Here is a 144179-nt window from a genome sequence, read left to right as displayed (position 1 = left end):
TAGATTTTCCAGTTGGCCCTTGTTGAATGGAGCACATTTCCTCAACGTCGGCAAACCTGATTTCATTTCTGCCTGACTGATGTTGCACCCCTACTAAAGGAATTAACATCTTTCCTTTTCTTTTTTTTTTACATGGGAAATGTAGGGGGAACCACTTACACAGTTTTCAACACTTTAGGCCACAGATGGCATTGTTAATTTTAAATACTCAGCGGTGTAATTACGCAAATAATGCATTCACAATCAAATTCATTGCATTAGCCAAATGGCTAACGCATGCATTTCCGATGGGCGTAAAAATGGCAACATTGCAGAAAGAAAATGCCTGGCTGAAATTAGATTAAAACTTTAATGCATTTGTGTAATCATGTCAATGAGGATGAGAAAAAAAATGCCACTTGAGACATTAAACTATAAAAAGAATAAAGAGTACTAGAACAACTTGTTGTTGAAAACTCACCAATGGGATACTGTTGTCCAGGTGCTCCAGCCCCAGACTATCAGCTCAGGGAGCAGACAAATCGTGCAAACAATGCAAAAATTGGCATTGGGCACAAGAACCACAAATTAGCCCATTAATAGAGTAGTAAAATATAAAAAACAAAACATTATTTATGCCATCATTTCTAGAGCCTTGAATGTTTCATGCCCAAACAGCACTTCATCATGTGCTGGTGGCATTATCCTAAGTCTTTGTTACAAAAACATATTCTCTTGAGGGTGTTCAGTATTTACAGTCTCAACCATTAATACCAGATTGACAGCATCAGGCCTGATGTATCCACAGGAATATCTGAATATTCACCATCCAGTATTGACCCCTGAACTCCTAAAATTGATGTGAGACTTCACTTGATTCTTTTAACCAATTATCCACTTCAGACAAGCCAGTTTCCAAGAAAGACATTTGCCTTCTAGTGCCATAGCATCAACCTCTAATGTCATGTGGTATCTGGTGGACCCCTTGAGTAAGAACCTGTTAACTGTCAACATCTTCTCTTCTAAAAGAATAGAAAAGGGATTGTGGGAGCACTGTAAAACTGTGCTGTAAGCCACCTGGGGGAATATTCTATCCCTTATACTCCTAATGCTATCCTTCTATTTACAAATAGTCTTTCTTTTGTATTGGTTCCCTATATTTATTTTCTAACAATGAACTTTCCTGTTCCACACCAAATGATCTAGATTCTAGGATAAAAAAAAGTCAAAGATGTATGAATATACATTCACGCAAAAAATTAAGCACAATCCATGGAAATGTTTTATTTTAAACATATTTCAACACACATACAGTATATAGAGCAAAACTAAAGTTTGCCTATCCATCATGAAAGTGATTTAAAAAGTTAACTGAACATCATTTTGCATGAATTTACTATTAGAAAGAGCTTGCACAAATTAGATCTACATGGAAAATGTGACAGGAAGCAAACTTTGCTGTCCAGAAAGCACATCAGGTCAGAATGATGTTTGCCGGGAGATTTGAAACAGGGCTGTGCATGTAAGTACATGGGGCTTACTTACTTTTTTACAAGACTAGACCTATGAACAACATTCTTTATGAACCAGCTCACTTATTCTGAATACATCAACATTCAGCATGTTCCTTGCTGCCAAAAGTCCGACAAAGAAGCACAGGAAAGAGAGGATATAATTTAAATCAATAATGACTATCCAATGGAAGAAACCCATTTTTGTCCATATCGGACACTAGGTTTCAGAATAGTCACTGAATAAATGCTTTAACAAAGGGTAGAAACCCCTGACAACAATCTCAGGGGGAAAAAGTCACCCGCCTGCCTTATAAAACACATTAAAACAAGATTTATTTTTATTTAAGTATTGTGCTTCTTATACTTCTATAATGCCACACGCTTTAATGTTCTGAGCTTCAGTGAGCCATACAGTTTTTTGCAACATGGGAAGCTGCATTCTCTAGTTCATTTAGTAAGAAATTTCATTGTTGGGTAATCTCTGCTTGAGCTTTATAGACCACAATGTTGCAGAACAATCTACTGTATGTGTCATTCTTTGTCACTGCAGACTATAATTTAAAAATGACGATGTTTGTGGGCAGAAGTGAATCTTTAATGCCTTCTCTAATATCTTGGAATTGTTCTAGTTTAGGGACACATATAGTGTTGGACTGGGCCGGTGGCACACTGAGAAATGCTGGGTGCTCCCCAATCGCAGGGTCAAGGGAAAGTACAAGGTATACAGTGGGGAAGTGGGATGTGGTGTTGTATAGTAACATAATAACATAGTAACATAGTAAGTTGAGTTGAAAAAAGATGTACATCCATCACGTTCGACCATAATGCCTATATATAACCTGCCTAACTTCTAGTTGATCCAGAGGAAGGCAAAAAAAACCCCATCTGAAGCCTCTCTAATTTGCCGCAGAGGGGAAAAAATTCCTTTCTGACTCCAAGATGGCAATCGGACCAGTCCCTGGGTCAACTTGTACTAAGAGCTATCTCCCATAACCCTGTATTCCCTCACTTGCTAAGAATCTATCCAGCCCCTTCTTAAAGCTATATAAAGTATCAGCCAGTACAACTGATTCGGGGAGTTATCATGTCACCTCTTAAGCGCCTTTTCTCCAGTGTAAACAGACCCAACTTGGCCACTCTTTCTTCATAACTGAGACTTTCCATACCCTTTACCAACTTAGTTGCCCTTCTCTGGACCCTCTCTAACTCAATAATGTCCCGTTTAAGCACTGGAGACCAGAACTGAACAGCATATTCTAGATGGGGCCTTACCAGTGCTCTGTAAAGGGGAAGAATAACCCCCTCTTCCCGTGAATCTATACCCCTTTTAATACAGCTCAAAACCTTGTTTGCCCTTGCAGCTGCTGCCTGGCATTGCTTGCTACAGCCAAGTTTATTATCTACAAGGACTCCAAGGTCCTTCTCCATTATGGATTTGCCTAGTGCAGTCCCATTAAGGGTATACGGGGCATATTTTTACATCCCAGGTGCATGACCTTACATTTATCCACATTAAATCTCATCTGCCACTTAGCTGCCCAGATTGCCAGTTGGTCAAGATCCTGCTGCAAGGATGCCACATCCTGGATAGAATTGACTGGTTAAACAAAAGTGGACCCAGTACAGAACCCTGAGGGACCCCACTCCAGAACCTTACTCCAAGTAGAGAATGTACCATTAACAACCACCCTCTGTACCCGATCCTGTAGCCAGTTTTCTATCCATGTGCAAACGACTTCACTAAGACCAATAGACCTTAGCTTAGAAAGCAGTCATTTGTGGGGAACGGTATCAAATGCTTTGGCAAAATCCAAATAGATTATATCTACTGCATCCCCACTGTCCAGCTTCTTACTTACCTTATCATAAAAAGCAATTAAATTGGTCTGACATGACCTGTCCTTCATAAAGCCATGCTGATTACTGCTCATAATGGAATTCTCCAGTATATAAGCCTTCAAATAACTTGCCCACCAAGTTAAACTTACAGGCCTATAATTGCCAGGCTTAGATCTTACTTCCTTTTTAAATATAGGAATGACATTAACCTTCTTCCAATCTATAAGTACCATACCTGATGAAAGCGAGTCTGAGAATATCAGGCCACTGTAAATCTGACCCTAGCTCTCTCAGTACCCGAGGGTGTATTCCATCTGGCCCAGGTGCCTTTTTCACATTTATCTTGTTTATCTTGTGTAACCCTTTAAGCACCATATCCTCTGTCAACCACTGCATAGTTGGAGCTGAGGCAACAGTGCAGCTATTGGGTGGGACTTGGCACTCTGGCTCCTCTACTGTATAAGAAGGATAGAACTGGTTTAGCACATCTGCCTTTTCTATATCAGCTGTAACCATATTGTTACTATAACTTAAAGAGGCCACACCCCCAACTGCATCTTTCTGCTATTAATATACTGTACTTAAAAAACTTTTTGGGATTAGTTTTGGCCTCTGCCGCAATGCGCTCCTCATTTTCTATCTTAGCCTAGACCTCACAACTGTAGCTGGGGCCTGGGGGAAATGTGGTGGCAGCCCTGGTGGGCCCTAGACCCCCCAGTTTGACACACACAGTGTTGGACTAGGCCAGTGGGAAACTGGGAAATGCTGGGTGCTCACCTTGACCTTCCCCCCAATCGCAGTTCAAGGGAAAATACAAAGTATGGGGGGGGGAGTGGGTTGTGGCGTTGAAGGTAAGAGCAAGCCCCTTTATGGCCTGCATCTTCTGTCACCCTGTAACTTGCTCATGAATAGAGGATGGGATGGGTAGATTATGGGAGAGAGATGCCTATGTGCCTTCCCCTCTGGCCCCTCTTTAATGTAGAGCAGTTAGACCTATATTCTTTCTGGCAGCCCCTGGTATATGTGCTCTAAAATGCTGTGCAGAGATCTGCAGCAATCCTGGCCTAGTTATTGATTTGTATCTGTCTGTGACTGATAGCTGTATCATTGTGGTATTTGTGTGCATGTGTATATGAGACTATTTTGTCATTGTTGAAGAATTATGTAGCAATTTGCCATTAACTAAATAGATGAAATCATAACCAGATAAAACTTTTGCGGTAGCTTGTGTAACATACCAGGGATATTAAAAAACCTAAGAAATGTCCCCAGAGGGTGGATGCTAATAATAGTAACAATAGTAGCATGCAAGTATAAACTTGCTATGTTTTTAGAGAAAAAAAAGAGCACTAAATATAATGAATAACTTCAGGATAATACTTTTACAGGTATCCAGAAAGCTGTTATCCAGAAAGCTTATCTCATAAAAGGCTGCTCATTCATGTGAGTTTTCAACAGAGGGCCTAACTGAAGTGTATTCCAACATTTTTAAAATACTTTCTGTGAAATAGTAGTCTATATCAGTGCTGTCCAACTGGCGGCCGCCCTCTGTGTGGCCCCCCACCTGTCTGGCTGCTTTGATGGCTTACCTTTGTGTAAGCCTTAAATGGTATCAGTACTGGCCCCCTGCATGGTTAACACCTCAGATTCAGGCTGTAATCAGGCTGTATTGTTTAAAAATGTAATCCCCTGTGTTATTCACACCTTTTAATCCCTGCATTGTTCTACCCCTGCAGTGTTCACACCTCAGGCTCAGGCTGTAATCACCCCCATTGTTCCCCTGTTCACACCTCAGGAGCAGTAGAAACCCACAAATAAACCCTGCACACTATAAAAAGAACATATACTGAGGTGGTACTGCAATTAAAACGTTTTTAATATATAGTTATTGTGCAGACTCTAGGAGCAGTGCCAGCATTGCATCACTGTGTGCCATACACACAGGCAGCATAGGACAAGCAGAGTATGGCACACACAGGCAGGGTAGGGAAGGCAGAGTATGGCACACACAGGCAGGGTAGGGAAGGCAGAGTATGGCACACACAGGCAGCATAGGGCAGGCAGAGTATGGCACACACAGGCAGGGTAGGGAAGGCAGAGTATGGCACACACAGGCTGGGTAGGGAAGGCAGAGTATGGCAGGTTTTTGCTGTACTACCACCATTAATATGGCTATGGTCATGCGAAAACATGGGTGTGGTTTCAAGTGGGTGTGGTTTTAAAAAGGGGAGTGGTCAAAACTAGCTTCCATTATCGGCCCTCGGTAGCACAGAAGTTGGACAGCACTGGTCTATATAATATACAGTACTGAATATTACTATTTTTTACTTTTCTGGCCACCCCCTTGGGCTTTCTAAGCAATTTCTAAGAATACCCCCTTTCTCAAATCACTATAGTGCCTACTAGTTGCTAGTTTATTACCTCTTCTGTACAGTTCTTTCTCACTAATAAATTGTCTCTTTGTTAAGCGACTGAACAAAGTAGACTTGGTGTTTACTAAAATAATGAAGGTATCCATTAACTGTAGCTGGTTAATTTTATGTTTGAATAAATACTTATGCAAGTTGCTAGTCACTTTAATTTTAAATCCAGAACTGGAATATTGAATATAGAATATTGATATTGATGTAAATGATATGCCCATAATTTTTCAATTAAAGCTTTGCAATGTATCTACTAATATATCAGTCTCTCTACCTCAAATAAGAAGCAGATTGTCTTATTAATTATTTATTATTGTGTATATATACAGGTCCTTCTCTAAAAATTAGCATATTGTGATAAAGTTCATTATTTTCTGTAATGTACTGATAAACATTAGACTTTCATATATTTTACATTCATTACATACAACTGAAGTAGTAGCCTTTAATTGTTTTAATATTGATGATTGTGGCATACAGCTCATGAAAACCCAAAATTCCTATCTCAAAAAATTAGCATATTTCATTCGACCAATAAAAGAAAAGTGTTTTTAATACAAAAAAAATCAACCTTCAAATAATTATGTTCAGTTATGCACTCAATACTTGGTCGGGAATCCTTTTGCAGAAATGGAGGCAATCAGCCTGTGGCACTGCTCAGGTGTTATGGAGGCCCAGGATGCTTCAATAATGGCCTTAAGCACATCCAGAGTGTTGGGTCTTGTGTCTCTCAAATTTCTCTTCACAATATCCCACAGATTCTCTATGGGGTTCAGGTCAGGAGAGTTGGCAGGCCAATTGAGCACCGTAATACCATGGTCAGTAAACCATTTACCAGTGGTTTTGGCACTGTGAGCAGGTGCCAGGTCGTGCTGAAAAATGAAATCTTCATCTCCATAAAGCTTTTCAGCAGATGGAAGCATGAAGTGCTCCAAAATCTCCTGATAGCTAGCTGCATTGACCCTGCCCTTGATAAAACACAGTGAACGAACAGCAGCAGCTGACATAGTTACATAGTTACATAGGGTTGAAAAAAGACCATTGTCCATCAAGTTCAACCCATCCAAGTAAACCCAGCACACAACCAATACTAACCAATCTATACACTCACATACATAAACTATATATATACAACCAGTAATACTAACTGTAGATATTAGTATCACAATAGCCTTGGATATTCTGCTTGTTCAAAAACTCATCCAGGCCCCTCTTAAAGGCATTAACAGAGTCTGCCATTACCACATCACTAGGAAGGGCATTCCACAGCCTCACTGCCCTCACCGTGAAAAACCCCCTACGCTGCTTCAAATGGAAGCTCTGTTCCTCTAATCTATAGGGGTGACCTCTGGTGCGCTGATTGTTTTTATGGGAAAAAAGAACATCCCCCAACTGCCTATAATCCCCTCTAATGTACTTGTACAGAGTAATCATGTCCCCTCGCAAGCGCCTCTTTTCCAGAGAAAACAACCCCAACCTCGACAGTCTCACCTCATAGTTTAAATCTTCCATCCCCTTAACCAGTTTAGTTGCACATCTCTGCACTTTCTCCAGCTCATTAATATCCTTCTTAAGGACTGGAGCCCAAAACTGCACTGCATACTCAAGGTGAGGCCTTACCAGGGACCTATAAAGCGGCAAAATTATGTTCTCATCCCTTGAGTCAATGCCCTTTTTTATACAAGACAGCACTTTATTTGCTGTAGTAGCCACAGAATGACACTGCCTGGAATTGGACAACTTGTGATCTACAAAAACCCCTTGATCCTTCTCCATTAAGGATGCCCCCAACACACTACCATTCAGTAGATAGTTTGCATTTATATTATTTCTACCAAAGTGCATAACTTTGCACTTGTCAACATTGAACCTCATTTTCCAGTTTGCTGCCCAGTTTTCCAATTTTGTCAAATCGCTCTGCAAAGCGGCAGCATCCAGCATGGAACTTATAGTTTTGCACAATTTAGTGTCATCAGCAAAAATAGAAACAGTACTCTCTATGCCCACCTCCAGGTCATTAATAAACAAGTTAAAAAGCAAAGGCCCAAGGACTGACCCCTGCGGTACTCCACTAACCACACTGGCCCAATTAGAAAATGTTCCATTTACCACCACTCTTTGTACTCTATCCTTCAGCCAGTTCTCTATCCAATTACAAATATTATGTTCTAGGCCAATATTCCTCAATTTGATCATTAACCTTCTGTGAGGTACTGTATCAAACGCTTTAGCAAAATCTAAGTAGATGACATCAACTGCCATTCCAGTATCAAGGTTCCTGCTCACCTCCTCATAAAAGGCAACTAAATTAGTCTGGCAAGATCTGTTACGCATAAAACAATGCTGGCACAAACTAATAGTATTGTGAACTGCAATGTATTCAACTATCCTATCCCTTATTACCCCTTCCAGAAGCTTTCCTACTACTGATGTCAGACTAACAGGCCTATAGTTTTCAGGCTGAGAACGAGATCCCTTTTTAAATAATGGCACCACATTAGCAATCCGCCAGTCTCTCGGCACCATGCCAAACCTCAACGAATCCTGAAAAATTATGTGAAGAGGCTTGGCAATCACAGCGCTCAGCTCATTTAATACCCTGGGATGAATCCCATCCGGTCCTGGACCTTTGTTTACCTTTACATGTTCAAGTCTCTTTTGTATTTCCTCCTGAGTGACCCACGCGTCAGTAGCTAAATTACTAGCACTGGGTATATTAAAAGGAAAGCCTTCATTATCTGGCTCCTCAGATGTATAGACAGATGAAAAATAAGAGTTCAAAATTTCTGCTTTTTCCCCGTTCTCATCAACCAACGTACCCCCCCCGTGATAATAAAGTTCCCACCCCTTCTTGCTTCACCCCAGACCATCACTGACTGTGGGTACTTGACACTGGACTTCAGGCATTTTGGCATTTCCCTCTCCCCAGTCTTCCTCCAGACTCTGGCACCTTGATTTCCGAATGACATGCAAAATTTGCTTTCATCCGAAAAAAGTAATTTGGACCACTGAGCAACAGTCCAGTGCTGCTTCTCTGTAGCCCAGGACAGGCGCTTCTGCCGCTGTTTCTGGTTCAAAAGTGGCTTGACCTGGGGAATGCGGCACCCGTAGCCCATTTCCTGCACACGCCTGTACACAGTGGCTCTGGATGTTTCTACTCCAGACTCAGTCCACTGCTTCCACAGGTCCACCAAGGTCTGGAATCGGTCCTTCTCCACAATCTTCCTCAGGGCCCGGTCACCTCTTCTCGTTGTGCAGCGTTTTCTGCCACACTTTTTCCTTCCCACAGACTTCCCACTGAGGTACCTTGATACATCACTCTGGGAACAGCCTATTCGTTCAGAAATTTCTTTCTGTGTCTTACCCTCTTGCTTGAGGGTGTCAATGATGGCCTTCTGGACAGCAGTCAGGTCGGCAGTCTTACCCATGATTGCGGTTTTGAGTAATGAACCAGGCTGGGAGTTTTTAAAAGCCTCAGGAATCTTTTGCAGGTGTATAGAGTTAATTAGTTGATTCAGATGATTAGGTTAATAGCTGATATGCTAATTTTTTGAGATAGGAATTTTGGGTTTTCATGAGCTGTATGCCACAATCATCAATATTAAAACAATAAAAGGCTTGAACTACTTCAGTTGTGTGTAATGAATCTAAAATATATGAAAGTCTAATGTTTATCAGTACATTACAGAAAATAATGAACTTTATCACAATATGCTAATTTTTGGAGAAGGACCTGTATATAAAAAAATATTTTTTTATTTTTCTTTAATTCTACGGTACATGTTTATACACCACTAATGTATGTCCTATAATAATGTACCTATTCTGATGAGAAAAAGTGGAGCTAGAGTTTAATTGCAAACATGTGTATATGGTGACTAGTAAGTAATGACTAGTAAGTAATGGAACAGTTGATCTGACCTAGAGAGTATTTCTAGAATCCCTGCAACAGTGTAAAGGTGGCCATACACGAGGCGATTTCGCTCGTTGTGCGATGAACGATTATATCGACAAACGATCGTATGGCGATCGAGTTCCCATACGATATGCCATCCACGGGCAACGATAATTCGGGAAAGATTTTGTCGCATCATTATCGTAAGATACCTACGATCGTACATCTACGTACGATCGATGTCGTTGCTGGCAATCGTGACATGCGCAGAGAACAATCGTTGAAAAAGACAAATGTCTGACACTCACACCAACTGGCAGATTTTATCGTTAAACGACAAAAATTTTTAAACCTGGCCGATCGATTTTGGGGACGATAATGTCGGCTCGTTTAGTGGGCCGACGATCGTTTGTACACCACCAACTATACGATAACTTAACGATAGCATCGGATCGTTCGGGAATCGGTCGTTTGTAAGTAAAAAATCGGTCCGTGTATGGCCACCTTTAGTCACGACCGCTATTTACTTTTCTCAGAAAGGGAATAGAAATTGAATGCTCAAGCACAAAACTACATTAAAAGTCTCTCTAAAATGACACTAATTTACACAATACTATGGATCTCAGGCAAACCTAATATAATTAGCTGACAGCTGAATGTGCTAGCTATTGATCTTTTTTACAGATGAAAATAGGATGTGTTGAACTTATAACACTTAGGTAAACAAATATGATAAGTATATTTCTTACAAGAAATACGGTTATGGATAGTGGATTCCCTGGCATAAACATGCCCCTCCCCCACCCCCAACTACCTCTTGAGGTTCCCACTGACTTCCAGAGAAATTGTGCAAATAATATATATATATGATACCTGGGTGCCGGTGCCAAAAAATGTAAGACATATAGCGAAAATGACAGCGCTCACAGGAATTTTCACACAGGAGTCATGAGGTGAAGAAAAAATGTTGAGGTTTATTCAGTTCCGATGTTTCAGTTCCTGATTGGAACTTTCCTCAGGGACAGCACTGTTGCTGCATATATATATATATGCACAATTAGCTTGGGTGATAGGGTCGAAGGGGACAAAAAAAATTATTTCAGCTAGTGATTCAGCCTTTAAAACATATACAGTATAGTACCAGTGGGAGTGGGATTAAATCTGCAGCAAAAGTTTAGTCCTGAGGTAAAGGTTACAGCCTGCAGCCTTCATTTCTGCAGTGCCTTTAGTTGTAATATCTCCCCAGCCCTGACAACATCTGTACCTTAACTGATTATTTTTGTAGCCTCCCCCAGCCTTATTGAAACTCTGCCTATGTCAGCAATAAAATGTCACTTTGGAGTAACAAGTCCATCAATTGTAGTTTCGGATCCACTGATCCTTCATCAGGTGCTCATTCACAGATCAGTTGATCCAAAACATGTCATGCAGTATAAAATAAAAAACTACAATTGATGGACTTGGTTCTCCACAGTGACATTTGATTACTTTTTTGTAAAGTCTGGATGGCGTGATTGCACCTCTACTCTGTAATAAGAACCTGTACACTGACTTTACCTACTACCTTATAGTGATCTTTGAGGTATGAGAAACAATAACTTAACTGAAAGCAGTTCTAACGTGTAGCACTGGCTCCTTCTGAAAGCTCAGACTCAGGCACAATGCACTGAGATGGCGCCTACACACCAATATTACAACTAAAAAAATTAATTTGTCGGTTAAAGAACAAAACTGTAAATGGTAGAGTGAATTATTTGCTATGTAAACAGTGAAATTTAGAAATATAAAGTTTAAAAATCATGACAGAATCCCTTTAAATCTCTAAGCACTTTAATATCTACTATCTAAATATTTTTTTTTTAAATACATTTAAAAGTATCCAATAAAAGTGGTGCTCTATGAAAGTAGATTGCCAGTGTCCTTATTGTGTTTGAACAATACTGAATCACTAACCACAGTCTGGTGAGCCTGTTATGCCCTAAAAAATTGGGGTAAATGGATTAAGGAGTTGCATTTGAATTAATAAATAAATGTTAACACTTTAAATGAAAGAAAAATGGCTTCCTGGTTATGAGACTGAGCCCTGTTCCTCTGGGATATACAGTAGTCCAACCCCTGCCTGCCACTTCTTGTGCGACAGGTTTTCTTTGATAAAAGAAATGCAGAAAGGACCATATGATGTAGAGATACGTTGTGAGTCACTGTGTTTTGTAATAAGCCAATGCCGGTTGGTTGAATAACCCAAATTTCCTAACATTTATAGGAAAAACAAAGTAATTGCTTGGCATGCACAGACATAGCTGCGTGTCTGTGTTATGAAACAGTTTATTATGGCCTGTGGCCTGCATTTACTTGAGGGATATAAAAAAGAAAAAGCTGCCTCTTTTGTCCTGTCCAGGAGATTACTTCAGCAAACAGCTCTGACACTAAATTATATTATCATCTACACAGAGGAAATTATAGAGCAAGCCTCTGACATTTCATAGATGGCTGGTAAGTATCCAAGTCAAACAATGACTCCCTTGCAGATCATTGATGAACTTTTAGTGCAGCGCTTTCATTGAGTCCTTGCTTGTTTGACTGTTCCTTTTATCAGCACCAAATACAGAAAATTAAATGGTATCATTTGCAATCAAACATACTAGAAAAAAGCTGTCTGTTAACACAGTCACTCGCAAATATGTGTTCAATATATTTTATCTCAGCTATTGCTTGTACTGCTAATGATTCATTTATCAATGTTTGCTCAAAATATATTTTTTACGAAAACAAAGCTAGAATAAAAGAAATCCCCATGAAAGATAAAATGAACTGTCATTTGGCACACTAGAATAGAGAAAGTGAACAAAAAATATTAACCAAATTAGCTGTCTAATGGGAACTTCATCTGATGTGTGGGCTGACAAAAAGTCAATATCTGACCCATTCACTACCAGCCCGCAACTAACCAAACCCAGTATGCTGTCTGTATTTATAGCCCCGCACTACACCATCACCAAAGGTTCAGGGGTGGAGCAGGAATTGTCTATAAATACAGACAGCCAGAGGAGGAAGGGGAGTATAGTAAGGTCCAAGGCAGGGTAGGTGGAAAAAAAGAGTTTAACCCAAACCCATCTGTGACCTGTGACTGATTTGTGGATCATAGGCTGGCCTGCATGTCACTATGAGGAACACTTAGGGGCAGATTTACTAATCCACGAATGCTCTGAGCGTTCGTTCGAAAGCTCCAAGCATATTTTCTGAGACTTTTTTATATTTTGCACAACTTTTTTGAACTTGCGACAAAATCGTATTGTCGCGCCGAGGTTGGAGCTGCAGAGTGCCATTGATTCCTATGGGAGGCTTCCAAAATCATGCACAGAAGGATCAAAGTCGGAAAGGTTTTCCTGCATATTACGATCGGTCGGTAGAAAAATTTTGTGACTTTCAGATTGCCAATACGATATTATCATGACTAATGCAATTTTTTTGTAAGCATATTAGTGATATTTGCGATCTTAAGAAATTATCGTATCCAATCCGAATTTATCCCATTCGGGATTCAAACTCATGATTTCATGAATCTGGCCCTAAGGGGCAAATGTATTATGCATTGTAAAAAATGTAGACAAAATTCGCCACACATTGTTAGGCTTATTTTACACATTTTTTCTTCCATCAGAATTGACTTAAAATAGCGTAAAATCTGACGTTTGGACTGCAAACTTCTCCATATATTTTACACAGCTTTTTACAACATTTTTTCGGTGAATTTCATTTTACACAGCATAATAAATAGGCCCATAAGGAAGCAATAAACTACTTTCTGGAGCTTAAAGAAAAATATTCAAAAAAGATGATTAACCATTTCCTTTAGAGGGCCTTGCATGTAGTATAGAAAGTCTCCAAAATTTGTGATACTACAAATATTGTTTCTTGCATAAAATGACAAATAAATAAATAAATAAATGAACTATAAATAGAGCTGCATGCGCATCTTACTTCCACCTCTCCTGTGGGAAGCGCAGGAAGATTAAGTGGAATGTGAGCCAAAAGGATTCCCATAGGAGTTATGTCAGGGTCTCTAAAGAAGTTCCCTTTGCAGACTGATTCATCCCTAGACACAGAGGAAGGAGCCCATCCCAAGTAGCTTTATGACATTGGCTTATTATAGCGAAGGCAGTAAGTAGAGGGCCCTGTGGTACATGCACCCACTGGTGCTCACTACCTTGCATTTGAAAAAGGCGTGAAATGTAGGAGAGTGGTCTACATGCCTACCCCTGCCAACCCCTCATGAATACAGCACCTATGAATGCAGGCAGCTACATACTCAGGAGAATGTATGTCCCTGCACTCCATTTTAAAGCACAGAGACCTGCAGCAACTTTTAAAGAGCAGGCAGGGCAGAACTGCATACTCAAGACGAGGCCCTACTATAGACCTATAAAGAGGCAAGATGATGTTTTCATCCCTTGAGTCAATGCCCTTTTTTATGCAAGACAGCACTTTATTAGCTTTAGTAGCCACAAAATGACATTGCCTGGACTTGTTATCTACAAAAACCCACAGATCCTTTTCAAGTAAGGATCCCCCAACACACTACTATTTAGTCTATAACTTGTGTTTATATTATTTCTACCAAAGTGCATAACTTTGCACTTGTCAATATTGAACCTCCAATGTTGTCAAATCGCTCTGCAAAGTGGCAGCATCCTGCATGGAACTTATAGTTTTGCACAATTTAGTGTCGTCATCAAAAATAAAAACAGTACTCTCTATGCCCACCTCCAGGTCATTAATAAACAAGTTAAAAGCAAAGGACCAAGGACTGACTCCTGTGGTACTCCACTAACAACAATGGCCAATTTTACTTTTTTTTCAGCTCTTTATAATCTATCCTTCAGCCAGTTTTCTATCCATTATGTTCTTGGCCAATATTCCTCAATTTTATCATTAACTTTCTGTGAGGCACTTTATCAAATGCTTTAGCAAAGTCTAAGTAGATGACATCCGTTGCCATTCCAGCATCAAGGTTCCTGCTCACCTCCTCATAAAATTAGTCTGGCAAGATCTGTTACACATAAAACCATGCTGGCACAAACTTATAGTATTGTGATTTGCAATGTATTTAAGTATCTTATATCCCTTATTACCCCTTCCAAAAGCTTTCATTCTACTGATGTCAGACTAACAGGCCTATAGTTTACAGGCTGAAAACAGCATCCCTTTTTAAATAACTGCACCACATTAGCAATTTGCCGGTCTCTCTGAACCATGCCAGACCTCAATGAATCCTGAAAAATTAAGTGGAGAGGTTTGGCAATCACAGATCTTATCTAAGATGAATACCATCTGGTCCTGGACGTTTGTTTACCTTTACATGTTCAAGTCGCTTTTGAATTTCCTCCTGAGTGACCCATGCATCAGTAGTTATATTACTAGAATTGGATTTATTAGAAGGGAAGCCTTCATTAGCTGGCTCCTCAGTTGTATAGACAGATAAAAAATAAGAGTTCAAAATTTCTGCTTTTTCCCTGTTCTCATCAACCAGCTGACCCCCCTGTGATAATAAGGGTCCAACGTGTATCAAAATCATTGCAAATGACCCTGTTACTGCCATAAGAAACCCCTCTGTTTAAATCATGCACTCAATACATCTCTTTAAAGCAAGTAGTAAGTATAGTGATTCCTTACTCATTACATTACATTACATTAACATTTATTTATAAAGCGCCAACATATTCCGCAGCGCTGTACAATAAGTGGGTTATATACATTGGACATACAGAGTAACATATAAAGCAATCAATAACCGATACAAGAGGTGAAGAGGGCCCTGCCCAAAAGAGCTTACAATACTCAGTGGTGTAACAGTAGCAACAAGCACACTGATAGGTTGCACAGATAGGGGACCAAAGGAAGGCACAAGTGTTAGGTACATAGTTTTTTCATGGGCTAATTCTGCACTCTTGTCTGTTCCGACCTATAAAAACTGAGACCTAGCATCTTGTGCTCTTCTCTCTATGTAAAGTTTTTATTGGCAGATACAATAAATCAGTACATAAATACACAGTAAATTATATTAATATTGATTTAGGTACACAGCATATATAATTGATAAATAATTTATACTTACAGTCAATTATATATGCTATGATAAATGCTGAGAAATACAGAATACCCCCATTTTAATAGAAAATTGACCCTACTTTTTTTTAGTTTTCCATCATCATGTTTTCTACACTTGTTAGAATTAATATTTTATTACGGTTTCCTACCCTTTACATATACTCTATTGCCACACTCATAAGAAGTAATAAATGTCACACACTGTGGACTGCCCAGCTGGATACCCATCTGCTTGTTTTGAACTCAGGGTTGGCCTGGATCAACGGGACACCAAGAGAAAACTTGCTAGGCCCTGGCCCTCATGGGCCCCCGGTGATCCAGGCCCGCTCCCCTGCTTGCCCCTCCCTATAAAAGATTCCGATTAAGTTGGCAACAAGTGCACATGCGCGTCTGGGCTTACGGGGGCATGTGTTGGGAGGGGGCCCTGGAGATTGTAAGTGAGGCCATTAATGTTGCAACCTTGGTGAGCCACTACTTCTCAAGTCCAATGCTTTTTGAACACTTGAACTTAGCAGTTTATATTGAGCCCCTTTTATTGGAGTGTGCTTCTCTATGTTTTGTGTGGTGGTGAACCACATGAGAGAGGTCTGTCACTTGCTGTACAATGAAGTCACCGTGTAATGAATGCTGGGGTCATTGTGCCATGTAACATTGACTCATTTTGTTACAAAATGCTAGGACCACTGTGTCATTAAAATGTTGACTCATTGTGTTTGACTCATAAATAGATGGGTCACAGTGTGTCTTTCTCCAAGTCTTCCTGACATTCAATTCAGACTCAAGAGAGAAAGAGACACTGAAGAGTTAAATGTCTGAAAGAGGGAAGCATTTTTGTAAGTTTTAGTAAATCCACCCCCTCTTAAATTAGGTGCAATATTGGCCATGCTTATCTTCAATCCAGCTTTTCTGATCAACCTTAAAGGAGAAGTAAAAGCATTTCGGCATTTTACTGCCAAAAGTTTAGCCACAATAGAGCAAAGCTCTAGAATATTTATTCTTCAGAGCTTTGCCATACCGCATAAACAGCCCCAGAAGCTGCCTTTGTTTGTTTCAGATAGCAGCAGCCATTTTAGCTTGGTCTCAGTAATTTCCATTCTGCAGATCTGGCTTCTGGTAGACAACACAGTTGGGAGGGGGAGAGAGAGATGATGAGCAGGAGAAGGGAGGGGGAGAGAGGAGCAAACTGAACAGACTTGTACAGTGCCCTGAAGGATTTTTCTAAAAGTAGGAGGATCCTGTGTACACAAAAGAAATCCTGTACTTCTTTTGATAGAGGTCTATTTTGATAGAGGAACCTTACTTAGTTTTTACCTTTCCTTCTTTTTTAAAGGGGAAGGAAAGTTAAAAATCACTGGAGGATGCCAAAATAACGCACCACCTCAGGGTAGGTGTGAGCCAGCAATCCTCTTCTTTCTTTGCGCTGCTTGCGCATGCGCATTAGAGTGAAAAGCCAAACTTTAACAAAAAAGCCAGCTGAAGATAGAAGAGAAAAGGAAGAGGATCGCTGGCTTGCAGCTACCCCAGCCTGGTGCAGTTTTCTCCTAATAGGAGCACCAGCCTGGGGTAAGCGATTAGTCACTGGGGGTTGGGGATTTTGGCAGCCCAGGGATTTCTTCAGATGTATACTTATACGTTTAAAAAAAAAAAAAAAACTAATTTCCATAAATGTTAGTAGTTTATCAGAAGAAAAGAAGTCATGGAAAACACAGCATCAAAAGACCAAAAAAAAACCTCTAAAACTACGAAGCAAAATCTTCCAGTTGTAAAAGGGACATATGCCATTGACTACATGATCTCAATGTTTTGATTGTGTATTTTCAGATTCTGAATTGTCGCAGTTTTGATGCATAATAAATCTCAGAAAAGTCTAATTTTTTTCTGTGACAAATTCAGGTTTCCCGCAGCAAAAAGCCCAACCCAAAAAAGTTTCATTTTAGTAAATGCCCCCTCTAGTATTTTAGATGCAAACTGCATGCAGTCCTTTTGTATTTTTTGTAAAGTTTTTATATAGTGCTGGATATACGGTCTTTACTTTATAAATAAAAAATAATATTATTATTAAAAGGAACTCTGACATTAAGGACTTCAGGGTCACAGGATTCACATAATTACAAAGGGATTGTGGAACTATTTTATGAGGCAAGATATTCTCTATCATGAACTCAGCTTTTGCTGTGATAAACATCTGCTTGCCATATTTTAGAAATTGTATTTCCAGTAGTGGATTATTGTTATTACTGTTTACTTATAGCAGCAATCACATTCCAAAGAGCTCCGTGCAGTTGAATACAAAGTATCAGCAGTCTAAAAATTCAAGGCTTATGTCAACTAACCATAGGGATACATGTGTTTCTTGTAAATCTAACATGACACAAAGAGAACCCATGTTTTTATGAATTCAGAGAATGTATTTTTGTATAATGGGGTACAGCATGTTTTGCACAATTCCTTCTGTTTTCCCAAATTTAGTGTGCATGTGTTACAACTTAAGAACTAAAGTCTGTGTCAGAACACACACGGGTTAGAAAAGCATTATAGGGAATCAGTTCCAGAAAATGCTAATACAGTCAGAGGCCCATCAACTTTCTAGTTATTCCTAGCATTACAGTTTGGATACTTTCAGATCCAATTCTTTCCAGTATTCTAATTTTTACTTTCAAGAGAAATTACTGTAAGTATGCTAGCAAAGAATACACCGACTGACAGAACTTTATGTTCACTGATGGCATTAGAAGGTTTTTACCCTTTGGCTAATGACAGATGGGTCTGATTCTTAGCCTGCAGATAAACACAAACCAAGAATCAGTGCCTACACTATCATTCTTTTCATTGCTTTGGCCCAGGTGCAGGCACATGGAACAGATTTTGGTGCAAGCACAGGGAAAGGCTGAGGCAAGAATAGGGTCCCCTTTCCCCGACTTCACTAGAGTTTAGATGGTTCTCTAGGGTAGATGGCTTACTGGGGCCCTGTTGATCCCAGGCTCAGTGGAACTTCCACCTCAGTCAACAGATGCAGCCAAACAGGAAGATCCACCCCTTTGCTAAGCATTATATTAGAGTGCAAAGGAAGTGGTCTACCTGTCTACCTGCCAATAATGCACAAGATGCTAATATCAAAATAGATACATGGGTCTTTGCCCAGTAACCCTATGGGTCCCTACATAATTAAAATATGATGTACTGTTGCCCTGCACTGATAAAAGTTTTGTGTTTGCTACTATAGTTTATATAAACAAAGCTTTGTAGCCACATGGGTAGCCATTCAAGATGGAAACAAAGCATAAAAGGAATAGGTTACATAGCAAATAACAGAAAAGCTCTGCAGACTAAAATGGGAATCAACACAGCTTATCTGTTATCTGCTATGTAACCTGTGCCTTTTCTCCTTTTTTCAATTTAAATGGCTCCCCCATGGCTACACAGCAGCTTTGCTTATATAAACTATAGTAGGGATTCTGAAGCAAACACACAACTTTTACCAGTGCAGATATCACATTTATTGTGTTACTAGCCCAAAGCTATAACAAGAAAGCAACCGACAATCTAATATGAAATTATCTTTTATGAAGCAGAAAATTACAAAATGCTATTCATGTATATCAGTCTGGGACTTTGGCCAAAAACCTTGAAATTGAATTATATGTTTTAGATTTGGAATCCCCAAAATAAAATCTGTTGCTTACCCAGGGTAAATTCTTGCTTTTTATAACATGTCATTTAACGGTATTGCAAAGTGTTTTCTGAAGAATATGTTTTTTCCCTAACATTCTCCATTTTTGTAATAAATATATAAAAGTTGTAGGTGCATATTTATGTTTGAAAAACATACCTACTTAATATATTTTTAACCCCAATATTTTTTTAGTATTAGAAAAATGAATTGCAAACATAGTGCAATAAAACAGTGTCATGACAGCAAAGACACCAGGTGCAAAGTCAGTGGCTGACTGATGCACAGTTCCAATACGTGTGTAAAACACCTTTTTGGCTGTTTAGGGGTTAATCCAGGCTAGGTTTATGGTAGAGCATGGGTACATGCGATCCCCCTTTCCCAGGATGGGCCTCCGCTAAGTGAGAGGTGCCTATAGGAGCTAATTTGGAGATGAGGATGTTGTACAACTACAACTCCATGAGATGGTGTAGTGCTGTGGTAGTAAATAGGACGCCAGAAGGTTCTTTGCTGAATAACTGTAGAACGTTTATTGTCACAGACAAGGCTGAAGCAGGGTTATACTCACTATAGTTGAGGTAGTTAACACAACGTTTAGTGGCAGTTGTTATAGGCAGAAGCAGAGTAGCACCACAATGGAGGCAGATGTGGAACAAGCAGAAATCCTAAGGATGATCACCCCCTTTACTGGACCGGATCCCTACAGCCAACGGTGGATCAGGGGTAGATACTGCCTGATACCTGTGTCTGAACTGCGGTCCCTACAGCAAGGCAAACAGAGCCTGGGTATGCTGAACCCTTACTTTCTCCTATGTTGGAGCTGATACTGCTCTTACTAGATAGCCCTAACTACATCACACTATCTAAAGCGTGCTATGACAGGATCTATCCTACCACTAACTTCACCTCATTCACGGGGCCCTGTCCCCGACTTCACTAGAGTACCAAGGGGCTACTCTAGGGCAGGTGGCTTTACTGGGGCCTATTCTGATCCCAGGCTCAATGGAGTTGTTCCCTGAGAGTCAGAAGGCAGCCAAAGAAGAAGCCACCCCTCCTTGCTAGACACTTTATCAGTCTGCAAGGGGAGTGGTCATCCTAACTAAGCCAATAAGGCATAAGGTATAGTGAACTAGATACACGGGACTTTGCCCAGCAACAGTAATAGAAAAGAGGCAGTAGGGAATTAAAGCCATAGGGACTCTAATACCTATGGGTCCCTACATGTGCAAAAGCTGAGCATAAGGATAAATGGACTATAAAAGGGCAGATGGATCATGTATGCACACACAGATGGATACACAGAGGAATGGATGGTACAGGGATAGATAAAGGGAGGAAAGACAGAAGGATACATGAATGGATGGTACAGGGATAGATAAAGGGAGGAAAGACAGAATGATACATGAATGGATGGATGAGGGTCTCACCTCACTAGGAATGTGAGGGGGGGACTGTCCAAGTATTTGGGAAAGATCTAATGGAAATATTGTCAAAGTAGTAAAATGTTACAAAATCGATATTTTTAGAGTACTTGAATGACTTTAATGAGATTATCTTTCCTCCCATAGGAAATAATGTTGCTTTGCCAAGCCTAGGCTAGTGAACAATTTTTATTGACATTTTATTCAGAAGTTCTTTATAAATGAGGCGAAGCCATGAAATACTGTCGGACGGGTTTTAGTAATTTAGTAGCCACGTTAGTAAATCAGCTATTGGGCTCACATAATAGCAGCGACCCACGGAGGCAGGTAAGGCTCCTTTACTAGGAGCTGACTATTTGCTCCCCACGCATATGGGACAAACAATATGGGGCAGGTTATGCAGTTGCGTAATTGTGCGTATTTACTTAATGCACTCCCAGAAGGCAAAATTCTATTTTCTTAGTAACTAGAGTAGATGCCATGCAGTTATGTAAGAAGTGACAAGGGGCATGACAGGGACTCAGCATTTCATCCTAAAGGTGTTTTAAGCGCCACCAGCCAACAGCACCGGCACTTGGGGCTCATACAGACTAGCGGAGTTAGTAGCAGTAGTGCCAACCCCGAGTTCCCTTGCCCATCCCGGTGTCCCACGGCTCCCAGCAGCATGAGCGGGCAATCGGACCGTACCATGTAGCCCGGGGGGGGCAGGGGGGCAGCGGGCCAGAGGCTGACAGACCAAAGCAGAGCTCGGAGCTGCCGCGCTGAATGAACGCCATGTGAATATTGGGCGGAGTGAGAGGCGCTGATGTCAGAGCTTCCCCACGTTGTGACTCCCTGTGCTAAGTAGGCAGAAGCCACAAGCAAGTGGGTGCTGTGGGCGCGGAGTCCCTGTCATGAGCCTGGGCAGAGAGGAGCACCGGACTGGGGGCGGTTGAAGTTTGGCCGCTTTTTGGGGGCGTGCGGGAGAATGAGGGGCAACTCGAGTGACTTGTGTGAGTCCCAGTTACACCTAAACCCTGGGGTGAGTCCAACCCACAGCGCTATGATGTTCTCTCTCGGGGTACTGGGCAACCTCATCGCTTTGGTGCTGCTGGAACATCGCAGGAGGGGGATCAGGGGGAAGATCTCTCTCTTCCACATCCTGGCCACTGGGCTGGTCATCACTGACCTGATGGGGACCTGCATGCTTAGCCCTGTAGTTTTGTCAGCTTACTCCAGCAACCTGACCCTCAAAGCTTTGGGGGGCAGTGATAATTTCATTGTCTGCCACTATTTTGCCTTTGCCATGACTTTCTTCAGCCTGGCTACTATGCTGGTCCTATTCGCCATGGCATTGGAGAGGGCAATGGCCATTGGGCACCCTTACTTCTATGAGAAGTTTATCAGTAAGCGCTGTGGTCTTGTTATGTTCCCTGTAATATACTCCTTCTGCATCTTCTTCTGCCTCTTCCCAGCCATGGGGGCCGGGGAATACATCCAGTACTGCCCTGGCACCTGGTGCTTCATCAACATGAGAGGGCAGCACATAGATGGGTCCACCAGCAATGTCTACTCCACTCTTTATGCCACCCTCCTGCTCATAGTGATTATTGCAGTGCTGACCTGCAACTTCATAGTCATCATCAGCCTGGTGAGGATGCACAAGCGCCAAAAATCAAGACTTGGCTCTCTCATGGTAACCAAGAAAGAAAGGATGTCCATGTCTGAGGAGATAGATCATCTTATTCTTCTGTCCCTGATGACTATTATATTCTTTATCTGCTCTGTGCCTTTCACAGTAAGTTTATGTGTTCTCTTTTTCTTTAAAACATGTATTATTCAGGGCAGGGATACTATTAATAATTTATTGATATAAAGCAGTGCTAAATCTACACAGTACATGACACACGTTTTTGAGGCATTGGAAGTCTCAGCACCAAAGAGCTTTAAGTCATAGAACAGTTCTCTGGGCACAAGTGACTTGCCCAAGGCCATATTAAGTCGGCCCAGGAATAAAACCTAGCTGTTGTATGTCCTCACTTGCATTGTTACTGAGAAAACTATTTGAAGCATGTGATAAAAACATTCTGCCTCATTGTTATGCACCTGTTATTACATTGTAACTCCATAGAAAACTGAAAATATAATTTGTGCAAATGAGATTGGTTCTTGAAGAAAATGCTGCTCACCTCTATACACACCTGGAGAAATTGAAAACTTGCAAAACCTGTTTCATGGAAATAGTTCATAAAAGAAAGTTAGCGTTTTATGTTATATTAAGAAAAGAAGCCTGTTTCTTTTTTTAGTTTTTCAGTTAGTTAACTTTTTTATGACTATATCTAGTTTGGAACAAAATCTTATACCTGATTACAAGGGTTCCAGGGGCCCTAGTAACCAGCTACCACTTTGGATAAAGGCTATCGTAGAGATAAAAGAAAGCTACATTTTTGTTTTTGTTTTAAAGAATAACACAAAACTTTCAGCCCTAGTGACCCCAGCAAGCAGATGGCATTTCGAGTTTTATGTTGGACAAATGCACAATAAAAAAAACTACTTTGTGTGTATGGCCAACATTACGGAGAGCGCAATACGCACATTTAGAAAGAGGAAAATAATTTCCCACAGCATGGTGGAAATTTGCATAATTTTCTATTACGTATTTGTAATCATTGCTGCCAATCACAGACGTGTAAGGGCTTGTTAACTGAAGTGATTTAGTCGGTCGGACTGATGCCTGTACTTTGGTCCCTATCATGATGTTTGGGAACCCTGAGATGTTCTTACTAGTCATGGTCACATAGCTCATTTCTACCCATACTCCTCAAAGCTGATAGAAAGGAACAGCTGGAATAAATAATCATTTTCCAGTCCCTTCTATAGATTTTATGTTATTTCCATTTGTTTTCCCAAGAATGCACTCCTGCATTATTTAGTAAACATTTTTCTTTAAACGAATTGAAACCAATATAAACAAGTGGACTCAGCCATGAGAATGGAGAACCTTGCTTCAGCGATGGCCAAAGCAGCATTGCCTGTGTATCTGCATACCCCATTGTGAGTGCCAAACAAGGGCAAAGTAGTAGTCACTTGTTTCCCCTAAGTAATTGCACATGTCTCTAGGCAGTATATATGGAAATATCACAAGCTGTGTCTGTATATAAAGTACATTCCAGATTCTCATCACTGTGGGTGCTGAAGTCAAAGGTTAAGCCATAAGTAAGCTGTTCATAATAATTCAGACGCATCTGAATGTAGAGCATGGGAAGAGCAGACATTTACAACTTGTCATTATAAACAGGAAACCATTAGGTCCTCTTGCACAGAGAGTCTTTCCTATGCCTGTGTGTTTTATGACCCATATTGTCATATTGGTTTGTGCAATAATTTTAAATGATGAATATATATTGAACAGTTGGTGGAGTATCGCTATTATACTGAATCATATTATATGTCATTTAATGTAAACAGGATTGCTATGTAACACTGCAAACAAGTAATAACATTCTACAAAAAGGCAAATTATGTAAACACTGGTGCTGACCCATACAGTGCCTACATTTTGCTGGACTATAAATCCTAGCATGCTCCAAAGCATTTAGAGCTGTAGTCCAGCAACATCAAGAAACATTTCTTCCTAAAGAATGAAAAAAAATCCTCCAATAAGAATCCTGCCTAGTCTGTGCAAGTCTAGCTCCTTGTTCTTTGTTCCTGCAAATGAAGCTGGAAGAATTAAAGACAGATTTCTATCAGGGAACAACAAAAAAGTCTGCTAGGCAGGATTATATTTTGCCTGTGTAGCTAAGTTTGGACCACCTATGTTAAAATGCTAGGGGGCACAGAAGAAGAGCTTTATGGAGGGTTTTCATCACCATTAAGAGGGTAATTATGGAATACTAATAGTCCTTTATCTGTTGCAGATAACTTGTATTTTGGTTAATGAGCACCATATTTGCAACCACCTAATTGGGAACAGAGGGCACCTTACATATCTAGGAGTACCCATCTGATCATTTGCTAATGCTGCATTTTGATCCTTCATGAATGGGATCTGAGGCATAGTAAATTGTTTAGCGGGCCACTAATCTCCCTGAAATGCCATCCCACCGGCTAGAATGTAAAGGCAACTTCGGGGTTCCCTAGTGGCACATGCACACTGTTGCTGCAAGCTGCTAGGAGCATGTATGGGCTCAATTACCCTTGTGAATAGCGTCAACACATGGCATCAGACTGGGATGTCCAGGGCCCCCACATTCCTTCAGGGGCCCCAGTGGTGAGCTGACACTCTAACCTGCCTCCTGCTAACACCATATGTATACTTCACCATGGGGGTTTGGCGGGAGCATGAATACTTTGCGGCAGGGGTCTTGTCTGGGGCAGCAGGGCACACAGGGTTTTTTACCAGTATACTGCCAGTCCAGTCTGACTACGGACACACACTTAATTTGGCATCCTTTCTAGTGCTTGGAACATGCCTGAGTCTTTATGCCTTTGTAAATACATACCTCCCAAAATATGAAAAAAGGAAAGAGGGACCAAAAGAAATGCATGTAGCGCGGCAAAATTATTTTGGCCATGTCCATTTCTGTGACCACACCCTCTAAATACCACTCCCATTTTACTAAATTTGACAGGTTATTTAATGTTTGAACACATTTCTGGGGGTTTTGGGGCCTTTTTATGTGTTATTACAGTTTTGCTAAAAAAGGTGAAATAACACTTTCAGCTGCACGTCTCAGTTCCCCCAAGAGACCTGTTTAGCTTATTAGTTACAATTGTATCTAAGTACAGGTGTAGCTTGTTGAGTTTTTGGGCTCTCTGCCAAAAGTTAATTTTTAATTAAGTTTGAGAAACATTGTATCTTAAGATGGCCATACACCAACCGATTCTAGCTGCCGATATCGGTCCCTTAGACCGATTTAGCTGTGTAGGGGTACTAACAATGGGCCTGCCTGACCGATATCTGGCCTGAAATTGGGCAGAATTCGATGGGGCAGATTAAAAATTTTAGTTGGATCGGGAACCGCATCGGCTCGTTGATGCGGACCCCGAACCGACTTTGCATATACCCGTCATTATAATTCGATCATTTGGCCCCAGGGCCAAACAACCTAATTAGTCTGGATTCTCCCAATATCGCCCACCCGTAGGTGGGGGATATTGGGAGAAGATCCGCTTGCTTGGCGACATGACCAAGTGGGCGGATCTGAAGGTGTATGGCCACCTAAAGTGCAGGTGTAGCTTGTTATGATTTCTGGGCTCTCTGCCAAAAGCTACCTATTTAATTAAGTTTGAGAAACATTGTAATTTTTTGCATTCAGTGCAGGAGCTCAAAGGGAAATGAGGGACTTTTCAGTAAGAATCCAGGACTGTGGGCCAAGCTGATAAAAGAGGGACTGTCCCGTGAAAATGAATTTACACAAGAGGTATGAAGTTATGCACATGTCTTGTCAGTCACTACACTGATAGCCGGGAGCATTGCTGTCCTTGTTTGATCTGTCTCCATGACATTATGGGCGCCACTTCAGAGTGGCTTATGACACAGCATGCACTGTGGAACATACAATATTTTATAATACTCACTGAACATGGTATATCAAATAACATATAAAAGTATAAAAGTACAAGTTCTTCATAGGATATATTAACTATATCTCCCTGCCTGAAGAAAGGTGGTTTGTGTCCTGAAAGATAACAAATATACAGTATTTCTTGGCTGTATTTTAGGGCAAAATAACAAGCTTTAGTTGCTTCATCTTCCTGATTAAACCCAGTGAGATGAGTGCGTATGACTGATACAGCTTCCTGCTATTTGCTGTCACCAAGCAGACTGCATGTGTTTTGTGAGTTCCCATAAGTCTTGTTTCTTTTGCTAATTGTATGAGAAAATCCTTTGCACTTTCTTGTCAAATATGCAGAGCTGCACTACTGAGTCACTTCTCAGTTTCCTTTGTCACGGTATGTATGTATCATGTGACGTGTATCGGCGGCTGACACACTTGCGTTGTTTTTATCCCTGTAGCTGTGGTTTTCTCGCTTTTCTCCCAGATAACAGTTATCGTCCTGCCTCAGTATAGGGGAGTAAACATATTTATGAATATTTTGAAGTATTTAGTGATTGGGTTTGCGATATTGGTACTAAATGAGATAATCAGCAGTTATTACCACAATTAGTATGTGCACAGAAACCTTGTTTAATTGTTACTATATTGTATAGTGCAGTGCTTTTGTCTTAGGTACTGTGTGAGCAGCCGTTTGGGTACCTCTAGCTGTCTCTTAAATGCTGTGCTAATTGAGTAGCTCTGCATCGTTTAGGGAAAAGAGTGTGAGGTGGGCAGTACCAAGTTATCCAGCTGCTTGGAACAACCTTGAAGCACCTAAGTAGTCCCAAAAGCTCACATTTTATAATCTATTTATTTAGCTAATCAAAGGTATCACCTACTGTATATTTTCTGGTTTCAATCTATGGCTATCATGGTATGGAACAACTACTGCTATGGAACAACCTTGGTTCACTTCTTTTTTGACTCTGAAAGCAGGGCCAAGCATCACTATTCCCAGAACTTGTATTTGATACCTCCTTTTTAACTGGCAGGATTGCTATTTCTCACAAGGTGGTCTTTTGCCTCTAAAGAGTTGCGCATTCTCTTTCTGTCTCTCTTTTCTTCCCCGGCCTAATGCCTAATAAAAGAAAACATAATTCTAAGCAACTTTCCAATATCAATTTATAAAAAATAAAACACCAAAATAAGATAATAAAATATAATGTACTGCTGCTCTGCACTGGATAACACTAGCCTCAGAAAGACTACTGTATTTTATATGAGCAAGCTGCTGTGTAGTTATGGGGGCAGCTATTAAAGTTGAAATAGGGCTAAATGGCACAGGTTTCATAGAAGATAAAAGACAAGCACTGCAGAATCGTATTGTATTCTGCAGAGCTTATTTGTTATCTGCTATGTAACCTGTGCCTTTTTCTACTTTTTAAGCTTTAAATGGCTGCCCCCATGGCTACACAGCAGCTTGTTTATATAAACTATAGTAGTCTTTCTGAAGCCAACACACAGTTTTTATCAGTGAAGGGAAGTAGTACATTATATTTTAATTAATCAGATGGAGCTTTGTAGGGTGGTTTCTTACCTGGTCTAATAACTTAAACATCCAAGTTCTGGTTCTGGCCGACATTTATTGATGAGGTCTTCTAATTCAGGGCTCTAAAACAACTCGCCGCCATTATATTTATTAGTAGATACACTTTTTCATGTAATCTTCACATCTATGCCATATACTACTGGCATTTCATATTGCTTGTTCCTAGCTTTTAACTGTAATTTTATGATGAACAATTTGCGGGTCCCACGATTCCAAGTGTTGTTCTACACTCACACAGCAGATTTTCATGCTTTGATCAAAACCCCAAGGTTTCCATGTGTACATTTAAATAAAAATACATGCCATTACTGATAACTTTTCCCCTATTGTGTCTGCACAAATCACTATTGTGTTTAAGTAAAAAAAACTGCTACTTGAATTAGTGGCCAGGGGTTGGGAAGTGATATATTCAATGAATTTGTTATAAATAGAGTTATATAGCCATTTCATGCATTAGATAGCCCTGGCAGCCAAGGTGTTAAAATAAAGACTACAAAAGAAATAGCTTGGTAGAATGAATGTTTATGACCAAATTGTCCTAGTGATCCAAATCAGAATCTGTTCAGGGATTATGAGATTGGAATCAGCGACAACCAGGGCCCCTGTAATCCATTAGTAGACTACTGCCAGATCTGTGTGTTTAGGAGTCAATTTGCACCTACATGTGGTTTTTGTGGCCAAATGGGGCACAGATGTGGTTTTTTATTGTACACGTGTAGTATAGAAGCCAGCAGAATCAACATAATGTATTTACCACCAGCAAGTTAGACAGTGCTTTACAATCATTTTATGACAAAGAGGACCTTACAAACAACAAATAAATATCCTAATATAACTTTTAGCTTTTATGTAAAAATTCAGTTGGAATTCTGGCTGATTCTCAACATTAGCTGCTATCCACTGCAGAGAAGGGGAAAAATATCAGTGTAAGGTTCCCCAAGTTCCCTTTTAATAAGCATATGCATCCCTAAGATCCAGTGTTTTGCCTTTACTTCCTTGTAAACTGTGCTGTCCCAGCCTTTCACTTGATACATTTTAGAAAAAATCTCTACCTAAGTCCCACACCTCTTCTTTATTTATATTTTCACATAAAGAATATTTTAATATTTTAAAATACAAATGACTTACTTTTGTTTGAGAAGGTAACTGTGTAACTACCACCTCTGTATGGCCTCTTTGATTGTATAATAAACTGAACATGGCTCTATACAGTTATCTACTGCAGCATTTATTTCCTGAATGGTTCTGCACTTTCCTTCCTGAGAGGCATATGAATAGGTATTACAGTCTTTCCCTAACTCTCTTGCATGTATCACTAAAGAGATGCTTAAAGGGGTTCTCTCATGAGAAAACATGTTGTTTACAAAATGCATCAGTTAATAGTGCAGAATCCTGCATTAAAATACATTTTTCAAAAGAGCAAACAAATTTAATTTTAAAATCTGATGTGGGGATAAACATATTCTTAGTTTCCCAGGTGCCCTAAGCCATGCAATAAGAAGGTAACAAGATCACAGCTTCCTGACACCTGCATTGTTCCATGCCCCACCTGGTGGTAGATTTGAAAACACTAAAGTCTGGCCAGGACTCCTCCAGTTACACTGAGAAGGAGAAACAATACATTATCTGAAAGCATGCCTAATTTTGGTGATCAAAAACAGTTAGCCCAAATCAAACAAATTGCCCTTATTCCATATAAGTTATAGGGAAGTCACACAGCCATGCTTAGCTACAAGCAGGGTTTATTTTAGTAAGCATTCAATAAGCATTGCAGCCACTGTGCCACACACAAATCTTTCCACTTAGCAACTGTTATGCTTCTGCCCACATAATCTATATAACTGTTCCCTTGCATGTCTTAACTGTGTTTATCTTTTAGTACTTGCATTCCAACAATCTCAGCAACACCGATGCCACAGGCAGTTACATATATAAAATGATATATAAATTATTAAATAGTACTAATTAAATTATTACTAATTAGAGTGGCATCATATACTGTAATCAGTGCATATAGGTACTTTTTAGGTGAATGATACATTTTTAGCACTGGCCTGCTGTTTAGTATCGTTGACAGATTTGACAAAGCATTGTGGTTTTTAAACTGAGAATATACAGTCAAGGCAAATAGCAAGTTTATTTAGCCCACATTAGGTGGCATCAAGGTTTTAATGACTATTCTGATGACTTTGCTGGTGCTTGTATGTATTTTATTCAGCAGAAAATACCTGAGTAAATAGGATATGCATCACTGCTCATTGGCGCCATGATTTTCCATGATATGCTGAATTCTTTTACCTTATCACAGTGCAGATCACCAAGCCATATCTTGCTTCCTGTTGATGTGGATTGAAAGGAAAGGAGCAGTGTAATACAAGGGTGTACTCAGCATATACAGTGATCCAATCCCAGCCCACATATTTACTTTTATAGTTGCTTTCCCCATCTCTGGCTTTTGGTTTTGAGGTTATACCTCCCCTCACATCAGTGTTACTTTAATAAAAGGGCAAACATGGCATATACCTAGGGTCCATAAAGACGTGTACTCTGTGTATACACAGAGTACACGCCTTTATGGACCCTGGGCATAAGAGAAAAAGAACCGCACCTCAAGGGAACTTCTCAAACAAAAAAGTGTTTTATTTACAAACATTCCAATGTTTCGAGCACCAGCTGTGCTCTTCCTCAGGGACAAACAACAGACTGCCACCCTACCAAACACTTAAATACTCAGAAATTGGGCCAAAAGACCACTGTAACCATGGAAACCCCTGAACACAGACAACACTGTGACCCAGCAAGCAAAAAGCACTTACTTATAGTGACCAGTCATGAGGAAAAGTGCAAACATGCAAAGTTCCAACAGTAACCATTGTTAGAATGTTAATGTAAAATAATAAAAGTGAAAGTATGTTAAGATCCAAATACAGTGTAACCAACATTGTCAGTACTAATAAGGAGTTGATGCTATTTGTGGAAAGCACAGTTGAAACCAGACCATACCATATCTGAAAAACAAGATCATAGAACTTAGGTTAATCAGAGAACCGCCATGCCCAAAAAATCACAGCATGCTACAGGCCACCCCCGCCAGGTGTAAACTCACAAAAAATCATCATATGGAGCAAAGTGGCGTGATCACCTTACCAATGACTGTGTTTAGAGGTAGCATACTGTACAGCTTGCCCATGAGTAAAGAATGACTAAGTTAAAAGATAACATCAACTGGCACGGTATAGCTGGCAGGCAGTGTAACCCATAGGATATTAAGGCAGCTAGCCTGCATCTATTATAATAAAGGGATGGTGGATCGTACAGGGCTTGCCCAAGCTGTAGCTTAACTACAACTCCCCATTTAGTTGGCAAACTAAGCTGCTACTAAATATTCAATCCTCCTCCCTAGCGGAAGTAATTCATGTAAAATCTTGGTATCAGTGCCACTATGCACAGTAGAGTACTCTAAGTTGCCCAAAAAGGTATAGTTACATTATAAGGAAGATATATCTCTGCCGCATAATGACACAGAACCGGCCATGCTTGGAGTTAAATTGATCCAGATACATATAGCGACTGCCATAGAGTTAGAGGGTGACACTGAAAGACCAACCAACCAGCCCCCCCACTGAGGGAGCTGAGTGGCCATAGAGAGTACAGAGATGTCACTTAAGATGTGGCTTCCCCACAATGGATTGCAACACACAACGGTTAAGGAAGAGTCTCCAGCTCCTATATACAAACTCCATTAGACACATGATTAGTCAACACAGAGAGGTACACTAATGTAAACAAACAGATATGATAAGAACCACTTTTCTCTGGCTTTCCCATACATCTGACATATGGCATCAGGGCATGAAAGGGTATGACCTTCAGTAATTAGTCTCTTAGTAACCTAGAACCTAAACCCTCACAGGTCTAAGTCCTCTTGACCCCAAATAATCAAAGTCTAATATAGTACCATTATATAATCTGTATAATCATATAAACAATCACATCCAATAAAAATAGGTGGAACAACTCATTCAAGCCACAAATGGCTGCCGTGTCCAATATAAATATCCATTTATACTCCAACTTCAAAAGGTAAAAGTTTCTGTTACCACCCCCTTCTGGGGAGGGAGGACATGATCAATGAATTGTGGAAGCGAATGTTTGGCTGTCAGATAATGCTTTGCTATGGGTTGGTCAACTGTACCTGCATTTAAGACGGAAGGGAAAAGCACACCGGTGGTTGTCCATTCTTTCTCTATGTGGTAACCGCTTTGCCAACTGGCAAGGCCACAAGGGTACCTTTATTGTGTGTATTATACTTTTTGGTTACTGGCACCCAGCTATAAGGGAGTACAGCTTTCAGATATCAGATTCTTTCCCTCTCTTTCTCTCTCTGTCTGTCTCTCTCTCTCTATATATATATATATATATACAGTATGTGTTATGAAGATATTAAAAGTCACCTCTGAGTTTCATGACCGGCTTTTATAATGTTTTGGAACTCCTCGGTGATTACAGCATTCTTTCCAATAACAAAGAAAATGAATCACAGATCCTCGCTTGCATATTTGCATACTGTACAAAGACGGTTAAAAATAAAACTCATGTTTTCCAATTTTTCAGCCCATTCTAAATCTTGAAGTGATCTTGGAACTATGCTACATCTCATGCAGTTACGATCATTCACTGTACTCATCTTGTACTCTCTTCTATTGCTGGGAGGAGATGAGATAAAGATGATTATTGCACATTATAATGAAGATTCATATTCTACTTACTGTATTTAAAAAGGCAATTACTTTCAGTGCTTTCCACTACTTAAACTGTGTACTCCCAAACATTAACTACACTGCCCCAGGAGGGTTCAAAAGGTATTTTTGCCCTTTTGCTTTACTCCTTATACTTTACTACTTTACTCCTACCAGTGGAGAGCTTACTTTTAATTTATACAGAATGTAAATGATGCCTCTTCTCAAGATAAAACATCTTTAGTTAAAATACTTTCACTTTCACTTTTTAGATATTTTCCTTTCTGCTTGCTAAACTCTTGGCCTAGTTAGACAGAGGATATGTGTGGGTTGTATGTACAAAGAACAAACATACTTATAATGGGAGAGAAGGCACACACATCAATAAAAGTCTGTACTTTGCTTTCAGATAAAACATCTTTACAGGTAGACAAGAATAACTGGCATGTCTATGCAAATGCATCATTTTATTTTTTAGGTCATGGTCCCTATTTCTGTTTATCTAAAATAACCTGTTTTGAATACCTTAGCCTGAGGCCAGGTTGCACAACATTCTCTCATGAAAATGCACAATTTGGACACTGCACCAGCAACAAATTTTTAATTTTAGCATATATATTGTTGCTAGTGTCCAATGTACCCAAGCAACCAGGCAGCCATGTGAACGGAAGACTGGAAGATGAATAGGAGAGGGCCTGAATAGAAACATAAGTAATAAAAAGTATAAATAACAATAAAATTGAAGCCTCCCAAAGTAATAGTTTGTTGTCTACTGGGGTCAATGGACCCTTATTCTGGAAATCTGGACAGAGGCAAAGATGACAAATAATTCTAAATACAAAAAAAAAGTTAAAAAAGAAAAAAAGAGTTCCTAAGAATAGAATAGAATATTCTCTAAAATAATACAAATTATTTTAGAGGTTAACTCTCCCATTAATGATTATTTTTTCTTTATTTATATGTTTGTGATTTATTAAAGAAAAATGACAAAAAATTGCATTAAAAAAACTGACTAACAAAATCTTCTGGGTTTCTATTTCAGTCAGGGGGAATTATCCCATTTCAAGCAAATTATTTTATTTTTCTTCTGGTTTATAAAAACAGTCAAGATTTTCAGTCAAATTGAAAATGAATGTAACAATGTGATTTTTGTTTGTGTAACATTTGTTCTGTGACAAAACACTACTACTATATATATATTTTTTTTTTTTTTTTTTTTAAATATAGGCTAGTGCTTGAAAATAAAAACTCTGTTGCCGAAAATTTGAATGTTATTGCATTTTTTCTCTTGAAACTTTATAAATCTGCCCTTTAGTGATTGATATAAAAAAAGTTGTTTATATATAGATTAAATTGTTGGCACAAGTGTAATGAATGGGTATGTGTGCAAGGTACAAACTGAGTAAGCTTTATCAGAAAGGTCTATGTCAGTGGTTCTCAAGCTGTGGGTTGGGACCCCGTTTGGGGGTCGAACGACCCTTTCACAGGGGTCGCCTAATACCATCGGAAAACACATATTTCCAATGGTCTTAGGAATAATTTTATGGTTGGGGGTCACCACAACAAAAGGAATTGTATTAAAGGGTTGCAGCATTAGGAAGGTTGAGAACCACTGGTCTATGTAAATACAGCCATAAGCACTCACAGTGAGTCCTCTATCAAAAAAAACACAGGATTTCTTGTCTCCTTTTTTGGGAACATGTTCTTTGGTATCAGACTTCTCATTTAGGGCTCCTTCAGGTTTGGGGCTTGAGTCTGCTCAGTTCTCTCCTCTCTTCCTCTCCCCCACCCTTCTCATGCTCCCCCCTCCCATAAGAATGCATAAGAACTCACCTTCCCCACCCATAAGAATGTGTGATCTGAGCTCCGAACGGCTATAACTGCAGCAGGAAGCAAACAAGACCAAGATAAAATGGTAGCTGCTATCAGAGGGAGCTTTTAGAGCTCTTTATTCAGGTATAGTAAAGCTTTCTGCTGAATAAATATAGCGTTGTAGGTGGCACTAATGTGGCAAATCTATTGGCAGTAAAATGCCAAAATGATTTCCTTTCTCCTTTAAGATAGCTAATACCCAATAACATTTCTGTGGCTTCATGACCCATTAAAAACTGTGGGTTCATTAATAATCTTCCACATGTAACCCCCCCTCACAAAAGAAGCCTCATTGAAAACTTTAATACCCACCAAACCCGTTGTTCAAGGGTTAATAGTAAGGCTGCAGCATCCCTTTAATCATATAGGATTCCTCCTACTCTAACCAACTTGGCCCCCTCCCTTATTTACTTTGGCTCTTGGCTAATTGAGCATGCTCACCCTCCAGTCTAGCAGCCAATGTAGATATGGCACTGCTGGTTTCCATAGAAACTCTTCTCTAGCTGTGCACTAGGCTAGAGGAACATGTTTTTTCTCCTAACCTCCTCTCCTGAGCTCAGTTTAGCCATTAAAGGTCACAATCCAAACAGGACTTTTTATCAAAGTAAGTTCTGCCGGTGGGAGGCTGCATTTTTCATTGCATGAACTTTACAGCATGCATGTGCTTTTTGCAGTAAATGTCACTGAAGATGTGTGAGAGCAAAAATGGCCACTGGGTGAAAGCTGCTATTTGTTTTAGGAAAATGTGATGGAATCTGTCAAGGGATATATGCAATACAAATAATGTAGTTTAGATGTGGGAGATATGCTCACCTTATAAACATGGTAGGAAAATGTGAGGTTTACATGTCCTTTAAGACAGGGTTTTTCAGACATTTTGGGCTCAAGCCCACCTCTAGCCACCTATAGTGACCTTTATAGGATCTTAACTAATATGCAGATGTGGGGCCCCATACACTCCCTGTTTTTAGGAAATATATTCATTAAGCTGCAGTGCCTTTATCAGTAAGATTAGTGAAGATGATAAGGGGGAAGGCTTAAAGGGATACTGTCATGATTTTTTACGGTGTACTTTTTATTTCTAAATTACACTGATTACATAGCAAATAATTCACTCTACCATTTAAAATGTTATTCTTGAACCAACAAATGTATTTTTTTAGTTGGAATATTGGTGTGTAGGCACAATCTCAGTGCATTGTGCCTGGGTCTGAGCTTTCAGAAGGAGTCAGCGCTACACATTAGAACTGCTTTCAGGTAACTTATTGTTTTTCCTACTCCCATGTAACTGGAGGAGTCCCAAGCCGGACTTGGATTTCTTACTACTGAGTGCTATTCTGAAATCTACTGGGAGCTGCTATCTTGCTCCCTTCCCATTGTTCTGCTGATCGGCTGCTGGGAGGGGGGTGAAATCACTCCAACTTGAAGCTCAGCAGTAAAGTGTGACTGAAATTTATCAGAGCACAGGTCATATGGCTGTGGCACCCTGGGAAATTTAAAAATTAAATATAAAAAAAATCTGTGTTTTTGAAAAATGATATTTCAATGCAGGATTCTGCTGGAGAAGCTTTATTCACTGATATTATAAAAAAAAAAATGTTTTCCCGTGAGAGTATTCCTTTAAGTTCCTCTTAAAACATAGTAGCCTATTAACTTAAGCCTTTGCACAGCAATTGATTAGTGTCCCATAATGCTTTTTTTCTACAAAGGACCCATTAAAAGGTGCCATATCCTTAATTTTCTAGGACTTGTACAGAACCAAAGGGGAATCAGTTCTGTGAAGTTGAGACATTTTAAAGTGGCAGTATGATGCAAGGTTTGTTTTACTGCTACTAATCTTACATTCAGGCTCCCTTCTACTTCCCTTCCAGGCTGTAATTCACTGCGAGTGTCAGTGACTCTGAGCACGTAGCAGTTTCGTGCAAAACAAGAAGTGCAGAACCATAAGGTTCATTACAAAAGCAACAGCAAGTAAAGTTGTTGGTGGTACCGACTGCACTCCATTTCAACCACGGCACAGTGGTCTGAACCGTCTGTGCATTGTGCATTAGTAAAACCAAATAATTAGCGCTGCTGTAAATCTCCTTAAAAACCATGACTCATTCTGCCAAGGTTCACTCACTGTGTAGATTTCTGTAGGCGTTGCAATTTCATCAGTTGTGTAAAAATGCAAAAGCTTTTGTAATCCAGCAAATTAACCTCAGGCTATCTTCAGTAAAGTATACAGAAGTTACTTAAACACGTCATCTCTTTTTTTGTTAGTAAATCTTATGTTCACAAACATGATTCATGCTACAGTTTTTAATGCCCTTGTGCATCTTATGCCAAGTTCCTGCTTTCTGAGCCTGTAGGGAATGATATTGTGCTCTCTGTATAGGTCAGAGGTCCCCAACCTTTTTTACCCGTGAGCCGCATCCAAATGTAAAAAGAGTTGGGGAAAAACACAAGAATAAAAAAAGTTCCTGGGGTGCCAAATATGAGCTGTTATTGGATATTTGATAGACCCCATTTGGACTGTCAACTTACAGGAGGTTCTTTTTTATAGTACCCAGGGTTTTTATGCAACCAAAACTTGCCTCCAAGCCAGGAATTTAAAGATAATCACCTACTTTGGGGCCACTGGGAGCAACATCCAAGGGGTTGGTGAGCAACATGTTGCTCGCGAGCCACTGGTTGGGGATGACTGGTATAGGTATTATAGTTTGTTGCACTTCTGTTTTATCAGATCCATTTGCTTATAGGCTTGGGAGGGGGACAATATAACTTGATGTGGAGGGAAACCCAAATTTTTGTTTGCCGGGGGGGAAGTGAAGAAACACCACTGGTATTACCCCTCCGATACTGTCACTCATTTGCTTAGCTTCAGTATGACTAGTTTCCACATTCTGTTTCCTGTGGTATAAATAAAAATATACATACATACTGAGGGGGGAGCATTTCTACAGACATAAATAGAACTATAAGAGGAGTTTCATTTTTTGCATGAAGCCCCTAGGTCATACAAAGGTGCTTTAAAGGAGAATGATGCCCTATTTTAAGCAGAGGATGCACATATTCTTCTGTATATTTTCAGTAAAAATGTTGTCATTATTTCTCCTGCAAGGGAAGCCTTATTTCATTCCACTTGATGATTACTTATATGAACTGCCAAGCTATTCTTTTAAAAAAATAACTTGGAAGTCTCCATTATTGATTCCAAATAATTACTACTTTACAATGGCAAAATTAGGAACACTAGATTGGCTGTGTTATAAACATACTGTAGATCTTAATACTTACAAAATGAAAATGCTTTTTTGTTTTTGTTTTAACAAAGAAGATATTATTATTATTTTCCTTTATTTATATTGCACCAATATATTCAACTGTGCTTTACAGAGATTATATATATATCATTCCACATCAGCCCCTGCCCCAGTAGAGCTTTCAATCTAAGGTCCCTATCACATTTACACACACTATGGTCAGTTTTATAAAGAGCTAGTTACGCTACATGTATGATCTGGGAGGTAAGTGGAATACCCAGAGAAACCCAGTTAGATACAGGGACCATAAAAATTCCTTACAGAGAACAAAAGTTTTTTATGGCCATGGCATCCATTTGGCGAGACTGCAGGGATACTAATACATCATGATATGGTCAGACATCGCAATGTATACTAAGGAACAAAACACAAAGTATTAACCATAGTTGTCAAATGTTTGCTTTTAAGGTTAGGTAAATGGCCCTGAATTTGCAGAACAGGAAAGGACAGATCTTTATGTACTTGGGTGAGTGCACTAATGAACTTGGAATGGATTGAAGCAGTTATTTACTATGTCAACAAACAAACGTTGGTTGATGTTTTTAAAGTTATTAATTATTTATTAATTATAATTAATATTATTTATTTATTAGTTATTAATTATTTACTTTAACCATAACATTAGCGTTGCAAACTTTTTTATTTTACTTGAACTGGATCATCCTGCTATGATCTATTTGATCAGCTACGTATTCTGCCAAGTTGTTTTAGTGGTCAGTACACTTAGCCCAGGAGACCTAATGATCTGTGCCAGGGATGGAGAACCCTATATGTGTATATACCCTAAAATGTGTTTCACTTCATTGAAAGTTACTGCTCACTAGAAATTACAAACATATTGATTCCTTTAATTGTCCTTTTATATTATATAAATGTGACCATTCTACTGCCAGCAAAGGGGTTTAAGGTTTTAACTGTTCTCCAGTTATATAAAATATACTCTGCATTGGTAAAAACAGTTTTAACTGTTACAGAAAGATCCCTTATCCGGAAAGCCCCAGGTCCCGAGCATTCTGGATAATAAGTCCTATACCTGTACTGATGGTGTATTTCCCCTGCCTTTGCTACAAGTCTAGGGCTTTTGCACCCAAGGCTACTTAGCAACTGACCAGGCATAATTACTCTTTTACGTTACCATGTGCTGGTACAGATACCTGTTTAATTGCACTGAATGAATTCATGTTATTTTATGTGCCATCGCTTTGTATCTCTGTATTCAATGTTTTACCTTAGAAGACTAACATAATATTTCACATGTTATTCCCTGTTTTGATTAACCTTTAGCAAGTGAGACAATTATCATATATATAGATATATATATACAGTATAGACTATATAGACTATGGACAATCTGAAACTGACATTGCAGTAGATAAATTGCCATGCGATCAGCTTTCTTTCATTCACTGCACAATAAAATCATCTTTGTCTTTTTTTTTTTTGCAGGTCCAAGTATACATGAATAGGTTCTGTCCGGATTGCCATAATGACGACAGGGACCTTCTGGCTCTAAGATTTCTTTCATTCAATTCAATTATTGACCCCTGGGTCTTTACCATTTTAAGGCCACCTGTTCTTAGGCTTATGCGTTATGTTTTGTGCTGTCAGAAGACATTCAAAATTAAAGAAATTGCAAAGTCTCCATCTTTGACCAGTCGACTATCAAATACTAAACTGACCAACGTGGACATAAAATATGGAAGTGCTCAGAAGCCTGATGGCCATAATCAAATTCCTCATGGAGAGAATACTTAAGGGAAGAACTTTGTCCTACTGGATTTATTACCACTAAGATTGAATGTGGCCATTTGGCTGTGTTTTGGTTTCAGGCAAGGCACATGTAATGGGCAGGTGTATTGCCCTAGGTTTATAGAACAGAAGAACAAAGCTAATATTACTGGTTGTATCATTCAATATTAATATGTTTTGGTTAATCCCAGTCATGATGGGCCTCTTACAGATCTTATTGTAATGATAAAGCTGCCAGAGCTTTACTATATCATTGGATTCCATTGTGCTCAAGTAGAGACTTAGATACAGTTTCAGGCCTTGCAGCATTTCTTAAGAACCACTAATAGGTCACCCATTTGATACCATTTCTCGAAGAGAGATATATTTATATGCGCCAATGTCACCCTGCTCTCAATATTACAGAGCCGAATTGATTTTAGTGGTGAGTCCCTGGAATCCTTGATGGATATCAGCACACACTGTAATGTAAACATGTTTGTTATCAGAGTGATCCAGCACATGTTTACACAGAGATGAGCTAGTTCATAAGCAGGCTTGCTCTCTTCGTGTGAGATATTTTGCAAACCAAAATATTTGTTGGATGTTCTTGTAGTAGAAGAGCTAGGACATCTAGCAATGGCATTAGCAATTTACAGAAGGATGGACAAGCAGACAAACACTTTATTTTAAATCAGTGAAGATTCAGTTGCATAGGGAAATGGAAATATCAACACTCAAATGTATATTTCCTTAAATAAAATTGACAATGAACTAATATTCTATCTTATAAGGGCAATATACACCAATATTCATTAAAGCAGTCTATTATTTTAGTTAATATAATGATAATTGCTGTACAAAACAGCACCGAACAAATACATTGATCCCACCCCTGTAGATTCCGAGACAGTTGTGGAAGGAGGAAAAGTTATATAAGGCATCAGATCATTTTTTAAGGTTAAAACCAAGGGAATGCCTCCTTATCTGTAAGCTTGAGTCAAAGGTGAAATTATACAGAACTCATTAAATGAATATTGCATATTTCAGGGGGTGAAGACAGTAAATGAAACTCAATAATTTGCCCTTTATATTATAAAAACAATGAAGGCAGAACATTTTTTCAATACATGTCCTATTTATCTGATAAAAAGTAAAATGTGTGTGTATATATGTATATAATACAGAAAAACCATGAATATACTGTAAATTATATGCTATTATATAAAAGGTGCTTAGTGATGTCATCAGTTATAATTGTTGCTCAGTGATGTAAACTCTGTCACATGACTCACTGAAACTTGGGTAATATAATGTATAATGTACCCCGTGTTGAAAAATACACATGAAGTCATCTCGGAGTTCCATGACCTGTATAAAATCATTCGGCCTTCGGCCATGCTTTTATATTGTCATGAAACTCCTCTGTGACTTATAATATTTTACAACAGGTGGTGGTTTATTCATATTATACAAACTCATTGGTACTACACTATGCATACTCAGGGAAAATGTGTATAAACGCTAAAACAGATCAGGGCATTTTATGCACAAACATGAAATCAAGTTGGCCTTAACAATGTAAAAGTATACATATTTGATTTACTGGCATGACCTGTGTCGTTAAAGTAACCAATTAAGGTTACATTGTTATTGTACTAAAAAGTAGGTTATAACATTTACATCTGCCCCTCTCTATAGGAGGGACATATGTATAGTAGCAAGGGCAATAGTAACCTTGGTTAAAAATACATAGCAACTAGACACATCTTTGCTTTCATTCAGTTAATCAAGTTACACTGAATCTGTGAAAGCTAACTGACCATTGGTTGCTAGACCAACTTTTTACATTACAGACACAGACATTATAAATCTTTTTTTGTAAAGGGCTGTTTTATCATCAGTTTATTCTGAATAAGAGTTCTTAGTACAGGGGAACAGTTGAGCTGGAACTTTTATGGTATTTCTCTAGAATGTGAGAAAATATTAAATACGTTTTTTTACAGTAAATGGTCCCTGAGCAATAACTGCACCTTTCCACAGCTCAAAAAAGCTGTTCACCTTGGATGTAATCAGAGCCATAAGGACCACAAATAAACAAACAGGAACATCCCCGAACAGGTCCATGGGTGCAGCTGTACCTGTAAAAAGACAAATTACAAGTTAAATTAGGTTACCAAAAAAATGTCATATACTGTATGTGCATGTGTACATGTATGTAGGTATGTATGTATGTATAACTTTATTTATAAAGCGCCACAAGGGTACGCAGCGCTGTACAGTCTTACAGAATACAAAATTACACACAGGGAGGACAAGTGATATAATAAATAAATACAATAAATACATATATGTATATATATATATAAGTGCCATGTGGTATGAGACACAGTAGGAAGGAGGTCCCTGCCCCGTAGAGCTTACAATCTGAGTGGTACATACTGACTAACTGGCCAAAATGGGCATTTTGCAAAACTAAGGCTTAATCACTTTTGCCTTTTACCCTGATTATTACTGTACAAATCATTTAAAGCACTTAGATACAAATGAATTTCACCTTTTGTAGCAGATATAAATAAGCTGTAGCTGTATTGAATTAATCAATTAAAGTGACATTGTAAGTTCCATTTTATTATTATCATCAATAATAAAATAGCTTTATTTATTTGTATAGTTGCTTAAATTGCAGTAAAGTATAGTTTCATGGTTACATAAGTAAAAGAAAGTACACAATCAATGAAAAGTGCTATTGTTTTCTTGCTCCAGTTGCTACCCACTTGCTATGCTGATGTACACAGTAGAAACCCTAAGGAGTATATAACAACACATTTTACAAAAATGATCTTATTGTTTAAAACCACTAACTACATGTTTGCATCTTAAGTTTACATTTTGAGGCCAACACCCCTTGGTCAGTTTTTGTCACACATAAATATTGCAAAATATTTCCGTTTATGTTTTGACACCTTTAACATATGATACAGAAGCTCTCTGAACAGAATAGATGGAAACTTTAGACTAAAAAAAACAAAAAACAAAAATGTCTTTTTGTGAGTAACACATTGCTTTTTGTATGGAATAGTGGCTATTGAGAAACTGCTTGTAACCAAGGCCACTGACCCACAATACACAATCTGGTGTGAGTAGCACAAAACCTGGACTTTTCAGTAGTGTATTTTCCAAATCTTTTTTCAATATATAGATTTTTTGTGATAATAAAGGGAACCATAAAATGATATTGGCTATTGCCAACTGGTGGTGGATCTGTATACCCAATGCCCATTATACAGGATGTTAGAATTATGATACCAAAACCACCACGTTCACTCTATACTTAAACATTGTGTTTTTATATGTATAGAGAGAAAGAGAAAAATAGATAAATATTCTGGAGAAAAGTGATTACTTCATGGGGCTCATTTACCATTGCTAGGTGCAGTGCTAGGAACTAATATGGGTGCAGATTTGCTTTATGAATGCTTCATTCACAAACTTGCTTGCATCTCTATGCTCTCATCTCTACTAGCATCTTGTAGTGCTTTGGTGGTTGTGCCTACTTTGTTACACAAGTGCAGTGTGATCTGGTTGGTGCAAGGGAGCCCTGTAATTTGTACCTGCCTTGAAAGGCTTTAAGCAAAGGACTTGATTTTCATGCCAGTCATATAGTATTAAGAGACATTTTTAGAACAATTTGAATTTTTTGTAATAAAAAAAACTCTTCAGACTCTTCAGAATGTGTGCTTATATAAGAAACTCAATTAAAAACCCTGTTACACCATTGTTAATGAGTCTGCCAAATTTAGAATTAATCTTGAAAACTCAATTCGAAAAATACTTTTCATTTTACCATTACAACTCCCATTGGGCGTTATGTAATAAAAGGCACTAAGTTTGCCCAGGAGCAGTAACCCATAGCAACCAATCAGCAAACAGAATTTACTGGTCGCCTGTTTAAAAGTAAACATCTTATTGGTTGCTATGGGTTACTGCTCCTGGGCAAACTTAGCACCTTTTATTTCATATGGGGGTAAAACTTCTACATGAACTTTACTGATTTTAGATTAAATTTTGTATTTGAATGTTTCAGTTTTTTTGCGAATGAGTTTAAGTTTTTACCCATGAACATTCGAGTGTAGAACCTCAGATTTGAATTTGTGGTTTTTATTGCAAAAAAAAAACCTTTTTTTTTGCTGATTTTTTTGGGTAAAAACTCATACGGTAAAAAATATGCCTCATAGTGATCACACATTGACTCCAATAAAACATGAGCCTTTTTTATGAAACAGGCACAACCTTTACACAAGGACTGATACAACAGGCACAAGTAACTGCAGTGCCCCGTATTATTGCTAGGGAATAATGGAACATTATGGGAAAGACCTGTGGCTAACTGCACTCATTTTTTTGCACTTTGCCCTCATATGTATAACAGGAAAAATATCCAAAATAATCAATTATATAGGTTACTATAATTAATTTAGGGTCATCACTTTGCAACTCAATTACTCCATTTTATAATTCGTATCATTTTTTAAATATGTTTCCATAGTCAAAGCAGTAAATATTGCTTAAGCAAAAGTGGGTTCATGAGTACCAGAACATAGAGTGCACAGTAGAGTTCTACCTCCTTCATCTTTCAAAGAACTGGATGCTTTCTTTTGTTTATGGGTGGACCAGTATTCCTGTAGAACCAGTTCAGAACTTAGCAGCATTCCCAAATAGTTGGTGTTTACATCATTTTGTCTAGTTCTTATAAATACCCATTTGTGTGATATCTGTAAATCTAAAAGTGTGTCTGTATGTATATTTCCATTGTATGATGGACACCCAGGCTGTTGCTTGAGTCAGCCAATCAAAAGACAATTATAAGAAGAATTCCCTTTTAATTTTGATCCGTTATCTGGAAACCTGTTATCCAGAAAGGTCTGAATTACAGAAAGTCCATCTCCTATAGACTCTGTAATCATAAAAAAGTACCTTGTACCTAATCCCAACTAAGATATACCTAATCCTTATTGAAGGTAAATCCATCCTATTAGGTTTTTTAAAACATTTTTCAGTAGACATAGTATGGTGATTCATATTACGAAAAGACCCCTTATCCAATAAACCCTAGATCTCAAGCATTCTAGGTACATTACATTACATTAATGGCCTTTTCTGAGTTATTCATTATATAAGAAAAGGGTGATGCTTTGTAATCAAAAGTAATCAACTTTGATGTGAAATCTTTTATCAATTCTATGTATATTAAAAATGTTATTTAAATTTGTTTTTATAAAAGTGTTATCTTTTGTAATAAAAAGACTAAAACCTATAAACCTTTGCATGCCTTTGATAAGAGTGTAGCTAAAAAAAGTAGTAGTATATTCTTTGAGCATTCACTATGCCAATCTATTTGTGCAACACACATAAACCTGAACAAACACAATCCATATAAATAGTAATACCCAGGGCACACTTGACTTCATGTATGTTATCTTTGAACATGCTGGGTAGAAGGTGTGGGGCATTTCCTCTGTATAACATAGGCATTAATGCAGCCTGTTATCATCTTGAAGAAGGCATCTTAATCGGCACTAAAATATCACAATACAGGTATGGCATCCATTATCTGGAACCCATTATTCAAAAAGCTCCGAAGGCCGTCTCCCATAGACTCAATTTTAATAAAATAATTCACCTTTTTAAAAATAATTTTCTTTTTCTCTGTAATAATAACAGTGCCTTGTACTTGATCCCAACTAAGCTATAATTAATCCATATTGGAGGCAAAACAATCCTATTGGGTAAATGCTTTTTTAGTAGCCATAAGGTATCGTAACCGAATTACAGAAAGACCCCTTATCTGTAAAACCCCAGGGTAATAGGTCCCATACCTGTAGTTAGGTCCCATACCTATACCTGTAGCAGTCTTAAATCCACACTGTGCATGGGATTATATTCGTATCAATGTTTTATTTTCATGTAACTTCTTGGAAAAGGGTCAATTAGATACTTAAAAAAATTTAAGTAGACACTGCTTGTGATTAATAGTAGCGCATATCAAATCACATTGTTGTCATATCGGTAATATGCAAAAGCACATAGAATGTCCATTAGTTTAATAGATATATAAAGAACATACATATAAGCATTAACACACATCCACAATTGCATGCAAGGCAATCCACCCCACACCCCACCCAAAGGCACATTAAAATAAATGACTGCTGTATTTAATTAATGAGAAGCACTTTGGGCCTTACTGATGTGATTCCCCTCAGTTTGATGCCAGAAATATCAAAACATGGGTCAATAGCCTAGTGTGCAATAAGTGTTCTGTTGTCCTGTGACATTATTCTTCCATATCTTTTCTCTTGGAACTGCTACAAGTTTTCCAGGATTGCATCCTACTGTAGTAGCACAATAATTTCTCACAAAAATAACATAGGCCATGGTTGTGCCACCCACTACCATGTCCATTAACTACAAATGAAGCTGTAGCCATATAGCTAGAATTGATGTACAACCACAACCCTTAATGACAATAGGTAGAAGAATTGAAGGTATTGAACCAAGTCAATAATATAAATATATTTGAGTGACTTTGAGTTTTTTTTGTGTTTTGTGTAAAGAGATCAGTGCTGCCATATACCCAGACAGTTGTATCAATTTCTACAGGGTATCAGATATCTTTGCAGCAGACACAGTATGTACACAAGCCACTGCCTGGTTAGTGGATAGTTACTAAGCACTTACCAAATAAGCCTGCTGCTGCAGGAAGAGCCATAGCTGATGGTTTACCAAACAAGGGAAGTGCAAAAAGGTATGAAGCAGAAGACACTGGGGCTGATTTATAAAGTTATTTGCCCTGCCCATATTTCTATTTATAAAGCTGGACAAGATTGGTGCATTTAACGTGCAAAGATAATTGCAAATTTTTAATTTGCAGTGCAATTGTCCATAAGAGTTTTTTAAATACGGCATAATAGCAAATTGTGTTTTTGGTGTCATAAATAATATTTCCTAATGAATTTCGCAAATTGTGATTTTACATTTGCAAGGTGAAAATTGGCACTATATTTGCGCACAACAAACACGCACAGTGGCCATGCACATGCAAACCTCAACCTCATTTGTAAGTCGTTTGCAAATTTTTATGCACATTTCACAGCAATTTTCAAAAAAAAGGAAAGACAGGCACAGCAGTACCAAATGTAACCGTTTAGGGGAAAACATGCGCAAAACAACTATATGTGAATAAAATATGGAAACTTTATAAATAACCCCCACTGTTGTTCCAGGCAGTGCAAAGTCATCCAGTGAATAATATACACCCACAACTTTCCTCAAGTGTTCTTGAGGGGGTTTAGTTGCCCTTAAAACTAAAATATCATGCTTTCTAGAAATGATGCTGAATTTTAGGACATACAGAGTAAATTCAGTAGGAAATCTTATTGAACTGATAGTTCTAGGTATTTTAAGATTTTCTTTTGTTGATCCACATCATACTAATTATTGCTGAGAAATAATGCTGTGGTTCTTTTATGCTCAGGTCAGCCCTGCTTTACACCACGCACAAAAGGACAAACTAAGAAAGGACTTATTGTTCCACTGGTACTAAAGTGTTCTGTTTATTGGCTGGCAAGGTTATTCTGTTCACAGCAGTTATTATATTATTCTGTTCATGTTGGGCTTAACAGTTACTAGTCCACAAGTATCAGCTATTATCACCAAATCATTTGTGGCAAGATCCAAAGATGGCATAGGGGGTGCATATAATGGAACAAAAGTGCAATTAGTATTTTTTCCCTGTTGGAACCTAATGATACAGATCTTATAATGCATTAAAACCTTCTATCTACTGTATAAATATTTGTTTAGCTCCATTGGAGGAGGGAGTGATGTGTGTGCTATTTTGAAGAAGAATAGTTACAAACTGAATTTCTTTTTTCCATTTCTTGTTGGAATATTGTCAGTTCTCAAAGAAACTCCATTACCTTTGATACTTTCCTGTGTAAACTACAATTCTGTAAAAGAGAAACTCCAAAATGGTAAAACATCTGTTATCTTTTGTTTTCTGCTGTGTCTAAAAATGATGCTGGATAACTACTGTTTTACTGTTGTCTCTTTGGAGCTGAGGTTTTTACCAAACCTAAACCTGCAGTCTGTGCTTTTTAGCCACAGTTCAAACAAAATGTAGATATATATTCCATCAATATTGTACATTACATTTTTTGTAGGCAAAACCTTAATCTACAGAAGGCCAGGTAATTTTTATCTAGCAGTATCATTGCAGCCTATCATATATGTACTAAAATTTAACATTACGATAATCATGTCAGTAAAGTACTCGTTCTACTTTATTTGATGTCAGTAAAGTACTCATTCTGCTTTATTTGATGTCAGTAAAGTACTCATTCTGCTTTATTTGTAGGCATTACTTCTCTTTGTTCTTTTTTTCTTAACCCCTTTTTGTTGAGCTGTTTGCTCTTTGTCTCTTTGTTTAGTAGATTAGCAGAAGAGATTTTGGGAGGATATTTTCCTTTTGAATTTCAGTCTCTAAAAAGAGGATTGGTATAGCTACTGAATGGCGAGCTAAGCTTTTCTTTCCTTCCAGGCTACAGTCTGTTTATAAAATACAAAACAAAGATTTGTCTCCTGAGGAGTAGAGTAAGAGGTGCAAGCTTATTACTGAAAGTGACAAAAGGTGTAAGTGGCCATAAATTCTCCAAAATCTGTCTGTGTGGGTGTTGTAAATTGTTATAGTATTCAGAAGACTATACTCTTCTCCACATTTGTAACTCATCACATCCAACCAATCATGATGGACTAAACTACTAAACTGTTGCTGCAAAACAAAGTTTATTTGCTTTACTCTCCATGAATGCATTTAGCGTATATGAAACACATCATTAAATGCTTTTGCTTGAAAGAGAAACAATGGGAAAAATCTAGTTAGCATTGTTGTGCATCTATTTAGAGAGACATTTAATAAACATAAACCAGACTATTTGTTAAACACATCCAGATGTTTTGCACTTGAATATATAAAAAGCTGAACAAAAACACAAGTAGTTTGGAAGAAGTTGAGTGTAGTATTTAAACAATGATTGCATATGTATAGTTACTGAAAGGTGAACAATATCTAAAGAATGTCAAATACATATATCAAGTATAAAACTCAACAGGGGTTTATATTTTAGCCGGTTGTGCTGTCCTTTTACAATGTCTATAAAGTCCTAACTGAAGAAAGAGACATGACGTTATTTGTATTCAAGAAACAGCTATCCATTAGTATTATTTAGGGACATTGAGTCCATGCCTTGCAGAGCTTATAGCTCAAGTTTTGGTAAAGAGTATTCTGTGAGATCAGATGGCTTAGCCAAGGTCATGAGTACAGGACTCACAAATCAGCTCCAGCTTCCCTGAACCTTTATTTCTCTCATTGTTTAATATATTCAGTGATATGCAAGCTAGTTGCACACATGCTGGCCAATTTGACCAATAAGGGATGCATTGTTCACTTTATATTTCATGCAGCTAGATAGGTAGAAAGATATAGGAGTATATATGATTCAGCTAGTCAGTTCTTGAGTTCTGGAATTTTTTCCTAATAGACACTGTATGTCAGTCAGAAATGTACAACATTATCTAGTCCAACTGTGTTTATTACCAACTATACACTAGTGGGGGTTTTTTACTGTGACACTGGACACAACTACTAGAGCATTAGTGCAGGACAGTGGCAAAGTGCGATAAACATATACATTTTTGGACTTTATAAATCTTTTCTTATGTTTTGGCATAAAAAGGCAGCGTAATCCCTGCAAAAACATAAAATGGTGGATGGCAGACTGTGGGAGTGGATACAATAGGTGACATCCTCCATAAGTCCTAATTGTGTAGCCTGACTTGCACTTTGAAAAAATTGCAGAGGTCCCTTCCCACCAATACAGAGCACAGAGCCAGTATTCCTTTCATGAATACAGTATTACCCAATATACAGAACCCTGAACTTCCACTTTGGCCCTAGTCCCAGAAGCCACTCAGACATGAGACACAAGTGCTTTTTAAATTACCACTAAGGGCTGTGCCAGTGGCCAACAATGCTGTGCGGGCCCTCCAAACATTTATCTTGCAGGGGGGTCTAGTGCAGCGTTGTTCCACCGCTGCCCACCCGGCCCTCCCCACTCCCCAACTGCTCACACCAGGGGGCCTGGTTTATATCTTCCAAGTTTCACACCTACATTGTTCAATGAATCTAAAGTATATTCTTCACAAATTAATGGAATGTTCTAAAATATTGCAGAAGCTCATTCTAAATATATGTATACTATGGGGCCGATTTACTAATCCACAAACGGATCAAAAGCGTCCGAATGCGGGTTTTTTGTAATGATCGGTATTTTGCAATTTTTTCGTCGCCGTTGCAACTTTTTTTTCGTAAATTGTCGCGACTTTTTCGTAGCCGTTACGACTTGCACGAATTGTCGCGACTTTTTCGTAGCCGTCGCAAAAAAATCGGAAAGGTTTGCCCGCCGTTTACTAGTCGCGGCAATTCACGAAAAAGTCGCGACGGTGACGAAAAAATCGCAAAGAATACGAAAAAGTCACAAAATGTTCATTTCCAATCCGATTTTTTCCCATTCGGGATTCAGATTCGTGGATTAGTAAATCAGCCCCTATGTGTACAGTGAATCTGGGATGATTTAGGGTATTTTGTCTAATTAGTGTAGAAAGGTGATATGTTGTTGTTTATTGATTTACAGCCATTGACAAAGCACTGAAAAGGCACATCATTGTTTCATCTCAAGGAAGCACTTACATATTATATTCTTACTGTGTATGGATTTTATTTAGGCAGTTGCCATTTTAGTTTCTCATTTTATTGAATCACTTTGTACAGTGTTATATAAAAAACAAACATGGATTTTCTCTTCTCTAAAGAACAGTTTAAGGTTTGCTTCATGAGTCTTCAGGGGTATGAGAATTACAGGAAATGTGTAATGTACTGTTCAAGCCTCTCATCATGCTATGTAAATACAATGTAAGGTTTTACTTCATCAATGAAATATAATAAGCTGTCATAAACATTTAAGAAAAAAAAAACACATGAGCTGGCAAATATAAACCATACTATACCATCCCCAGGCTGCCAAAAGGGTAGAGTAAGTAGTAATATGTTTTGATGATGACTGGATCTGCCGTAGCTATAAATATGCAGTGTATTGCTTGGTCTAACCAGTCCCAATGCTAGCCTTTGATCATTAAAGGAACAGTAACACCAAAAAATGAAAGTGTATAAAAGTAACTAATAATGTGCTGCTGCCCTGCACTAGTAAAAGTTGTGTGTTTACTTCAGAAAGTCTACTATAATTTATATAAATAAGCTGCTATGTAGCCATGGAGGCAGCCATTCAAAGGAGAAAAGGCACAGGCACATAGCAGATAAAAGATAAAACACTATTGTATTCTACAGAACTTATCTAGTTATCTGCTATGTAACCTGTGCCTTTTCTCCTTTTTTCCAGCTTGAATGGCTGCCCCCGTGGCTACACAGCAGCTTATTATATAAATTATATTAGTGTTACTGTAGCAAACACACCAGTTTTACCAGTGCAGGGCAACAGTGCATTATATTTGTATTACTTTAAAGTTCTTTCATTTTTTGGTGTTACTGTCAGCTAAAGATTCAAGAGAATGCTGACGGCAGCAAGACTGTGTTTCAGCTTAACTTTCTGGCTGCAGCTTGGCTATGGCACTGGGTGGCATTTCTGGAGGCTTTCTCACAGTATTTAAATACAGTGTGAAAGTCCCCATGTGGCCCTTGCCTACAGCATATGGAACATTTCAAGGGGAAGAATGGATACACATTTAATGTGCAGTTGTTTGACAAACTAAGAAATTCTTTTCATACTTTATTCCTGCCACATTTCACTCTTCTGTAAGAGAAGAACCCCAGAAACACTAAAATGCACTAAAATGTAAAACTATGTCTGAAGTTCTAAAAAGGTTTAACATTAAATTGGGAAATGCAGATATGGACACTTACATGGAGGCCTACATTCCTAGAGGTGATGGATCTTGGAGTGGAGATATGATAGCGTGACTGTATAAATGATGTGAGTGTGCTACAGATTTCTTCTCAGCCTTTTGATATATATAAGTCAACCACACCAAATACAAAATCTTTGGTACTATGCATTACATTTTCTTTCCATTTTTTCTCCTTTGATTCACCTTTGATTCTTAAACTTGTCATAATGCTTTGCCACTTTTTATTGTCCCCCTACTTCTCTACCCTTGTGTCATTTTCTTATGACGTACTCATTTCTCACCTTGCCTCATGGCAGGAGCAGCTCTGACTGCAAGTTGGAGTGATATTACCTCCCTTTCCCCCACAGCAAAACAATGTGAACAATACCCTACCTAGTGATACATGTCAGAATAGCACTCAATAGTCCGGCTCATGATTCCTCCAGTTACATGGACGTAGGAGAAACAATAGGTTACCTGAAAGCAGCAGTGTAGCACTGGCTCCTTCTGAAAGGTCAGACACAGGCAAAATGCACTGAGATGGCCGCCTACACACCAATATTACAACTAAAAAAAATACATTTGTAGGTTCAATAATACAATTTTAAATGGTAGAATGAAACAGTACAGTAATAAAAGCATGCCAGAATCCCCTTAACTATTACATTCTCTTCTTAACACCAATGCTTTAATAAAAACCTCTTTAGAAGCTAGGTGATTATATCTGCTAGTGTCAATATGAGTCTAACTATGACAAATGTAATAATATGGGGAATGCAAAAGTTCCACCAGGCAGATACACTTCAAGCAAAACAGAAGATACAGTATTTTTTTGTGGCAAACCATAGGGATACCATATAATCTTTGCTGTTAGAGAGGGGCTCTTGAGGCTCCCCTTACATATCTATGCTCTATACAGTAGGGTATATGGAGCCCCAGGGATATAGTTGCAATTTCCTTCTGTAAAACACACCTATTGGCATTGTAAGGTGAACTCCCCACTGGCTAGACTTGATAATGTGTTTCTTAACTTCTCTGTTAAGGGCCAGCAAACTGAGAGGGCAATTTCATAAACACAACAAACACATGTTGTCTTAACTTGTTATTGCTCCAAACCAAATAGTTAACATTCAGTTAACTGCAATATTGAAGAATGGGTGCACATCCACCAGGGTCCCTCCACTCCTGAACACTTGAATCCAAATGGTTATAGGCAGCACACCATGATTTCATTAAAATGCCTTTATCATCGCAATACGTGCAACAGCAACATTTTGGCTCTAATTTGCTCTTTATTATGCTTTATAAAGAACGCATTAGGTTTGAAACATTGCTGTTGCCCGCATTGTGATAATAAAGAAGTTTTTAATGAAATCATGGTGTGCTGCCTCTAACCATTTGGATCTACTTGTTATTGCTACCAGGCTAAGTTTTCATAAAATCTTTAATTACTAAACCCCAGAAAGACGTATCCTTAGCATTATTTACATGTAAACCATAAGTACATCATTGCAATAATAACAACTGAGATTTGGAATAAAAATAAATGTTTGAACACAACATGCAGGGCGTGCCAGTTGCTGTGTTGGAACACATCTCTAAAGAGTTGACAGCAGTAACAGACCACCTAGCGAGCATATCAGTAGTATCTTTCTAAAGTTAGTTGATAAACATGCAATGGTCTGCCACTTTTTTCTTCACCTATTAGCTTTGCTCACCACTGATTGTTAATGGGTGGTCCCATTTTTCACTTGCCAATGATAGATGGATGTTGGATCACATTGCAAAGATCTGGTTCTCCATTTCTTTTAATGAAATTATCTCAGTCCATACTTTTAACATGTATTTCATGCATTGAATTCACTTCTGTAGTATTATCCATATTATAAGTGAGATTTGAGAAGGATCTGCTTGTCATATGATAGGCGCTTATCATCTTATGCTGATGAGTCACATTCATCAAGTTTATGTAACCCTTTCTTGGCACACTCACTTATTTTTGGGCTGTAAACAGGAGATTTTCGTTCTCTTTGAATTATAGATACTGGGAACTGGGATTTTAGCGCAGTGCCTCCACCTAGTGGACACTGAGGAGCACACCTCAAGGGACTTTCCACTAGGAATAATCACACACAGTTGCAGAATATCAAACTTTATTTAGCCGTTGAAATAGAATGTAAAACAACTTTAGGGATAACTGAATTTTCTGCCCTGAGGAACTTGTGCAGTCTATCCACTCCTGGCACAGTCTCTGTAGGTGCCCAGTCCCAACTTGGATTCAGATAGACCACAACCCTTAAATCATTTCAGTCCCTTCCCCAAGAGCTCTTAAGTCCCCCCAGGTAGCGCTACCTGCCCCAGAGTACCTTCCCCTATGGAAAGGTGGCTGCTCCCACGTAGCAGGCAAACAAGCAATACCTGTTCTCACCAGGGAACACACACGGAGATTCCACAGAGGACTTTATAATCACTGGCAGCCCTGCAGACTCTTCTCTTTTCAGTCTGACCTCACAGCAAATGGTACTGGCTGCTCACTTTGTATCTCTCAGCAGGAGCAGGGGCTCCCTTTATCAACTGCTGGGCCTGCCCTTTGATTTTTGGCTGCAAACTTAAGCAAACCTCTTCCCAGAAGTGCACTGGGACATCCAGCCAATCGGGTTCCTCCCGAGTCTGTAGCTAGGCTGGATGATGTCACAGACTGAGAAACAGAGGACAGAGTTCTCTGATCCCCTACATTTAAATTAACAAAGATGACTGTATTTAATAGCTGGAAATCTCAGATGAAATTCTACACTAGCCTTGTGGAAGGGTGGCTGGTTATAGAATATGTGGAGGGTGGAAACACAAAACAAATGTTGAATCAAGCAATTGCCATCTAAACCAAGTTAAAGATTAGTTCATTATTATCCTACTAATGGTGTTTCCCCTACTATTCTCTTACCATTCCATATGTTATTCTCTAAAACCTTCCCAGTTCTATCCTTTTCTTTTTCCTTCTGTGTTTTCTCCAACTATCTGTTCCTTTCTCTAAATGTAAGGGCAATGTGGTATGAAACGCAGTAGTAAGGAGGTGCCTGCCCTGTAGAGCTATGTTTTATAATTCTATAGTCTTTAGAACAGAGTCAGATTTATTTGTACAAACTCCCCTTTTTTGTCTAATTTATGCTCAGTTCCATGCCTACAAGTGGTGATGAGTCTGCTTGTTCCATCAACATGGCACAAAGGTAAGATTTCCTGCTACCAATAGAATATTATACTTTCTGGGACAATACAAACTGGCAGCCCTATTTAGTGACTTTTGTAATAGCTGCAGGAAGTTATGTAAGATATGTAAAACATATGGCCAAGCTCCAAGAAATTCATAAGACATTTCATAATATGGGCATGAAAGTTCTTTTAAAAAAATAATATCATCATTTTCAGGTATAATACAGTTCCCTTTTTGAAAGTCTGTTTATAAAAGCCATTGCACTTTTGGCAAGGGGCTGCAGCTACAATGTCAGAACTACTGACCTCCATTTTTTTATTCTGGTCATTATAATCAGTGTCCGTTAGCCTATGGCCGACTGCTTTGTGTTTTGAACATATCACTTTGCTTAATGTAAGTACAGGGCAAAAGCTAGTAGCAATCATTTAAACAAACATTATTTTTGTATTACCATAATAGCAGTTTTTACTCTAAAAGATTTGGTAGGTCAGAGGTTTGTATTATATTATCATTGCTTTAGCATGTTCCATGACAAGTAGGATGGATCCCCTACAAATCTTTTTAGAATCAGTGCTGAAATTGTACATTTTATACCTGCATGGTTGCTACTTACTTTGCCAAGTTAATCATTCTTTTTTTGCTAAGAATTTTTGTAATAAAACAATAGGTTTCAGATACAATCTATCACATAGACAGCTATAATCCTAGCCATAACTCAGTCAGGACAGTGCTACTTCATACAGTTTGTTTTAGAATTGTTGACCACTGTAACAGGATACATAGTTATAAAGATATTGATTGGATTATGCAATAAAAGGTATTCTACTACAGATCTAGTTACCTGTAGCAACCACACGCTGCTCTGTGAAAGAAAGGGAGGTTTGAGCCTAATATAAGATTTTCCCAAACTATATTACTTTACATTCCATTTTGTTATTTGGCACAGATACAGATTATATTTTTAATGTATCCCATTGATTAGCAATAACATCAATACATAAGCAGAATATGTTGGTGTTTTATAAATGAACAGGATGTATCCATGTTTATTTTTAGTACATTGGGTGTATCTCTGAAATGTTTGTGTATTTGATTCTACATTATTTTCACACACTGAAAATGCAATTCCATGTATTCACTTAATGTAAATTGTAAAATATAAATTGTCTAAGACTGTGGTGACTAAGGAGAGTCCAGGATACACTGTTGGATGATTTGTGGATTTTGGCAAATGCTAGAGAGGCTGCAGTAATATACTATAGATAGTCACTATTTATTGGGTTAGTCGGGGGGATGTTTGGGCCTCTGTGTACTTGAAATGCCAGGGCCTATTTTCAATCTCAGTCCAGACCTGGCAGTATATGAGTGTATGATTTCTATGAATAGGGCTTGTGCTTAACATAATGTTAGTGGTGTTTGCTGGAAACATTGAACATTGGTTCAGTTCCAACTGGGGTACTATATGCATGAAGTATGTTCTTTCCACAGGTTTAATTGCCTCCTTATAAAACTGACCATATTGTGTGTGGGCATGCCTGTGGTAGAGACCCTAGATTTTAAACTTCCATGGGTGTCCCTTGTGAATACAGGGTACTGTCTAAAACGACACTTCTACTATCAAACATAATAATAATAGCGTGTATGGCAAAACCCAAACGGAAAAGAATTAATATAATATTACTTTGAAACAATGACCCAAGAGATTCATTTTCTTAGAATAATGTAGTCTGTAGAAATGTTGTTTGTATATTACAGGAAATTTCATTTATAAAATCCAGAACCCCTGCCAAGTGATTCATTCCCTAGCACCAGAAGGCAGCTGTGTTCAGTAGGCTCCATCTTCTCATACACATGCTATATGCATTCAGGATATTGTCTGATGTTAGCCCTGCACATTATAGAGAGAATATCAGGATATCCATGGGGATTTGCTATCACTGGGAAATGTCTTTAGATAGTTCTCATGGCATTTACAAATAAACAGCTTGTTTTGTCTGGATATACCAAGACTTTCACAGTCTGTATCTTTTAATGAAAAAATAAGGCATTGCATGCAAGCTGCCCATTCCTAATTTTTCTCTTGAAATAAACTCAGCCATCTCTTTATTGGTCAGCAATGTTTACATTTTCATCAGTTACTTTGTATTCTTAGTATATCTACTGTCATTAACCAAGGCTTTACCGCCTAACCTCCGTTTGTAAACAATAAAAGCTTTTCCAAATTTCTAACTGCATCTGTGAGAGTACCGCACCGGTCTAATGAAGCTTATAAAGAAAGAGAGGAACTCAACAATAATGATACAAACCCACTAAATCCCACCTATACTAAAATAGCTTTTAACCCAGAATTGATGCCTGACCCCTTATGGGGCACATTTTGTATGAGTAATATGTATAAGTATCAATAATATGTTTCATCACCATTAGAGCTTTCTAAATATTTTATCCTTGAGCGAGATTTATGTGGTAGGTTTAACACAAACAGAGTGATTTTCCAGCAAGAAAGATCAGTTATGATGTATGAAATAGCAGAAGGTTTTGATCTTGGCCATTTTGGGGTACATTTTTTAACTGAAAAGTGTTATTAAATTTTCAAGAAATTTACAGTTATAGCACCAATAGTTGAACATTAAATTGAAACAATCAGTGCATAAGAGAGAAAAGACTAGCGTGGAAGAAGATTGGGGGAAGGAGAGTAGGAAAAAGGACCAAAGGTAACACCATTTCTACCCTTTAAGGCTGAATTATAACCACCCTTAAAATCATACAGTAACTGTTCTGTGCTCTGAGTATTTTTAGCTTCTTAAAGGAGAATACAAGTCAAAATGTAAAAAGCATACTGCCCAATAGTCCTCCTATTGTTTAGTAATAACGCCACACTTTTGGCTCACCTAATCAAATATTTACTCAGTCACACTTACTTCACATTTTCTAGAACAGGCAGCCATCTCTAAAAAGGTATTCTCCCTTCCTTTCCCTCCTTGCTTCATACTGCACATGTGTTTCATTCCCTCCCCCCCCCCTCCCCTCTGCCAGATCCGCTTCTGATTGGTTGGTGGGCATGTGTAGCTCAGAACAGGAGACAGGATCAAGTTACACACATGCTCAGAGAATAGGAAGGCTGCCGCTGGCACCTACAGGAAGGGGAGAGAGATTTCAGTGATGTCACTGGAGTCTTCACACTGCTGTAGGCTGCCAGCACCATATCTCAGAGAAGCAAGCAGGGGTCTGGGAATTTAGATATGCAGTAAGTACTTAAAAAGAATGTCTTTAGACTTACTTTTAATTTATATTAACCTTTCATTGTCCTTTAAAGGAACAGTAACACCAAAAAATGAAAGTGTATAAAAGTAACTAAAATATAATGTGCTGCTGCACAGAGGCCTCAGACCTGTAACCATGCTTTGATGTGTTTCTGGGCAATAAAAGCTACTAATAAAAATGTGTATTAACAATGTTTGCATTGCTGTGTGCTGGAACTCATGTTTGGTATAATTAGCTACAGCATTAACTACAGCAAAAGGCAGAATCTGAGTTTCTTTTCTAGGTCTGTTGAATAAAAATACAATAAACTGTAACCAAGAGAGGAACATTTTCATCTATCTCTCTGAATATTTAAACATGCTCTCCTGACCAAATGGTCCATTACATTTAAGTATATGTCAAGTATTATTGTCCAATAATTTAAAATAAAATGTAGCTTTTCTGCCAAAAGTGCAAAGCAGCCGTTTTCCATCAAAAAGTCTCTACAATCTGAATTTCTGCTGAATTTAAGAACAATGAGACCGTCATGACCAATGTCTTGTGGAAAGGCCAGAGAGATATAAACTGGGAAGTGTAGGTCGCCCTGCCGAGGTTAATGAATCCTCTGCTATTCTGCTGAATCATGTATGTTACCACAGTTGTATAAATCTCCCAGCAAAATGGCTTTACTTAAGGGTGCTGTCTGTGATGCAGCTTTTCTCGGGAACAGCTGAGAATCACTCACTAGAAGATGTTTACACTTATTCTACCATGGACAATTTTAATAATTAATTCCTTTCTGCTGTGGAAGCATAAGGCAGGGGTGTGAGAATCGGAGATATTGCTTAACCTTCACTCATTTCAGTAGCCTTAAGTGACTTGTTGTCTGCAACTAACGCACTACATTATTGTCAAGCCTTGTCTGTGTTGGCAAGTTGCTCTACTATAACTTCTTTACATAAATGTCATCACTTTCATTTCACATGCATGTTTTGTGTGTGTGCATTGAGAGACACTTCCCTAGGATTTTTACTCCCCTTATCCACCCTTTGCACAAGTTTGTTCTTCATTTATTACAGAATTATTTATGATCAAAGAAACTTTGCATCTTATGCTTTTGGAAACAAAAGCTGGGGAAACTGATGTATTGTATTTGCCCACCGGGACAGAAATTGGGATCTTTCAGTGCTTCCCAATTAGAGAGGAGAAGTGTTTAGCTGAGGCAGATATGGATACAAAGTCACTGGCTTCCAATAACAAAGAAGGAACAAGGAAGGAAGCTATACCATTGCTTATAATGAAAGAGGAGACATTACAAGAGCCTGAGAAAGAACATAAGGCAGGTAGAAATGGGGAGCTCTGATTCATAGGAGATGGCAATAGGTTCATTCTAAATTGAATTAATACAGTAGAACCCAGCAACTTGTTCTTTAAGTACTTTAAATATATAAGAACAGGATTTCTAAAATAAATATTTACTGTGTTAATAACAAGGGATAAGTATTAAAGCATTAATGCTACATTATGGGGGGGGCATGTGCAAGACCTCAGTCAGATGACACAACCTACAGCAATAAGTCATTTGTGCATGGCTGTATGAGGTGCAGACTTATATGAATGGCAAATTATGCATCTGGTTTGTATATTAAACCTCATAACATTCATAGAGGACAAACAGCTGTTTTGTGAATGTAACCCTATCTTGGCTAGTATTTGCCAGTTCCAGCTAGTAGGTATGAGTACGGGCACATGTGACTCAAACACATAGGCTGGGCCTTCACAAAATTGGAAGAAATTCACTTATGAGATGTTGCTGAACTGCAACTCTCCTCTGCCACAGATGTATATAATGTAATTATGGACACCAGAGGTTCTTTTGCATTGAACTAGAACTTGGTATATTGATGGTACACAGCATAGGCAGGGTTAATACTCACAGCAGTGAGGCAGAATAGCACAATTGTCAAATGCATTTGCAAAGTAGCAGAACAGTGTAGCGCCTCAGTGGAGACAGATGTGGGATAATAGACAAGAGTCCCAAGGGAGTCTACATTTACTGGACCAGATCCCTACAGCCAACGGTGGTTCAGGGTTTAGGAATAGCCTGAAACCTGTGTCTGAACTGTGGTCCCTACAATAAGATAGCAGAGCCTTGGGTGTACTAAACCCACTAAATTCTCCTTTGTTGGAGCAAACAGCTGCTCTTGCTAAATAATGCCTGAGCTAAGTCACACTCCTAGAGCGTGCCATGAGTCTAACCTGCAAATGACTTCACCTCACTCACGGGGTCCCTGATCCCGACTTATAATCTCTAGATGGATTGGCTTCCTCTAGGGCACAGGCTTCTGGGCCTAGTTGGGGTCCCAGGCTCAATGTGTACCAAACAGGATGTGCCCATGCCCTGCATATTACAGTGTGCAAGAAGTGGTCATCCATTGGTCATCCAATAATTGCACAGATGCAAATAGCTGAAGTTGAAACATAACATTCTCCTCAGTAACAACAGATAAGGAAATGTAGGGCTAAGACCATAGGGAGCTTTAACCACATGGGTCCCTACAGGAACATTAGGATAAAATGTTTATGTAAAATCCAGGAGAACATTATCCAAAATCAGGAAAAAGCACCCATTGAATTGCATTATAAATTGAAAGAATAAAGCTATTTTTTTTACTTGAATTTCCATGTGGAATCTTGAAATAAAAGTTACACTTTTACAATCTGCCGACTAAAGTACATTTATTTTTATCTAAGCAGAACACACTGTGAGAATATTTTGCCTACTGTAGATCTTTTTTTTTTAACCTAAATGTAAGGTTATCAGAGGAAGATCAGAGAATTATAATGATTTATCTATTAATAGTGATCAAAGTCTAATGCTGACGTGTCTAAATGGGTTTATTTCATTTTTTTCCCCATATAATAGGATACTGCTATTCATTTGATTAAAGTTGCAATATCTTATTTCTACTTTTCTACTTCCCAGGACTTTCATGATAGATTTCAAGACAGAGATTTTCAAGTAAAAAAAGGGAAGGACCCCTTGCCGTGTGGCAATAAGGACTATAACTGACTCACTGTATCATATGAAAAAACTTGTTTCCAAAGCAAGTAACAATTGGAACATCTCTATCTTCCTCAATATGGGCAGTTGCACAAAGTAACAAAAATGTGGAGTACTCAGTATTTAAACTGATCCTATAAATTACTGCCATCCCAGTAAGTGCTGTAGATCAGCGATCCCCAACCTTCTTTGCACCACAGACCGGTGGGGGTGTATTTTAATCACTGGGGGGGGGGGTAATTAGCAGACCATGCAGACAAGATGCTGTTTTTGCGTTACGCAGCATTATGTGTGTTGTTCCATTATACACAGAGTTATGTGCATTAATGAGTCATAAGTGACCTTATTTGCGTCTTTTGCGCCACTGTGTGTAACAACTGCTGGGATCTGAGGCGACCTATTGGAACAAAGCACACGGCTCCTCACTGGTCCATGGCCCGGTGCTTGCTGTAGATGTAATCTGATCAGCAGTATCAGCCTACAACTTATTTAAATAAAACTTAAATTAAAGGAACAAGACTTGCTTTCCTCCACAGGATTCCTTTTGCACCTTCTCACTCCTGCTTTTTCTGACAAACTTCTTCTGAAAACAACTGTGATTAATTATACTGTATGGAACAAGATAAATACAAGTTGCACCAAAGGGGGATATTATACTAGTGCAATTTTTTTATTGTCTTACTCCAAACTTCTAAGCAATCTTCTAGATTGTCCGACAGGAATAATTTCATGGCAACATCACATATTCACAATAAAATGACTGTATTGTTAGCTCAATGTGACAAGGTTTTGCTATCATGAATACTTTGCATGATTACGTAATTAGGCCAGGGTATTGTCTCTATAAAGTTGCCATAAAGCAATAATATATGCAGGATATTAGCACAGAGGCCATGGCAGGGACAGAGAGTTGCTACTGCTGTATCAACTGTTTAGTTTTTCCTCAGTCTGTACCTGGGGCGGTTACATTTGGCAACAAAAAACACACCAGCACTCTTCATAAAATAATAAAAAATGAATACGTAATTACATCTGATGAAAAGACACAAATGTACATCAATATAAAGTTAATATACCAAACTTTGTCACACTGGTGCTTTAGATAATTGCCGATGCCCTGCTGAATTTAAGCTTTTGGCAAAAGTTCATAAAATTCTCTGACATTTCGTTATTTGGTAAAGTGCTAAACACTGGGCAGAGATGCAGGACCATGCAACTCCAGGATACTTGATTATTACATATATACATCAGTGTGGGGGCTTTTCCTGAGTCTCCACCGTATTGCAATGCTACACAAAATGAATACTGCAGTTGTGTTTAACCTAAGGGCAATGTGTTTTGTCTGCTTTTTCTTATGCACGGTATACACAAGGAAGTTAATCAAATATCTGTATTGTATGTATGTATGTATGTATATTTTTATTTATAAAGCGCTACTTATGTACGCAGCGCTGTACAGTAGAATACATTAATACAAACAGGGGGTTAATAAGATAATAGATAAATACAAAGTATAACAATAAATACAAATAAATACAAGATACAGTAACAGTTGCAATAAGTTAGGAGTCAAAGACACAAGAGGATGGAGGTCCCTGCCCCATAGAGCTTACAATCTATATGGGAGGGTAACTTACAGACACAAATAGGCAAATATAAGTGCTGTAGGTCACAGTGGGTGACACTATAATATAAGTGCTGATTCCCAGATCAGGTGCTGGGTGAGTGCTCCAAAAGGTAGTCTTTAAGTTTGGTTTTAAAAAGACTGGGGGAGGATTCTCTCCGGAGGAAATCAGGGAGGGCATTCCAGATGTAAGGGGCAGCAAGGCAGAAAGGTTTAAGGCGGGAAACAGCAGTAGTAGTGGGGGGCGCAACCAAACGATTGCTCTGCGAGGAACGAAGGAGACGGCCAGGAACGTACGGAGACACCAGGGAAGAGATGTAGAGAGGAGCAGAGGAATGGAGGGCTTTGAAGGTTAAGAAGAACCTGATTTATGTGCAACTGAGAGGGTGTAAAAAATGGAAACATTTCTTAATGATTAATGTCTTGTGTTCTCAGTTGTATGAGGTGTGTTTATTTGATAGGTGTACTTAAATAATACCATATAAAGATAACAATTCCTGAACTTTGTATTTGAGCTATAAAATAGAAATATAAAATGATATTCCCAGTGAGTGAGAGGGAGGCCCAAGTTGCAAGATCCTAAGTCACAGACAAAGCAGTTCATGAGAAAATATCTTAGTTGTGGGCAGTACTTCATGCACAAGTATAGTATTGCAGCTGAAGTTTCTTCTTAGCATCAATTGTAACAGCTGTATACAATCTGCTAGTATTTAGATTATCACCACTTACTATGGCATTTTGACTAAATACAATGTCATTTACAGAAGAAAAAGATAAAAAAATTTCAGCATGGTCAGCAATAATTGTGTGAGGAAAAGAAAAGGAAGACGATTTCCCATTTAAATTCACACAGTAAATGTGCATATGATCCAGATTTCCTACTCCAGCACAGTGCTGAGCGAGTCTCCAAATTATCTTGATTATAGACACAGTCCTTCTTTTTACTTACATCAAATGGATATAGCCCTTAAAATGCAGACAGCAAAGGAAGTAATTAACTTGGCTTTTTAGAAAAGGTGAAACCACAGAAAGACTCTTGTTTTAGTGTCCTTCCGGCCCCGCTCTATGATATGCACTCCCAGTAGAACAAAACTGTATATATGGCCGCTAAAAAGAGTGTCATGATTAAGTGGGATGCTGCTCGTATGGACACAAGTCTTATGAGCCAGAGTGGGGTGCTATTCACTCTACCCAGTCTCTGGTTGAATACACCAGTATAATACACAAAACTTAAGGGAATGTAAAGGGGGTGTGTGCACTCAAGAACAGTCTCCTAATTAAAGTCTGCAGAGTATAGTTTTTGTGCTCCAAAAATAATATAATAGGATCCCTTTAAAGCAATGGTTACAAAAAAAAAACAGAGTTTGAGGGGGCTCTGACTAAAGGTAATCTTGTTCTGAAAATGTCTGAAAGCTACTTTAAAGGGATAGTTATCCCTAACATGATGCTTCTAACCACCCCTAGAAAAAATCTCTGGAGTATACATTCATATGAACTTAAGACACAAAACTATTCTGCCAAAACTGTAACTGTAGGCTCAGTGGCCATTAATATCTAGGCATCATACAAGAACCATATATTCATTCTTCTGTTTGCATCAATCTGTCTCATGTTATCAGCCCCCCCTCCCATTTTTTACAAGACACAAAGTCTTGCTGTGGCTGATTATTGTGTGTTTATATGTTCACTGAGTAAATATCTAGCATTTATAATTAGGACAGGACAGGATATCTCTGCAAAAGTTTAAACTGAAGCTGATGGGAGACAAAAGGCAACCAGCTTTGTTCCATCAGCTTCAGTTTCCTTGGGAGTCCAAGATCAAATAATATCTAAAATGAATAATGAATAGAACAATTAATACAAATAAACAAAATCTAGAGATCCTGCTTCCCTAAGTTACTGTATTAGTACACATTGCTCTGAAGACACATACTAATCCAATCTGTAAAGTCTTCCAGTGAGAATACAATCTCTTTATCTTAAAGTATGGTTTGTAGTGTAATTGTATGGATCATTTAGTAATAACTGTAGCTATGGACTTCAAAATGTCTCCATAAGTGTTTGCATACAGCCTTACATTCCACCACCCCCTCCTCCCCTAGCATAAATTCTAGTTTAGTATGCCTACAAATGGAAACATACTAATTACCATAGCTGGGTCACTATTTGTTCTTCTTCCATTAAACCATATACATCATTAACAGGTACTGTTTCTAGACAGGTTTCATGGGCATAACTTGCTCAATATTCATGGTATTCAAATGCAGTGTGACTTTATTGGGATGGTTTCCTTCCAACGGACACGAGGGCACCCACTCCGTTTAGAAGAAGGGAGGTTCCATTTAAATATTCGGAAAGGATTTTTTACTGTGAGAGCTGTGAGGTTGTGGAATTCCCTCCCCGAATCAGTTGTGCTGGCTGATACATTATATAGCTTTAAGAAAGGGCTGGATGGATTCTTAGCAAGTGAGGGAATACAGGGTTATGGGAGATAGCTCTTAGTACAAGTGAGGGAATACAGGGGTATGGGAGATAGCTCTTAGTACTAGTGAGGGAATACAGGGGTATGGGAGATAGCTCTCAGTACAAGTGAGGGAATACAGGGTTATGGGAGATAGCTCTCAGTACAAGTGAGGGAATACAGGGGTAGGGGAGATAGCTCTCAGTACAAGTGAGGGAATACAGGGTTATGGGAGATAGCTCTCAGTACAAGTGAGGGAATACAGGGGTATGGGAGATAGCTCTCAGTACAAGTGAGGGAATACAGGGGTATGGGAGATAGCTCTCAGTACAAGTGAGGGAATACAGTGTTATGGGAGATAGCTCTTAGTACAAGTGAGGGAATACAGGGTTATGGGAGATAGCTCTCAGTACAAGTGAGGGAATACAGGGTTATGGGAGATAGCTCTCAGTACAAGTGAGGGAATACAGGGTTATGGGAGATAGCTCTCAGTACAAGTGAGGGAATACAGGGTTATGGGAGATAGCTCTCAGTACAAGTGAGGGAATACAGGGTTATGGGAGATAGCTCTCAGTACAAGTGAGGGAATACAGGGTTATGGGAGATAGCTCTCAGTACAAGTGAGGGAATACAGGGGTAGGGGGGATAGCTCTCAGTACAAGTGAGGGAATACAGGATTATGGGAGATAGCTCTTAGTACAAGTTGATCCAGGGACTGGTCCGATTGCCATCTTGGAGTCAGGAAGGAATTTTTTTCCCTTCTGCAGCAAATTAGAGAGGCTTCAGATGGGGTTTTTTGCCTTCCTCTGGATCAACTAGTAGTTAGGCAGGTTATATATAGGCATTATGGTTGAACGTGATGGACGTACGTCTTTTTTCAACCCAACTTACTATGTTACTATGTTTCCAGCAAAAATTCCTATAATAAGCCCTGTTACTTGTCTAGTGCCCAACAGCAGCCAATCAGCAGATAGCTTTTACTGGTTAGCTGTTTGTTTGATTGGTCGCTATGCTATGTGGACAAATGAAAGACTTTTTATTATACTACCCTGTTTATATAAAAAACAAAAAGCTTCCACAGAACCCAGAAATATAAGCTGTGCGTCTTTTCGTACATCTGTTTATTTTGGCTAAAAAAGAAAACATTGAAATGGCATTCCTTATAAAGACAGAAACAGTTTTTTTAAAATAGAATTGCCATAATGGCAGAGTTCACTGATTTTCCCACTGCTGTACTGCAATTATTTAGAAAGAGATTAACTTTATCCTAGAAGCCGAGTTTTAAACATATGTTGTGTCAGATGGAAACTAAAATTAATTACAAGCTGGGGTCACGAAAACCATAGGGGAGTTCTACAATTTAAACTTCATGGACTTGGTTCTTCCTAATTGTTGAAAAGTGAAACATGTGCTATTCACATGTAAAGGTTCCAGCATCTGTACTTGTAATTCACGTCAGTCTCCTCAGAACACTCCTCCAATACCCACTTTATGTAAATGGCCTAAAGTAAGGAAATGACATGAGGGCTATTTCCCAAATTCAATGTGGATACCTAAGTAGGGATACATACTTGTAGCATTCCACTACTAACATTGGAGAGGCCCAATGGGCCCAGTGCATCTCCCCTTCCAATTCTAGTTCAGTGTAGAAATAAATGAACCTGTTAGCGTTATTATAATCGAAAGTAGGCATGTAAAAACTATAGCAGGCTTATAACCAACACAGAAATGGAGGTTTTGTATAACTACAGTGAATTCTAGTAAAATGCAGTGATTGATAAAACTTTAGTAAAAAAATGTTATTCCCATCAAGTTTATCAGAGCTGTCTACAGCCACAGAGGAGGCTCTCACCCAATGACACACTGGGGAGGAGGTGTAAGATATACTGGTGTAAGATATACTGGATGCTTGAAAAAATAATTAATGTTTTTATCTGTTTTTTTTTTGTAAATGTAAGAACCAAAAAAAGTAAGGTGGGGTAAAATAGCCAAAGATACTTCTACAATATGTTAAATTCTGAAGGTACTGACATGTGCTACTTAGTATTGTACAAAAGCAAAATATAATTATATAGCGCCAGCAAATTATTACGTTTTTTACATTTTAACCTTCACTTGTTGAATTTTGGCTGATGCGCTGTTAAACAACTGCTTTAATAGCACAGTTACAGCTGTGAATTCAGGGCCATGTAGGCAGACTTATTTTAAAAACACGCAAGTCAAGATCGCACCTCAAATTCATACAGGGTTTGTGGATGAATAGCAGTATGTAGTCCACAAACACTGCGACCTTAAGCTGTGTTTGGCCTATTTGGATTCTTAAAATATCTGGGTTCTGTAAAATATGTAATAGCAGGGGATCTATAACAAGATCGAATAGTAAAGGGAATAGTGGACAGCCTTGTCGTGTAACAAAAAAAAGAAATCACTCTGATGATTAGGAAATGTAAAAAATCGCAACGTTTACTAAAAAAAAAGAGACAAGAAATCATGTGTTTCTTTTGACAGAGAACTCAGTGCAGCGTTTCTGTGAGTGCTTATGGCTGTATTTAAATAGACCTTTCTGATAAAGCTTACTTAGTTTTTACCTTTCCTTCTCCTCTAAGTCACAGGTGCCACAGGCATCATGACTGAGTATATGACATATATAAGTGCTGAAAGCAATATAGTTGGCAGTAATGCTCATGCATTAGAGAATGTTAAGAGAATGTAATCGTATACATAGAAAGAAAATGTTTGATACCATTGGTATATTTATTAATTCACTAAGTGCTCGGTCTGTGCTTGTAACAGGTTAATGTCCTAGTGGCCCATTGCGAGGCCACAAAGGCCCGGGCCTAGGGCGGCAAATACACAGGGGCGGCATGCCGCCTCGCCGCAAGCAAATTTTAACATTTTGCTCCCATACCCAGCAATGGGGACATCTCCCCACTGCTCCGTATGGGAGTTCTAAGTTAGGCGCTTGCGCATGCGCATTAGCGGTAGGGGGGTTGTTCGCGCATGCGCATTCGCGTTTACGCGATGGGGGTGGGGGGGGCGCCGAATGGGGGCGGCCTTGGGGCGCCCCAAGTAGAAATCCGGCCCTGATTATCACAGTTCTATTTAAAACTATGATGGAAACAGAATATTATTTTACATGCCATGGTACCATTTGTACAACAGAGAGTGGCTTATTACTTGATTAAAATAACGTTCTTCTTCCTTTCATCTATGTGGCACTGAGCTCTAAATGGCTTCCTCCAGATGTTCATCTGATCAATACATTGTTAAATTAGGTTGCCATGCAGAACAGCAGGAAAGGCCAAAATAAATTAATTAAAATGTTATATTAAATTATACCAATAAACACAACAGAATGTTATTAAACAATACAACAATTTAATTAATATTTAATACTGAATTATCATTGTTAGATATTTGGTCCTTGCAGGAAAAGTTCTGCAGCATTGCTCTAATATGGCTTACTCAGTTTATGCTTTAAATATAAGATATATAAAGGGCAGTGCAAGACTATAAGGACCCAAGGCCAGTTTCTGATTTCAGTTTTTAATTTCAAATTCTAAAATATTTTTTTTTATTTCAAAGCAATGAGAATATTTGTGACTGTTTAATATAACAAAAATGTATACAGTATAAAGATCTAAAATACGCTGTTTGCATTCATTCCTCATACTTTAGTATTTTGTAGAACCAGCGCTTTGCATTGAGCTGCCTCACTGTTACTTTGTTGCTTTTGGTTATTTTGGGTTATTTCCCCACTGAAATATGATGATAATGATAGTGGTACCAATGGGGCTACTATGGCCAGTGGCCATCGTTCTGGCCTCATCTGAAACCAAACCAAAGTATTGTTGGCACCAAAACAAACATTATGGGGCACAAGTATAATTCTACTACCCTGGATCTAAAGCAAATCTCCCACTCAGTGTGCAAATCTGGTACATACTTACAACTGTTAAAAATGTCGTTATAATGTGCAAAAGGTGGCTCTACACACATAAAGAACCAGTAACATATTAAAGCAATAATATTTTTTTTTTCTTTTCAAGTTTGTATCTGTTGATCCAGCAGTTACAAACAAGCAATGTCCTGTTTTATATGAAAAAGGTTTTCATTCTATAGTCCTGTAGAGAGCCATGAATGACATTTGAACCCTGTTTATCTTGTGTAAGAAATAAACCCACTGTATTCTACAGAGCTTGTTATCCACTATGTAAAAGTGTGCCTTTTTGCCCTATTCAACTTGACTAAATTGTAGTTTATTATTGTGGTGCTACTGTTGCTTAAAAGAGGGGGGTCCCCATGAGCCACATTCATTGAAAAAAGAGTTGGGGAGCAACACAAGCATGAAAACTGGACCTGTGGATACCAAATAAGGGCAGTGGTTGGCTATTTGGTAGCCCCTATGTGGACTGGCAGCCTACAGGAGGCTCTTTTTGGCAGTAAAGCTGGTTTTTATGCAACCAAACTTGCATCAAAGCTAGAAATAAACACCTTCTTTGAGGCCACTGAGAGCAACATGCACTGTTAAAGTGTGGGGAATAAAATACTTATGCAAACAGAACAGAATAAATATGATGTTGTGTCTCAGTGCTTTGAAATAACAATATCGACAAGATAACATTTTCATCAAAGAATTTGTTATTCAGGAGAATAAAATAATTGGTCAGTGGTCTGAGTACTTTTGCAAATCAATATAAATTTACAAAGAATTTGATAAATAAACAACACAAAACAAAACAAATAAGCTCAACATAAAAACCTTCAGACACAATGCTAAAAACTAAAAAAAGGCTTGAATATCAAAAAAGCAAACTATGGAACGTTTTTAAATAATGGTGTCTATGATATAAAAGAAAAAACTTCTCAAAGTAGGGATTTTCCACAATTTATTTTGTGTTTCACACACCACTCAGATCATAACTCTGTATGACTTCTGAACTTTTTTCCCTGTTCTATAAACTTTGGCACAGTTCCACGTAAACTTGAGCCTGGAGGATACTGCTTGGCTTCGCTTTCTTCTTCAACTCCCTCTGGAGAATCTTCGACTTTTTGCCTTCTGTTGGGCTTCATTTGAATACGTATCTTCTGTGCAGCAAAGCCTGGGACTTCTGCATCCATCACATCAAGGAAATTGTAATCGGGAAGTGGTGGTTTCCAGTCTTCATTGGATAAACTATCTACAACAAAAAATGTTGGTTTTCAAAAAATGTTAAATATGATTCACTGTGCAGGAATGCCTGAAAACATTTCTATAAAACTCTTTATCTATATACAATAAAATAAGGTGCTTAATATTGGATCCAATTTTCAATGGTCAGACTGGATGGACTAGCGTTTTCTTTTCTCTGATATATGGAAAAGGGGAACAAATCTCTGAAAGAGCAGCAGACATACAAAGTACATATTTTTTTAAACCATGAATAAAATTCAGAAAAAATGCGACTGTGACTTTTTTTTTTTAACAGGTTTTAGATGGATGTATTTTTCCATTTTGATCGGTCGCATAATACATTGCGACAAAATTGTAGTATTTTTTTGTGACAAAATGGCGTTTTGGTGTCAAAAACCCAAACCGAAAAAATTAGGCATTACCAAAAGCCCCCCCTATATATATATATTTAATGTGACCTATAAACTGTACCACTCAATTGAAAAACAAACTGAAATCTTTTAGGCGGAGGGAAGAAAACCAAAAAAACTAAAATAATTTGGTTGCATAAGTGTGCACACCCTCTTCTAACTGGGGATGTAGCTGTGTTCAGAATTAAGCAATCACATTCAAAATCATGTTAAAGAGGAGTCAGCATACACCTTCCATCATTTAAAGTGCCTCTGATTAACCCCAAATACAGTTCAGCTGCTCTAGTTGGTCTTTCCTGACATTTTTTTAGCCGCATGCCACAGCAAAAGCCATGGTCCCCAGAGAGCTTTTGAAGCATCAGAGGGATCTCATTGTTAAAAGATATCAGTCAGGAGAAGGGTACAAAAGAATTTCCAAGTTATTAGATATACCATGGAACACAGTGAAGACAAGTCATCATCAAGTGGAGAAAATTTATCCCAACAGTGACATTACCAAGAACTCGACGTCCCTCCAAAATTGATGAAAAGATGAGAAGAAAACTGGTCAGGGAGGCTACCAAGAGGCCTACAGCAACATTAAAGGAGCTGCAGGAATATCTGGCAAGTACTGGCTGTGTGGTACATGTGACAACAATCTCCCGTATTCTTCATATGTCTGGGTTATGGGGTAGAGTGGCAAGGGGAAAGCCTTTTCTTACAAAGAAAACCATCCAAGCCAGGCTACATTTTGCAAAAACACATCTGAAGTCTCCCAAAAGCATGTGGGAAAAGGTGTTATGGTCTGATGAAACCAAGGTTGAACTTTTTGGCCATAATTCCAAAAAATATGTTTGGCGCAAAAACAATACTGCACATCACCAAAAGAACACCATACCCACAGTGATGCATGGTGGTGGCAGCATCATGCTATGGGGCTGTTTTTCTTCAGCTGGAACTGGGGCCTTAGTTAAGATAGAGGGAATTATGAACAATTCCAAATACCAGTCAATATTGGCACAAAACCTTCAGGCTTCTGCTAGAAAGCTGAGGAGGAGGAGGAACTTCATCTTTCAGCATGACAACAACCCAAAGCATACATCCAAATTAACAAAGGAATGGCTTCACCGGAAGAAGATTAAAGTTTTGGAATGGCCCAGCCAGAGCCCAGACCTGAATCCGATTGAAAATCTGTGGGGTGATCTGAAGAGGGCTGTGCACAGGAGATGCCCTCACAATCTGACAGATTTGGATTGTTTCTGCAAAGAATAGTGTGCAAATCTTGCAAAGTCAAAATGTGCCATGCTGATAGACTCATACCCAAAAAGACTGAGTGCTGTAATAAAATCAAAAGGTGCTTCAACAAAGTATTAGTTTAAGGGTGTGCACACTTATGCAACCACATTATTTTAGTTTTTTTGGTTTTCTTCCCTCCCCCTAAAAGATTTCAGTTTGTTTTTCAATTGAGTGGTACAGTTTATAGGTCACATGGGAGTTATTTTAGAAAAACTTTAATTTTTCTGGGAATAATAAGAAAAACTTGAGTTCTGGTGAAAACCCACTTGTAAATCTCGAAATTATCTAGAAGTGAGAAAAAATCTGACATTATCTCATAATTGCTTAGTAAATGTGCCCCTTTGACTATATATATATATATATATATATATATATATGAGCAGGAATAAAGCTCTGGAAGAACAGCAAAAGAGATGTAATAAATTAATAATAACAAGACACATTAAACTCACTTTTCAAGTCTAATGGTTGTCTAGGCAAAAGTTTCATTCCATTTCTTCTTTTAATAAATACCAGTACATTCAGAAAAACTACAACTGTTTTGATCTTTGTTTTACATTTGTTATAAATATGTCCTCTTTGAATTCATTACTCATTATGTACAGTTGACGTTAAGCAAGCAATTTATCTTTTTATGGTTTATTTATAAAGCACCAGCACATTTCCGCAGCATATTACAGTGATAGTTCACGTCATTCACATCAGTTACCCAGCTATCTAAAGGATACTGAACATGTGATTTTTGCTCACCAAATGATGCAACTGATACAACCCACTTATACTCATGCGTTTCATATCACTTAAAGTGATAATGACACGAAAAAATTACTTTTTAAATTATGAATCTACATAAAAAGTTACCTACAGGTCATGTTGATCATTTTTCAATGACAGGGCTGCTTTTGTAAGTAATTGTTACTTGAAGTCCTAAACCTGACTGTTTTGCCAACCTGACTGTCCCTTCTCAGCCTGTCAGTTATAGCTTCTAATGCTAACAGAGTAGTGCTGCACAAATATGGCAGCCCCCTCATAGAGCAACATGAGGATTGAATAGATAATGTAAAAGCATCAGGCAAATGCTGTTATGGCAAAATTGTAAATAGCATGCAGAGACAATGTTATGATAGATTTGAAAAGGGTTTTATTATCACCTTTTCAAATAAAGGTACAGGATCTGTTATCCAGCATGCCCAGGACCTGGGGCTTTCCAGGTAAGGATTTTTTCTATAACTTGGATCTCCATACCTTAAGGCAGAGGTCCCCAACCTTTTTTTACCCGTGAGCAACATTTAAATATAAAAAAAAGTAGGGGAGCAACATAAGCATGAGACATATTTCTAGGAAGTGACCAGTAAGGGCTGTGATTGGTTATTTGGTAGCCCAATAGGGACTGACAGCCAACAGGAGCCTTTGTTTGGCAGTACACACTATCTGCATCTAAAACTTGCCTCCAAGTCAGGAATTCAAAAATAAGCACCTGCTTTGAGGCCACTGGGAGCAACATCCAAGGGGTTGGTAAGCAACATGTTGCTCCCGAGCCACTGGTTGGGGATCACTGCCTGGATTGCTTTGCTTTCAATAACGATTAATAATATCTTAGATAGGATCAAGTACAAGGTACTGTTTTGTGATTACGGAGAAAAAGGAAATCATTTTTTAAAAATGTCAATTAATTATTTGATTAAAATGAAGTGTATCATTGCCAACCTTTACATTTAGATTTTCCTAGCTCTTTTTACGGTCCCCACAGTGTTTTTAAACATTACTTTGAAAATAAAGCATTGTAGGAAAGCTACAATGGTGGTTTTTCACGTTGAGGGCAGTGAGGCTGTGGAATGCCCTTCCTAGTGATGTGGTAATGGCAGATTCTGTTAATGCCTTTAAGAGGGGCCTGGATGAGTTCTTGATCAATCGGAATATCCAAGGCTATTGTGATACTAATATCTACAGTTAGTATTAGTGGTTGTATTTATAGTTTATGTATGCGAGTGTATAGATTGGTAGGTGTGGGTTGTGGGTGCTGGGTTTACTTGGATGGGTTGAACTTGATGGACACTGGTCTTTTTTCAACCCTATGTAACTATGTAACTACATCAATATATAGAAAGGTTTCTCAACCAATACCATCTTGAGTACTAAGCTAGCCTCTTCCTAAGTAATTAGGAATATACTATTCAGCCACTTTCTAATACTGCAAAACATTTCTTCATGCATACAAAATTAAAAGTCATGCAAACATACATATACCCAGATCTAACCTATTTAAAATGAATTTTAGAAAAAGGGTGATTCATCTGCAAAAGGCTATTTTATCCTATATTTTATATACATTATAAACAAAAAAACATCCAAAACTGGGTTTGAATTTTGTTGCCCAGAGGCCAACAACAATTTGTTGGACAGACTGGTAAAACACATACACAAAATACAAAGAGGGAAACATTTATAGCAAAACATTATTATGAATGTACCGGCAGATCTATTAATTATTTATCCATGATGGGAATAGAGAGAATGAATTTAGCCTGGGGGCCAACAATCAGATCATACTACAGGCCTACTCTCTTAGGGAAAGAACTGCTACATCCAACAGGACTTAGCTGATACTTATTTGTAATAGCCAGATATAGTTTGGGCAGACCCTCCTGATCCCATACAAGAACAAATAAGCTTTTAGGGGCTTTTATTGGCCTGTGTATGGCAACTTGAACTTAAAATAAAGTGATCAGATATCACATATTGTAATCCTGTGTAACAAAGGAAAGCCACTTAGGCAAAACATCATAAACTTCATTTATTTAAAAGGTTCTGTTTGTTATTGTTGCCTCCGTTTACTGACTATTACCACATTGTAAACAAGTTCCAATAAAAACATTAGGCTTCATTTATTATTAATCTTTTTAAAGGACCATTGTTCCTTACAATGCTTCCATTCCATGTTTCATAAGTATTCAATACCCTCTTAATTTAAGCAAATAAGCTATCTTGGCATAGGTAACGTACTTTAATGGCTACATCTAAGAGCCCGTTCTTCTCTATTATGATTTTAAGAGGTGGTTCGCATTTACGTTTACTTTTAGTATGTTAAAGAATATCCTATGCTTTGCAATAGATTTTAGGATGAAAGACCTGACCAGAAGGGGAACAGTTAGAGAGGCTAGGGATAATTTGGATTTTACATGTACCACTTTATGGATCTTTGGAGCTGAATGGAAGATAGCGATAGATTTTCAAGACTTTCTATCAGCTAAAAGCTGCAGTTTCATTTGTTGGTGGTAATACTTACAGACAGGCAATTCCGCTCCTGCTTTTATCATCTCCAACCAATACAAAATATTTACATCAGTAAGATGGTGATCTAAAGGAAATGAGAAGACCTGACCTAAGGAATCAAAATCAATAAGAACAAGTTGTGGTAAACTTGGTACTATGCCAAAGTACCGCTGCAGTATTCCAACGCCCACTGGAGTATTCTTCCTGTAAAAATATACAAGGAAGATATTGTGAAAAAATATACAAGAAAGATACTGTGTAAACGTGTGATCTGAACTATGACACCTTGTGCTTCTGCATGTTAAACTTTTATTACAGGTAATACTGGCACAGTGCAATCAGTGCTGGATTGGTGTTGGGTGAATGCTAGATAGCACGAAATACATCCAGAGTCACATAAAATGATGGTGCAAAACATTCGCGCATGGAGGCTCCATATGGAATTTACATGCAAGTAAAACTTTAGAACATCAAAGATATAATGGTTTAGATTTCAGCCCTGGCCATTCCATCTTTGTGGGAGGGTTAATCAAAATAATCAACTAAGGGGCCCATTCATTAAAGCACGATGACCACGATTGGAAAAAAAATGTATTTTTTCTAAAGTTTACAACTTTTCGTACTGTTAACAATAATATTGTTAAAATAGTATGACTTTTTCGTGATACGTTTGTTATTCCACAAAAAGGTTGTACTTTTCGCAACGACTACAAAACATTCTTTATTTATCCAAGCTTTGGTACTGTGACTATCTTTTGGCCAGGTTGAAGCTGCAGAGTCCTTTGGGAGGCTTCCAAAATCATGCATTAAAGTTTCAAAGTCAGAAAGGTTTTCGCGCTGTTTACAATCGTTCGGATCGTAACCACGATACTTTCATATGTCTAAGGAATGAATTTTCATGATATTTTTGAACATCAGAAATTATCGTGGTTGCTCCGAATTTTTTCCAATCGTACTTTTAACAATCTGAAATTAGTGCTTTGATGAATGGGCCGCAAGCATTACAGTGTTTATTTCTGCACTGTGTAGAAACTACTGCTTTATGTAATTTTGCCCAGATTTTTTTCTGACATAAAATAAACCCACTTTTATAAACAGGACCCTTTATGCATTAAAGATTAACACTGATCTTCAGCTAGTAGGTACAATACAAAAACTGTACCAAAAATGTACCTAACCCCCCCTCAGGTGGAAAACTTCCAAATCATCCTTCCTCTTTTGATCGTTCTCTAGCAATGTATTTTTGTGAGAGTATCAGGTTTTTTTTAATGCAGTGTACAGCTTTTTACGGGCCCCAGCATCAATTTTTGAGTGCATCTTCTTTAATGTGCTTTTGGTTTGGAAATGTGCCTTGAGCAGAAATGTTCTTTCTTATTTGTTTGTCGCTTGATTTCCCTTGACTCCTAGAAGCAGATTTTAGGATTAAGGGTACATTCCTTTTAGCATATGGACTAGACACGATTTATGCATCTGGTACACAGTGCACAACATCATTTTAAAAATGAGAAAAACATGTGTCAGATCAGCAAATATTGTCTGCTTCCTCCATGTATCATGTGCCAGCAAACTATTAACACCGGACTAATAACACTTGCCCGGAAACATTTGGTAACATGTAATTTCCACTTTTAATACATGTTTCTGGATTTCTCACATCAGATCAATTATGTGAAGAGCTGAAATCTTCCAAACTGTAGTACTGCAACAGATTATATGATATATATATATATGATATATATATATATATATACATACAATTTTGCAAAAATGGACAGCACACACGAATAAAGTGCAAAAGTTGTATTGTAAAAAATTACATCATATGCTTATTGTACACATATAGGCGACGTTTCGAGCCCGGCCGGGCTCTTCATCAAAGCTTGTGGGCAGTAACTCCATATCTCTATTACAGACAAAAAACATTTATACCCCCAAGGGAGGAAATGACACCATCATGTTTAACAAAACCACATGACAGGGCATCAGCCCTGGAAATCCTGTATAAGCAATAATCACATATCGTTATACATCAATGTTATTAATATATGCTTTTCATTTGATATCATAGGAATAAGTATAAATTATAATCTTTATTTAACCCATTTGGGTGCAGGGAATTGAGTCTTTTGATCCACCATACTTCCCTTTGTTTGAGCTTCATCTCACGATCCCCTCCCCTCTTTAATGGGGACACTGCTTCTAATACAGTATATCTTAATTGTTCCTGGGTATGTCCCTGGTCTTTAAAATGTTTTGTTAATGGGAGTACGGTGTTCCCTCCCACAGGCAGCACAGGACAGGCAGAGTAAGGCACACACAGGCAACATAAGGAAAGGCAGAGTATGGCACACGCAGGCAGCATAGGGCAGGCAGAGTATGGCACACACAGGCAGCATACTCTACATTCCCTATGCTGCCTATGTCTGCCATACTCTACGTTCCCTATGCTGCCTGTGTGTGCCATACTATGCCTGCCCTACCCTACCTATGTGTGCCATACTCTGCTTGCCCTATGCTGCCTGTGTGTACTATACTCTGCCTGCCCTACCCTGCCTGTGTGTGCCATACTCTGCCTGCCCTCCCCTGCCTATGTGTGCCATACTATGCCTGCCCTATGGCACACACACAGGCAGCATACAGTGACACAATGCTGGATGTGTCAGAGGGAATGTCTGAGGTGTGAACAGGTGAACAATGTGGGTGATAACAGCCTGAGCATAAAGTGTGAACAACGCAGGGGGTAAACAATGCTTGTATTAAAAGGTGTGAACAGTACAAAGGATTACATGATTAAACAATACAGGGGGGTTACAGCCTGAATCAATGCAGCAATGCAGGGGGCCAGTTAATCTCAATACTGATACCATTTAAATTTTACACAAGGGTAAGCCATCAAAGCAACCAGACAGGTGGGGGGCCACACAGAGGGAGGGTCACGGGCCGCGGGCCGCCAGTTGGACAGCCCTGGTCTAGACTGACACAGTTCCAAAGACCTTGAACTGCACAAGCTTTTCTTTTACCACACATCGCCATTAAGAGTTGCAAAGAAACAACTGATGCTGTAGAACCAGCACAGTAATCAAAATACTATATCATCATTGTCATTTATTTATACAATGTCAAAACATTTACACAGTGCTATTACAGAGATTGATCATCAGTCACATCAATCTCTGCTATACTGAAACTTATTTATGGGGGTTATGTAATAAAAGGAACTATGTTTGCCCAGGTGCAGTAACCCACAGCAACCAAAGAGGTAGAACTAACTGGTTACCTGTTTAAAAGCAAACAGCTTACTGGTTGTATGGGTTGTACTGCTACAAGGCAAACTTTGGGCCTTTTATTACTTATGGGGTAAGATGCCTAACACATTCACACAACAGGTAAATTAATCAAAAGCCAGATACCATGACTGTATGTTCTAGAAGTGTTGAATTAAACAGAGTACCCAGAGGAAACCCACACATACCAGCACCTTGCAGATAGTGCCAAGGCTGCAATCTAATTCATGACCCCAGAGCCACAAAGCAGTAGTGCTACCACTAAGCCTCAGGTCCACCCTAACCAATGTGTTTCCAATCTTAAACTTACCCAGTACTAATATATTGGGCTGAACCCCAACAGTGGATTAATTATATACTTACAGAATACATGCAGTTGAAGACAGTTAAAGGCAAGGGTTCAGCCCAGGTCAATTTACTGTATACTCCTTGCACTGCCTCCAAGTGTCATTCACTAAAGTGTGTGCTGCAGAGCTGTCAAAATTCCAGTTGGACATGCTACTTTGCCATGCCACTTTGCCATGCCATATAAAATGTATTGTATTGTGGAAAATTATAGCTGCCCGTGAATGAAAAGTGAACAAACAACAATGTTCTCTGCTCATAATTGTGGCCCCTTTTAAACCACTGGCTCAAAAAACAGCAATTTATACCATGGCACCATCATCACCTTCAATGGCACGGAAACAATTACTAGTGCGATTGAACAATATAAAAACCTAGCACGGACAAAATTACATCAGATTTAATAACATTTGTGATGCACAACTGGCAGTGGTTTAATTACTTTATTGGTATTCAGGGAAACTCCCTTGGTTTGGGAAGCTCAGTCAGTGCCAGGAGATGATTACCCATTATTATGCTATACAGGATTCATTAGTTGGCAGGCACAAAGAGAATAGGTGTCTCTATGGGCATGTGCTATACCTCTTATACCTAGCATGTATTATTAGGTGATTTTCTTCTGCCAAATTCAATACTCATTAAGAAAGGAAAAGTAAATACCTTGCAGAGAGATGATGATCAAAGCACATACCCTTATAAAGTATTATGTGATTGTGGCAAAACACACAGGAGAAAAGACCATTCTAATAATAATGCTCAATCACGCATGGGCTCATTTCAAGCTAGGGTGGAATAACGGACTGTTACTCACAGGTTTAGCCAGCAAGCCAAGAACTGATCCAGATACCTTCCTCTCACCAAGTTCAAAATGTGTTTTTCATCACTCTGGGTTGGGTTACAATTGGAAAATAAAACCAATAAAGGCTTTTTTTGCATGAAGAATGTTGGGAAATTTTCCATTGTGATTTCTGGCTGTAACATAAAATGTGACAGAGAATTATTATATTATCCTTTTTAAGACCTTAATGTTTGGCCACATTCTGTGTTTGATATACTAACGCAGGAACAATAAGCTCACGTGACAAGACTTTAGTTAGGTGCGTTGTTTTTACATATCCATGCAAGACTAATAAATAACTTTCATGAATAGGTTCAGGTAATCTTTAGCTCAGCAAGAAGCTTGATACTGTTATTAGAAGACCTGACACATACAATGATTTAATTTCAGTAGGAGTAAGATGTAGGGTATGTACACACAGGAGCCTTTGAAGCATTGTACTGTGTGGCCTTTTCAGCCTGCCTCAGGGTGCCTATGCATACAGACTTAAAGATCTCTGCATTCTGAATAAATTGTCAAAAACATACACCAGTAGGTTCCTTTTTTTTAAAAGGAAGGTAAAGCTCAGATATATTTCTGTGTGTAGCACATCAGTGGAAAGCACCAATGTGTGTTTGAGCAGGGGCTGCTAAATGAACTTCATATCTAAACGGACAAAACTACCTTTTGTTATATCTCCCAAAAAAATGGTGATTGTTTGGCACATATAATTAACGTGTGGCCTTATCTAAGGTGGCCATACACATTAAGATCCACTCGTTTGGTGACCTTATGTCCACCTAAGGGCCTAGGGCCAAACAAACAAATTCCAACCACAGGTATATGGGCCGTCGGACAGAGGACCGTATCAACAAGTCCATGCAATCCCTGATCCGACAGAAGAATCAAACTTGCCGTTCAACACCTGGACGATTTTCAAATATTGATTGAGAAGCCTATCAGGGAGTCCCAAAAACAGGCAGATAAGCTGTGTAAAAGGTCTAAAGAACTTGAATCGGCAGCCTAAATCTGCCCATGTATACCCATCTTTACTCAAGGGGGAATGCTAAGAAGCAAAAACAGGAAAAAAGCAAAGCAAATCTGCCTGTACGCTTGAAAAATCTTCTAAAAGTGACTGCACCCGGAAGCACTTAATCTGCCTGGATGCAGGCACGTGCTGCCGGTAACTACCAACTAACGCCAAGTTTTGCGTTAATAGATAGTTAGCCACTTGTGCCTGCTCCCAGGTGGATTCAATATTTTCGGGTGCAGGCGCAATTGGAAGATTTTTAAAGCGTGCAGGTAGATTGTCAACCTGTGTCTTACCTTTTAACTGTTTACTTGAGTAATTAGGACATATCTTATCAAAGAAATCATTGAATGCTCAGATCAGCTTTGGCTTTGGATGCAAAATTATGTTTAATTATTGCTGTTATTAAGACACATCAAATATATTAGGAGCTAAGTGGTTTGAATGATTCATAGCAGAAATCTTCAATGTTAAATGAAAGTTGCAATAACTCATTTATTAACTGGCCACAAAGACACACAGCGCTACTTAGTAGCAGCTACTAGTAGCTCTGTGTGTCTTCAAACTAAAAGGCTTATTCACCACTAGCCATGTACCAGATTTTGACCTATAACAGCCGCAATACCCAGTTTTAGCAAATGAGTTTATATTTCTAAATTCATATATGCCCTCAATTAGTATATTCAACAGCTCCCCATCTAGGGTTAAATAGAAGGCAGGGTTTACATAGTTAAAGTTCTCAGTGTTATAATTCTAGTGCTAATTTTAGCGGATTGTTTTAGTATCCCCGACCCACAGGCATAAAAAAAGAAAAAAACTAAGACCCCCCCCTAGAATATCAGAGGGTTCTTTTGACCTCTCCACCCATAGAGGTGCATGTGGTACCAATGAACCACTATTACTATTCTATCACATAATGCAGAAACTGGGCGAAAGGAGTTTCAGGTGCACCACTGATGTTATTTATCACCTGGTTAACTTTGTATTTTTTAAAATTGCAATCTTTCTTCTGAAACATCATATGAAAGTTATAACTCATATGTGTCTTACATTCTCTTGTTAAAAAAGAAAATGCTTAAATAATAGGGACTGAACTCTCAGGTTCACTTCAAAACATCAGTGCTAGATAGGTGATCCTCAAAATTCCACCTATTTATATATTACTTACAAACTCTCTGAGTAATTCCATCCTGACAGTGTTAATGATATCCCTTTCGGCAGTATGCTGGAGAGTAGCACTGTGTACTTGGTTAGTGTCATGCCTAGCAAAAAGTAGAGCAGGGGGAGTTATGCCATATTTTTTTGACCTACAAGAAAAGAAAATACATTACACCAACCATAAGGATAAATTACAGCAGACATTAGTAGACACTGACATTCTAATTAAAAGATTGTCACTGAGTTCTAGCCCTCAAACTGTAAGTGAAATAGGGCTTTGCTGTTGTTTTATTCCAAAGAAATGTAGCACGGTGCTCTGGTATGTTGTTCACCTATTTGCTCACAACTACAAACTGCAACAGAAATATAGTCAAGCTACAATTTATGCACAGGAACTGGCTTGCACTTAGTAAGATTGGGATGAAGAATCAATTGCAATTCATTGGTATGGCTATATAATTGTATAGCCATACCAATGAAGATACATGGACACCCAGACCCCATAAGTAAGGTTTACAATAAAGGGAACCTCATGGCCCAAGCAATATTTTGTGTGCAACTTCTGGTTCCTGTATTGCAGCCTGGACATCTGGAGGAATATGAACCAAGTACTGTCACCAAAGACTTGTGCTGTATAATAGAGGAAACCAGCAAATCAGTCTCTAGAAGCAGAGTAACAGTTAAAACACAGTAAACATATAACAGCCATCATGGTAAACTCATTTTAAAATGTATAAATAAATGAAAGTTCATTACATGTCATAAATGTATTCACATCAAAATATCTACTACATTGTATACAGTTAAAACACAGATTAATATGTTATTTTCAAAGTAAGCAGTTTATACAGTTGCATCCTATTGACCACTACTATGGCCATGTAACTGATCATTAACACATTTTCAGCAAAAAGTAGCCATATATGCAACAATGTGGGCAGAGAGTTCCTCAGTTTTGCCTGTACTGTCACTTGGAGAGGCAGTTCTTACAGAATGTCCTGTGACTGCTAAAGTCATCTGTTCTACATAAACCTTCCACTAGTTTGTAGATTCCATTAACCCACCAGGATGTTGGTAGAAGCTGTAGCTCCCTAACACTACTGTTCAGATCTGGGCCATAGCCTGAATATACTATGCATGTGGATGCCCAACAGTCAGACATTCAAATAAAGCAGCCCGTGGGTCTTGCATATAGCCATATTAAGGTAGCAAAATATTATGATTAAGTTCCCTCTAGATTTGATGGCATCAAAATAGAGTACAATTCAATACATACTTATACTGGAGCACAGAGCAACATGAATAGAAAAAGGATACAAAACTAAAAGGTTTAAATACTCACATGATCATGGCATTATCTTCATAGTAAATTCCCAAGCTTGCAAAGCCCCACAGACTTTTGCCAGCATTAAAATATGAATCAACTGTTATAGTGAAAGAAATGAAGATATTTTGTTTTACTTTACGGCTTTGTAAGAACAATACGAATTGCACACTATAGTTGAGCCAAGTGACTTTACTTGCTGTGTGGCTTTAGAATTATTGAACTTTTTTTCTGCACCTTTCCTTTCAATTAGTTTTTGGTTGACATTCTTTTAAACTGCAAGGTCGAAAGAGCCAGAACAGAAAGGCAAATAATTCAAAAAGCGTAGGAAAATGAGGAACAAGTGAGATATTGTTTACAACATACCAGTAGTTTATAACACTGTAAAATTTAACTGAAAGGTAAATGGAGGAGGTAGTACATTTGTACTTTAGAAAACAAACGTAAATTAAATAGATACATTCCCAAGAGCAATGAAACAGGGGGCTACTGTATTTGACACCCACTTTTGTTGTGGCCATGAAACACCAGAAAAATACCCTGCCATACATAATATGAGGTCTGTTTCTGCTAAAACACTAAAATTGTGTAATCACTTAAAAATGCCTTGTTTTGTCTATGGCAGAGTATTTTCTGGTGTTTGGTAGACACAAACAAAATATGGGCCAAAAAGCACAATGTCATTGCCGAAATTAAATTAGCAAGAAACAGTAGTTTAGGATTTTGTGTGCAAAGCTTCAGTAGAATGGTGTGTTAGTCCTTCCAGGATCTAGTATTTTTCTTTTAACAAGTATTTGGTGATTACTTTCTAATTCCTTAAAAGATAGATATTATACAATGTCACTATTAACTGCCTACATGGCAATATTTAACATCTTCCCAACTCTATCAAAGTATACTGTATATACATATAGGGCCAGACTCATTAAAGTACAAAGTAGGAGTACGATTTGCGAAAATTTGCATTAAATCCGAAATTTTCTGATGTGTATTAATTTTGCAAAAAGTCACATCGTTCTTGTACGGAAATATTGTGCAGGAATTTCAGATTGTTTATACCACGATAATTTCTGATGTTCGAATTGTCGTGAAAATTTCTGACCTTAAAACTTCAGTTTATGGTTTTGGAAACCTTCCATAATACTCAATGGCACTCTGCAGCTCCAACCTGGCCCAAGGAAAGTCACGATACCGAAGCTTGAATGAATCCAAAACTTTCGTACTCCTTGCGACAAATACAATTTTGTTGCGCAAATTGTCGCAAAGTACAAAAATTAACGGAAATATCGCAGAAGATATGCAAAAGTTGTAAAAAATACTCATTTTTTGTATTCTGACCTGTCGTACTTTAATGAATGTGCCCCATAGATTTCTGTGTGGTCTGTAAGCTGCTGCACTGACCCACATATTAAAATAAGTTTAAATAAGAGCTTCAAAGCTTTCACATGTATATGCTGCATGCCTATTTTCCTTGTTAGCAGATCTGTATCAGAACTGAAGAATTCGATAATCAAAATATACATGGTTTAACCAACTGTAATGCTGCAAAGATTAATTAAATGAATACTTACCTTCTTTTGTATTTTTGGTAAAGATTCCCAACACTGAAAGATTATGATAAGGTAGCAAGAACTGATTAAGCTTTCCACTGAGAAACTGTTCTGCCTCCTCATAAGAAAACAACTCTAAAGGGCAGTCTACCTTGGCTCTGCAAAGAAAAACATAATATAGTCCATATAAAATCTGCTGCTCTTGAATCTTGTGATATTCACAAAGGTCACTAACTTCTTCAGTGTTGACTTTCTTTTCAAAACCTACATTAAGCTTCTAGATTTTTATAAACTACTTTTCCCTCACACTTGTGTGGCTTACTATACACTTTTGGGGCATTCTAAAAAGGATGGTTGGGTATTAATTTATTATTAGCTAACTGTAGCCCAGCTCAGACATTTTAAATTGCATCAGGCAAGGTTAAATTAGATTTCCCTTGCTCTCCGGTTTATATTTTTAAAGCCTGATTACTGCACAATGAATTGTAAGCAGGGTCGCGGTGGGCCCCGGCAACCCAGACCTGATGGCTGTTGCAGCTTCCCCTGGCCTCCGATGTCCTCCCCTGACGCGTTTCACTTACACATGCTCAGGGGAGGATGTCGCAGTAGGGGTCCCACACCCCCCAGTCTGACCCTGACTGTAACCCTCGTAAGGGTCATAGGATCTGATTTTAGTAATCTTTTCATACCCCAATTTTTTAACAGGACAATAAAAGTTAGTTATCTCAGACATACATGATTTAGATTTTTCATACCCCTGGTCTATGTAAATATCACAGATAATCCTGTCTCCTCTTAAGCTGTCTCAGTGGGTGGTACCACACACTTAAGGTGGCCATACACTATAAGATCTGCTTGTTTGGCATGCTCACCCTCAGGAGGGACACTAGTCAGTTGGTAATGCTAAAGAACCTTAATATACTTACATTTCTGGGTTTTGGGATTGTTCCTCTCCTGACAATCCAAAGGTTCATGTAACCTGGTGTTTACTGCTTTACTGCTAACTTTATAGGCAATGTATGTAAAAATAACCAATACACAGAACAAGGCAACTGGGCACAATAGACTTGAGTGTATTTCCGCCTGAAAAAATGCTAAGAGATAAACCAGGCTAAAAAGCTCCCAGCCTAATGGAACACATAGCCCTGAGCACACAACAACATTAGTTAACCCATTGTTCAAGTACTAGATAGGATATAAATACAAATAAATAATATACATTTTATAGTCAATTATAAAACAAAAGTTATAATAAAAGGGGAAGTTCATCCTAAACCTGATATTCTAATAAAGTTTGCAACTGACAGACTCAACAAGGTATCAGAGGTCTAAACAAAAGGAAACGTAAAAACACACATTTTAGTAATTAATTCTAGCCTTTAAAATTTCTGAAGACAAGGGTCAGTGATCACACAAAATTAGATTAGTTAAATTGACAGAAGGGAAGGCAAATGATGCAGAAGCCAAAAAAAACCCCTATTGGTAACTTGAAAACATTTTGCCTAAAAGATACTAAAAGTTACACTCAGAACAGCTTCCCCTTTAAGTTCAGTAAAACCAGTTATTTTTAGGAATACAGGCCTCTTTTCTCATTAAAAACAAGCCGTCTGTGAACTGAAAAAAGGGGAACATAATCTTAAACATTATGATATTCTAATAAAGTTTGCAACTCACAGACTAAACAAAGTATCAGAGGTCTAAAAAAAATGAAAAAACACACATTTTAGTAATAAATTTGTAGCCTTTGAAATTTCTGAAGACAAGGGTTGCTGATCACACAAAATTAGATAAGTTAAATTGCTGTCTGCAGACAGAAGAGAAGGCAAATGAAGTCACAAAACCCCCCACTGGTAACTTAAAAACATTTTGCCTAAAAGATCCTAAAGTTACACTCAGGACAGCTTCCCCTTTAAATTCAGTAAAACCATAGTTTTCTCAGAAATACAGGCTTATTTTCTTATTAAAAGACAAACTGACTGTGAACTGAAAAAATAGCCAGATGCCATTCTCTTCTAGGAACTGCTGTTTCCCGACCACAAAGTCTGTTTATTATATTACAAGTTTATGCAATACTGGACTTCCACTTCTAATCCAAGCAGAAGAAGATCATTAAGACGCATCAAAAGCAGGAAATTAACTGTAATCACCTGGTAAAATTCTTTAACTCCAATTAAAATTCAGTTGTATTTCACATATGTTTTCTATTAACTTACAGGTCAAAATTGTGTTTTTATTATATTTTCTGTTTATTTTATATTACATTATAAAATAGTGTTCCTAAAGACCTTATGTTCCTCGTTTTGCTCATTGCTGGCATTTAGACTTACCCTACATCAACTGAGTTTTTCCATAATCATTTTATGTGTGGAGCCCCTAAACAAAATCTGTATGTTCATGAATTTGTGTGCAAGGTCCTCTGAGCCCATCAGCTTTATAAGCATTAACTGAAAATCCACATATTCAGCCAAATATATCAAAATATCCATACTGCAGATAGAGTTAGCTACTGTGAAAATTAATCCCTGTGTGACCAGTTTCAACTGTAAGCAAAAATTCCCTGTGCATATCACAATGATTGTGTATAATTGGCATCAGTGTGTGTGAGAAGAGAATAACAAAATTACTTACAGCATACTAAATCTGAATAGCTCCTCAGCGCCCAGCATACCAGTGTATTCCAATGGCTCTTTCCCCATTTGGTAGATCTTTACCACCGGGATGTTACTAACATTTTGCTCACTGCAAATATTTGGCCAATCTGCACAGTTCACTCTGGCTAAAATCATATCCAGTGTATCTGTAGAGTCATACAAACTATTTAGAATAATGATCACAGACCCTAACAGAAAGAACGACAAGATAATGACAGGAAACAAGAGACCTCACTGGAGTACTAAGTACAGATTCCATACATGGCTCTACAGAATTATACCTCATAAGTGCTTTTAAAAGAAGAGGTGAGTGGGTGGGTGGGTGAGTTTTTGGAACCATATCTGGCTTATGTGTAATTTTGAATAACTCAGTCTCATTCAGCATCTAGCCCTTTACTTCACGTACTGCTTTTGCAAGTTGCCTATAGCCAGTCATTCATTATTTAGTGATTTTGTTCATGACTAATCGCTAACCTGATGTCTTTATTTGTTTCCCAATACCCACTTCTGATTTTGTTACTTACTTCTACTGATATGCTTTGCACTGATGCCAGGAATATATAATATTTATCTATATAAAATATATTATCTACTTGGCTCCAATTAGGTTTTTTTTTAATTTTAAGTTTTTTTTTAATAGCCTTTACTTTAGGACCACCTGTTACCTTTAATGTATTTTACTATTATTCCCCTGGGGCAATTACAATTCTAAAGATATCACCTAAGGAGTAAATGCAGGTAAAATGTACAAACTAATCCTTTAAACTCGATTTTTTTCTGTATTTTTTGCATACAACAAATGTTACATTAGTTCCATACCTAATTTAGCCAGTATAGTTCCTCTCATGAAATGACAATGTGATTTTATTTTGTAAAAATACTAGTGACTGTATTTAAAGGAGAACTACAGCTTAAAGGAACAGTAACATCAAAAAATTAAAGTGTTTTAAAGTAATTAAAATATAATGTTCTGTTGCTCTGCAAAAAACTGGTGTTTTTGCTAAAGAAAAGCTACTATATAAATAAGCTGCTGTGTAGCCATGGGGGCAGCCATTCAAGCTGGAAAAAAGGAGAAAAGGCACAGGTTACATAGCAGATGACTAGTAGATAAGCCCCATATAATGGGGGTTTATCTGTTATCTGCTAAGTAACCTGTGCCTTTTCTCCTTTGAATGGCTGCCCCCATGGCTACACAGCAGCTTACTTATATAAACTATAGTAGTCTTTCTGAGGCAAACACACCAGTTGTAGCAATGCAGGGCAACAGTACATTATATTGTAATTACTTTTATACACTTTCATTTGTTGGTGTTACTGTTCCTTTAACTAAAAAAGTAGGCTAGAAAGTACATTCCGTACCAGCCCAAGGCAACCACAGCTCTTTAGCAGGGAAGATCTGTGCCTTCAAAGATGCCTCCAGTAGCTCCCCCATCTTCTTTTCAGATGATTCCCTGCACATGAGTTTGGGGACCAGCTCACAATGTACTAAATATTGTAAATATAAATGTCATAATATAAGACTAATTAGTAATTAATTTAGATTATTAGCATATGGCAGATCATTGCTGTTATAGTGATGGTGAACCTTTAAAGGCTGGTGCAGCAAGTTCAGTATATACAATATGGCATTTCTATCCATATTAATTTTCAGGGTTTAGTTCTCCTTTAATTTTAAGAGGTCTGGATAATATGCTTACACATTTTTACAATACTGCATGGTTAGTTGAGCAGTTACACAAATACTGGAGTAGGCGGAAATGGGCCTACAGGCATACAATATCAGCTTATGACATGCATGAGTTATGATTCATTCCCAAGTCTTTGTTTCACCAGGTAAAAACCTGTGTTGTTTAAACTGGCTGCAGAATCAAACAAAAGCCTGCAAAGATGCATTCAATTACAGCACCTCTGTTTGTAAAACTCCACATTTACACAAGTCTAGTTTAGTCTTTCATGTTACTTTCATGTGTAACACAATATTATAGCTAGACTCTGCTTTGGGAGAATACATGTCAAAAAATATTTATTTGATTAAAGGTTTCAGCAAATCTGGACTTCCATTATTTATCTGAGCAGAAGATGATCATTAGGAGAAATTAACTGTATTCACCTGTTAAAAAAGTTTTTTACAGCCATTAAAATACAGTTGTATTTTATAACTGTTAACCCATAAACAGTTGCAAGTGAATGGCATTGTGCACACTGGGACATCAGCAATGGTATGCAAAGATTCCTTTGCCTGCTGCAATTTCACCGCTTAATACAAGGTATATGTAGACTTGGGTCTGATTGGTGTTTTTTGGACAGCTAAGAAAATGTTTTATTGATGCCACTGGTCATAACACTAAATAGGTACAGAATTACCCTAGGACAGTGGTTCTCAAACTTTTTTTTTAAAAATTTTTACAGTATTTTCATTTATTTGCATGCTTTTTTTGAACTAAGTGGGCCCAAGAAGCCACATAGTTTGAAAACTACTACCCAGTACCTTTAGTATAGGGACATAAATATAAATTCTCCACAGAAAAAAAAACATACCTTTATACTTTTCAGCCATATGAACAAATGTCTGCAGTAAAGTCAATGATACTGCTTCCCCTAGAGAAAACATAATAAAAATGATTCACAGGGTAACTTTATAGTTAAACAGATCATTAATTCACAGCTACTTATTGACTGTGCCATACGTGTTACAAAGAAACATTTCAACTTGGAACACACACAGACGTCTTGTACCTGCAAATTTAAGACTGGCACAAACAGACACAGATAATATATCTTGCAGTCGCAGCAAAGATTTGCCACAGAGACACTTACTTTGCCATTTGGGGTACTCAGCACAAGCAGAGATTCCTTGCTGCTTTAGTTTCTGATTTGGCACACACTTTTCTGCCACAGTTTCAGACTCAGGATAAACACAAACACAATGCTGCTGTACCTCCAGACTACACACATGCACACATAATTGGCATCTGCAGTGTTAGACTTTGCATAAACACACATACTGTGAGACTAAAGTACCAAGCTAAGCAGAAATACACATATGATGTTTAGCTGAACTGCTAAACTCTTAATTTAAAATGTCAAACTTTGTGCAATGCTTGACCCACTTAACTTCATGTGTATATTTGTATGGAGGCAAACATAGGCAAAATAGCTGAATGGTATGCAGACAGATTTACTGTTACTGTGACAAGACACTGTGTAATGCTGGCTACAGACAAGTCTGTTGTACCAATATTAACCTGTCATCTAGTGGGATGACCAGCTAATGTAATTTTGCCATGCATATGAATGGCCAGGTATAACAAGAAACTTTAAACCAGGGATGCACAACTTGCAGTCTTCCAGTTATTATAAAGAGAGACTGATGTCAGGGAATACTGAAAGTTGAATAATAAAGGGAATAAACATTTATCAAACAATAAAGATATTATATAATCAAAGGGTGCAACTTGCAAAAATCCATATCCCTTCAGTCCTAAAAGTGTGGATCAGAAATATAACATAATAAAGTGACACTGGACAGGACTGCATTGGCAGCACTGTTTAATGGTTTTAAAATTACTTGTAAATGTAACTGCTACTGAAAACAGTATTAGTTTACACTTTACTGTTTCTTGTACTGCTAATACAGACTACATGTACTACTAGAACAATGTAGCAGTAGTCAGACTCCAGTGCCCACAATGCCTTGTAAATGTTTGCATGCAAAGTGTTACAAGTGTAAAAGGACAAACTACACACAATCCCATAATAAAGAAGGACAATTATCTTAAACTTACAGCTTGCATAGTACAAAATCATTGACATAGGGGGGTTTGTCAACACATGCTTGAAATTTTCATCTGTTAACGAGGGCACTAGATGAAGGGGCAGGGTCCGCTTTCTGTCTCTATACACAGCTTCTGCAACTTCGTCATCTTGAATCTCTGTAGGTGTGGAAAAGTATACACAGTTTAAATATTTATGCATAATGTTTACAAGGGAGTCTGTCATGTACGTTTTGTTGTTGAAGTTTGTGCATAAACATTTTCTGGTTAGATGTATGTCATGAACACCTGTAATTGCAAGTATGTGTGGAAAGAGAAGATCCATGTAGAACACGGTGTGCTAGGCTATGTAAGCCAGATATGCAGAAATAAAGACATGACCAAATACTGAACATTGTATATTATTAAATGAATTACCATAAAGGAGTATTTAAATCACAAGATTTGATGTTATGTGCAATTCTTTATCCAGCAAAAAATGTGTGATGTTTTTGTTTTGGATATTCTCAGTCTAGTTTTTGTATTGCACTATAAAGAGTTTAGGTAAAGTGGTTGTGGTCTCTTGGGGTTGTTGAAAATAGCCCACTCTTCCAAACACCCAAAATAATGCTAGTTCCAGTCAGTAAGGTTTAGCTGGCTCATAGCTAGCTTTAAGGCTTTCCATAAAAAATCAAAACACATAAATACTGATAAAGAATAAATTCTGTGTGGGCAGATTTCCTATGCCCCCCCCTTCAGTGGTCATGAAGGATGTTGTGAAGCAATTCATGTTACCCTTTATTCCAGTACCAATGTAGTTAAAGTTGGTCTAAAGTTGGTCTTATCACCTATGTACTGTGTTATTGTTTAGAGCCCAGCTGCAGGCACCACCCCCCTGACTTGGATGGATGCTGTTCTCAAGATATAATATCATATGTTGTATGCTACCATGTCACAAAATCTATAAAAACACAGTGCTCAAATGACCTTTGGTATCAGACTTTTCCATAACAATACAATCCTAAACCAATCCAGCACATACTATTATAATTTTTTTTTATTCATCTACTGTGGTGTAAAGACCTAGCCTTTCAGCCTATACTACGATCTGTAAGGTTAAGTTGCAGGTTTTATTGTGTGTTCGATAGTTTACCACTGCAAAAATGCCACCTACCCACAGTCAAGCAGATACTTAACTGGGAGCTAGAAGAGTATACATTTCCTTAAGGACTAGAAGAGCCACCCAGTCCCCTCCATTTAGTAAAGGGTGCCTACTTACTATGGGTTCCCAAACTGTGGCATTGGTACCCCCAGGGGTGCCCCCAGAGATTGTGATATTTGAAGAGAACACCTTATTGACAATGCACAATTTCTGGACACCACATTGCAGCTTGTGTGGGATATTAAGGAAAGTAAGACTTCCAGATCCACCTGTGTTGGATTACAGAATAAATGTTTGACTTATTTTTATTGAGATATGCAAATGTCCCCAAGTGATTTCTGTAGCCTTCTGTAACATTTTATGGGTCTACTTACATATTATGGGCAACATAAACTTAATTTTGAAAAACAGCTATATTCTAAATTAAGTTTATAATTTATGTTTAGTTGTAGCCAAAAATCAAGTACAGCAAGTTTTAAATAAAAACATTATGCTTACCATCACTAACCAATAGAAAATATTCTATTTTAGACATTTTTCAACTACATTTAATGAACCAGCAGCCAGATCCTACAAACACTATAATTTTGGAAAACTCAATTACCTTGAGTAGCAAAGACACTTGTCTCTTCAGATTTGTTATACTGCTCCATGTTAGACTTTTCAATAATATTTCTAATTTCTTGGGTTTCTTCCATCGTCATGTATTGCACGGGACTGTCCTATGGAAATATTGAAAGTAGTAAGACTGTAAAGCACGTAGCACATTAAATACTGATATTGCTTTAAAAACTGCAACTTTTACCTGTGTCTTTACTGGAAATTTTTTTTTTGCTTAGTCAAGCAAAAGGACTCACCTCGTTTGGTCTTTTCACTGCGACATTACAATTTGTTGGAACTGATGAATGAGCTTTTTCCCTTATGATAATAAAAAAAACAAAAAAACTCAGTTGAATTAAACTGTCCCATTCAAATCAGTCTGTGCTCCCAAGCAGAAGCACAGAAAATTCCTTTAATCAGCTGACTTGTAACATTGTTTTCAGGGGTTAGAGCCAGAACTGCAGAGAATGGAAACTAGATGAGTGCTTTTCTTACCCCATGAGTGAAAGTAAAGGAGTGCTAAGGGCGAGGTCAGACGAGGCTTATCTACGCTTCTCTCAGCCCTGCGCTTTTTTGCCTGGCTGAGAGAAGTGGATCCTCTTCCGTATGCCGCACTGTGTGCCTGCACTGAAGGCTATGGTAACTGCCTGAGTGTGCGCACACAGAGTGGAGCGGATCGGAGGTCAGCCTGGAAAACATGAAAGTGAACGTTTTTTAGGATGACCTCTGTACAGAGAAACAAGAAACTGAGAGGGGATTAGGTAGGTGAGGGTAATCATTCAGGCCTTGGTGTGTGGTGTTCCAGCCAGGGGCCCCATATCCCTTCAAATTTAGCAGGGCATCGACATGCTATATACACCAATTTTTGCTTGACCAAGGATTTATTTACTCCAGTGAGGAGGGAGTTACTGACTTCCACTGAAGTAATATGGCTTTCTTAGCAAAATAGAGCAGTTGTAGACGGCAAAGCTCAATATAGCTGCACATAAGTAACATCCTAACAATCCCCAGAAGACACAAACTATGGGACAGAATGTTTGGAAGATCTTTTTTCTAAAAATGCTCTAAAATATTCAGAGAACAGCTTGATATTTTGCTGGATCCCCTATTTTGCTACAGATAGGAAACTAACCTCAGTAGTATCCCTATCCCTGCTTTTCCCAACAGCTGCCAGGCCACATGTTCTGCGGTTGTTCTATCAAACTCGTAGGTTTCTTGCTGACTGAGAATAAAAACCATCGGCAAGCCAAGTTGCAGGTGAACACTTGTAACTTTTTCAGGATCTCCAGAAATGTCCATCTAGAAGAAGAGAGAACAAAATATTCAGTAGTAAAAGCCCTGCAGTGTGGAGATTGAAGTTCACATCAAGTACACACAAAGGAAATTTCATATTGTAATGCTAACACAACTAATATAAAAACCATCAATTTTAGTAGTAAATGTGTTAGCTAAAACGATTCCAGGATGGCAGGCACCACATTCTAGAATCATAGCAGTTATTTACTATTTGTGGTGCATATTAAAAACAGGTGTGACCCCCATCTAGGGAGAAAACACTAGCGCTTTGCACTGCACTGTATCAGATTTTTAATCCGCTGCAAGGTGCTGAGTGCAGAAATGACCCCAATGCAAGTGCTATGTAGATGAGCACTAAGGGGAGCGATCACCAACACTTTCACCTGTGAAGAAAAAGACTCCAACGTAGCACCTTAAGGTGCCCATACATGAACTAATATTATTGTACAAAACATGGTTTTGTATAACATTCGGTGTGTGTATGGTGGGTTGACGAGGCAACTGATATCGGCTAAAGCCTTGGATATCGGTTGTCTCGACGATCGGCCAGAGTGGAAAATTTTGATCGGCAACATCGGCAGTAGGTTAATGCTGAATCATCAGATAGGGGTAGAACTCTATTGTTTGTACCTGATGATTCAGCTCCTAATGTTAGTGGAGTTGATAAATGATCTTTCCTGCAACCAATGGTCGCAGGAAAGATTGTTATTGTAATGTATATGGCCACCTTTAGAATCATTTGGTTTTTTTTACGATTCACAGCACAGGGTACAAAATGCAAAAAACAAGCACAAGATACACATGTTAGGTTGTGCCAGCACTGTTCTCTGCACTTTGAATCAAATTTTCAATATGCTGCAAGGTGCTGAAATGCCCCTAATGCAAGTGCTGGGTAAATAAATACCAAGGGTTGTGAATCTGCACTAGTACTTGTCGCTACGGCACTGGCAATAGTTTCTATAAAAGGTACACTTTTGCAAGGCTTAAGGAAGTGTTAGTTAATAATTAAAGAAGAAGTTTGCCTTCAATTAAAAATAAAAATCCAATACAAAAACATAACATTTAAAACCATTATTAACTATTTGGTATATTTACAGTTATTCTTGTGCCAATTTTCTATTGCAAATTTGCAATCTATACACCTGTGCTGGTATAAAAGCATTAAAAATGGGGCCTGGAGATTTTTTTTTTTTTACTCCTGGCATCAATGTACTAAACAGAAGTCACTGTTGACTAATATCTAGTCAGTTAGCATTTCTTTTAGATACCAGGAAAATGCACAAACTATAAAGTTTAAACTATACTTTGCACAAACTCCTGAGAAGACATACCACAAGAGGTGCATCCATAAGTTTCAAGAAGCGATGGATATTCACTGTAGTGATTGGCTGCTCCAGAATTGTTCTAGGACACTCCTGAGAGTGGGTTTTTATTCCTTTGCAATGGCTAAAAAACAGCCTTGAGCTGTCTAGACTGGCGCTGTGAGGCAGACACATATATATGGTTAAAATGAGAAAAGCATACCCATAAACACAATATACGAAACCATGGCTTTGTTACAAGTTTATTATGTGGAGTAATTTAAAAACTAGCATTGTAATGTTGGTAGTGATGCTTCAGCTGAATAAAGAGTGTGCTAACGTGTAAGGCCTTGATTTAAAAGAAGTGATTACACAACTCTACTTTAGCTGTTTAAATTTTCATTTAATAAAACTTGAGCGCCCTCTGATGGATAAAACAAAGAAAACATCAGTTACCAATGTGCACCAACTAAAAACAATGAGAAACAAATGCATATTACATATTTTAGACAGAAAAGCTAAAGGCTGACAATCCGCCCATATTCATACGCTTGAAAAAAAGTAAAAAATACTTTTTCTACACTTGTCATTTAAAAAAAAAAATAAAAAAATATACTGTGAATTATAAAAAATTATTTTGGAAAAACACCAGGAATATTACCTCACGTTTAATCTAAAGACAGCATTCAATTAGACAAATAAAATTAGCTTTGGGTTTAGTAGGTCGTTTTAATATAAAAAATTAAAAGGAGTTCTGAAACACATACCTTATGTTTTCCAATAACTTTGTTTCTGTGGTTAAAATAAATTGGTATTTGGATCCATAAACAAACGCAGTCTCCATAACCGATCTATGTTCTGTGAAAAACAAAGGAAAAGCAGCAGGTTTGCAAAATATTTATCCCTTCACCTGAGAAAGACTACTATAGTTTATATAAACAAAGCTTCTGTGTAGCCATGGAGGCAGTCATTCAAACTAAAATAGGTCTAAACAGCACAGGTTATAGCAGATAACAGATAAGCTCAGTAAAACACCATTGTATTCTACAGGGCTTATCTGTTATCTGCTATGTAACCTGTGCCTTTTCTCCAGCTTGAATGGCTGCCCCTGTGGCAACACAACAGTTTATTTACATAAACTAAAGAAGTCTTTCTAAAGCAAAACACACAACTTGTACCAGTGCAGGGCAAAAGTACATAATACTTCAATTACTTTAAAACACTTTCATTTTTTTGGTGTTTCTGTTTTATAGAAGAAAACAGAAACACAGGAAAACAAACTTTACTTTAGATCATGCTTCAAACAACATAAGTCCTTGTGCCCCAAATGAAATCAGAGGAAACCAAATCCAAAATATTACTCTACCTGGTATTCCTATTGCTTGAACGTAGGCAAAAATTAAGTCTTTTTTCCCTTTCATAGCACTTTCAATATTTTGGTGCTCCATAGAGGTGGTTATGTATTTAACTTCATTATAAAGGAGAACACTGAAAGAAAAATAGCTTTTAGTTCTTTGCATTGCTAATTCTTGGTTATAGCTAACTTTCATACAGGTACCCATTCCCAGATTTACTTGTCAGTCGTTTTGTAGAAACAGCCAACAACCCCGCTTTAAATAATCTGGAACGGATTAAAATAGCATTCAACAATGAAACATGATTTACTTACAATAAGACATTGGCCACGATAGAATCAACATCAAAAAGTGCATCTGTTGGAAATTCCCTTACTAACTTAGCACCCCTAAAAAAATGACATGAATAATTGTAAAGACAATCATTAATAACAACATATTTGATTACATATTCAGCAGCATTTCCACACAAAGCAAATAATACAGTATAATCATTCACTGGTACAGTATATGCAAGTAACAATACTATTGTTTCCCCAATTTAGATTGTGGGCTTAGTTAACCTGCAGCTCCAAAGGGAAAAACCAATGTTTAGGTAATAGGTAGTGTTTCATTTCAGAAAATAAATTCCAGTGCTCCTGCCTATTCACAGACAAGTCAGCAGTGCAATGGGAGAGCCTAGGTACATACATATTTAGAGAACCAGAGGTTTTCATAATTTTGGTTTCATAATTTTGTTGTTTGTAAGCATACGAACAATCCTTAGGGAAACAAGGATTTCAACGTTTTCATATTCTTATTTGTTTCGTGTTTTTATTCATTTGTGCTTTTTGCATTTCAATCTTTTAATAAATAAATCAATGTCCGTGCATTTTTAATTTGTGACTTTTTTTGTCGTAGGAAAGTCCAAGAAAATGACACAAATTCATATTTTGATAAATCTGCCTCCCAGGATTCACCCGAACTGTGCTGGGAATCAGCCATATTGTTAACAAAATCCCAAATCTGCTGTATTGCTAATTAGTTTCCTAAAAAATACTCCTACCTAATTCTTGAGAACGCTGGGGATCATATGCACTATGTCTCTAACAACAGCACACTTACCCTATGGAAGAAAAAAGTTGCTGCACCCATGTGTCCTCCAAAAAGGCCAATTTATCAAAGGTCAAGATAAAAATTGTATTAGTTGAATCTATAATTTTTTTCTATTTATTTATGCCCTCTTGATTGGATTTTTTGTTGAAAAAAACTTGATGGTTCATACTTAAGGACATCCATTCAACCACTGCACAGCACTATTTGTTTCTACGAAAAACTATCACTCCATTTTTCATATGACAATTCTTCTTCTTTTATTAGGCAAAAAATTATTTTTGGGGTTGACATGTCCTTTAAAGTTTTGATAAACTTAAATACATATGCACTGTACTGTGCAAGAAAAGTATAAGTATATTAATAATAGCATACCTGAATCTCAGCTAGCTGGGCCCTCTCAAAGTTTATCCAATCCAAATTTATCCCATTCGGGATTCGAACTCGTGATTTGATAAATCTGCCCTATGAGTCAGCTTCTTGCTGATTGGCTCAGATCCACATTCTTAAGGGGGGGTGAGTTCTTAGCATTCTTGAGGGAGGGGGAGCAGGAAAGAGCAGAGAACAGAAAGCTGCCTGTCTCTGGCACAGGAATTACAGACACAACTAATCTTTTTTCAGAGAAGTCAGTGCAGCATTTCTGTGAGTGCTTAAGGCTGTATTTACATAGACCTTTCTGATAAAGTTTACTTAGTTTTTACCTTTCTTTCTCCTTTTCTCTGCTCTTTCCTGCTCCCCCCCTCAAGAATGCTAAGAACTCACTCCCCCCTTAGGAATATGGATCTGAGCCAATCAGCAGGAAGCTGACTCATAGGGGCACATTCATGAAAATGCGAGTTCGAATCCCAAATGGGATAAATTCGGATTGGATACGATAATTTCTTAAGATCGCAAATATCACGAAATGCTTACGAAAAAATTGTATTAGTCACGATAATATCGTATTGGCGATCCGAAAGTCACTAAATTTTCGTATCCGAACGATCAGAAAATGCAGGAAAACCTTTCCGACTTTGATCCTTCTGTGCATGATTAAGGAATCAATGGCACTGTGCAGCTCCAACCTGGCCCAAGGAAAGTCACGATACCGCAGCTTGAATGAATCCGAAACTTTCCTACTCGGCACGACAGTACGATTTTGTTGCACAAATTTTGTCGCAAAGTACGAAAAAGTTGCGAAAAATACAAAAATGTCGCCGAAAATACGCCAAACGAATGCTCGGAGCGTTCGTGGATTAGTAAATCTCCCCCATAGTCTTACTAACTGAGCATGTTCACTTGGTCTGCATGTCTGTGCAGGAGTGAGGCATTGTGGGAACCTTCTTTACACAGCTCAGCGTTTTTTCTTCCTGTTTGGCTTCAGATCTTATGAACAGGTGAAATATGGGGAGACTTAAGGGCACTATTGAGACAAGTGAAGGTTTGTCTGCAGCTTGAGATTAACTCTTTACTAGCCTTTCCTTCTCCTTTAAATACCCTACCTGACCCTTACCATGTGGCCAAGTAACCTTTTTACAAATTGCCCTTCAATAATTGATATTTAGATTCATTATAAAGTAGTATATAGGAACATATAGTGGTAACTGATACTTTTGCCTTGGTTTTTAGGGTTTATGCTAATTCAAATATCGAGACGCAGACCATAACATTTTTGTGTTCTTTACTTTGATTGATTAAAATTGCCACACACCTAAACAAATATGCATTCTCCTCCCCACAGTACTTTAGTAGGTCTTCTTTCATACAATTAACCTAAAAGATAAAATTACAACCAGTTATTCAAATATTATAATTGGAAACATATGTGTGGCAATTTATATTGTGTGCAACACATGCATTATAGCAGAAGTGTGATATCCAAGATGTAGAATAACACTTTTCTTTTAGTGTCCTGTATATCAAAAGCTATAGGGTGTGTTCATACAGGGGTTTCTACCTGTGAGCACAGAGCCATGTTGCAATTTCTTTGTACTTAGCCGAGAACAGAACCTGTTCATATAACTACAGCAATAAACAGGACAGAAAAGGAAATATTTATTTAGGTCTGTATATTTTTAAAAACATAATGTATACAAAATTGTTCAAGCAAAGTAAAATCTGCACACACCCCTAAGAGACAGGGCTAAATTCCATTTGTCTCCCCCATTTTCATAATAGAAACAGGACACACTTCAGCTTCAGCGTCAGTTGTGAAATTTACTCTACCTAATATTTTTTCAAATACAAAAATCAAATTGACATTATTCAAAATGAAAATAACAATTCTAAAAATTAAAACAATAGTAGCACACTGTTTTTCTAGTCATTTCTATTAAGGTAGATCTAAACCCAAAAAATAAACTTACTTATAAACTTTGAGCTTTTGCTAATGTTTCTATTTTTAGTGGTTTCTGATTTATTAACAGTTTTAAACTGCTAATACCAGGCTTTCAATAACTCTCTTTAAAAGTCAGTGTCAGTGACCCTGATTGACCATTCCCATGTTACACAGTCAGCACACTAGAGTTGCTAAAACTGCTGACATTTAACCAATCTTCTGACCTGTTTTTTAATGGACACTATGGCATTTATCACATAAGTATGATATTAGAACTGGAGCAATCTATTTTATGTTTCGTACAGGTAAAGATGCATTTAATTTGGCACTATTATTACCTTAGCGACGGAAATCCCATAGTCTTGAAGAGCCCCAGCAGACTTTTGGAGTTCATCCAGGAAAATAATATTACTAGGAAAAGCTTAAACAAAATAGGAAAATGTAACATAAAAATATAAATAAAATTAAATTCAAGGGCATGACATATAATAGAACTTCAAAGAAAATCTATACACGCATGTAAATGTAGCAGGAAACAGGCAAAGAACCATGATTTACTGCTACCATCTGCATATGCACAAATATGTGCCAGCCCACAAACATATAGTTAGTTATAGTCAGCAATCTGCTCAAATAAAACCTAACACAGTTAGGATAAGATGGAAATGTTTTGTTGCCATGGGTTTCTTAACTAGTACATAATAACAATAATCATATAAAAAAAAGTAGGTCAACACAAGAAGCAGTCAGCATCACAACAGCGGATACAGTAGATCAGTGATCCCCAACCAGTGGCTCGTGAGCAACATGTTGCTCCCCAACTATTTGGATGTTGCTCCCAGTGGCCTAAAAGCAGGTGTTTATTTTTGAATTTCTGGTTAGGAGGCAAGCTTTGATTGCATTAAAACCCAGTGTAATTGCCAAACAATAGCTTCTGTAGGCTGCCAGTCAACATAGAGGATATCAAATAGCCAATTATAGTTCTTATTGGCACCTCCAGCAACTTTTTTCATGCTTGTGTTGCTCCCCAATACTTTTTCATTTGAATGCGGCTCACAGGTATAAAAGGTTGGGGATCCCTGCAGTAGATGCAACATCATAGAGACAGCAATAAAACATTACCCCTTAATCTTAAGCAATAGTAATCTTGGAAGATAGTAGCTTGTACTTAAGGAAGCATAAGTAAATGTTAGTGGCAGAACAGTCTTATTCTTTTATAACTTTCATCTTTAAATGTTTTTAGTAGGCTTCACATTATGGAAAGGTCCCTTATTTGCAAAACCCAAAGTTCCATAAATTCTGAATAATATATGCAGCCTTGTACTATCAAAAATATAAAAATATAAAATACACAAAAATTAGGTATTAGTGTTATTTATGGAATCTTCAAGGCAATTATATTAGTATTTTCCATGTATAGATTATACACATAAGTAAACACTTTAAGACCATAGTGCATAGTGTAGAACATAGGAGTGTAAAGTAAAATGATGTGCTTATGCACTTTTTAAAAGAAAACTAAACCCTCCACTGGCCTTCTCCCCACAGGGTCTATTAGATAGAGAAGTGTCCCTGTCTGGAAAGCTGATCTATAGATGCAGAGTAGCGCAGCATACTTCCCATGCGCCATCTTCTATGTCTTTGGATTTTGAGTTGGAGCTAGTCTGATGTTAGCTCCAACCGTGTATGCACCAGAAAATTCTGCCCATGGACAAACTTGTGAACAAAATCCAAAGTTCTAGAAGATGGGGCCTTGGAAGTAAGCTATATTACTCTACTTCTATAGGTAAGCTTTCCAACTATTTTATTTAATTTTAATATCAAATTCTTGTAGCCTATACTCATATTTTGCCACATCCCCCCTCTCTTAAATAACACATGCAATATGCAGTTTGGTATTAAAATACTAGACAGTTTACCTGGATTAGTGAAATAAAGTAGTGATGTCTTCCCAGGCATAAGGGCACTATAATAGGTATCTGATCTTAGTTCATCCAAAGTATTTATTGCCTTTGTCATAAAAATACTATTTACACACAAAAAAGTAGCTAAACGGATCAGGCCAGCCATTTTAATTTAAAAGGTATTTTAATTTGGATCAGCTGGAATCACCTGAAAAATACAAATGAACACACAAATTATCACAGTTCGCGGACTGCAGTTGCATAGCATAAGTTGCTAGGTAAATAGCCCACTCTTATACATCACAAGTCAGACAAACAGTCCATTTTCATATATTAAAGTCTGAGCATGAGTGGACACACATGCAGACAAGCAAGTAGGACAAATCTACTACCACTTTTTTAAGAAGCTGGGGCAAAGTGATCACAATACAAAGGATGCAGATACACAGTAATCTGAGTGAGTCATAAATTCTAAACAAAAGCAAATGGCCAGTATGAATAGAAAATAGATTGTAAGCTCTTTAAAGCAGGGTCCTCATTCCAAATGTGTATTAAGAACTTAAGCATAGATTGATTTATTTTCACTAATTTTATTCTAATTATTTTTTTATTTCTAATTTTATGATAATTGTTCCCCTGTTTGTGCTTATGCCTTGTAAAGCTCTGTGTACATTTGTGGTGTTATTAAAATAAATACATACATACATACATACAGTGGATATTAAAAGTCTACACACCCCTGGTAAAATGTCAGGTTCCTGTGCTGTACAAAAATGAGACAAAGATAAATCATTTCAGAACTTTTTCCACCTTTAATGTGACCTATAAACTGTACCACTCAATTGAAAAACAAACTGAAATCTTTTAGGCGGAGGGAAGAAAACCAAAAAAACTAAAATAATGTGGTTGCATAAGTGTGCACACCCTTAAACTAATACTTTGTTGAAGCACCTTTTGATTTTATTACAGCACTGAGTCTTTTTGGGTATGAGTCTATCAGCATGGCACATTTTGGCTTTGCAAGACTTGCCCATTCTTCTTTGCAGAAACACTCCAAATCTGTCAGATTGCAAGGGCATCTCCTGTGCACAGCCCTCTTCAGATCACCCCACAGATTTTCAATCAGATTCAGGTCTGGGCTCTGGCTGGGCCATTCCAAAACTTTAATCTTCTTCCGGTGAAGCCATTCCTTTGTTGATTTGGATGTATGCTTTGGGTCGTTGTCATGCTGAAAGATGAAGTTCCTCCTCATGTTCAGCTTTCTAGCAGAAGCCTGAAGGTTTTGTGCCAATATTGACTGGTATTTGGAACTGTTCATAATTCCCTCTATCTTAACTAAGGCCCCAGTTCCAGCTGAAGAAAAACAGTCCCAAAGCATGATGCTGCCACCACAATGCTTCACTGTGGGTATGGTGTTCTTTTGGTGATGTGCAGTATTGTTTTTGCGCCAAACATATTTTTTGGAATTATGGCCAAAAAGTTCAACCTTGGTTTCATCAGACCATAACACCTTTTCCCACATGCTTTTGGGAGACTTCAGATGTGTTTTTGCAAAATGTAGCCTGGCTTGGATGTTTTTCTTCGTAAGAAAACGCTTTCGTCTTGCCACTCTAGCACATAGCCCAGACATAAGAAGAATACGGGAGATTGTTGTCACATGTACCACACAGCCAATATTTGCCAGATATTCCTGCAGCTCCTCCTTTTTAGCAATTTTGGAGGGATGTCCAGTTCTTGGTAATGTCCCTGTTGTGCCATATTTTCTCCACTTGATGATGACCGTCTTCACTGTGTTCCATGGTATATCTAATGCCTTGGAAATTCTTTTGTACCTTTCTCCTGACTGATATCTTTTAACAATGAGATCCCTCTGATGCTTTGGAAGCTCTCTGGGGATGCGACTAAAAAAATGTCAGGAAAGACCAACTAGAGCAGCTGAACTTTATTTGGGGTTAATCAGAGGCACTTTAAATGATGGAAGGTGTATGCTGACTCCTATTTAACATTATTTGGAATGTGATTGCTTAATTCTGAACACAGCTACATGCCCAGTTAGAAGAGGGTGTGCACACTTATGCAACCACATTATTTTCGTTTTTTTGGTTTTCTTCCCTCCACCTAAAAGATTTCAGTTTGTTTTTCAATTGAGTGGTACAGTTTATAGGTCACATTAAAGGTGGAAAAAGTTCTGAAATGATTTATCTTTGTCTCATTTTTGTACAGCACAGGAAACTGACATTTTACCAGGGGTGTGTAGACTTTTAATATCCACTGTACAAGTGACTATTCTGGCAAATAACACAGGAAAGGGTTGTGAAATCTTGAAATTAGTTCTAACTCTAACTAGCAGGTTTGTGTAGAGTGCCTTAACTCACTGGATGAAGGTTGATGGAATACCGACTCTTTTCATTGTGCCCCACAGATATGACCATTCGACAGAGTCAAAGGCCTTTTCATTGTCAAGTGAGGCCATTATTCTATTACCTAGGTTTTCATGAGTGATGGTCAGATTGGTACACAGTCTCCTGATATTTATATCTGTTGACTTGCCCGGCATAAAGCCTGTCTGGTTTGGCGCAACTACTTTGTGCAGTATGGGGGCTAAGTGGGAGGCCAATTTTGGCTAAGATCTTGGCATCAGAGTTGATTAAAGGAATGGGTCTATATGATGCACATTCTGTTGGGTCTTTGCCAGGTTTCAGTATGAGAACAATTAGTGTTGTACACATAGATTGCGGGGGAGGGGCACCTGCCACTGCACTTTATACCTGAGTTTATTAAACAGAAAAATAATTGCTGGGAATAAAGGAGTCAGATCCAGGTTCACAAGAGGCAGCTAAATACATTCAGTGATACTTCTATTGAAGTGACAATATCTTACCATATCTTCAAGTGATTTCACCAAGGTGACTGAGACTACTTATCTGGACCAGCAATTTGCTCATGCCCTAAAAAAGACTTTAAATATAATCATGTTTTTAGTTGCAACTCAAAACTGGCACAGAGCTAGAAGTCTAAAATATTGCACATAAGTAAAGGTATATACATATTAATATAAAAAGATGGCATTTTCACATGCAACTACAGTTACATGGTATATAGAAATCACACAATAACACATAAATCAAATTGGACTTGCTTCTTGCAGAGAGTAATGATGAAATGTATATATATATATATATATAAATGCTGGAAGAGCTGCACACCATGAGGTAGTATTGATACCTGGGTGCCTGTGCAAAAAATGAGTACACAGGCTGGAGTGACGGCACACACAGGATTTTCACAAAGGAGTCACAGGATCAAAAAGAATGGAATAAATCAGAGGTTTATTGTGACCAACGTTTCAGCTCCACACAGGAGCTTTCGTCAGGGATGACGAAACGCTCCTGTGTGGAGCTGAAACGTTGGTCACAATAAACCTCTGATTTATTCCATTTTTTTTGATCCTGTGACTCCTCTGTGAAAATCTTGTGCGTAGCCTTTCTGGGTGCCCTGTGTAAATTTGTCATTATTATAATATTTTGTTGACGTCACACAATTATGTAAAAGACTTTTTTTATGTTTCAGCTTTTCAGTTTAATGATTCAGGTTACAAACTTTAAGATAAGCCTCTTTAATGAGGGTGCGCAAGTACCCCTTAAAAGCTGTTTGACAAAGCTATGGCCTGTTAATCAAACAACAAAAGATAATTTTCTGTTTATATATACACACTTACTTGTTCATCTGAAAGCATGAAAGAGGTATGAGCCTGTTCAGTGTCTGCTCAGGATTCTAATTAGCAGGTTCTTGAAGACATGGCATAGCTGCACAGATTTACAGCCTAAAAAGGGAACACATCAGCATCTGACATTTTCAGCATTTAAAAAAGTATAAAATACCTGCAGAACTAGTAAGCATGTAGGCCATATCAAAGGAACCAAAATCTACATCAGTAGCGGTTATATTTCACAATTTGGTATGTTTATAAGTTTTTCACACTTAGGGGCTGATTTACTAAGACACGAATTCGAATTGGAAAAATTCCGATTGGAAAATTAACATTTTGCGACTTTTTCGTATTTTTTGCGCCTTTACGACTTTTTTTCGGCGCCTTTACGACTTTTCGGAAATTGTCTCGACTTTTTCCTTACCAATACGATTTGCGCGAAAAAACGAGAGTTTTTCGTAGCCATTACGATTCGCTCGTATCTTGTCGCGACTTTTTCGTATTGAGCGCTCGTAAGCGGCGGGCGAAACTTTCAGACTTAGCATGATTTTGGAAGCCTCCCATAGGACTCAATGGCACCCTGCAGCTCCAACCTGGCCCAAGAAAAGTCACCATACTGAAGCTTGAATGAATCCGAACGCTACGAAAAAATCGCAACATTTTGCAAACTTTCGGAATGGCTACGAAAAAGGCGCGACTTTTCGCGCAAGTTTTAACGCTACGAAAAAATCGCCAGATTTTGCGCAACATTCGGAATGGCAACGAAAAAGTCGCGATAATTTTCCGAAAAATCGCCAAATACCGATCATTACGAAAAACTGACTGTACTGACTTACAAGCTCAGCTTTTAGTATTATATATGAGAGTACAAAAGCAGGTTCTCCAAATATTACCCAACTGCCCTTCAGACACTGACTTTAGCCACTGATCCAAGTACCCCTAATGAGGGAAGCCCCACAATTTGGGAACTATTGCCCTTGATCCTAACATCTGACAACAGTACCACAAGAATTAAATTTCATATTCTATTTAGAGAAGGTTTAGGCTAGTGCCACACCGGCAGATTCTCGGCCAGTGGATAAGCGCAGCCAAAGAATCTGCCCCTTTGCTTTAAAAACCTGCAAGTTGTGCCTGCACCCAAAAGCATTGCTTCGGTCAGGATGCAGGCAAACGCAGCATGTTTCAGCTGAAAATAAAACTGCATATACAACCAGTTTCAAGCTGAAATATGCTGTGTGTGCCTACACCCAGGCTGAAGCATTGCTTCTGGGTGCAGGCAAAACATGCAGATTTTTTTAAAGTGTCAGGGCGCATTCTCAGCCTGCATCTATCCCCAGGCTGAAAATATGCTGCTGTGGCCTGCAGAAAAACACAGGCAAGACAAACACAAGAAGCCCCTATGCTGGCACCAGCCTGCAACCTTGCCTGCACCCCAGAGCATTGTCTCCGCCAGGGTGCAGGCAGATGCGACCGAAATTGGAGTTTGCATTTCACAGCCAATATTCTCCACGTCTGCCTGCATCTGGGCAGACACAATGCTTCTGAGTGCAGGCAAGGTAGCAGGATGGTGCCATGGTAGGGGCTGATTCTCGGCCTGCATTTTTTCACAGGTCCCTGATAAAAGGGCAGAAATGTTTCTTCTAAGCTCTGTGTTCATACACAGTCCACAAGATGTGGAACTAATGCAAATGACTTGCCCCCAGCACAGGAAACTGTTTATACACATCCACATTAGATTAAAGGAGAAGGAAAGGTAAAAACTAAGAAAGCTTTATCAGAAAGGTCTATGTAAATACAGCCATAAGCACTCTCAGAAAAGATGCACTGACTCCTCTATCAAAAGAAACACAGGATTTCTTTTGTAAACATGTTCTTAGGTATCTAACTTCCTCTCTCAGAAAAAGCCTTCATTCCTGGGGCCAGAGGTTGGCAGTTCTCTCCTCTCTAAAGCACCCCCCTCCCACAAGAATGCTAAGAACTCCCTCCTGCTCCCTTGGGAATGTGTCATCTGAGCTACCAAGGGCTAGAGCTGCAAGCACGAAGCTACTTAAAATGGCAGCCGCTGTCTTAATCAAATGGAGCTTCTAGGGCTCTTTACTCAGGTATGGTAATGCTTTCTGCAGAATAAATATATTGCTCTAGGTGTCACTAATGTTGCCAATCTATTGGCAATAAAATGTCAAAATAACTTTCCTTCTCCTTTACGTACAAGAAAAGCTCCTTAAAAAGTTGCACCATACCCAGAACTGTTCCTATCTTTTAGGACTGTGCTTTGACTGACAGGAGCTATTACCAGTTACAGAAGTTGGGAACCATGTGCTGTTTTAATTATTCACACAGGTCAGGTTTTAACAGTCATGATGATGATCCTTTTTTAATCTTTTATACCCAGCAATTGTTCTGGAATAAGTATTCATTCTCTTATCTTGAATTCAAGATTTTACAGGCTGTGAAAGGACATCAAGGGATTTCCTCTTTTGCAATGAGTATTGCCTATTTGTTTTCTTATTTAACCCTTTAACCCATATGCAAATTAGGATCTGTGGGCGTGTTTACTAAGATTGGAGATGTTGCCCATAGCAACCAATCAGCAATAAGATTTAATACGTCACCTACAAGTTAGAAATCAAAGCAAAGACCCAATTGGTTGTTACCAATTATCTCTATTCTTAGTAAACATACACCCAGCTGGTTCGGTATTCTGCCTAATCTTTGGCAAATGGTTCAAGGTTCAGCTGGATCCTAAAACTGTGGATTTGGTGCATCCCTACATAGCTATGAAGAAAGTAGTGACAGCAGTCACCATGTAATTAGTTGAGAGCAATGTCAGACTGGGTGATTTTGACTGTTGTCTCTGCTCCCTAAGGGTAATACCCCATTCAAAGTTAACTGGAATCTGCTGCAAGCGCTGGGTCCTGTAAAGTGACAGGTATGTGTACTGCACTGCTGCATTAGGGCAAATCAACACAGACACTTCTAAATAAAGCAAGCTGCCAGAATGCACTTTAGCAAATGCTTCTTAGAGCTGTCAGTCTGAGCATCTACTAAACAGTGCAACTGTAAGATGCTCAGAAGCAGTAATGAATAAGTCATTAGAAAGCATATCTGCCCAGAGACCCTGGAATTTCTTTTTAATCCCAGAGAGTCCCCAGTCACCACAAATGCCTGCAGTTCTTACCATCCCAGGTTAAGGTCCATACTCTGCGGCCAGTCTTCCTCTGAAAGCATCCTATTCCCTTTACTTCCTGTGCCCCTCTGCTCTCACACCCCCTGCCTGCGTGCGCAGCCCGCCTATGCCATGCCTATACCTAACACACACTTCCTCCTGTGGCTCGCAACCCCCGCGTTTACATCTCAACCCTCTCTTGTCGATTACTACACTCTATAAGTGACCATTACTTTGAGAAGTACCAAAAACAAAATACAGCCCAGTCCTTTTGTATCAAACTCAGTCCAGCGGCAATCAAGATAAATAAGTAGGCAGCATTAGCGACTAGACAAAGAAATGACAGACATCTGAGCCTCCCAATGAACGTAGGATTCTGTTCTTAGCAGGTCAATTCCCCTCCAATCAATTCAGCTGGTTAGGCAGGACCACAAAGGATGGCTCGTCCTGTTCAAAGTGACAGCAATCAAGTCCAATGAAAAAACAGACTTTTTGAAAGGCGGGGCTAAGCGCAGCCAATAGGAATTGCGAGCGCCTCAAATGGTCTGGCTCAGCTGATCTCTTCCAGCAGAGTTGTTTTGAACAGAAAGAGAACTGCAGTAGGAGGAGAGGAGACAAGGGGATAGGGGGACAGCGAGAGTGTGAGGGAAAGGAAAGAGAGCTGCTTCCCTTGGTGCTTTTAATTGGCTGAACATTACTTGTTCGCTCAGCATTTTTAAGTGACCTTTTTTTGGTTTCTTTGTTTTTATTGCCATAGGAGTCACGGACTAGCGCACGCCCCCCTGTCGGGCAACATTAGCGCCTTCCCTGCCCTCCAATGTTAATATCTGTCTGAGAGTGTTCCCTGGGGCTGACAATGAAAGCAGCCATCCCTTGGGCAGTGGAATTGGGACTGACGGTGCTGTACACGGTGCTTTGTTCTGCACTCTTCCTCACCATATACGTGCAGCTCTGGCTGCTTTTACACTACAAACAGAAGAGGTTCGGCTACCAGAGCCTCTTCCTGTACCTGTGCCTCCTGTGGGCATCTTTTAGGACCGTTCTCTTCTCGTTTTATCTTAAAAACTGTGCCCAGTCCAATGACCTGCAACCTTTCCCCAGCTGGCTCCTGTATTGCTGCCCTGTGTGCTTGCAGTTCTCCACTTTGTGTCTCCTTAATGTTTATTTTTCGCAGGTAAGTTGCCGTTTCCCTTTGCTTTTGCACCATTTACTTGGGGGTGACATCACTCTTTAACCGCTTGCTTACCCAGGTATCATGGTGAGACTGTAGGGGGAGCAAGAGGCAGCTTGCCCTGGTTCTGGCTTCAGCCTCACACCCCCTCCTCTCTTTTTGTATTTTGTATAATAGATATGTCCAAGCAGCTGCTAGTGGACTACAACTCCCAGCAACTCTTTAATAGGAAAGAGAGCCAGGTTTCTCATGGGAAACTGTATTAAAGCATCTGTTGGATAACCGTTTTGGGCTTCAAGTTGGCCATAAAATGAATGCTAGCCCTGATTCCTGGCCCTACTTGTGCATGTTCTTCCTAGAGAACCCTAAATAGAAATCAGTAAGGCAGATTTCACATTTTTATTTAAGACACTGATTGTCAACCTGGGCCACCAGATGTGATTGCACTATAATTCCCATTTTATATAATATTACATTTCCATGTCATTTTCCCACAATTTTTTACATTTGCTGTAATCTCTTATTTCTAATCATCTGTCTTTCCTTTACAAGACTACACCTTCTGCTAAATGCTTTTCATTTAGTTTCCCTCTTTATTGAATGTAATCAATTCTATGCAGTGTTCTCCATCAGACATGAACTACCTGCAGCCCTCCAGTTGCTTGTTGTATGACTCCCAGTGGGCATCTGTTAATACTTTATATTGTGCAGTAATGCAGAATATGTTGGCACTCTTAGGGAATGCTATATAAAAGGAGGGAATTTCTCTAGTTAAACAGCTCTGCTTCACTTAGCTTGTACGTCAGAAATCTTAAAATCCTAATTATCACAGCTTGAGCGTGTCTTGTTTTCCAGCGGTGACTAAGGGATAAAAGATATGAGGCTTTAGTAATGAAAAGTGGATGGACCGCAACACCGATGCCCAGGAAGCTGTATGAACTGAATAGTTTAGAGGTGCCAAGTGTTTGGCAACAGCTGGAGGACTTCTCTTTGCACATCCCTAATGTACCCATTTCTGTATTTGAGTAAACTTTAGTCTTTCCAGTTATTATGTCACCACCTGATTACATAATCAGTAGTCTGTTATTGTTGCAGCGTTTCAGTCTAGGTTAATCTGCCTCTCCCTTATCCCAGGGGACTGATTTATGATCCAAGTCTAGTGCTCACATGGTTTTTGTTCCTGTTAGTAGAAAGAGCTGGATCTAATCAGCAATACTTTGATTTCTTGGTGTCAAAGAATTGTTTTATGGTATTCTTGTTAAATATCATTTGTCCTTTCTGCGGTAAAGTTAGCATTTGAAATACATGTGAATGTACAGTTCATCTGATGCCATATTATGTATCCCTAATTAATAATTAAAAATGTCCTAGTATATATAGTAAATACAAAGGATCATAAATATGTATGTATTCTTAATAATTTCATGTATTTAAAACACAAGGCTATTGTACATTTCCAATCACTAAGGAATCATAATTCAGGTTGTTTGATCCAGTGCATTTGCCTGGTGCTTTTTGAGTTTTGGCGTTAACATCTTAATGTACTGGGTTCCCATTTCCGGAGTGAACAACAGATTTTGCCCCATTGTAGCAGGGGTTCCACAACAATACCTACATCTGGATATACAACATATATTTCAGCCATTTTAAAGAGATATTTAATATTTTGAGTTATTTGGTTGTCTAAAAATCCACTTTTCCGTTGTGGTTAGGTTAGTGCACAAGTTAAGGCCAGTTGGTTACAATTGCAGATTTATATAACTTGTGAAAGAGGAGTCAAAGTCTTCAGTGCATGGTATGTTCCCCTTGTGCTTGTGTGGGTTTCCTTCCACGCAACAAAAACATACAGGAGGGTTAATTAGATCCTGTTAAAACTGACCATAGTGTGTTTAAATTAGATAGGGAATTGAAATTGTAAGCTCCATTGAGGCAAGGACTGATATGAAATATCTCATCTTGTAATATGATGGCACTTTATAAATAAAGCATGATAATTATAATACTGCTTAGGATTTCCTCTTGCTTAGGGAAACCAATGTTGATTTGTCCATTATCAACATTAGTAAGGCATCATCAGATCATGTTACATGAAACTTATTAAGAAAGAGGCCTAAAAGGTTCGGGTAGAGGTGTCAAACCAGGTTCATGTTAAATATCCAACAACATCCAATCTCCCCAGCTCTACACTCTGCCTCTCTTCCCTCTTCCTTACTCTTTCACCCTGCTTCACCTCTGATTTTGTTCTTTTTTTGTACTTTTTATGTTAAGTTGAAAAATGCAAAAATAAAAACTTAAAAAAAAAAAAATATCCAACAGTAAGAGAGACTATGGACTAAACTCCATTGGAGATTTTGATCAGATTTTCTGGGTCAGATTTTATATGATCTTGTCATGCAACAGCACAGCACAAAATCTGATCTAATGTAAAGTTAGATTGTGGTGTTGTCGGATTGTTACTGCATCTACATCCAACAGTCAGTGTATTTCACTGAGAAAAAAAAAAAAAGTCTGTCAGACACTATCAGATTTTATCCATCAGATGATGATGTAGCATGCAGTGTTATCTTTTGACAAGCGTGTCATGTCAGGTGGCAAAAAAAATCATGTCTATTTATATATCAGTCCCATTATAGTTGTAGGATGCGTTTTGTTGGTTCAACGCCTTCCTACAAAATCTCTCATGGAGTTTAGCCCTTTGGGTTGGGGGCTCTGTTGTAATTATAACATTTGTATTTCCCCTATATAACTAGGAATGCACGAAATCCAGCATTTGGTTTGGTATTTGTATGTATGTATGTATAATTTTATTTATAAAGCACTACTTATGTACGCAGCGCTGTACAGTAGAATACATTAATACAAACAGGGGGTTAATAAGATAATAGATAAATACAAAGTATAACAATAAATACAAATAAATACAAGATACAGTTACAGTTGCAATAAGTTAAGACACATGAGGATGGAGGTCCCTGCCCCGTAGAGCTTACAATCTATAATGTATTTGCCTGAATCCAAATATTTTTGCAGTATTTGCAGTACTTCATTCAGTAGTTCATTTAAGTTTAAAACCTTGGACTGAATGTAACAAATTATTTGTTCACAACTGAGGCATTTTTTAAACATTTTTTTGATTCTATTCTGAATTCATTAAATATTTTTGCGAGTGTTCAGTATTGTACTGAATGCAAAAAGTATGAATTTGATGAATCATTCTGTATAGTATATGCAATTCCCTCTAAAAGAAGCAGTTAAAGGGGGCATTCACTGGAAACAGACTTTTAGTATTAGTATATTGGCGTAGTGCAGCTTTGCAATGGTAATATATACACTTCTTCTATGTTGGGTCAGTGTCCTTAGCAACAAGGTAATTTTCCAAATTTTTCGAATTTTGGCGAAAATACACTGTGATCGTTTGAATGAACGCGCCGAGCGCTCGTGTCTTAATAAATCTCCCCCTATGAGTCAGCTTGGCTTAGATCCACATTCGTAAGGGGGGGAGTGAGTTCTTAGCATTCTTAAGGGAGGGGGGAGCAGTAGAGAGGAGAGAGCTGAAAGCTGCGTGTCTCTGGCAGAGGAAAACAGACACAACTAATCTACAGCTAATTTACAGAGAAGTCAGTGCAGCGTTTCTGTGAGTGCTTATGGCTGTATTTATATAGACCTTTCTGATAAAGCTTACTTAGTTTTTACCTTTCTTTCTCCTTTAAATCACTTTACCAATTGTCTTTACCAGGTGTTTTCCATTAATAGTAAGAGGTGACATGGGTAGTTCTGGGTTCTGCTCCTTCTACCCTTGTGCCATAAACCTATATGGTTTGTTTGACTTATCAAGTTCTGGATTTTATTTTTACACATCTACAAACATGCAATACACACAGTCTTGGATTAATAGAATTCTCTAGAGCAGGCCAGTTCCATTTAGCTAAATGCTGACAAAGTGAGCACTATATGTAAAGTGTTACAGGGCAGTTTCATTTCCTGTTGTTGGCCGCTCTTTACCGCTAAATGTATCATAGTGAAAGTTGAGAAAAGTCTGCTTTAAACAAAGAAATGCAAATGTGTTTTGCTGTGTTTTTGAATAGCTTGATACCCAAAAACCATTAAATTTGTCAAAGTATTAATATTCGAGGACTGTCCTTCAGAAATTACTTGTAACCAAGATCCAATAACAAATGAAATAATCTGTTTTGTAAGGAATGCTTGGTCAGTGGGGGTGATACAGGTGGGGGGAGCAAGCAGGGACTACTCTGCCCTAGAGGTAACAAACAAACAAATCTTTACATAGTTTTGTTTACCTTTTAATGACTTTACAGACTGCAGTTATGATCTTTGGAAGAAAGGAATATGTTTTATTAGTCTCTTGCTACTTTTTCATATATCTGACTGGGCCTCTGCCAATAAAGCCTTCAGCTTCTGCTCCTTTTATCCCCAGTAGCGGATTGGTTACAGTATTGGCAACCGTATCACTGGAGGCAGTGTAGATGGTTTTTAACAGTGCATAGTAGAATTACAACTAAGCAATATAAAGCTATTTTAGGCAACCTGGCATAAACATTGCTTCCTCAGTAAGTTACATATTCCAAAACAATAAGGTTGCTTAATGAATTTAAAAACGATACAAACCCGAAATCAGCCTCCATGAGACACTAGATATAGTAGGGCAAATTTATGTTAACTAGTGTTAAGAGAGAATTATTCAAAGATAAGGCAAAATAGGTGAAAACATTCACTGCATAAATGTTGTATGACAAGCAAATATGGATAAATCCAAAAGGGTATGAATAGGCAGTGGCATAAGTATAGATATACCCCTTTTGCACCAGGCTCTCCTAACACAGTCCTCCACACTGTATTACAGTGCAGTGGGCCTTTTTGGGGACAGGCCCCAGTGAGATCCAGCTCTTTTCCAATGCCCACCTTCTTCTGCTGGTAGTTACTACACTGATCTTAACCACCTCTATCCGCTATCTAAACCACTTTCGGTAAAAGGGCAGTGGGCATATTCTGTGGGTTAGGGTTCATCTGCACTTACAGTTTTAAGAATTAGGCTAACTGAATTTTTTTAATAAAGAATTTCTAATGTATTTTGTTATGTTTCTATTTGCAGTAGAGAAATATATTACTATGTGACATTTGTGAATATTTAATCCTCTTGGATTTATTTTTTCCTTTTTTTCTTCCTCCCCCTCAGGTTATTTTTAAAGCCAGGTGTTCTCCAGAGTTTAACAAATACAAGTAAGTTATTCACTATACCCAGAATCAAGCTGAAGTATTACTATGATCTGGAATACGTTCATTATATACCAGTAACCAGGAAAATGTTTAATGTATTTAATTTTATAAGAATATATATTTTGATGTTTGTGATTGTATTAAACATAAGATAGGAATAATTAAGTCTCTCAGAGCTTTTGTTTCACTATGGCCTCATGTCAGTAAAAATAAAGACTAAGAAAAATAACTTTTAGACTTTTTTTAATTGATTACCTTTTTTATTTTTGGTCATTTATCTTATATTAAAGTTTGAAATATTTACCTACTCTCTGGAGCAGTGCTGGATGTGTTCTAACTGTTCTAATATGATACATTAGTTGAAACCTATCTTTGGCCCTGCTCAACACAATCCTGGCGTTTCTTTAAAGGTGTTTTAAAGGCAAAAAATAAGAGGATTCTTATGTTCTTATCTAAAAAAAAAAAAAAAAAAAAAAGATATGTCAAGTATAGTTTTATGAAAAAAATAAACCTTACCTGTTGCTGTTGAATTCCAGTAGGAAATGTGTAAGGCGGCATTTTGTGATGTTTGTATATTTTTAATATGGACATTTGAATGGACATTTAAATATGTTGTGTGAAGTGTGGGACTTATTTAGATTTTGTTGCTTGATTTGTCCTTTAAATCTGGGGGCCATGTCCCATTCACTTTGGTCCTTTTTTGACTGGCCATTAAGGATCCTGATTTTTTATATACTCCTGGTAACTTGCCAAACTCTGGAGCACCACTGTTTATATAGGTATTCATCATATACACTGTACTATTTTTTTTACAGTGACCTTTTGTGGCAATAACAGCCGTAATTTTTTGACGGTAGGTATATACCAGATTTGCATGCTGTTTTGCAGTGATATTTAAGCCACTCAAACAGGCTGATTTGCATCAATATTCAGGGAAGTGAAGCTGGTGTTAAAGAGTGATAGTTTGTCTTGCAACAGTACAAACACTAAAACCTAAAGAGTAGCCTATATTTATATCCCTAGAAGGGATGAAGCTAGGGGTGTAATATCTCATTGTGGACCTTGGGCCTGGCCAGAAATTATCTTGTTTCAGTTCCTTGAGGGGTTGATATCTCTGAACAATGAAGTGCTTTTAAAAGCAAAAAGTTGATAGTCCTTCAGTGGCCCAGTAAAATCCTGATCTTATTCCTAAAAGCCATGACAAGAATATCAGCATTGTGATAGAAGAGACATTAGAGAACATTTGCATATGCACTTCCCTTTTATGTTTTACTAAATACAAAAATTATTTAAAGAAAAATCTAATCATAGAATTAGTTGGGGTTTTTTTGTGACGCTGGTATTGTAAGACAGTGTGCCTCTATATTCTGACTCCTATTCAATTTCCAGTCCCTAGAATTTTTAAATATATACACACACACACACACACACACACTTCTTAAAAATTATTAACCGTTTTCTAAATTTTCCCCTTGTGTTTTGCAGAACTCCTCTTCGTTTGGGATTTTTATTCACATGCCTTCTTTTTTTGGTCGTCAACCTGTGCTGTATCCTGATTACTTATGGCAGCGTATCGGCTGACCAGCAAGGTTGGATAACCATGACAAGAACGATAGTTAGTGATTGTCTCTTTGCGGCTTGTTCACTTACATTGGCGAAGAACACCTACAAAATTGCAAACTTGTCCCCAGCCTATGTCTACTTGGAATCTAAGGTTTGTATATAAGCATTACTAGTTTTCTATAAACATTTGTGATCCCTTTACCTCCACAAGTTGATTACTTATCAGCACATGGTAATCAACTAAATACTGTTAACAAAATGCTTATTCCAAAATAGTTCTTGGTCCCCTTCTTACCACCTGTGTTTTGTAGGCAGATGAAGAGAAACTGATCCACCCCTATATGATCCTGTGTCTAGCTGCACTGACAAGCACAGTGATGGAGCTACATGGAGTGAAAATTAGGCCTAAAAAAATGAAAGCGAGCATTATTGGGCTGATCTCCGCTCCATGTTTCACTCAGGCCAACACTGCATCTCAGTGCAGCTAGACATAGGAGCCTATAGAAGCAGATCCGCTTCTCTCCACCTGCCTACAAAATGCAGGCAGAGAAAAGCATACACATGCCCTTTTATTCTTCTTTTATTTTAAATGTAACTCTCATTGATGACTCCTCTCCTGAAGAATCATTTTAGGTGCTAATGTCACTGGTCATTGAGACTATACATATTGTAATAGGATTACTAACATTCTTCCATCAAAACTAGCAAATGAACCTTTTAATTGATGGTACTCTTATGTATATAAACACATACACAATTGTCAGTAAGTTCTAGAAGTAGTCTGCTCCAGCTTCAGTATATTTGGCTTGTGGAACACTGTAAGAGTGATTGAAGTAATTGTCTTACTTGAAAGTGCTACAAAGTCCCTATAACTTATTGTTTTGTGTTCAACTAAAATAATTATCAGATATTACTATAAGAATCACTTAATAATCTCTTTAATACCAAATCTACCCTCCCTCTATTTGCTGGGAATTCTGATTAAAGGAGTACCTACATTAAGACAGTGTTTAGGACAGTCAAATGCTTATAAGATAGCAACTTTCTCTACTCCCTTATGTCCAGCTGGTTTCCTTCGGTCACAGTTTCCCTCATAAAGTTAAAAAATATTCAGTTCTTTGAAACAACTTGTTTCTTGGAAACACCATATGTTTTAGAGCCTACCCAAGTGATTTCAAAGAAGGGTCTAACATTCCTGGGAGATGCTTTGTTTAAAGTTGCTGTGGTTCTCAATTCACTGTTACTTGCAGTATTATTTTACATGAGTTTTATGTGGCGGTGCTTTCAATATACAGTAACAGAACAATGCCACAACCTGTGGAGAAGCTACAGACAAAACATGATTGATATTAAATACATTCCCTCAGAAGATCACACAACTTCTTTTAAACCACAGGGAAAGCCATACACTAACCTTGCAGATGCTGTACATTTTAAGAGGTGATTTGCACTTGCTGGTTTTCAAACAAACAAGGAGACTTGACGTGGTTTTTTTTTTTCTACCTCCATCTAGGGCACATCTGGGCATCAAGCAGTTGTAACGGGATCAGTAATTAGCTTACTCTATATTTTGAGGGCCTGCTACAATTTGGTTGTAATTTCTATATCTCCAGAGAACAAGCCAAGTCCTTTTAGCTATGGATGGAATGGTGTCTCTGATCATGTAAGTACTAAATACTATTTTGCCACTGGCTATAGGCATACTGTCTTACTAATAAAGGGGGCTCTGGCAAAAATGAAATATTCCTGTGTATTAATAAAGATACATTGCTGTAGTATACTCTCAGCAGCTGTCTTTCTCAGCATTTGCCTTTGCCAAGGAGTTGTTCTATTAATGATAGGGATGAAAATGCCTTCACTGGGCAATTAATTATTAGTTTAATCTACACCATAATTCTCCAATAATGGGCAAGTTTTTAAACAGACCTAAAGTAAAACTTATGACGAAAATGGTCAAAGTGTTCTTATGAGCAGTTATAGAATTTACATTTTCCATTTGTTGTGATATTGATATTTTTTTGTCATATTAGAGGTTCTTAACCTGCTTATGTCATGAAGTATAACCTTAAGTCCTACTGTTCAGCTGGGGCAAGGGCCAAGCAGAATGGCTAAAGCTTATTTCACTGAAGCAGGAAGTCTTGACACTTATTTAAGCTGCTCTATTGCTCAGTGTGACAGGTGATCAGATAAGTGTTAAGAAACTCTTCCTGGTTTGGTGAAATATTTACCCTGTAGGAAATGTTAATATCATGAAATGGGATGAAGTGCTCATCATTCTAATTTAAGTTAAAAGAAAAGAAGCTTTTTTTAATGTCTGAACCAGAACATTATTGGGAAATGGAAGGGTCTGGAATGGCCAAATTATGACCTGTTTCTAAATCCCATTGAGATGCTAGATGCTGGCAGAAGAAAAAAACATATCTCACTTTGCAATCATTAATTCAACTAAAAGAACAAGGTTTTTTTGATCGGTTACATCATCTTTCAAATAAAGGTCAAATATTGGTATTTTACATGAACGTGACACAGGATGTATGCACATGACTATAATTCTTTCCAGTGTACATTACTTACACCTTTTCTGTTTTACAGTAATTTATAAATGAAATTGCAGTAGAAAATAATTTTTATCTCTCTCTTTTCTCTGGGTCTGACTTTTAAAACAATATAACAGGAGTCTGTTCTCCTCCGGGCCTCTTAATCAGATCTTAATCAGACAACTTTTTCATTGTTTCAGAAGTCAGAACCAGGAGTGCAGAGGATATAAACAGTCAAACAAGTAATGCCTTCAATAGAAATTCCAAGTAGAAATAAGTATTTGCAGTGGTTTAAAGTTATTAGAAATTTGCATAGAATTACATTATCTTTCCTTAGTGACCATTTTTGGGGTAAAGATCCCCTGCAATTTTCAAACTTGCATCAAACCTAGTATCATGCTTTACAGCACTTTGTTACATACTCAGGTCAATGAATATTTATAGTAAAATAATGAAATTAGATTCATTTGCATTTCTGTTGAGAAGGCTACACTGTGTCAAATTAACATAGACTTATATGGAGTTAAAAATGGAGTTTAGGAAGTGGCTTCTTAGCTACTTTTTACATTACCAGTCACTAATTGTTTCTCTATGTGGGAATCTTGCTTATAGAGCGTCAAGAATTAATGTAAGTGAAACACGCTATCGTTATTTGCTTTAAATATATATCAACATGAACTCTATTTTCTCTTTCACTCTTAGGCTGTTACAGAGGATGTTATTGGCCTAGAATATCTGCTGTTTGGAATTATTATTCTCCTTTGTGAGCTCTTGCCAATGGGCTTGATGGTGTATTTCTTTCGTGCAAAAAGGTTAAGCCAAAACCTGGTGAGTATTTATTTTTGTGCAAAATGATTCTTTTGAAAGCACAGCATTTCTACCTTGCCATTTTACTACATGCTCTCTTATATAGGAAGCTGCAGGGATGGTGAACAGTCACAGTTTTGGATCCCGAGCATACTTTTTTGATAACCCTCGAAGATACGATAGTGATGATGACTTGCCAAGGCTTGCTTCTGCTAGAGGGGAACGAGGAAGGTAATGCTGTGCAAAACCTGTGAGAGATATCCATTTGAAGTTTATTGCATTGTGTGTGCATGGCATAAATAAATTAGATTAGTTAGTATAGTTCCTGTCTGTTTCCAGACTTATACTAATCACTTTGTAATTAACTGCATTTCTTTTTGCTGGTTTCATTTGTAACTTAAAAAGTGTAAAATAGGTGAAAAAAACAGATTTTTTTTTTGTCATGCTGTAATACTGTTGTAGATTTACCCTACATAGTGTTTGTATGCATACATACATATTGCCAGAGTGGGTGTAAATTGCCTTGTGGGGGTTGTTTCTTTTAGCATTAGCCAAATCCCCAGTAACTACTCTGAATCTGCAAGAGAATTTTGTGCCCCTTCTGAGTTAAAACCGATTTGTCCAACTGAAAATATGGCTAATATTATATTGTGCGACTTGATTGATGAGCAAACGCTTGCCAGCTGGTAGGCTCCCAGGATTTCACTGCTGATAACTGATAGGTTTGAAGGGATAGGCTTCATGCTCACTAATGTTTAATGCCACCCATTGCTTGTGAGTAGGTCTGGATTTTCTTTCTAGATAGAGATGACATGTAAAATTTACATGTCACTATTTATTGGGTCGAAGGGCGCTGTTTGGGCCTCTTTGTACTTAAATGCCAGGGCCTATTTTGAATCCCAGTCTGAATCTTTTCTAAACCATAACCATCAATTCTTTGTGCTTGTTACTTGTAACCCCACTGTGCAAAAGTGATAATATGCAGCGCAATAATATCCACTAATGTCTTCCTTTTTTATTCAAGTTTGTCTTCTACCCCCAAAACATCTGCATGGTATGGAGCAATTTGTCCAAGTAACGGCTGTGCCCTCTCGCCACCTCTGCTTAATGGACCTCCTTCAGGGACTCCAATATTGTTTACATGTGGAGCACAAACACTGGCATAGCTGGTGCTATTTACCACACCATTGAACTGCACCTTTTCAGCTGTCTATTAACCGGAGACAACAGGCAGCTCGTGTTTTTGTTTACGTTTAAAAATGACGGTATCGGCACATACATTCCGTTTCCTGCGCCGCTCAAACCTAGCTTTTGTTACTAAGCTCAAGACCCAATCTTGGCACTATTCAAGGCAGCTGGGTGGACTCTTGCCTATAGATGTATACATTATTGCCTATTTGCACCTGTGTTTCCCATTCATCAGGCTCAGGTTCTACCAGCAAGAAATAGCACTGGGTAAACCTGCAATCCAGCCAGTTTAGATGGAGTCAAATCTCAGCATTTCAAGCAGCTCTCCTCTTGTTCATAAAGCCTGCCAGCCTACAAGAAACAACAGCTCTGTGTTCTGTAATGCAAGGGGATTTTTATTATTTTAAGACATATCTTCAAAAGTGACTTTTGGTATTAGAGAACTGACAAAACTCATAGCATAGAACTTTATTTTGTTTTCACTGCTGGTTTTGCATTGGAAGAGAATTTCTTATTCAATATTCAGTACAGATAAGTTATTTCTAACTGCTTACATGGAGTGCCTTGACGATGCATAGGTATAGCGCGTTAATAAAGGGAAAGTATCACACAGGTTACTTGTGCTTCCTATAAGAACCGGAAGACTACACAAGTGCATTCTTAAACTGGGGTAAGTCCAAACCATTGGTTATAGACCCAAGAAGGAAAATAGCTTGGCTTTGCTTCTTAAACATGAAACCATTTTAGTTTTACACTTGCCTTAACAGATGACATTTGCAGGTTTTCTGTGATACTTTCCTTTTAATAGCCGTCCTGTCCATCTTCATTTGTGTTTTCTCTGACAAAAGGTTTCCATGTTTTTCTAAAACAAGCATTAAAGTGCTCTGGATTATGTGCTCTGCCATAATGAACCTTCAAGGAAGTGCTTAATGTAAGGAGAATTAAGACAGAAATCCCTATTTTCTACTCATCTGTGGTAGTTTACACTCATAACAGATGGACCGTTCTTAAATATCCATCATCTCAAGAAGAAACAGGCATGTGATTCTATGATAGGTTAGCTTGGCAGATCACATGCACATATAGAGAACCCTACATCTTCATTGTTTACAGTAGACCTTCCCTGTGTGTGGCCAATGCTGCTGGCAAACTATGTATAAGGGTGGAGTGTGGCATGTTTGTTTGCTTCTCAAGCACATGGCAGTGGGTGACTGTTTAGACAAATTGCTTTTACTTTACCTCCCTTTTCCCATAGCTGAGCTGCCAGTGTTACTTGGCTAGTACTTGTAAAAGTTCTGTTCTAGTTTAGTTGCAGTTCGGCTTGTTCTTTAGCCAGTCTAATGACATTTAGTACCGTAGTAGAGCAAGCCTGCTAAATGGCTTAAAAGCATCAGTTGGGTATAATATATTCAGAGAAATTCATATTTGCTAGATTTAACCATTTAAGGGTGGTTACAAAATTAATGGTATTGTTGGCACAGTTACTTTGTTATATCCTAAAAACTACTTTTTAGGGTTCAGGGTTTGGAAATGAGAAAGCAGGTTATAGGTTATTTAAATGGTCTATAAACAAAACATCACATATATTAACCATCACACAAAATGAAAACATACCTTTTCAGTTGTGAAATTGCAAGCAGTGCTGGCATGCCCAGAAAGCCTGTGGCTTAATGTTTTGCTGGCAAGACACATTGAACAGGCTTCCCATTATCTGCTTATGCTGATTTTTTCTAGTGAAATAAATGTATGTGCATGCATTGCAATTCTGGGGTTTTGTACATGCCCAACGATGCCTTTTTTGGTGCTGGCTTGGATTTTATACTGGAGAAATAGAGGGGGGTCTCATACCAGAAAGGTTTCTGTCAGTATTAATGCAAGTCTCTCACCTACATTATTTGTGACTCTCAGTATGGCTTCGATACATTTTGGCTTGTGAATTTTCTACTTGCTGATAGTATTATTATATGTATTACCGGCTCTGTGTTTTTGTTCCACCAGCAAGGCCAACTTGAGCAATATTTCACTGTGCTACTTTTCACTTTATTCAGTTTGATATTTGAAATGAAAACATGAGCAAAGTCTTAGCCTGCAAGAGAGTTCTTTGAAAGCACAACAGATAATTTTGGTGAAAAATCTACTATTCAGAAGAGAGAGTGAGAAAGGTACTAAGTGACTAATGAGAGCGCTCTATTCTGTAAAACAAATGTGATTACGTTTGCTTGGCATTCAAGATAAAGCTTTATTATTTGCACTTCTCTAAGAACCCTGGTGCCCAAACTCAAGTACCGAGTAAGGTAGGAAGTTATTGGGTGACTATTGGAGTTTGTGATAACAAGGTTCTTTAGTAAATGGTAGCTAATGTTGTTTACAGTTCTAGCATCTATTGTCATGAGCAGTAGCATGCATGTTACAACAAACTTCTTCATAACTTTTTACAAACAGGATTGTATAATGGGCGCCCCACCTTAACACTCCTAGTAAACTTCAAGTTATAACTAGCAGTGGGATGCTGTAGTTCAGCAACAGTTTACTAATGTCTGCTGAAAAGAATTTGTACTCAAAATGCCCTGGAATTTTATTTTTGCTTCTCAAAAGAAATATTTTGTATCCCAGACTTATAAATGAGGGCCTAGTACCTCTTATTCATGCTATTGTAAGGCCATAGAAGTGTTTTGACTGGCCCATTAGTTGCATAGAACGCCTCTCCCTTCACCAAAGAGTACAAAAGAGAGAAGTGATTTTGTGAAGCACTAGGTGCACTTTACAGTATAGAAAGAAGAAAAGGCATAAATGCCTCTTGCACCACAGCACTTGAATCTGTTGTTCTTCCATCCTTTAATGAAATGTGAGCCCCAAGTTCTGTGTCTTGCTTATAAAGAAAGAGGGTCTGCCCCAGTGCTGATAATGCTTTATATTGAAATTTGTAGAACATGAGTAAATTTGCCTTATTGAACTTATTTTCCTCTTATATAAAGATTTTGGCAGGCAGTGTTCAGGATATTAAAGGTGCTGCCCCAGCCATGACTGAGTTAATATGCTTGAATATTGTAACTATGGGTGTTTGTTGGTGCCATCCCACTACCTAATGTATCTGCTTGCCAGCTGATTTTCTCCAATGCATGCATCGGTCATTGGCAAGAGATTGCCTCTACCCAGAGCCAAACCTGAAGTCACCAAAGCACATTGGGGCTGTGCTTCTCTAGCTCTTATTAAGCTACATTTCCCAGCATCACTAACTAGATTCTTTGTGGGCTGGAGACAAAAGTGGTTCTAGTTCAGCAAACACTGGAGAGTCACATGGCAACTAAAGATTCTAAATGCTTAACACTGGTACTAAACATGCAGTATCAAAATGTAAGTGGCCAATGAATGTACACACTTTCCACATTTACCAAACTCTAATGAAGCACTACCATTTGAAAATAAAGTTTTATTTGCACTCAGACTGGATTGATTATTTGCAATATGAAGGACCTACCTTGGGTATATTTTGTCATAAAATGCACTCAACATCTAGAGAAGAACACACAAGTCCCTCATGCTACAGCATACACCTTTAGTCACTTTGTGGAGGATTTATACTAATTAACACTGTATAATCCAAATATTTATATACACCTATAAGATAATGTACAATTTTTATGCACAATGAAAGGAACCGTGAAACCTCAGGCAATTTACCATACAAAGATTGGGTCCTGGGGATGTTTGCCATACAAAAATGCACAGAAAACCTCATATGTGTTATTATTATTGTATTTGAGGGCCACAGTATATAAAGTTACTTGCAGGAAATTATACAAGCCAGTAATTTGGTATATGTATCATGTGCTCTTTAAAATGGGGCACAGTTTAGACTAACATAATGTTACCTTACTTAGCACAAAATAACAAACCCTCCTGCATATACTCTTTAAAACTGGTCTACTGGGCATTTGTGAGGGCAACATCCTGAATCCTTATACCAACAAATATTCTTTTGCCCATGGAAGCAAACCACCAGCAAGACCTTTCCTGTTTCAGAAGTTTAACTTTTCCACCACCAGACAGTTACTGGAAACCACAAAGGACCAATGCCAATTTTCCTGTACACTGGTACTTTACTCACAGTAGCCTTGTAACAATAGAAAATGCAAAAACCCAAAAATGTGCCAGTTAATCAGCCAATGAGAGAGGATTTAGGTAACAAACACCTAGCAAGTAGTCCAATTGCCAGTGTAATATGGAGTATGAACTCTTAGTGCATAGGAGTTTTCAGTCACTATTAAGACTGCTGTCTGTGCTCACATGATAAATTCCACTCAATTTGCACCACCTTTGCTTGGGTTAGAAACAATGAATTTTGCATTAATGGAACAAAATAAAATGAACTCCATGCTGCAGCACAAAAATACAGAAACTTTCAAGAAGGATGAATACTTAAAAAAGGGTACATCACAAACATCAAAATAGGCAGGCACTCTGGCATTTCAATGGAAAGAATGGCAGAAGTTCACGAAAAAGTGAAGTAAAATCACAGTATATTTATTAAGCTAACACATAATAAAACAAGTCTTACACGTTTCGTACCTTGCGGTACTTAATCATAGGCTGTGTTGGTATGATTAAGTACCGCAAGGTACGAAACGCGTAAGGCTTGCTGTATCATGTGTTAGCTTAATAAATATACTGTGATTTTACTTCACTTTTTCGTGAACTACTGCCATTCTTTCCACTGAAATCCCAGAGTGCCTGCCTATTTTGATGTTTGTGATGTATCCATGATGGCTCCCTCTAGCTGAAGGTCTGGGGCATGAGCACCTGGGCCCAACTATACTACGGGTGAGATCTGATGAAATTTTCCCTTATGAGCATATGTACCCCTTTGTCTGTGTCATACTTATAAAAGGGACTCATCATCATTGATCAATTTTCTTCATTAATACTGCACTGCTCCTTTCTGTGTTCATAAGCTCCCCCTGAAAAGACATGTTTCTAGTATTTGGTACATCATGTTTAGCCATTTTTTGGGCATTACATTGCTCTTCCAGAAGAAATATATTTCATTAATTCATTTATTTAGTATTGTAGAGAAAACCACACATTCAAAATATTCATAATTTTTATTTACCTATATACACAGTTGGTTCTGGTTTATTAAAAAAGTACCCGTATGTACAGCAAGGTTGAACCAAGAATTTCCCCCAATGATGATTGTTGTTATTTATAGTCAATATTGCATAGTCTCTCAGTAGTGCCAATAGTGCGTTAACCCAGCTGTTTGTGAATGAGTTCAGGGAAGCTGAGACACCTTTAAACTTTCTCTAATAATGTCCTAAAATTCTCCAGTTCCTTAACACTTGTCGAAATCCTGTAGAAAGGTAAATAACATTTAGTTAGTTGTTACTGACAGTTCTGTACATTTTGGATACTTTGATCCATTAACCCCTTTTTTTTTTTGCATCTCTTAAGATTTCCCACAGAGTTGTGCCTTGTATTTCAGGATAACTATACATTTCACGGTATCCCTATATGTACTCTATGAACAAATATAAGATAACTATTCCTAGACAGGCATAGCAAAGCAGTTTGGCCCATTTTGACCTTTAGAGGCTGCCTTAGGGTGCCTTAGAGGCTCAGTTACAATAGACCACCTTGCATTCGTGTTGGTTATTTTTAAAAATTAATGTATCTGCCAATGCTAATAATAATAATAATAATAATACCCAATAAAAGGATCAATGCTATTTGGCCCTCCAAATAGCATCAGACTCTTAGACAGCAAATGTCTGTGCATTGTCCCATTAAAATATATACACACACAAAGTTTTCCCCTCAAATAATACATTCCCCTAATTTTTATTACTGAAAAAAATTTAAAATAAGGGTCCTACTGATATTATTCATGGATGTCAATAAAATAGCATAGTTGTGGATGCCTCCACAGTAAATGACAACTCCCCCTCAAATAAATATTCAAGAAAAAACCCACACTTCCTATCTGTAATCAACTGCATACAAAATTAGGATTTCTTCTAATTATTAAAAACATACTAAAATACAAAGGGACTTTAGGTCCGTTAAATGTTTTGCATTTATGACTATATACCAACCTGGCAAATGCGTTGAACAGTGCCACTATTTCTTGCCTTGTTAGGTGGAATTCACTTGGCTGATTGCTCTCTGACAAATTCTCAATTTGTCTTTCAGAGAATAGAATTTTTAAAGCTGTGCCCAGTCCCTGAGTCTGAAGGAGACATATATAATCATAAATAAAAGTAATTACAGGTGGGGGGGGTGCTGTGATCCATAAGATTCATAACACACTATCCCATTTCATGTACAAACCTGAAGCTTGCCCCATAAGCGACACTTAAAACAGCCAACACAATCCATTATTTTGGAGATGTTTCTAAAATGTTGCCTGAAGTCTTCCTGGAAAAAAAAAAAAAAAAAGAGATGGACAAGCTTCACTTTACACTACAGCATACTTCAGCATGGGTTTTGGCCAGGGTACCTTAAAAATAAAATCTAGAGCACCAATAAAATAATCTCTTGTCCCTGACCAATCATATGGCCAATTGTGTATGCTTGATATCTTTGATATTAAATGTGTTTAAATTTACTAAAAACGTAATAACACGTAACCGTTTCCTTGGTTTTAGAAAACAACTGCTAGCACCACTCTGGCAGGGACCAATGTGCATGATGTATAAGCTCTATAAAGTGCTGGGGAACATGTCAGCACCAGGGCCGCCATCAGGGGGGTACAGGGGGGACAATCGTCCCGGGCCCCATGAGTTTTGGCTCATAAGGGGGGGCCCGGCTCTACTGCACTCACCTTTATTAGCCGGGCCCCCCCTGCTGTCAGCAGCTAAACCTAGGATCTTGCTTTATCCAAGATCGTTGCACGGCCCGCCCCTAGAACTGCTTGCCCAGCCCGCCCCAACCCGATTGGCCCAGCTCGCCCCAGCCCAGATTGGCCCAGCCCGCCCCCGACCCGATTGGCCCAGCCAGCAGCAGCCCAGATTGGCCCAGCCCGCCCCCGACCCGATTGGCCCAGCCAGCAGCAGCCCAGATTGGCCCAGCCCGCCCAAGCCCGGATTGGCTCAGCCCGCCCCCAACCCGATTGGCCCAGCCAGCAGCAGCCCAGATTGGCCCAGCCCGCCCAAGCCCGGATTGGCTCAGCCCGCCCCCAACCCGATTGGCCCAGCCAGCAGCAGCCCGGATTGGCCCAGACAACCCCAGCCCGGATTGGCCCAGTTCACCCCCAGCCCGGATTGCCCAGCACTCTGCAGCCTGGATTGGCCCAGCCCACCCCCATAGAGAAAAGCATGGGAAAAACAAGGAATGGGTAAGAAAAAGTGTTTGGCAGAAAAATATGGTGAATGGGAGAGTGAAGAGATTGGGAGAAACAGAAAGGGAGAGTATGTAGAGAAAAACAAAGAAGTTAGGAAAGGTGTGAAATATGGACAAAAAGTTTAAAAGAGACGAAAAGTAGTATATGAGCTGAAATGCTGGAAGAAGAAAAAACATAGGAGTGTAAGAAAGCAGGACAGAAAAACAAAGCAGAAATCAGAGAACAGCAAAATCAAAAAGAAAGTAAGCAGAATTTTTTTGCGCTTGCACATTTTTTATATATCCAAGCCTTATGTTGCTTGTGTACATAGCAAGGCAGCAGTGGCGCAGCAGTATAGGGGTACATAGCAAGTGGCGCAGCAGTATAGGGGTACATAGCAAGTGGCGCAGCAGTATAGGGGTACATAGCAAGTGGCGCAGCAGTATAGGGGTACATAGCAAGTGGCGCAGCAGTATAGGGGTACATAGCAAGTGGCGCAGCAGTATAGGGGTACATAGCAAGTGGCGCAGCAGTATAGGGGTACATAGCAAGTGGCGCAGCAGTATAAGTGTACATTTTTTATCATCTGCAGTTTGAGTTTTTTGTGTTAGGGAAATTGGCTGAGGAGATTTGTTGCTATGTGCATGTGACAGATCTTCTGAAAATACCACTCCCTTCACTAACATTCATATCACAGCATATAAAGCACCTTACTTGTGGCAATTCAGCATAAATGCTGAAATATGTGTAAGAAGGGAGAGGTATTTTCGTAAGATTTGTCGCCCACATAGCCAACAGTTCCCCCAGTCTCCCCTTTAGCCATAACCATTAGCACTGCTGTTGTCACATCTCCCTCTTGTTGGTTACACGGTACCCATGGCCACCAATATGTGTTCTGGGTTTTAACCATTAGGCCTCTGGGGGGCCGATAGTTTTGTTGTACGGGGCCCCGTGATTTCTGATGGCAGCCCTGGTCAGCACCATATAAATACATAAGAAAACAAATCTCTCTACCAAAATATATTGTAGGAACAAGCATGTAGTTAAGATTAAGGCTAATGCCATGTGGTGTTTTCTCCATCAGCGTTCAAATGCCCTCAGAGGAACCGCCAATCTATGCATTTATAATTTATAGGCTGAAATTTGGGGTGGATTTGGCAGATTGGTGTTTATGCCAGCCCTACTGTATGGGTGATATTGTTTCCAAGCAAAAGCTATAACCTATATACCCCGAGGCGGCCTTCCTGTATTCCCCTCTAACACCACTGCAAATAGAAATTCAGCGTTGTGGCAGGTCTAGGGGGTTGCATCACTTGTAAAAAAAGTACTCTCAGTACTATAAGAGATGAATTTCTGGTTTAAAGACAATATTGTCTCTTGAAGTTACCAGTAGTGTCTTTTTGCCACCCCTGGTAATGTGTGGGCACTGCTACCACAAGGAAAGGTGAGAGTCTAGTGTCCTGGCTATAACTAGAAACATGTAAGGGGTTACCTTTAACTTGGCTGCTTCTTTTTTATCACCAGAGAAAAGGGAATTTTCATCAAAATGCAAAGGAAAATCTCTAAGGGGAAGAAAGAAAAAATTAAATGTATGGTTCATGAAAGGAAATTTGATGTACAGGAATGAATGAAACAGCTTTGCAACATCTTCTGCTCAAGCAATGAGGATTACTCTTCACACTTTGGAAATGTTAAGCATTCATGAAATACACAGTGGGGCACATATCCATAGCATAAAACTATAAATACATTTATAAAAAAGGAAAAACATGCAGTGAGCCACTCCAACCCACACTGGGCGTCATTTATTAACACTGGACATATTTGCCCATGGGCAATAACCCATGGCAACCAATCAATTTCTTGCATTCATTGTTGTAGCTGCAACTGGCTAAAAAATCCAATTGCTGATTGGTTGCTATGGGTTAATGTCCATGGGCAAATTTGCCCAGTGTTGATAAATAAGCCTTATTGTGTCTGTTGTTGTAAATGAGCATGTGTAGAAGAAGTAGCGTTTGGCCCAGTGGGGTTGGTAGTTGGTTGTGTCGCTCCGAAAACAAACAAGAACCAGCTGGTTATAAAGCTATAGATAGACACACATCTACTCAGAATAGATTATACAACAGGGCATCTACTCCAGTTCTCTGGAACCTCCATCTCAGCATTTTTTATGTCATCACATGTGGCCAAAGCCAAACCATCACTCCCTCTGTTGCATGTAAAGCAGCAGAACTCTGAAATGGGGACAGACCCAGTGGAAAGGGCATTTGTTTCTGCTAACCAGTTCAAGTGTTAAAAACTTTGTAGTAGTGATAAAGACCGCAAATCCTCTTTGTTATGATGCCATCAGTTCCTACAGATTTACTAGAGATTTATGAACTAAAGACATACCTGGCATCCAGAAGGACATCCAACAGTAGCTTTTTGGTTTCTGTGTCTTTAGTTTCATTTCCAGTGTACAGCAAAAAGCTAGAACGTTCAAAGAATGGAAGGACCTTAGATATGGCTCGCAGTTCTATTAGATAGATGAAATACAAGTTCTTCAGCCTCTTTGGACCTTCACCCTGTGTGAGGGTAGCGTCAAACCTCTTTTGAAATTCAGCAGTGTTGTGACCCCAAATCTTATCCATCCAAGTGTCTAACAAAAATGATATAGTAAACATATGTATAAAATCAAATGTTTTTCTCCATGACCCCCTGCAGGGGTCACCAAGCGCTCAGAAGGGAATCAGGAAGTTCTCTGGAGAAGACATGCAGTAAATAACTTCACTGAAAACAAAACAAACAATATCGCATTTTAAAGGAGAACTAAACTCTCCCCCAAACTTCAGCCCCCATCCAAGCTCCCTCCCCAAAACTCCGATTACACTGTTTAGTTATGTGTGAACCTGTCATAAACATGCAGAGTTTCTTTGCTGTCTAGCATGAAGTTCCACCCTGTTTTGCTTTCTGAGCACTCCTCCTCTCTCCGACTATGAAGACCTCAAAGAGGTGCCTACTGGGCATGCTCACTGCCTCTGCTGCAATTAAAATCAACAGGTCATGCCCTGCAGGCACCTCTTTAAAGGCCTTCATAGTCGGAAAGAGGTGAAGTGCTCAGAAAGAAAAAGGGGCAGAACTTCACATTACACAAGAAAGTAACTAAAAGAGCTGTAGTTGAACTGGCTGTAATAGGGAAACAAAATAAATCTAAATATAGAGAGAGGTATGTTATTTTGATGGCTGTACAGTCATTTGAGAGATTTAAAAAAAGTTTACTTATTCTTGAAAGTGTGTCTGAAACTTTAGGCTCGCACAGTAAGTTCAGACACAGCTTTTTTACAGATATTTGTTTTTTGAGTTTAGTTCCCCTTTAAACTTCTCTTACATTATGCCTTTTCATATATTAAGTCAAGCACCCAAATGCTTCCACAACCCTACAAATTGTATGTAAGAAAAGGTGTTTTACCTTTTAGTAGGTAATTTGCACAAAGATGAATATTGATGCTGGCATGTAATCCAGAAATAAGTCTGTAAAATGCTCTCTTCTCTACACACAGACCTGAAATAACAAATTTGTTTGAAATTATCAATTAAAAAGAATAAAGTAAGTTTAAAGCCTAAGAGCACAAACTGATGGCTGTTCAATATAGCTGGGCCATGTCTCATAAGAGAGGAAACCAAAGTGTAAAAAACAGAATGTACCTTCTCTAAAAGACAGGAAGGAAACAGTAAAAAACTTACCATCCAGCCAGTTGTAAAACACCTTCCCTGCATAGAATAAAGTGACTCATTTTAGTTACAACAGCAAATTTGCCAGCCACTAACATTTCATAAAAATAAAAACAGTAACTGTGAGTCATCAAGTGGAATAGAAAGTAGAATTAAAGATGAGTGGCCTACAACACACCATAATCTAATATATTCTAGACACACCCTTGATGTGTTTACCCTCGTTTCTCATATGGCCTGTGGGTGGAGCCAGAAAACAGTACCAGGGAATGCATGGAGAACATAATTGTTGAGGAAACTCCCTGCATGCATATTTATTTTGTTTCTCTACTACAAGCAGCCAAGTTCTTTTTGTTACTTCCTTGTCCAATGTGAAGCTCCACCCCTTTGCTTTCTGAGCCCTCCTTCTCTCGTCAACTATGAAGACCTCAATGAGGTACCTACTGGGCATGCTCACTGCCTCTGCTTCAATTAAAAATCAGTCAGGCAGGCTGTAGACACCTCTTTGAGGTCATAGTGGAGAGAGGAGTGCTCAGAAAGCAAAAAGGGGGCAAAGCTTTACACTAGACAAGGAAGTCAGTAGAGATGCAGCTGCTTGTAATAGAAAAACAAAATAAATCTGTATGTTGTGAGAATGGGATGTACAGAGTAATTTTAGAGATTGTTTTTTAAAAGGTTAACACGTCTTTAAATGGAATTAAAATGAGAATATCACAAGACATTCCTTTTCTCAGGAAATTGATTTTCACCAATACCCCAGAAACTAGAAGAAAATAATGAACGTAAACTCCCAAAGTAATCTTAGTTATTTTACATTAATCTGTTTGAGGGTTTACATTTACTTTTTAGGGTCTTAATGTACAAGAGCCCAAGGAATGGCTCCACAGTGCTACTATATGCAAGCAAAAAAAACTGAAATTGCATCACAATGTGCATTAGCAATTATAAAGATATAAAGCTCTTACCTTCATTTTCTCCTATTGGGAAAACAAAAAAACAATACATCAAAAAATAATGTTTCAAATATGTCATTTAAAAATCTGGATTTTTCTCAAAAATTAAGGATATATGCTATTTTTATTACTACAAATGTTTACTTTAATCCCACTAACTGTCCCAAATCCCTAATTTATCCTATAAAGTACTGGCAATATCAGCATATGGGTTCAATTTACAATATAAAAAAAAATCTGCTGTGTTATTGGTGGGCTGAATGATTACATCACTATCTTGGGGTTTTTAAGCTTCTTAGCAGATCTATTAACTGCTGCAACAAGTAGTTGTGCTTCATTCCCACAAACAAATCTTTATATAATACTAGACATATGTTGCATTATTTAGCCTACTTGTAGTGGATTAAGCAAAGATACTAAGAATCTCCTCCTTGGATCTGTGAAAATTTGTGATAATGAGGAAAGATAATCTAATGGTGCAGAACATTTAAAGTACACACCCCAAAACTAGTGGCATATTGTATTCCTGATGTAAATATGCCCTTAGTTTGCTCTGTTCTCCTGTTTCTCCAAACTGTTTAGGCTGGGGCCTGGTGTGCACTGCCTATAGACTGTGCTCAAACAAAAGGAAAGGCTATTCTGAACAAAGTAATGATTACTGCCACTCAGAGTTAATCAGAACCCACTCGGTGCACACAGGTGAGGGTAACAAGGGAAAATGTGAACAATGTAAAGGGTATTTTTACATTTCAGTCAGTATCACATTAAGCAGACAATTTTACATATTAATGTTATAATATGGTGTAAATCTGTCGAGTGTATCAGTACATCAATTCTGTGAGCTGTCTCCCTGGACTATGTACAACATTCCAAGCAGGAAAGAATTGCATAAGACATTCTGAATGGTTTAGGGAATTTGGGTTTAAACAGAAGCCTACTTTTTATCTTTACTCCTAAACCAAAAACAATTTATTTTTTCTGTTTTCTCAGAATATTGATGTTCAGAGTGTGTGGAGAAAAGAAAACCCTAAAATATACAACACAGAAAATATTAAGTACAGTATACAAACATACTAAAAGAAAATAATTAGTGTCCCGCACCTCTAGTTGACGTTAGTGGGTTTAAAGGTCTCTGAACTGCTTTTGGTCTGTTGAAAGAATATAATAATTAGTCCTTAAAAAGAGTTAAAAATGTTATGGTAACTCGGAACTACCAACTCTGCTTGATGCCTCATCTGTGCAGTTAATTATATCTACCTGTTACTGCACAAACAGAAAGCACTTATGCTTTTTTTTTTTTTGGGCCAAAACCTTCATGTACTTGTTGCAGGCTAAAGCAAGAATATTTGATTAAAGTGAAGATAATCACATAAATTAGTCCAAGTAGCTCCATCTACTGTTATGTTAAAGAACACGCAGAACCTAAAGTTTACACTAAATAATTCATTTCTGGAGTATTTTTTGGGAGAATTTTGTAAAGAATACCCACTTCACACTTTATAGTTACATATAGTAATAAAAAGTATTTATTACAGATGCACATCCCACTCTAACGCAGTTATAGAGGTAGATTCTCTCACGTACTGAACTCTCCTGTTTATTTTTATAAAATACAAGCTGCTATTATGCTCAGTGTTATTCCTCCCTTAGAAATTAAGGAAGTGACACATCCTTCCACACTAGAATGCCACATACTTGAAACAGTTTTCCTCATAAATGCTATTCCAAATCCTCCAAGTATCGGCTCCCTTGTAACCAGTGTACCGTTCGGGGTTTTTTAGCAAATCTACATATTCTGCATCTGGAGACTCTTCATCTGAGAGACAAAAGCAGACATCCTTAGCAGTACTCTATATTGTCCAAAGGTATAACATATCTGGAAAATCAGTGAATGACAGTTATGTTATAAGCAAACATTCCTAACTTCAAAAAATATAAAGTAGGCAATACCTTTTATTGGCTAACTAAGTAGCTTTAAAAATACAAGCTTTCGGTACAACTTAGGTATACCACGCCTGAAGCAGGGACCTAAGTAGTCCCGAAAGCTCTTATTTTCTAATCTACTTAATTAGCCAATAAATGGTATCACCTACTCTATATTTTATGTTTTTCTCTATGGCTAACACAGTAAAACACTCTGCTACTGTTCCTTACTTCTACACAGTTAAATACAAATGTTTTTAGATACAGACCTATAGCTTAGCAAGTAAGAAAATACATGATGGCATGCATAATACATACAGTAACAATGCCGATCAGCATTTTAACCAGAAATTAGGTATGGAATTATCTAAATGAAGGGTTAAACTTGGTGAACCTGTGTCTTTTTTACTCTTAACCACTACCTGTTAGGATACATCATCATCATTATAATTATTATTATTATTATTATTAATAATAAAACAAAGAAAACAAGTGCCAAGTGCAAGGAAAACTTTGCAGGGTTTTAGGGAGGGCTCATTTGTTAGTTGTGTGTATGTATACCAAGGTTCCTCCATCTTCTTTGCACTACAGTAGACTTCTGCTTGTAAGTGTGATAAGCACCGGAATGTCACAGTAAACGTTAATAGTGTGTGCAAGAAAGCATTATAATGCATTACCTCTTTCCCAACCACTGTATTTGCACTGAGGACATTCTAACATAAAATGAATAGAACAAGGCACATGAGTTTACGTCCAATCACATTTATACTTTTTAATCCTCCTGTTTCATTCTGTAACATTTGCTTGTTAACTTACTTTTAACTTCCTTGTAAATGCAATATGATTGCTGTCACTACATAAATAAATGATTATGTGCAAATGCTTAATAGGAGTTAAAGAATAATCAAAATGGTTGTTGAATTTGAACATACAGTGGCTTGCAAAAGTATTCGGCTCCCTTGAACTTTTCCACATTTTGTCACATTACAGCCACAAACATGAATCAATTTTATTGGAATTCCATGTGAAAGACCAATACAAAATGGTGTACACGTGAGAAGTGGAACAAAAATCATACATGATTCCAAACATTTTTTACAAATAAATAACTGCAAAGTGGGGTGTGCGTAATTATTCAGCCCCCTTTGGTCTGAGTGCAGTCAGTTGCCCATAGACATTGCCTCATGAGTGCACCTGCGTGTAATCTAATGTCAGTACAAATACAGCTGCTCTGGGATGGCCTCAGAGGTTGTCTAAGAGAATATTGGGAGCAACAACACCATGAAGTCCAAAGAACACACCAGACAGGTCAGGGATAAAGTTATTGAGAAATTTAAAGCAGGCTTAGGCTACAAAAGGATTTCCAAAACCTTGAACATCCCACGGAGCACTGTTCAAGCAATTGTTCAGAAATGGGAGTATGGCACAACTGTAAACCTACCAAGACAAGGCCGTCCACCTAAACTCACAGGCCGAACAAGGAGAGCGCTGATCAGAAATACAGCCAAGAGGCCCATGGTGACTCTGGACGAGCTGCAGAGATCTACAGCTCAGGTGGGGGAATCTGTCCATAGGACAACTATTAGTCGTGCACTGCACAAAGTTGGCCTTTATGGAAGAGTGGCAAGAAGAAAGCCATTGTTAACAGAAAACCTTAAGAAGTCCCGTTTGCAGTTTGCCACAAGCCATGTGGGGGACACAGCAAACATGTGGAAGAAGGTGCTCTGGTCAGATGAGACCAAAATGGAACTTTTTTGCCAAAATGCAAAACACTATGTGTGGTGGAAAACTAACACTGCACATCACTCTGAACACACCATCCCCACTGTCAAATATGGTGGTGGCAGCATCATGCTCTGGGGGTGCTTCTCTTCAGCAGGGACAGGGAAGCTGGTCAGAGTTGATGGGAAGATGGATGGAGCCAAATACAGGGCAATCTTGGAAGAAAACCTCTTGGAGTGTGCAAAAGACTTGAGACTGGGGCGGAGGTTCACCTTCCAGCAGGACAACGACCCTAAACATAAAGCCAGGGCAACAATGGAATGGTTTAAAACAAAACATATCCATGTGTTAGAATGGCCCAGTCAAAGTCCAGATCTAAATACTGCTGTTCACAAACTCTGTCCATCTAATCTGACTGAGCTGGAGCTGTTTTGCAAAGAAGAATGGGCAAGGATTTCAGTCTGTAGATGTGCAAAGCTGGTAGAGACAACCCCTAAAAACTGGCAGGTGTAATTGCAGCAAAAGGTGGTTCTACAAAGTATTGACTCAGGGGGCTGAATAATTACGCACACCCCAGTTTGCAGTTATTTATTTGTAACAAATGTTTGGAATCATGTATGATTTTCGTTCCATTTCTCACGTGTACACCACTTTGTATTGGTCTTTCACGTGGAATTCCAATAAAATTGATTCATGTTTGTGGCTGTAATGTGACAAAATGTGGAAAAGTTCAAGGGGGCCGAATACTTTTGCAAGCCACTGTAACTCTTAAGGGGAACAGAAGTTGCATACCATCTAGTTCACAGAAGTTATCTGCTGAGTCATCATGCCGATTCCACTTTAACATAGCTTCCTGAGCCTCCACACTATGAAGAGAAAAAACACGTCAAGTGGGGCTCCAAAAAACCCTTCCACACTAAGAGGTTTCATACAATCTCTCCTACCTTAGAGATTCATCAACAGCACTAAGTCTTTTTTCCTTCTCACAGTCATCTATCTCTTCATGTGCACGATTTGCTTCCTCTGTGTACTGCAAAAAATAAAAATAATCTCGTCACATTAAAAATAGCAACTACTTGAACCACACCCTCAGTGCTAATGTGTGCTTCAGCTTAATTGCAGTAGGTCTTTAGTTGAAGCAACACTTCAATTAAGTCAGCATGGAAACAATAAGCCTGGCACACAAGCCAGTCTCTACATGAGTGGATCATTGGTTGCCAAAGTAGCGGATCATTGCGTGGTTTTGTAATTTATGAAGATGGCCAAATTGCACAGATCTGGTCATCAGGCCCTTGGGAGTCAAACATCACATGCTGCTCTTACCAGGATTCACTGTTGGAGGCAAGAATAAAGTAGGCCAGCAGAGAAGCCACCAGGCCATCATCTTAATGTTCTAACAGGTCAATTGCAGTGGCCAAAACAAATGGTTATTCACTTATACAGAAAGCTTTTTTTCCAGTTTAATAGATGTTCTGCTATTTTCCAATGAGCAGTTTTTTGCTACAGATATAGGGCAGTGCATAAACATACACAGTGCACTAAGGCACAAATCACAATGGGAGATGTATAGGTGGGCCTTGGTAGATCATGACTTGGGTCCTGGTATAGTCTATCTGATTGGATGCTCTCTGAACAATTCATCTCTGTCTATGACTAGGCTGTCTTGTACTATATGTCCGCTGTCAACAAGAACAGTGGATGGCACTTGCTATTGTATGTTGTACCACAGTGAGAAAATGGCTACAGTTTGTGTTCATTTCCTTTGTTTAGTCACCATTAGAAAGTCATGCAGTATGGCATTGGCCTAACTGTTACAACATATTTTGCTACTTGCTTTTTATGTAAAAACAAAATAAACTGGAATAGGTGTAGCAGAGCAAGAATAGATTAGTGCCACTGTGCAGAACTACTGTTAAAGTTTCCATATACATTCTTTTAGTCCAAAGGAAAGCACAGTAAATTATACATTATCTTCAGTTAGATGATTAACACAACACTGGGCACAATCATTTGTCTATCAGTTGCAAGACCTCTTTTAAGACACACTGTAATGTTGCTGCTGTTCTGTCACTGTCTGTCACTTCAGATGAAGTGGATTTTCAGGCCTGGTAACTCTGCTTCAAAACAAGAGGCAAATACCTTAAATCCTGGAGGTTTAAGTCCTGGAACTTCATCCTGGAAAAATATAATTACGTCAAGTTAAAATAAAGGAATATTACAGAGAACCTTGTGCTGAAAAGCCAGAAGGTATTTCTTTCCTTTACCTTTTCATTTGAGCTGGAGGGGGCATGTTTCCCAAATGCATACTGAGCTTAGTGTCGCAAAGCTGTGACAGACTAGTACCAGTGTAAACTGTGCCACAAGCCTATGACAACTTGCAGCACGCCCAACCCCTTGTCCACAAAGCAACACAATGAGCATGCTTTGACACCCTGTAGCCACTGTTAGGTTTGGGGTGAAAAGGGGCAATTTAAAAAAAAAAAAAAAAAAAAAAAAAGAAAACAGTGCAACTTATTTATTTTAAATGCAGTAAAATGCCAGCAATTTATAACGTTGGTAATTTGGGGGGGGGGGGGGGGGGGGGGGGAGGGGAGATTTCCAATTATAGATGCCAACTAGGCAAGGTAGTAAGCACACACTATAACCCCAATGTAATTTTTAGCAATAAACAATATACACCCAGTGCAAATTATATATGATTTTAAATCTGCTATTAAAAGGATTATCTGTCTCTTTTTATATTCTCTTTACTGCTAGCTCTGACTACATGCACCTTTGGAAAATGTTGCAGTAGTCTGCTCCTCACCAGCTAAGACTACATTTTTCACATCTTCACAATTTTGTAAATTAAGGCTTTCAAATAAAATGCATCTAAAATTAGTTTGTGATAGTGCATAACACTCCATTCGAATATCAACTTAGATTTCATATTTAGTATGATGTAGATATTGGACATGTATTCTTTTTACCATTACCTTTCTCCTTCTCCTCTTCTAGTTTTTTTTTTCTTTTATTTAGGACAATGCCTGGATGCTAGTATAAGTAGTACCCTAACAACCAACAACTTCAATTCCAAACTGGAGAGGTGCCAAACAAAACATTGATTAAAAAAATAAAAGCATGCAAGAAGCAACTGCAAACTGCTATTGTCTACATAGTACTAAAAAATATTTTTAGAGCAAACACTCTCTTAAGTTTATAGTCAGAAAACAAAATACAGCATGCAAACAAGCAGCAATTGCAAACTGTCATTGTCTATATAGTACTAAATTTTAATTAATTTTAGGGCAAACACTCTCTTAAGTTTATAGTGAGAAAACAAAATACATCTGTCACACAGAAGATGAATCACAGAGAAAGCAGAAGTCATAAATACTTACAGTAGGGCATGGTTTCACAGCACAATCTTTTACACCACAGTGAGAGTTATCCTCCCAAAACGGGCATGGTTTTTTTAAGTTAGCCTTAAATAGAATTCAAAAGGTTAGTTACCTAAGGAAATTAAGACAAAAGATGAAAATATGTGTGTATACTCTATGGCTTATGGCATGTGTAGTATTTTTTCCACCAAAGAGCCCTTTACTGTCAATCTTCACCAATGGCAACTACCTATCACTGCTGGTTGCCATTCAAGTCAAAAACAGGCAGCACAGAGGGTGATTGGTGTCAGGGTTTACCAGGAATTGATTTTGCCACAATAAAATTCCTGCAGATAATGACTGCACCCAAATAAGGTTGCAGCCCTTTGAGAACAGATATGCACAGGTTTCCCTCTAACTTTTTACATGAGGGCAAATTGAAATTTTAGCAGATTTGGTTATTTTAGTTGTTGGCCTGCGCCCATTAGCATGTCTGCATACAGAACACAGAGCAGAAGACAGCTAATCTAGCCCTTCTCCATCTGTGTAGAAAAGCCTAGTGTGCCAATAAGAAAGCGATTAGAAAAATAAATCTCAGAAGGTAAATTGCATCTATGTTAATCTATCTAGGAAATCCATGGGAACTTACATACATACATACATACATAATAAATTATATTTTTCTCTTTTCTGCTTGATGGGTGTGCAGACGGATGTAAAGCTTGTAAAAGCTAAAAAGCTCCAAATTATTTATTTAGTTATATCAGTTATTACAAAGCACAGTAAATTGCTGTCAACTCTATAAATTTTTTGGTGTGCCTGGGCATCAAAATCCTACACCGATAAAACAATGGCACAGACAGACAGAGGCTGTGAAATTAGGAGAGTACATTTTATTTGAGAGACAGGGATACACTACACACCTTTTACTAAGGACACACAGAGCTAATTAGTAGCAGCTACTTGTCACAGCCAGAAAATACCCTACCATAGACAGTACTGAGAATAGCCTCTGCTAAAATGCACACAGAGACAATTACCAGTAAATTATCAGCATTATCAGTAGCTGCTACTAGTAGGTCTGTGTGCCTTAGCACAAAGGAAACTTTGCGTGACTTTGGTATATCAAATCTATAGCAAAGATTTGCAGGCGACTCAACCGTTCCTAAGCCAAACACACTAAGATCCACTCACTTTGCAACCTACAGATGGGCGATATCAGGCTAATTCGGTCGTTAGGCCCTAGGGCCAAACGATCGAATAAGAACGACAGGTATAGGAGTTCATCGGTTCAGGGACTGCATCAGCAAGCTGATGCGGTTCCCGATCCAACTAAAAATCAAACCTGCCCGATCAAGATCTGACCTATTTCAGGCCAGATGGCGGTCAGGCAGGCCCGTCATTACTGCCCATGGGCCAATAAGCTGCCAAATAGTCTAAGGGACCGATACTGGCAGCTAAAATCGGCCCATGTATGGCCAACTTAGGCTGGGTACATCTGCCCTATCAATCAGAAATTATGTCATATAATCACTGATTATTTTAAAATAAATCAAAGAAAATCTGACTAGCTGCTAGGTTTACTACACAACTTTGCCCAATGACAACAGTTAACAGTACATACGTTATTTAATGATGCACTAAGTGACTATATTGCTTTTTTAAAAATGTATAATTTTATCACAGTGCACATTAAAAAGTACAAATTACCTTGTAGTATCGGAAATAGTCGCTGGCCACCAGTTGTTGTAATTTAGGAAACAGCCCGTAATTGTTGAAGTGGTCAATTGTTTCTACATCACAAGTACAGTCATCCAAGTAGCCAGTCACCTGGAGAATAGGAAAGTACATAAAGGCAATGTAAGCTTTGTTTATATAATTCAAACCATAAGCATGACACACACGGTACACAGTAAATACTTGTTTGAAGGGCTAAGGCTGTAGCCTTCACACTCACATACACATACAGGGTTGGAAACACCAATAAATTAACTGAAAATACCCTTAATGCAATTACATATGTTCAGTTCTGCACTACACTATTTCAATTTCTGCATAATTTCTAGAAACCTTGATATTAAAAAAATCCTTTATGTCTCAGGGCTTGTCTCCTGCCATGAATGTGTAGTATCTAAAACTGCTTTGAAAACAATGAGTGAGAGGAGGTAAATGCAACAAATGTACATTGCTGTGAAAGACATACGTTCATACATATATTAAATATACGTGCCTGCCATTAAGGAGGAGACAAGCAAATAAACAACAGGACTTTAGTTTCAAGAAATCAATTTTTAATGGAAAGAATTGGCCAGTTTGCCAAGTGAAATTACTTATTTTTTAGTGGTTAGCAATACCTTGTGTGAAAAAGATGCATGCAGGATTATACCAAGCATTTTCATTCAGGGAAGGAGGGTGACATTTTTGTTTGTGGAGCCTACCAACAGACAGCTTTCCATGGGAGAGTTTATACTTATATAGGGAAGTTGCTTCTTCTTTGGTTAAGATAAGTCTCCCTTAATCCCTCATTATTTTATGCACAGTTCCCATTTAAGTGGGCAGCACATTTCAACAAAGCTTACATTGACTTTTACATTTCAGTGGGATGTTCGTATCACAGAACACATGATGTCAATGTATAGCTTTACATTTTGAAATAAAAAGGATAACCATTTAGATAAGGCATAATTGCAGGCTATGTGTGTGCATTCTGCATTCACTTACGCACAAGCCAATAAAACAAGCATTTCCACCATAAAACGCTAGAAAGCAGGGCGACTGACCTGGCAGAAGCATCTCTGAGCAGCAGAGGACTGTTCCTGCTGAGAGTTGGATCCCCATAAGAGCAAGGAGCAGAGGACCAGCACGGAGACGTACGAGCTCATGTCTAACCTGCAGCACCCACTCACCATCATTCCCAGCTGTGCCGCCTATACCCGGAACCGCCTGCTAGCGTAGGGGCGGGGCCACAGAGCAGCACTCTTCATCAGTCGCAATGATTCCAACCTGGTACGTGTTTGTGCACACATACGCTCCGCTGGCGGGGACAGGAACTTAGCCCAATATACATTGGGAAATCACACTATGAATATGCAGGGAAGGAACCGAGGCATGAGGCATACATCTCTGTAAGCTGAGCTGTCACTGTCTACTTGGCCCTGTAATGTCACGTGTTGCACGGCGCCTGTCCCATGTGTGGGCTGAGGGGTGTCATTGCGCGGCTCTCCCTCGTTTAGTATTGGGAGATGGCAGTCCCAACGAGTTAGACCCCGACTGGCTAATCGGAAATTATTGGAAGTCGCCTCATTTGGCCTCATTAGGAAGAAAAAGTTGCTGAACCCCAGAATAGTCTTTGTGTTGAGAGATAAACCCCCATTTCTTTGCTGTGCGGCCTCTCACTTGGAAGTAATACACAAAATGTTGGCTATCAGGTTGTTAGGGCCAATAGGGAACTCAATAATAAATGTAACCATTATTGCCTTTTCATTCTGTACAGGAATGTATCCTTA

General features: G+C 38.3%; 4 protein-coding genes across 8 annotated transcripts; 2 read left to right on the top strand and 2 right to left on the bottom strand.

Annotated features, from left to right (window-relative positions):
* The first annotated feature begins 21401 nt into the window (after window positions 1-21401).
* ptger2 (prostaglandin E receptor 2) lies at window positions 21402-40824 on the top strand. Of its 2 annotated transcripts, XM_031891550.1 has the most exons (3): window positions 21402-22626; window positions 26147-26251; window positions 39340-40824. In XM_031891550.1, exons 1-3 carry the CDS (start codon window positions 21817-21819, stop codon window positions 39646-39648), a joined length of 1224 nt encoding a protein of 407 aa, XP_031747410.1. In that variant the 5' UTR covers window positions 21402-21816; the 3' UTR covers window positions 39649-40824. The 2 variants fall into 2 exon arrangements, with proteins under 2 accessions (XP_031747410.1, XP_002936949.1); XM_002936903.5 differs by lacking the exon at window positions 26147-26251 and having other exon boundaries at window positions 21407-22626.
* A 27775-nt stretch (window positions 40825-68599) lies between these two features.
* txndc16 (thioredoxin domain containing 16) lies at window positions 68600-109619 on the bottom strand. 3 transcript variants are annotated; one of them, NM_001078992.2, is given in 22 exon segments: window positions 68600-70422; window positions 75387-75577; window positions 79814-79974; window positions 82018-82156; window positions 83350-83431; window positions 84903-85039; window positions 87510-87678; window positions 90071-90130; window positions 91318-91464; window positions 93051-93168; window positions 93304-93364; window positions 94179-94345; window positions 95674-95821; window positions 96411-96501; window positions 97010-97131; window positions 97313-97387; window positions 99781-99842; window positions 100746-100828; window positions 102327-102519; window positions 105193-105269; window positions 106030-106134; window positions 109199-109280. In NM_001078992.2, coding segments are annotated over 19 exon segments (2427 nt in total). In that variant the 5' UTR covers window positions 102478-102519; window positions 105193-105269; window positions 106030-106134; window positions 109199-109280; the 3' UTR covers window positions 68600-70159.
* A 177-nt stretch (window positions 109620-109796) lies between these two features.
* gpr137c (G protein-coupled receptor 137C) lies at window positions 109797-125130 on the top strand. Its single transcript, NM_001126693.1, is given in 7 exon segments — window positions 109797-110360; window positions 115552-115595; window positions 117078-117306; window positions 118669-118818; window positions 120395-120520; window positions 120606-120730; window positions 121524-125130. Coding segments are annotated over 7 exon segments (1134 nt in total). The 5' UTR covers window positions 109797-110042; the 3' UTR covers window positions 121666-125130.
* A 1640-nt stretch (window positions 125131-126770) lies between these two features.
* On the bottom strand, window positions 126771-143827 carry ero1a (endoplasmic reticulum oxidoreductase alpha). 2 transcript variants are annotated; one of them, XM_012968361.3, is made up of 16 exons: window positions 143580-143827; window positions 142384-142503; window positions 140695-140778; window positions 139454-139489; window positions 138259-138344; window positions 138107-138180; window positions 135365-135485; window positions 134771-134817; window positions 133682-133693; window positions 132729-132755; window positions 132454-132546; window positions 131397-131643; window positions 130498-130567; window positions 128015-128101; window positions 127780-127913; window positions 126771-127037 (listed from the first exon to the last, which is right to left on the bottom strand). In XM_012968361.3, exons 1-16 carry the CDS (start codon window positions 143583-143585, stop codon window positions 126980-126982), a joined length of 1302 nt encoding a protein of 433 aa, XP_012823815.1. In that variant the 5' UTR covers window positions 143586-143827; the 3' UTR covers window positions 126771-126979. The 2 variants fall into 2 exon arrangements, with proteins under 2 accessions (XP_012823815.1, NP_001016058.1); NM_001016058.2 differs by having other exon boundaries at window positions 126778-127037; window positions 143454-143694.
* Between the last annotated feature and the right edge of the window lie 352 nt (window positions 143828-144179).

The sequence above is a fragment of the Xenopus tropicalis genome, chromosome 8 (genome assembly GCF_000004195.4).
Source record: "Xenopus tropicalis strain Nigerian chromosome 8, UCB_Xtro_10.0, whole genome shotgun sequence".
In the NCBI taxonomy this organism is placed as follows: domain Eukaryota; kingdom Metazoa; phylum Chordata; class Amphibia; order Anura; family Pipidae; genus Xenopus; species Xenopus tropicalis.
The sequence above is the reverse complement of the archived record's forward strand: the minus strand, read 5'-3'. Positions and strand labels throughout refer to the sequence as shown.

Bases quoted from the DNA above. Each gene is read 5' to 3' on its own strand.
- ptger2 (XM_031891550.1), top strand. From the start codon at position 21,817: ATGAGGGGCAACTCGAGTGACTTGTGTGAGTCCCAGTTACACCTAAAC. The intron at 22,627-26,146 runs GTAAGTTTATGT...TTTTGCATTCAG, and splicing joins TCTGCTCTGTGCCTTTCACA to TGCAGGAGCTCAAAGGGAAA. The intron at 26,252-39,339 runs GTATGAAGTTAT...TTTTTTTTGCAG, and splicing joins AAAATGAATTTACACAAGAG to GTCCAAGTATACATGAATAG.
- txndc16 (XM_018096314.2), bottom strand. From the start codon at position 102,477: ATGGCTGGCCTGATCCGTTTAGCTACTTTTTTGTGTGTAAATAGTATT. The intron at 99,843-100,745 runs GTAATAATAGTG...TTTATCTTTTAG, and splicing joins ATGGGATTTCCGTCGCTAAG to GTTAATTGTATGAAAGAAGA. The intron at 97,388-99,780 runs GTGTGTGGCAAT...TCATTTTTTTAG, and splicing joins GAGAATGCATATTTGTTTAG to GGGTGCTAAGTTAGTAAGGG.
- ero1a (NM_001016058.2), bottom strand. From the start codon at position 143,582: ATGGTGAGTGGGTGCTGCAGGTTAGACATGAGCTCGTACGTCTCCGTG. The intron at 135,486-138,106 runs GTATGCAACTTC...TTTGTCTCTCAG, and splicing joins TAACTTCTGTGAACTAGATG to ATGAAGAGTCTCCAGATGCA. The intron at 128,102-130,497 runs GTAACCCCTTAC...TTTTTTTTCCAG, and splicing joins AAGAAGCAGCCAAGTTAAAG to GAAGACTTCAGGCAACATTT.